Source organism: Lynx rufus, unplaced genomic scaffold (genome assembly GCF_022079265.1).
Source record: "Lynx rufus isolate CCGP_SWC_20201006 ecotype Redwood Valley unplaced genomic scaffold, mLynRuf1.p SCAF_3, whole genome shotgun sequence".
NCBI classification, from domain to species: Eukaryota; Metazoa; Chordata; class Mammalia; order Carnivora; family Felidae; genus Lynx; species Lynx rufus.
In genome coordinates this window covers 121,048,792-121,192,970 of record NW_025814845.1, presented here as the reverse complement: position 1 = coordinate 121,192,970, position 144,179 = coordinate 121,048,792, and the positions used below count along the sequence as shown (strand labels likewise).

The 144,179-nt window shown below is 39.1% G+C and overlaps 1 protein-coding gene across 6 annotated transcripts; it reads right to left on the bottom strand.

Annotated features, from left to right (window-relative positions):
• Window positions 1-41,318: 41,318 nt before the first annotated feature.
• On the bottom strand, window positions 41,319-120,918 carry SMAD1 (SMAD family member 1). Of its 6 annotated transcripts, XM_047090869.1 has the most exons (9): window positions 103,090-104,205; window positions 98,866-98,925; window positions 97,628-97,740; window positions 88,352-88,934; window positions 58,258-58,515; window positions 55,616-55,732; window positions 52,238-52,459; window positions 46,552-46,808; window positions 41,319-42,718 (listed from the first exon to the last, which is right to left on the bottom strand). In XM_047090869.1, exons 4-9 carry the CDS (start codon window positions 88,749-88,751, stop codon window positions 42,575-42,577), a joined length of 1,398 nt encoding a protein of 465 aa, XP_046946825.1. In that variant the 5' UTR covers window positions 88,752-88,934; window positions 97,628-97,740; window positions 98,866-98,925; window positions 103,090-104,205; the 3' UTR covers window positions 41,319-42,574. The 6 variants fall into 6 exon arrangements, with proteins under 6 accessions (XP_046946825.1, XP_046946830.1, XP_046946828.1 ...); XM_047090874.1 differs by lacking the exons at window positions 97,628-97,740; window positions 98,866-98,925; window positions 103,090-104,205 and adding an exon at window positions 120,683-120,918; XM_047090872.1 differs by lacking the exons at window positions 97,628-97,740; window positions 98,866-98,925.
• Between the last annotated feature and the right edge of the window lie 23,261 nt (window positions 120,919-144,179).

Below are 144,179 nucleotides of genomic sequence, written 5' to 3'. Positions count from 1 at the left end.
TTTTTTTTTTTAAGTTTTAGAGGAATTTTGTGGACAATTGAGAAAATTTGAACATGGAAGCAAAGTAGATCTATTGTTGACTTAAATTTCTCAGGTATGATAAATTGTGTTATTACAATAATGCTTTTATTCTTAGGAGACACGTGCTCAAGTATTTAGGAAGGACATCATGAAATCTGTCTGGGAACTTCTTTCACATAATCCAGGCCAAAAAAAAAAAAAAAAGTGTATATGTAAAGAGAAAACCTGGCACTGTGTTAATTGTGGTTCTAGCTGAGTAGTATACAAGTGCTCTTTAAACTTTTCTATAGGTTTGAAATTTTTTTAAATTAATAATTGTGCGGATGGGGCGCCTGAATAGCTGTCAGTTGAGCATCCAACTTCGACTTTGGTTCAGGTCATGATCTCACAGTTTGGTTCATGAGTTCAAGCTCTGTGCAGGGCTAACTGCTGTCAATGACCCCACTTAGGATCCTCTCTTTCTCTCTGCCCTCCCCCGCTTGTACATGCTCTCTCTCTCAAAAAAAAAAAACCAAAACATTAAAAAATATTAAAATAAAAAATTAGGGAAGAAATTGTAGCTAGCAATTACTAGCTTTTACTTTTTTTACGAACTTTTTTTTTTTTAAATATGCTGGTAATGCTTATTTATAGGAAAATACAGAACTCATTTATATACTAATTTTCTTACAATCTGACCTTAAGAAATGGTGTGCCATGTCTAAGAACTATAGGAAATCACTTGGGAAATGACCTCATTCTCAAGGGTGTGATATTGAATCCATTGAGGCATATGTACCAAAGTAATGTTCATGTATATCATCCAAAGATCCCTGCTCTATGTTGTGTATATTGCATTAGAATTTTAACAATATTGGTGAATTCTTGTAATCTGTTGATAGTTGTTAAAATGTTTGCTTATTCCTACAAATATTTCTTTACTGCTATGTGCCCATGTACTCTACTAAGTTCTAGAGAGAAAGCTGCCATCAATAATGTATAGATAAAGCTCCTGCCACATACAGCGTACATTTGGGGAGCGAGAAAGAACATTGAGTTTGAGGTTAGTGTTGAGGAGAAGAGCTGCCATGACTTCCAGTGCTTTGACAAAACCTCAGGTGCAAGGCCTTGTGTCCAAGTGTCTGCAGTTTCATATTGTTGAAGCATTTGTTGTATCCCTGGGGGTTGCAGCTTTCTGTAAGTTTGCTGTGGCCAAACCAAGAAAGAAGGCATATGCAGATTTCTACAGAAATTAGGATTACATGAAAGATTTTGAGGAGATGAGGAGGGCTGGTATCTTTCTGAGTGCAAAGTGATTTGGGAATGTAAAGAATTTCTTTGGGTTGAGTTCCGTGGAAGTTTGTCACTGACGTGTGTTCCTGAATATTGGGTTATGGAATAGTTTCTCTTGATAAACAACTAACAAATACTGTGGACAGAAAAACAAAAACAAACAGTAAACAAGCAAATATGTATCAAATGATAAGGGCTATGTAGAATAATAAACTAGGGTCAGAGATTTGGGGATACCAGGTAAGGGTGGGGCACATACTGCTTATATAGGGTCAACAATGAAGACCTCACTGAGAAGATGACATTGGAGCAGAGACCTGAAGGAAGTGAAGGAGTGGGTTACACGGAGCTAAGGAAAGTGGGGTTTGAGAAAGGGCAGCGGGCTTAGCATGTTTCAAGAATAGTAAGGAGAACAGAGTGAATGAATGATAAAAAACAGGAGGAGTTGTAGGAGATGAGGTCAGAGAGGTAGCCAAGGCCAGATTATGTAATATGCTTTCAGAGGTGTTTTAGCTTCCTTTTTAGAGAGAGTTACCCAGGAAGCAGAACATAGTAACCCCTAGCTGTTCATATTCATTTTCTCTTGCTGTGATAAGAAATTACCATGAATTTAGTGGTTTAAAAAAAGGCAGATTTATTTTCTTACAGTTCTGTAAATCTGAAGTCCAACACAAGTCTCACTGGGGTAAAATCAAGATATCAGCTTAACTGCATTCCTTTCTGGAGAGAATCCTCTCTAAGGAAAGATCTGTTGCATTGCCTTTTCCTGATTCTAGAGGCCGCTTACATTCCTTGGCTTGTGGTCCCTTTCTGTCTTCAAAGTCATTAACATTGGTCAAAAAGTCTCTACTTTTAAGGATCTTGTGATTAAATTGGACCCATCCAGGTAATCCAGGATAATCTCTCCATCTCAGGGTTCTTAACCTTAATCACATCTGCAAAAATCCTTTTATCCTTGTAATATTCACAGACTCTGGTAATCAGGGTGTGAACATCTATGGGAGAGGCATTCTTCCTCCCACAGGCCATCCTCTGATCCCCAAAGATTCAGGTCTGTTCACATGCAAAATCTATTCACCCCCTCCCTAAGTCTCCCCAAATTCTCAACACATTGCAGCATTTCATCTGAATTTCAAAAATCCCAAACCACATCTAAATTATGTATAGGTGAGGCTCTAAGTATAATCCCATCCCTGGCAAAATCCCTTTCCATCTATAGACCTGTGAAACTAGAAAACCAGATGTCTGCTCTCAAAATGCAATGGAAGAGGAGGCTCAGGAGAGCAGTTGAAGCCATTCCCAATCAAAAAGGGAGAAAATGAAGAAAAAAAGGAGTCACCAGTCCCAAATAATTTCAAAGACCAATCAGGCAGTCCCCATTAAGTTTCAAGCCAAGCACTGATCTGTGGTTCTTGTTTGGTTCCGCTCTCTGGGCTCACAGCTCCACTCTCTGGGCACTGGGAATCAGAGTATGGACATCTTTGATAGGCTATATTTCTGCCAATCACAAACATCGTTATCATTAGATTTAGTATTGTTTTTTTACTAATCTTCATTTAGTAGTGGTTCTTCAGCTCTGAAGTTTCTCCATTAGCACCAGTCAAGAGGTTAATTGCTGTTACATAAATATACAATCAGTACCTGAGGAACTCACCATTTTAAGGAACTTTATTGTACATCATTTCATGGTAAATGCAAATGTACCATCTAATTTCTCTTAGATGGAAAAGAGTGCACTCCCATTTTTATATACAGATCATATTTTCTTTATACACAGTTAATGTATTCAAAATTACTAATTTCTAAAATAGACTAAAATAAAAATAAAATTATTGATTTCTTTCAGGCCCCAAAGTTCCTATATTATGCTTCATTTTATGAGATAGGCAAAGTTTTACAGCTTCTAAGGTCATCATTCTTGCCCTTTAAGGACACTGGAAACTCCTGCCTCCCAGCAGGTGGCAGCAAATCAATATTTGATAAGGTGTGGTAAAATTATTATATTCTTCTTGTCCTAATAGATGTTCTGGGTGGTGCAGACCGCGGCTTCTCCTAGCTGCAAGAGCAAGAAGGCTATTGTCACCAGATGGTAGGAATTTATATCAATTTATCAACTACTTGGGAGAGTGTATTTAATTTATGTGACTAAATTTTATTATATCGTTATATTAATTGTTCTTCATTGCTTGTCTCTCACAGAACCAAAAGTCCATTTGTAAGCAATTTTGTTCGAATAACAATAATGCTCATATGTTGTCTCCATAGATAAATAACTCTCCATAGCCATTATTTGGCTAATATCCATCAACACAACACAGCATTTCAAAAGGTATGGGATACAGATAAAGTATTCTTAGAGGAAAAATGTATACCTTTTTTATTACTTTATGAAAAAAGAGTAGTTAATCAATGCTGTAAGTCAAGGTCAGTGAAATGGTCCAGAGGCCAAATTTGGGGCAAAGCCTGCTTTTGTACACCCTACACAGCTCTTAACAAAACTAATTTAAAAATGGAGACAAATTACCAGTATCTAAAATGGAAGATCACTAAAGATCCTACAGATATTAAAACCCTGGTTCTCAACTGGAGATGTTTTGCCCCCTAGAGACATTTTTGGTTCTCACAATGGGGGAGGCTGCTACCAGCATATAATATATAGAAGCCAGGGCTGCCGCTATGCACAGAAGAATTCCCCATGGCAATTTTCTGGCCCCAAATAGCAATAGTAATGAGGCTGGAAAATTCTAATTAAAACCATCAAAGGAGAATATTACAAATTTAGCTTAATAGAATTCGATAACTTAGAAGAAATTGATAAATTCTTGGAAAAACAAAACCAAAACTGACTAAAGAAGAAGTAGAAAAATCTTAGTAGTTGTACATCTATTACAGAACTTGAATTCATAATTAAAGAACACTTTGCAAAGAAAACTCCAGGCCCAGATGATTTCACTGGTGAATTCTATCAATATTTAAAGAATATAAACTGTCAATCTTATATAAAGTCTTTGAGAAGACAGAGGAGGAGAGAATAATACCCCACTAATTTTATAATGACAGCATAACCATGATAGAAATGTCTGACAAAGACATTAGAAGAAAAAGATCACAGACCAATATCCCTCATAAATAAAACTGCAAAAATCCTATATAAAATACTAACACATTGAACACAGCAAAAAGGATAAAATACAGTGGCCAATTGGGGTTTTTCCTAGACTGCGAGATTTGCTCAACATTTAATGAGTCAAACAAGGTAGCTTGCCATATTAATAAAAAGGAAAAAAATCATATGATCATTTCAATAAACACAGAAGAAGCATTTGACACAATTTATTGCCAATTTATGCTGAAAACATTCACAAAACTAGAAAGAGAACTGACTTAATTTTATAAAGAGCATCTAAGAAAGACCTGTAGCTACTATCATGCTTAATGGTGAAATATTCAATCCTAGGATTGGGTAAAAGGTGAGAATGTCTGCTCTCACTACTTCTATTCAACTTTATGTCCTCTTAGATACTGCAATAGGCAAAAATAAATTAAAATTATAAAACATGGAAAGATTAGAAAGGAAGAATAAAACTGTCTATTCACAGAGGTCTGCATAGAAAATTATTCTTTTCATTTTTATATTAGAGAGAGAGAGAGACAGAGCATGAGCATGAGCAGGGGAGGGTCAGAGAGAGAGGAAAACACAGAATCTGAAACAGACTTCAGGCTCTGAGCTGTCAGCACAGAGCCCAATGTGGGGCTCGAACTTACAAACCAGGAGATTATGACCTGAGCTGAAGTCAGACGCTTAACTGACTGAGCCACCCAGGTGCCCCAAAAGTTATTTTTAAAAACTATTAATTACTTGTCTTTAGATTAATTACTGTCCATGTAGAAAATCTTGGAGATCTACTGGAACGAATAATTAAAGTTAGCGAGCGCAGGATAACAGATCAGTATATAAGAGTCGGTATTTCTACATATTAGCAAGCACCAATTAGAAAATGAATTTTTAAATATAACATTTAAGGGCGCCTGAGTGGCTCAGTAGGTTAAGCGTCCGACTCTTGATTTCGGCTCAGGTCATGACCTCATGGTTTGTGAGTCTGAGCCCCGTATCGGGCTCTGTGGGCAGTGCTTGAGATTCTCTCTCCTTCTCTCTCATTCTCTCCCTGCTCTCTCGCTCTCTCAAAATTAATAAACTTCAAAAAATTATTTTAAAAATTTAAAAATAAATATAACATTTAAAATAGCATTATAAATATCTAGAAATAAATTTAATGAAAGATACATGAAAACTGTACTACTGTGAAACATTGCCTAAATGGATATGTATGTGTATATATAGACAGACAGATACATAGATAGATAGATCTCCTATATATATCTCCTATTTGTGCACCCAGAGCATACACCAAGAAAGATCATATTCTTGGCCTTAGAACAGCCTCAATTAATTTGTAAGGATTGAAATTGTGCAAAGTATGTTCTCTGACCACAGTAAAATTAAAATAGAAGTCAATACTAAATTTCTGGAAAATCCCCAAATCTCAGTAATCAAAGGCATAGACTTTCTAAACTGCTAGCCACAGAAGTTCATGTTGACACTAAAGACGTTTTTCTTCTCTCCACAGCCAACTGAATCATGTAGGAATTGATTATGGATGTATTAGTGCCACATTCTAACCAACTGTGCTAACCTGGCAGTGCCCTGAGATTGGGGTATGCTGTGAGCAACTACAGACGGCTGTTATATACTTGAGTATTGCACTGAAACAAGAGTTACAGCATATTTAAAATTCATGAAATCATTCCCATTTCTTGCTTTCTTTCCCTCACAGTCTGAAAATACTGATGAAAAATCTGGGAACAAGACTGTGGGTGTAGTTGACAAAACAGAAAATCTGTTCCTGGACAGCTTTTGATGAATTTAATAAGTAGAAAGATAATGAACATAGACTGCATTTGCATAATGGCATAACGAAAATTCTTTGAACCATGCTAACTATCTGGGGAAACTACACTTTGGAAACTGAATGTAAGATTCTGGTCCTGGCAAGATTACCCATTCTATCTAATGGTGTACATGGTTTTAAAAGGGTAGGGGGGAGGGCATGGCAAATATCCCACATGCTTTATTCTCATTGATCTTAAATAACTTTTCATCCAGTTTTTCTAATGAAATAATTAAAATTCATTTTCAAATAGAAAATTTTCCAGCATCCAGATTTCATCCTAAGTGTATCTCTTTTAAGGACTTATAAGAGCATACATTTTGGGGGCACCTGGGTAGCTCAATTAGTTAGGCATCTGACTCTTGATTTCAGCTCAGATCATGATCTTGCGATTTGTGGGCTCAAGCCCTACATCATGCTCCACAGGGAACCCACTTGGGATTCTCTCTCTCTCTCTCTCTCTCTCTCTGTCCCTACCCAGCTCATGCTCTTTCTCAAAATAAATAAATAGACATTTAAAAAAAATAACCTTTAAAAGGATATAGGACTATAAATTATGTTTAATATTAAAAGGTTTTTCTTCCTACCCTTGAAAAGAATTTTAAGTTACCTCCCCCCACCAATAATTACTTATTTTGATGGTCAGTTATGGTTAATTCAACCAGATAACTTTCAAATTTCACTTTGTAAGAAGAATTTAGAAGACCTTACCAGAAGTTTCCTTCCTTTTTTCTGAAAAGACATTTTTTGTTTAAATGTTCTTTCAATATCTACCTTTTGCAGTTTTTAACTTCATGCTACTTCCGATCATTCTGAAAATAATTCTACCATTTTAGCATAATTCTCTAAAATCTCAGAGGAAGTCTTCTTCTTTGGTGCTCTTTCTATTCTGGATTTGAACATAAAGAAAAAATTGAATGTGATGGTTTGTTAACAGCTAATCACAACTGATATTATTGAGCTATTTGATGGCCATTGTGCTATTGTCATATTAGTAATTGTTCCTCATGACATTCCTGTGAGATAGATGCTACTCGTAGCCCGATACTTATGAGGAAATGGAGACTCAAGGAGATTAACCATTGCCATATCATAATAAATGGGAAAGCCAGGGTTTGAGCTCTTCGACTGCAGTGTCCTCATAATTAATTATTGGTGTTTATTAGCTCTCATTTTGCTGTGCATTAACTAAAGTAATAGGATTGTTTCAGATCCCCCACCTTATTATGGGCTCTCCAGTTCCAGTGTTATCTCTATATAACGTGGCAGGTTTTCCACTGTGATACACAGTTTCGCCACATGATGGTGCCAATGAAGTAAGAAGCCCTTGTGCTGCTAGTATTTGACATTAGGCTCAGACCTAAATATAAAAGTCAACAGAAGATAATTAAAGGTGTTAAAAAATAAGATTGTTTTTGAAAAAAGCGACCACAAGAATTACAGTGTAGAATGTCTTTTTAAAACATAAGGAATGAAAAGGTCGTAACTATAAAAAGGGTAAGAGTAACTGACTCATAAAAGTTAAAAATAAGATAAAAGATGAGCCTTTGTATTCATAAAGAAGTATGTGGGACAGATGTCAGAGACTTCCCACACGAAGGAAAACACCAAAGGAAATGAATTAAATGAGAGCAGGTGACTTAAAAAAAAAAGAAAGAAAGAAAGAAAGAAAGAAAAGAAAAAAAGAGACCAGCTGTATAGTGATGTAGCTCCAGGGTCAAATGGACAAGTGTTCCAGTAAGATTCCACAGTAAGCACAAATACGTTAGCAAAAGCCTGTGAGTAAAGATTTTAGAGGCCTTTTAATACACATCAGTATTTCTTTTCCTAATCAAGTTAAGTGTTACTATTTTTTCCTCTGCAATGTCAAAGATATAACTTACTGTGGAAGGAAGAAGCACTGTTTTTAGAAATTTATTGAAATCAATCTGTATACATTCTGTTAATTACAGCTATTCCAGTGACTCAAAATGTCACTGGACAATCAGCATCACCTAAAGTTGTTACAAAAGCAAGTTCTTTGGCCCCACCCCAGACTTACTGAATCAGAAACTCTGGGCATGGGGCTCTTCAGGTGCTTCGAATGCATCTGAAAGATAGAGGTCCAACAGTATTAGTTAAGAAAAACAAAGAAAAAAACAAAAGAAATCCATCTAAACATTGTTAATACAAAGATCTTGAAAATTATAACATTAAAGGAATATTAAGTAAATAATGGAATGTTATCAAGGCATTTAAACAATTCTGATGAATAGATTTTAATAATGAAAAATATACATGATATAATGGAAAAGTCAATACAAAATTGATCTGAATCATGTAAAAACAGTTCTGGAAAAAATAGAAGGAAACAAGCAAGACTAGTTAACAGTGGTTGCCTTGGAGTGATGGAATTATATGCACCTTCTTTTTCTGCTTCTTTATATTGCAGATGCTGTTTTTAAAATATCTGTGAGGAGCCATTTTGCAAAAAAAAAAAATCTTATAATGATTAAAAAAATAAAAAGAGAAAGACTTTCTAAAGTCAAAATACTACATACAAATTATATTCTTGCCCATTTGTCCCTATATATATGGTTAATTAGGAAAAAAATTGACACAGTAACAGTCCAAAGCATTAAGAAGAAGCACAGTTGTGATGTTGCTTATTGGAGAGACAAAAAGACACAGAAAGACCACAGAGTTGATGTATTCAGTGTTGAAAGTGGTACAGGAAATTACATTAGAGAGTGTGAGAAAGTAATCGGTTTACATACAATAACCACACGCTTTACTCTTTCAAGTACATTAGTCAAAATATTAAGCATTCTAAAGTAGTGTAAAGGAAAATGCCTTCAAATTTAAAAGAGAGTAGGTTTAAACATGTTACCCCTAAGAAAGATTCCTATTTTATACCTATGTCATTTGAATGAATGGCCGAATAACTCAAGTAGGAAGAAAATGTCTCTGATATCACTATAATTTTAAAGATTAATATCTATGTTTATGAATATCTTGAATGTGAGACCCTACATATTCTTTTTTTTTTTTTTGACTAGCATCTGAAAAATATATAAAATTGAGGGTTGCCTGGGTGGCTCGGTCAGTTGAGGGTCCGACTTTAGCTCAGGTCATGATCTTACAGTTTGTGAGTTTGAGCCCCACATAAGGCTCTGTGCTGACAGCTCAAAGCCTGGAGCCTGCTTCAGATTCTGTGTCTCCCTCTTTCTCTGCCTCTTCCCTTTTTGCGCTCTGTCTCTGTCTCTCAAAAATTAATAAACATTGAATAATTTTAAAAATATATATATGATTGATAAATATATTAGGCCATTAAGTCTTATTAATTTTTTAAATCTCGGTAAATTTTTTGAAAATCTGAAATTAAACAGACCACATTCTCTAAAAATAATAAAATACAATCAAAATCAATAATAAATGATCAAATAAAAGGGAAAAAGGAAACAAAAACTATAGGCCTTCAGAAAAAGAGCATGTGAAATAATAGAATGGGATACATCCAAAATTGAACTCAAAAACAAATTTATAATTTAAATCTTTTCATTATTTGAAAAAGAAAACCTAAAAATAAATGAAATATTCAACTCAATAAGTTAGAATTTTTTTTTTAATGATAAGAAAGCAAATAAAGATAAAAACAGAAATCAAAGAACTATGAAATAAAAACTAATAGAGGTATACATGGACCAAGAGTTGTGTCATTGGAAGAAAAGTACTACAAAAATGTCCTGGCAATTTCGAATTAAAACACACACACACACACACACACACACACGCGCGCGCGCGCGCACACATTAAATATGAGGAAGGGGACAGAAACACAGGTTGAAAATAATTTTTTAAATTGTAAAATAAAACCTACCTTTTCAATCATGACAGATTACATTATTCAGGCCAACCCTCTCAGCTGGAGGGAAGAACAACTTAAAATAGCACAAAAAGCAAGTTTTTAAAAGCAACAAGGATCTGATGAGACAGTAAGGAATTTCCAGGCCAAAATCTAAATAGAGAAGGAATCCTAGAGATGTTAGCAGAGCACTTCAGTTGCTTTTGCACTAGAGTGTTTGCGAAACTAGGCAAACTTTCACTTTAAGTGGACTTGCGGAGGGTGGACAACAGAAATCAAAGCCCAGGGTTTACCCAAGGTGAAGATCTAAAAGGAAACTCTTCCAGAATAAAGCTAAGATGCTCAAACCATATTCCCCCAGTCTAAGGATGAGCCAAAGGTTAACCTACCCCCATTTCTGCAGGAAGGCTTCCTTAGCTCTGAGCAGAGCAGGGAAGGGAAATAAAAACCATCCCTGAGAAAGTTTTAACTAGACGGATGCTTCAGGAGCTTGCATACCATATTCACATCACTGAGGTGGTTCCGAACCCCTTAAGCCATGAATTTAAGCTGTTTCTGAACTGATAGTGTACCTACGTATCAGACAGAGGCAAAGATATCTTTACTTGAGGCCAATGGGAATCCTCAAAAATAATTTTCCAAAGGAGAACAAAAAGCAGCTTACAGTCAAAAGTAACAGAGTACCCTGGGGAAACCTCAAGAATGAAAATCAGCAGAAACAACAAACTACAGAAACAAAAAAGTACGTTGAATTTGACTTTTTCAGGGACAGATCATATAATTACTATGCTCACTACATTTTAAAAAATGAAAAACAAGTTTAAAATATCTTCAAAGGATAGGAAACTATAAAATATAGGCTAGCATATTTGCAAGAAAACTAAACAGAACTTCTAGAGATAAAAAAATAATTAAGATAAAAAATTGGAGATTTAGCAACATATTAAGAAATATTTGAATAAAGAATTAGTGTGCTTGAAGATAGGGAAGAGATTATCTGAATGCAGAGATACAAAGAGGTGCTAGTTATGAACAGGAGTTTATGTAACATGGGGCTTAGAGTAAAAAAGTCTACCACATGTCTAAAAACGGTTCCATTTAAAGAGGAGAGAAAAAGAGATGTGGCACAGGAAGTGGATGACAATTTTCCAGAAGTACCCAAAACATTCAAAATAAACCTCCACCTGGAAGCATAGTGTAATAGCAGAAAGCAAAATCTTAACATTATTTTAAAAGAAGCCAGAAGAAAAAAAAAAGACATATTCAAAAGATACTCAGTTAGATTGACAGAAAATAATGAAAGTCAGTAGATAGTGAAATATCTTTAATATGCTGAAAGGAAATTACTGCTAATCTAAAATTCTATATCCAGTAAAACCGTCTTTCCAAAATTGAGGGCAAAATAGAGACATTTTAAAACAAAAATAAAATGGAGAGAGTGTATTACCACTGCAAAATCCCAAAAAAGAAATTATGAAAGATAAAATTTGGATTGAAGGGAAAAGTGATTTGAAAGGAAGAGTCTGATAGGCAAAAGGAAACAAAGGGCAGAGGAAGGGCTAAATGGTATGAGTGAATGTGAACAAATGTTGCATGTTTCAAACAAAATGATAATGTCTAGTGGCATGAAAAACAACTTAGACTTAAAATCTATGAAAATAATTAAATGTTATTTGGGGACAAGAAGTAAATGGACTTAAAAGTGTGGTAGGTCCTTGTAGATAAATATATTAACTTTAGGCTTCAATAAGTGTTCGTATTGTAATTTCTATGTCAAACACTAAAAGAAATGGGGGAAACTGGAGTGATCAAAATAACTAAATCGACCCAAAAGAAGACACAAACATAGAGAAAAAAAATAGAAGAAACAAATGCAAAGCACAAAATAAAATAAAATGGTAGGTTAAAATGATTTACACAGAGAAGCCCTTATCTATTAGCAATTACATTTAATATAAATGGATTAAATACTTCAACTTAAAAAATTGTGAGACTGGGTTTTTAAAAATCAAACTATATGCTGACCAGAGACACATCTAAAACATAAGGGTACAGAAATGTTGGAAGTAAGAAAACTGGCAAAATTCAAATAAGGTGTGTGGTTAGTTTGATTGCATAAATTTTATTGCATAAATAATACCCTCTTTTTGATAATTGTACTATGATTATGTAAAATGTTATAATTAGGGGACTCTTAGTGAATGGCATATGGGAACTCTGTACCATTTTTGCAACATTTCTAACAGTTCAAAATTACGTCAAAATAAAGATGTACATATGCAAATGATGCAGTAATGCCACTCCCAGGTATATACCACAGAGGAATGTTGACCCTCATGTGCCTGGAGAAATGTGTGAGAATGTTCATAGAGGCATTATTCCCTAAAACAGAGAGACACAAATGTCCATTAGCAGAAGAATGAATAAATTGTGGTATTTTCAATTTTTTTTTAACGTTTATTTATTATTGAGAGACAGAGAGAGACATAGCATGAGCATGGGAGGGGCAGAGAGAGGGGGAGACACAATCTGAAGCAGGCTCCAAGCTCTGAGCTGTTAGCACAGAGCCCGACCCTGGGTCTCAAACTCACAAACTGCAAGATAATGACCTGAGCCAAAGTCGGATGCTTGACTGACGACTGAGCCACCCAGGCTCCCCAAACTGTGATATTTTCAAATAATGGAATATATAGAACAATGAAAATAAATAAACTACTGCTACATGGATCAACACTAATGAGTCACAACAACAAAAAATTCAGTAAAAGAATCTAGACATAAAATCTTTATGCTACATGATTCCATTTAAAGTTCAAACATAAACAAATTATAATGTTTATGGATACATATTTGGGTGGGGAAACTAAGGGGAAAAATAGAAAAGTGATTATTTTATTTATTTTTAAAAATTTATTTTAGTTTTTAGAGATAGAGCACATGCGTGTGAGCGGGGGTGGGGGGAGAGGGGAAGAGAGAGAATCCCAAACAGGTTCTGCACTGTCATCACAGAGCCCAATGCAGGGCTTGAACCCACAAACTGTGAAATCATGACCTGAGCTGAAACCAAGAATCAGACGTTCAACTGACTAAGCCACCCAGGCACTCCAAAAAGTGACTATTTTAAAAGTCACCATTCTGGTTACCTTAGGAGTTGGAGGGGGTTGTGTTTGGGAAGAGGAATAAGGGAGCTAAGAGAAGGCATAGAAGCTCGTGTCCCTCACCCATACTCTGCTCTGTGCATCTCCTCATCTGGCTACTGATTCATATCCTTTATCGAATCTTTTAATACACAGGCAAACTGTTTCCCCTAGTTCTGTGAGCCACTCTAGCAAATTAAAAGGACCTAAGGAGGAGGTTGTCAGAACCTCCAATCTGTAGCCTATAGGCCACAAGCACAGACAACAGCCTGGGACCTACTTGTCACTGGCATCTGGAGTGGGGAGTGAGGAGTGGGGAGTGGGGCACGGTCTTGTAGAGCAGAACCCTTAACCAGTGGAATCGGATGCTGTTTCCAGGTAGATAGTGTCACAATTGAGTGTTTTGTATGGGATTACCCCTAACCCATGTTGGACTAGGGTCTGGGGAACCCAAAAATAATTGGTGTCGTTAGAGGCAAGAGACAATGGAAGGAAAACTGAAAGTATAGAGAGAAGATGAACTGATTTAAGAGCCCAGAACAGGAGAGCATCTAACATGTTTTACCCAGTTTTGTTGTTATTGTAGTTTGTCCCAGAGAAATCTGTTTCTAAAGAACTCCATTGGTAGATAAACGACTTCGTTCCAAATAAGTTTTAAGCAAAGAAAAATTAGGGTTACTGGATTTAGCAAATAAAAATGCAGGGTCTTATGTAATATTCAGGACATATTTATATTCCAATACTAAAAATGTATTTATTGTTTATCTGAAATTCAAATGTAACTAAGCATCCTCTATTTTATCTGGCAACCTAACCTAAACTGAAATGCAAATTGGACTTCAAGTTTGATGGTTACTTGCCACAATTATTATCTTAGGACAGTGGTTCTTAACTTTGATGGCAGATTATAATCAGCTAGGGAGCTAGTCTCAGGGGTGGGAACCGGGCATCGATATTTTTACAGTCAACCCTCTCTACCCTCCACCTCTCTCCCAACCAGGTGATCCTAATGTGCAAGATGTAGAAAAATTGGATCAATGGTTTCAAATGTTTAAATATTCTCCAGTTTACACAAAATTTCATAATGTGAAAAGTCAAATTTCCAAATAGTTACCATAATCTAATTTAATGTCTTTAAATGCATCATCTTAACTTGACAGCAATATATGCAATATATTTGACATGACCACATCACTTTACAGGGATCCTGTTTTTTTTACTACATTTCTCCTGAAACGTTCAAGCTTCTTTTCCTCTCATTCAGGAGAAAAATTGCTAAAAATTGCTATGGTATAAAAGTGAGCTAAAGGCTCTTCCCTAAACTGAGATGAAAAGCAATTCAATGTATTTTTTTAAATTGTATTTGGTGGTGGACTTTTATTTCAAAGGAGAAAGAAAGAAATTTTTAAAAAACAGATTATATTAAAGTATGAGAATTGCCTTAAAGCGTAATTCAATATTTATCAAATTGTGTATTTCTGCTGAACTCAGAAGAGTAGCTCTGGTCTCAGAAGACTAATATTAAACTGTTCATGATAAATATCCTTAGTCCCCTTTATACCAAATTCAAATGTTTCTTTGGTTCTTTTTCAATCTCACAAAAAAGGGAGACAAGACTGAACTGCTGAATGATTTTTTTTTTTTTGAAATCTCATACACTATTTCAGCTTGTTAGAATAAATAAGAAATGTCTGTTTATTTAATTAAAAGAACTCCATTGGCTGGTTAGCCTATCTTCCTACTGTTAGAAACTATACTTACAAAAGGAAAGGATCTAAATTTGTGGGTTCAATTTCTCTTATGTTTTTTAGTCTATTTTGACAGTTGTTAAGAGTATCAGCCAATGTTTTGAAAATGGTTTATTCTGAGCCTTGAAATAACCATTGCCAACCTCACATTTTAAATCATTATTTCCGGGGTGCCTGGGTGGCTCAGTAAGTTAAGCATCCCACTTCAGCTCAGGTCACAATGTGATGGTCAGTGAGTTTGAGCCCTGCGTCGGGCTCTGTGCTGACAGCTCAGAGCCTGGAGCCTGCTTTGGATCCTGTGTCTCCCTTTCTGTCTCGGTGCCCCTCCTCCCACTTGTGCTCTGTCTCTGTCTCTCAAAAATGAATAAACGTTAAAAAAAATTTAAAAAAGAATAAATCATTTCCTCCCTAAAGATAGTTGATGGCGTGCCTCCAAAATATCTCATGATTATTTATTAATGCAAATTGCTTATTGCTTACCCTAAATCCCGTAGTCTCATGGAGAAAGCCTGCTGGTCACCCAGACAGGGGTACTGGGTACCTGTGGTCAACTGCTGCACTCTATCTTCAGCCTGGCAGGCTCACACTTGACTTAGGATCTCTCAGGTAGAGACCCATTTTAAACACACTCATGGACACTAATGTGTGTGACCAGAATGCCAATTTATTGATTGGTTATGAAAATACATCAGATACTTGTCAATAATTCTCTCTACAGGCCAATTTCCCTTTGAGGCCAAATTTCAGTCAGAAGAGGAGTAAGATGATTTTAATGTTAGTGTCATTGATCTATAACACCTGATACACCAGCTTCATTTTAAGGTTTTATCCCCTATATTGTTGATCACCAGTTTTTATCGATATATACTTTTTTTTTTTACATATATCTAAGCATTCAGTCAGATTACAGTTGAGTGTTGTTGGGCAAGAGTACATTTCTTTATCTTGTGTTATTAACAAAATGATGCTTCATAAGTTTTTTAATGGCTTACTCCAGAGTTTAGCCATCTTTTTCTCTTTTCATGTCTTGAGAGGCATCTCAGCACTGAACAAATGCTGTACAAGAACAAAAGTCTTGTCTGTCTCATTTACAACTGTACCTTCAGAGCTTAGAACAGTGCCCGTAATGTAGGTAAGCGCTAATAATAATAGTAATAGAATGAAAGAACAAATGCTGTCTTTAGTTATTTCTACACTTCACAGATGTTCTTAGAAAAAAGAGCATGTCCTAAGTACTCATGGCTGATTTCTCTTTGAGGATCTCAAAGGAAATAGCTCACGCAGCACTTGCCTTTGACCCATCAACTTAAATGAGACCTTTCAGCCTCCACTTTCTTATTCTCTCTCATCTTTTTTTGTCCTTCAGCACTTACCACAGTTGGTAGCTTGCAATTTATTTGTGTTTATTTCTATAATCCCCAGAAGGTAAAGACTGTCTGTTTTATATATAGTCTATATCTACAGCCTAACTGTATGCTGTAGGCTTAATGATATTTTATAACAATCAGCCAGATCTATCTTGAAGTCATGGGAGGAATAACACACGGCTTGGGGATTTGGGATATCAGGCTAGTTGGATGCTGAGCTATTTTGGCTGGTAGCCATCCCAACACCCCAAAGTAGTATCTCCTGGGGAAGTGCTGCTCACAGACAAACCAGGGGTCATTGGTAGGCTCCCGGCCATCTATAGAAGGAAAGAGCAAGGGAACAATTTAATGTTCACTTGGTAAATTTGAAAGTTAAGATTAATATTATATTTTCTATAAATCTAGTTGCATACCTAATAATCACTGTGTGCCTGGAAGTTGTTCATCCCGGCTATGGTGCATAGCATAAGCATCCATTCATGGTGCACTTTGCCTCAACTATTGAATTTTATACATTTAAATGCTATTTACATCTGTAACTTTTACATCTTTCACTGCATGCTACGATAGCCAATTCACAGAAATAAATCAAATGCTTACAGGTACTGAAGTGTAAAAGTAATGATGCAATGATAGTGTAAATATAACAGAACTCTGAAAATGTAAACAGTGAACAAGAGCCCGGATGCAAAGCTCGAATGTGAAACTATATGCGAGAACAATTGAATCTTGATGAATACGTGAAAATTGGATTTTATCAGACCAGCAATCAATTTGCCTCTAGTCTCTATTGCATTGTCTGTTACAAAACTTTGTTAAAGAATGGCAAGAAGCCACAGAAGCTTTTGCATTGCTTTCAAAGTACCGTGACCTTTCTGATAAACCAATTGAGTTTTTCCTGAACAAGCACAAAATAATGCTTTCTAATATGAAATGGATAAATTCTGTCATTTAAAGGTGAAGGGACCCAAACTAAAGAAACATTCGAAATTGCACACCCAAAACCAAAACCAACAACAAACAGATAAGGAAGTCACACAAGTGCAAAAAACTTACGATCCCAACTATGAGGGTAATGATAATTACCAGGCTCAGGAAGAAACGTAAATTAGCCATTGGGAATTTCCTAATCAAAGAGGGCCATTGTGCATCATGCAATATTAATGGCATATAGCGCAGAAGGGCAATGTCTATCACGAGTGCATGCTAGCAGACATTTGGCTTACATTCGGAAAGAATCACAGATGTGCAGAGTATCAGTCAACACTTGGCAGAAATGTGCAGAAATGTAGAAAAGGGAGGCGCTCCGGGACTTATTTGTGTGTTGCTTCACCCTTGTGCTTGAAGAGATTTTTCACGTGCATTTGGCAATTGTTTTGTGAGCCATGATGCAGGCTGGGAAGACACCGACAGCACCAGTAATGTTTTCAATAAGGAAGTGTTTGCCTATTTGGATAAACTGTCCCTTTACCTATTGCTGCATCTTAGAACACAGTCGGTGAACGTGGTTAATGTGTTCAAACTGTGGTCACTGAGTGTTTACCTCTGAAGCGTGCTTTGTGAAGAAACTGGCAGTAAGCACAAGCTGCCTTTTCCACGCAGAAATAAACTATTTATTGAGGTAAAAGTGTTTAGACAAGCTTTTGAAATCAAGGATGAGATAAAAGCATTTCTTCATGACACTAGTAATGCCCTTTTTTTTTTTAAAAGTAGGTTTTTCAAGTGGCACATTTCAGTGATATATTCCACTTTTAATAGCCTCAGGCTATCGTGTCGGGATGTAAATTTTATCATTTTAAATATTATCACTATCAGGATTTCTTAAGAAGACCAAGCTATGGTATAAATATTTTAATCCACAAGTTTGATTTTAACACTTGATTTTTTTCATTCATTGGAGAAATCCAAGATAGTATGGTACTTACCTGTCATGTTTCCCCCAAATGAGATATATAAGAGAAAGTAATCCAAATGCTTTTCCCAAACCTAGAAACACACTTTTTAGAGCCAAATGAAATCAAAGTGGGGTAAGATTCCATTTACCATCATCTCTGAGGTTGAAAGAAAACATTCCAAGTATTAAGTATGGTGTGTTTTTTTTTTTTTTATCCTAGTGCCTGACTTATCACCGAGAGAGAAATCAGAACATACTTTCTGGGTATATGTTTGAGCCATATATTTAGAATTATTAGATGGAGGTCCTGAACAATTCTGCCAATCTTGATAACCAATAATTATGGTTAGTTCTATTTCTGTAGAAATAGAGTAAGAAAAGACACTGACTGGATGTGAGCTCTAACCTATGCCTCAAGCCTTCCATCTTTTAGACAGTCACAAAAACCTTGATGAAAGATGACGAACAGTATCATCTTCTTCACTGATATAAGGTGATTATTATTAATTGAACACTATCTTGTTCTGGATGAACCTTGGAAACATTATACGAGGTGAAATAAAGCCAGATGCAACCATGCAAATATTTCATGGTTTCACTAATCTGAAGTACCTAGAACAATCAAATTCATAGAGACAGAAAGTAAAATAGGAGTTACCAGGGATTCGGGGGGGGGGCAAGGAAGAAGGGCAATGGGGAGCTGGTGTTTCATGAGTTTCTGTTTGGGGTGATCAAAAAGTTCTAGAAATCGATGGTGGTGATGGTTGCATAACAATGCAAATGTACTTAATGCCATTGAATTATACACTTTAAAATGATCAAAATGGTAAATATTATGTGTATTTTACCAAAGTAAAAAACTGCTTTTTTGCTATTTTAAAATGATAATGAAAACATATTTAAATATTCTCCAAATTGTTAGTCTTATGTGTGCCAACATCCAGCAGTGGTCTGTGCCAGCTCTGGAAATGTGTCTCATTAAGGACATTCGAAGCATCGTTTCTACAGAATGGAGGAAGTGAGAACCCACTGAAAAGGCCAAGAGGAGGCCTTGAAGAAATAAGGCCAGGAGGTGAAAGTTGGAGCTCCTTGTATTTTGCTGTGGGAGAATCCACTCTTCTTATCTGAGGAGATAGAGTCCAAAGAGAAATTTAACGTTTGGGTTTCTTCTCATGGAGTACAACTCGGTCCACTGTCAGGCAATGGAAGCATATCAGTGGCTGTTTATTTGATAGTTCTGTATTTATTTTGAGTTTTAACTCATTAGGCATATTAAACTGAAAGCCTTTGGTTGTGGAGTTTCTTCTCTAGGCACAGTAATCAAAATAAGAGGCCTTTGGGACTCAAAGCAAAGGTCTTCTTGGACTTTACTGGAAGTATGGTATTTCCTAAAGTGGACCTTGGAATGTTCACAAGTGTTCCATGAAAATAGGTATCTGGTAAGTAAGCAATTGCTGCCACAGGTTTCTCCACTGCAGAACTTTCCAGAGTGCATTTTGAATCAACAAAAGAGTCCTTTTTTAAATGTTGCTAATATTGCCATAGGTATTAAAATTGACCTCTTTTTTGTTTTTCACACAGCATTTTGTGGGACCTGTGTTCTGGGAAGCACACTTTGGGAAAGGCTGGTCCTACAGAACTGTGATATCGTGAATTACAATACGAAAAACATACTTGGTCTGCATCCCTATTTCTGGCACAGAGATCCTAAAACCCTTGGAATTACTAAGTGATAAGAGCAATAAAAGTGGGTTGACATGCATAACAAACCCCTTTCAACCTCACCTAAGTTTATGTTACTGGGGTGACTTTTGGAAAGTACCTAAGGCTGGGTGCTGGTTGCCAAGGGGATCAACCAGTTGATTAGAGTGTTGAAACTTTCTGTTCCATCACACTGACCTCCGGAGATGGGAGAGGAGCTGGAGATTGAATTCATCACCAATGGCCCAAGATTTAAATCAATCATGTCTGTATAATGAAACCCCCGTAAAACCCCCAAAAAGATGGGGTTTGGAGTTTCTGGGTTGCTGAACACGTGCAGGTGGTAAGAGAGAGGTGTGTTCACAGAGCATGGAATTTCCACCCTTTCCCCCACACCTTCCCCTATGCATCTTTCCATCTGGCTGTTCCTGAGTTATATCCTTTTATAATAAACCAGTGATAGAGTAAGTAAAGTGTTTCTCTGAGTGCTGTGAGCTGCTCTGACAAATTAACTGAACCCAAGGAGGGGATCGTGGGAAGCTTTGATCTATAGCTGGTGGATCGGAAGGAAGCACAGGTGACAACCTGGAACTGGATTTGGCATCTGAGGTGTATGGGTGGGGGAGGGAGGAAGGAACTTTATAGGACTGAACCCTAAGCGGGTGGGATCTGATGTGACCTCCACACAGATAGTGTCAGAATGGAATGGAATGGAATGGAATGGAATGGAATGGAATGGAATAGAAGGGAATTGTAGAACCCAACTGGTGTTGGAGAATTGCTTGGTGGTAGGGAGAAAACCCATACATTGGAATTGTTGTCAGAATTAAAGGAATCATTCTTACTGCCATTTCTTTGCTTCTTGCCCATGTTTTACATGATCTCTACAGGTTATCAGCAGCTCAGTTGCTGTCAAATGCCCTTAACACTTTTTGTAATACAGTAGGTTTAAATAACATTTATTGTTTTTTTTTCTTATTAGGAAAGCAATATGATCTTGTTGAAGAAAAATTGGAAAACACAGACCAGCAAAAAGAGTAAAATAAAACACCCATGATCCCACCATCTGGGAGTAATCGCTGTTAACAGTTTCTAGGTATCAATTCAGCCCTCTTCTTATTATAAATATACACATTTATTTACTATAAGAAGACTATTCAGTATACGCTTTTTAAAACCTGATTTATAAATTTAACAGTCTACCACAAACTTCTTCCCATGCCAATAAGTATTTGTCCACAGTATAATTTTTAAAGGCTAAACAAATTCCATCTTTGTAATTGCATAAATGTAATATTAAAATGCAGATCTGAACTATTGGCACAGACTTTGTAAGTTCAGGGAATACATAAACGCCTTCATTTTATCTCTCCTGTTTTGCATTTTAGTGCAATTTTTAAGGAAGGATTTGGTCAGCTTTTCCTAATCCCTTCACAGCTGCATTTTGACTATTTAGATATAGTCACAGCTGATCAAGGTTATGTGTGTCACTAACATATTTGCCTGTAATGTAGTTCTTAGATGAATCCTGAAAAATGACTATAATTTCTAGAGACACCTGTTAGTAATTTACGGATATTTATTTATGCATTGACTGTCATCTCATTGCATACTCTGGACTACCAATGGTAGTTAGCAACAGAAAAGCAAAGTTTAAGTTAGGGAATGGGAAAAATGCAAACTTTCTTCTAGGAAAGGAATTTGTCTTTTGAATTGAAATCTATAGAGAAATCACCATCTTTTCCAAAGATGATGCTACCTAAGTATTTCCATGTGCCATCCAAAACCTTACGTGTAATTATGTTCATATTTCAAAGGCCCTCGGAGATCAAAAGGGATTGAGGACTGCATTCTGCTGGCGGAGCCACTGTTTTCAGGAAGGAAAGGATATGTCGGTGAAAGGGATAGCCTTTTTCAACAACTCCAGTAAGGCCCCTCCCTACCATGTCCTCATGTCTCCTTTCTGACTGCCTCAACACCACCCAAAGAAGTCATAGTACAGCAAAGTTTTCTGTGAGCTTAACTATCCCACACCTGAGTTCCCCGTCTGACTATGATGAGAAGGACTGCTTCTCTGGTGAAATAAGAAACTCTCTTAAATCTGAGGACCAAGTGGGTCACTGACTTGAAGATCCTGAATGCTAGAGGTTTACTGCAAAGTAAGAATCAAAATTATGAACACAGTCAGGGATACTTTGAAATTAAATTCAAAGATGGAAGTGTAGATCTTTATTTTAAAAATATATGGCAATAGGGAAATTATTGTTTCTAAACCATAAGAAATTTTTTTTAATGTTCATTTTTCATTTTTGAGAGAAAGAGAGAGAGAGAGAGACAGCACGAGTAGGGGAGGGGAAGAGAGAAGGGGGACAGAGGGTCCAAAGTGGGTTCTGTGCTGACAGCAGAGTGTGGAACGTAGGGCTCCAACTCACGTACTGTGAGATCATGACCTGAGCCTTAGTGGGACACTCAACCGACTGAGCCACCCAAGCGCCCCTGAACCATAAACATTTCTAATCAAGTATAAGAATAAGCACAAACTAATAAGAGAATTAAAGATCACACCCTTGGTTTATTGATCACATACAAGTATTCCCTTTCAATTTGCCAAATCACTCAGGCCATTTCTAAGGATATTTCTATGGACCTAGAAAATAGATCTTGTGTTTCTGCCAAGGAGGGCTTTTATTACCAATAAATAAACTACATACACATGCACACATGCACATGGACACAAGCTTCCATCTAGTTTCATAAATAATATTTCAAGAGCAGTAAACACTATTGTATATTAGTGTTTATATATTATATAACATATACAAGATACTATTGTATATTAGTTCTAGAAACTTTTTCAATTTAAAATGAAGCCAGGAGCAAAGTCCCAAAGAATCCTTAATTAATGCTCAAAAAATAATTGTTGATTGAAACTCTGTTCAGTCAACATGCCTCTAAGAAATAAAATATATATTTGCTGACATAGAAATATATTTCTATTTTCACTTAAAATGACTCATCTTACTAGCCTGTGCTTAGTTTTTCTGTCTTTTCTCTACACACACGCACGCGCACACACACACACAATTAGATAATAAGTACTCGAAAGATATTTCTTGAACCAATGATCCTTAGAATTGGAAAGTATATGTAGATGACCTGAGCAGAATTATTTGTTAAGTCAAGACACTCAAGGGAGACAAAACTCTTAATGAAATGTATATATTTTGAGAGACTTTTAGATCTGAAAATGACCTAACAGGTCTTTCCATCCAACCCCTTTATTTTACTGATAAAGGGACTCCCACCCTGGGAAGTGAGGTCCAGCCATCCAAGGCCAGAGAGCCATCTGTTGGCAAAGCTGATCCTCAAAGACTCCAGGACTCCCAGGTCTCCCGATACTTAGGCCAAATACTTTTCACTCCTACTGTATCATTTCTCACCTGGTGTGTACTTGATGAAATCTACACATGTAATAATAATATACATACATGTTTATAAACTATACACTGGCATTTATTGAAAGTTATGCTACTCATAAATCAATTCCTCACAGAAACCTTCACCTATCCCTCAGACTTGTCAAAGCCCCCATTCACTCTCATAGACTAATGTCCCGCTCATTCAAAGCACTAACTCCAGGCATAATCTTACGTTTACTTGTGTGATCACAAGACTGTTAACTCTGTGAGGGTAGGAAATACATCTATTTTTGCTCACTGTCATATCCCAAGCATCTAGCACAGCGTCTGGCACTAAACAGATGCTTAGTTAAGGGGCACCTGGATGGCTCAGTTGGTTAAGCGTCCGACTTTGGCTCAGGCCATGATCTCACCCTCTGTGGGTTTGAGTCCTGCGTCGGGCTCTGTGCTGACAGCTCAGAGCCTGGAGCCTGCTTCAGATTCTGTGTCTCCGTCTCTCCCTGCCCCTCCCCTGCTTGCACTCTGTCTCTCAAAAATAAATAAATAAGTGTTAAAAAAAAAACAGATGTTTAATTAACTATTTATTGAGTGAATGGTGATCATTGGTGCTAATGACTGAAAAAAATGGGGAGTTAGTGTACATTTGCATGTGTGTGTGTATACACACACACACACACACACACACACACACACACCACACAATTATATATCTACCTATATGTATATAACTTATTATAGGAATTGGGTGACATTGTGGAGGTCGAGAAGAGAGATGTGAGATGAAGAACCAGGAAAGCCAGGGATATGATTTGGTCCAAATCCAAAGGCCTGAGAACTAGGAGCACCAGTGTCAGGCAGGAGAAAATGGAGGTCCTACCTCAGGCAAAACAAACAAATTCATCCTGTTGTTGTTGTTGTTGTTGTTGTTGTTGTATTTAGGTCCTCAACACATTGGATGGTGCCCACCCACATTGATGAGGATGATCTTCTTTACTTAGTCTATGGATTCAAACGACAACCTCTTCTGGAAACATCCTCACAGACACACCCTGAAATAATGTTTTACCAGCTCTCTGGGCACCCTTTAGTCCAGTCAAGATAACACAAAACAAACCATGATCATGATGCATGTCAACACTGGGGGTGCTTCTAACTCCCTTGTCATTCATGGGCCACTTAAAACTGTTCTTTTATTTTAAGTTAATCCATTTATTTTGAGAGAGAGGCAGAGAGAAAGGGAGAGAGAATTCCAAGCAGGCTCTATGCTGTCAGCGCAGAGCCCAGTGCAGGGCTCAGTCTCATGAACTGTGAGATCATGACCTGAAGTAAAATCAAGACCCAGACGCTCAACTGACTGAGCCACCCAGGTGCCCCAAAACTGTTCTTAATATTTCATATGTATAGGAACCTCATGTTATTTTGTCTGTGGTTATATTTCCTGTCCTTCAAGGCACAATCAAGCCCATTTGCCTCAAGTTATGCTTTTGTGGATTTTCCTTTGACCACATTCTGGCCCACTTTTTGATGTGTGAGAATTCCACAGGAGACCTTATTCAAGATGGCAGACCAAAGCACACACATGGAGCTCCACTCTCCCTTCAGATACCATTAATATTGTCATAAAGTAACCTAGAATTAAAAATAAAATCTCAGCAATAAAAAAACAAATGCAAGGGATCCATCAGCAGATAAGAGAGCTCAACCCATTTCTGGAATTTGTGGGAGAGGATGAAGACGGTGACCATGAGGCTGAAAGGAAGCAGCAGCTGCCTAGAACATAAAAGGTGAGAGAGCTGTAGCTATGGGAAGGGACTGGCAATGACAGACATCACAGAACAAGGAAGAGAAGTGAGGTAGAGAACAGAAGGATTAATATTTAGAAGAGTTCTGTCATCTCCCTCTCCAACTTTTGCTTGCAGAACTGCTTCAGCCTGGCCATTACTCTAAGACAAAGAAATTGGAAGATTGTTCCCCCAGCAAACTGGGAAGAACTGGGGTAGCCACTATGGTCTTGGACTCCAGAATAAAACCCTGCTAATTTTGGCATTTAGGATGCTGCTAACATACAGCTATGAAGGATACCTGCTGAGCAACAAGCCCCTTGCTAACACTCAGAGGGTGTTAGGCTTCTAATTGGCCTTTTTATTGTCTTTTTTGTCAGGATGAATGGAGAATAAGAGGTCAACATTCATTGGAGAAAAGCAAGCACCATGATGTAGAGAGTCCAAGATTAAAAATCCACAGCAACAACAATGAAAACCCAGAAAAATCTATAGCAGGAAAACATTAAACAAGATATTTAAAATTTTTTCAGAAAAAAAAAAGATATTTTGGAAAATAAAAGGTATTTCAGATTCACTTTGAGATAATCTACATGAAAAAAGATACATGTTCTTAAAATAAAAGTATATCCGTAAAATAAGAATAGGATCCTAGTGAAGAGAAACAATCAAGAAACAATAGGTCTTGAGGGGCGCCTGGGTGGCTCAGTCTGTTAAGCGTCCAACTTCGGCTCGGGTCATGATCTCATGGTCTGTGAGTTCGAGCCCCGCGTCGGGCTCTGTGCTGACATCTCAGAGCCTCGAGCCTGCTTCCGATTGTGTGCCTCTATCTCTCTCTCCCTTCCCCACTCATGTTCTGTCTCTTTCTCTCTCTCAAAAATAAACATTAAAAAAAAAAAAAGAAATTTATGGTCCAAATAAAAAGTACGCTAAAATCAAATGTTATTTTGATTACACAAAAGGAGAACCCATTTGAAGTTGACTCTAGAAACATTTCCCTCCAAGGGATGAGGTTGTTGTGATGTTAGAACCACAGAGTCACTTGGCTCTGGATGGATACTTTCTATGCAGTTATGATAACGTTAATGCTGTTTATTGGTTTGGAACATTTAGAATCAACCTGTGTGCAAATCACAGCAGACTTGACTCTGTTTAAGGAACACAGTGTAAACACCATCAACCTTGACATTGTACAAATAGAGGTTCTGGTTACAAGGACAGGAGGAGAAGCTGAGGGCAAAATGAAGGAAACAAGAATCATGAAATTGCTACCCTGGGCGGAGGCAGGAAGGGGATGTGGGAGCCGTAGAAGCTAGCTACGTCATCTATCACAAGGCGGAATCAATAAAAGAGGTCTAGAATCGATAAATCAAGAAATAGAAGTAGAAGCTTATTATTTAGAGCTGCAGGGATGGCAACCAAAAGAAAAACAATAGCAGATGACAATGGGTGCCTCAGGGCAGCCCAACCGAGAAAGGGGAGAGCAGAGAGGATTGTTGTTTTGCAAGAAGTCTTCTGTACTATTTGTTAATTAATCACAGGAACGTCACCTTTATGAAAAATTTAAACAATCATATTTGTAAACAAAATCTCAAACAAAAACGAAAGGCTGCATGAGCTACGTAAAAGATGCAAGTTGGACAGAGGGCACTGTAGTAATCGTATTTACAACAGAAATTCAAGATTACTATCCAGCCTCCTTCTCCTGCCTACGGGCTCAGTAAGGCCTCCCGAGATTTGTGTTTGGGGGTCAACATTCAGCACCGCGCACACAGCTGGCCTGGCGACTGGGGAAGAATGCTGGAGGACGAGTCAAGTATCATGTGGTAATAACATCTGACCCCTAATCAATAGCACAGGGCATTTCTCCAACTTGCCTGGCTTCTCAGGCCATCTGCCTTTTGGCCACTCACATGTAGTCAGCTCCCATCAAACAGCGGCTTGGCCACTATGTGAAGGAACCCGGAGGGAGGAGACTGTTCTGCCAGTGACCCCAATTCTATTAGAGTGTCACCACACACTGCAGGTGATTAAGGCTTGTGTTGGAACTGTCCCAGGTTTTTTTTACTTCCTCATCGCAATTTCCTGGCAGCTGTGCTCCAAGGCTAGATGAAATCTTGACTCTTACCAGAAGCCACTCTCAATAAACATTTGCTGAATAAATGCTTGCATACATGAATGAATGATTAGAAGCCAGAGGAAAAAGCCTCCAAGAGAGGCTTGGGGCGAGCAGGACAGCAAGCGGGTACTCGGGATCTTTGCAGGTGGGGGAGAGGGGTGGGCATGCCAGGTGGCATGTGGGGGATGTGGGGGCGAGAGCAGACCACGGACAGCTGGCTTTTCATTAGCTTTCTCTCTGTGCCGTTTGCTCTGAACTCTTCTTTCTCTCCTGCCTTGTGCCACTTGGCCCCGGGACCTGGGCTTTCATGTGTCCTCCTGGCCACCCTTCGGTTCTGTTCAGCATCTGCAATGCGCATCCTATGTACATAATTCTAATACTTGGCTTCTCCACATTCACAGAATGTTCCTAACATTTCCCTTCTTGCGTTTCTTCCTGCATAGTGTCTAGCCTTTTTCAGGAACTACAACAGAGGGAGGACAGGTTACCCCCTGCACACCACTCGCCCCCCAGCTGACTCTTTCATGCTAGATGCACCTCATTGAGCTGTTCTGCATTTGGGAGACTTCTCTCCCTCCCTCTCCCAGTAAGCAACTCTGAATAAGACTTTTTCAGCAGTAGTTCCAAGCCTCAAGGATAATCACCACAGGCAGTTGTGCAACCTGGGAAGGACCTCCTGTTCTTCAGTATTTAAAAGCCGGAAAAATGGGGGCGCCTGGGTGGCGCAGTCGGTTAAGCGTCCGACTTCAGCCAGGTCACGATCTCGCGGTCCGTGAGTTCGAGCCCCGCGTCAGGCTCTCGGCTGATGGCTCAGAGCCTGGAGCCTGTTTCCGATTCTGTGTCTCCCTCTCTCTCTGCTCCTCCCCCGTTCATGCTCTGTCTCTCTCTGTCCCAAAAATAAATAAAAACGTTGAAAAAAAAAAAATTTAAAAGCCGGAAAAATGGGTACACCATAATAGACTGTTCTTGTCACTCTCCACAGCCATTGCACCAAGGCAATAATACTTTTTTTTTTAAATTTTAATGCTTATTTATTTTTTAGAGAGAGAAGGAGAGAGACAGAGTGCAAGCAAGGTTAAGGACAGGGAGACACAGAATCCAAAGCAGTTTCCAGGCTTCGAGCTATCAGCGTAGAGCCCGACACGGGGCTCGAGCCCACGAACCGTGAGGACGCTTAACTGACTGAGCCACAGGTGCCCCAAGGCAGTAATTCTAAAGAATTTTCCATGAGAAAAAAATAAATAACCTTTTTTTAATTTTTTTTTACCATTCCAAACCAAAGTCTTGTAATGCTTCTCTTCTAAAAGCACAAAAATGGAGTTGAAACCATAATTTTCAAGGGAACTTCTAGTTGTCATTCCCTATAGGGAACGCGAAGTAACAAAACATTGTCCCTGTAAAAAATTTAAATAACTTGGCCCACATATAAATAAAGCAAGGCATCACAATTTTAGAAACTAAGAGCCTATGAAACTGCAATTTCAGGAGCTCCAACACAGTTCAGTAATTTTATTATAGAATTTGCATTCTGACCTGCAGTACCAATTTGAACAAAATTTAAAAGTATCTCCAAAGGGTGTGTGTTGCGGGGGACAAATGAAAGTATCAAATAGCACTCAGTCGTAGTATTTACACAATCTGGTGTAAAACAGAGATCAAGTGCAGTAAGTATATGCCTTAGCCCTAGTTTTAAAGTGGTACCCACTGATATTGCATTCAATTTAGGACAACTGGGATACTGCCATCAGTTTAAGAAGCCTTTCTAAGAAAACTGCCGGAAGCATCAGCCCTCTCTGATGGGAAGGCAACATGGGCAAGCAATGGAAACTTGCATGGGCAAGCAGTGGAAACAAGCAGTGGAGACTGGGTTCCAGGCACAGCTAGGACACTAAGGTGCCACGCAGCCTTGGACAACTCACCCAACCTCCCAGGCCAGAGTTTTCTTTATTGAGGGAGGAAAGTTCATATTGGGCTACTTTTATTTTATTTTATTTTATTTTATTTTATTTTATTTTATATTTTATTTTATTTTTATTCTATTTTATATTTTATCTTACTGTAGTTTTGTTTTTAAGTGAGCTCTCTATGCCCCCCCAATGACCCCAAGATCAAGAGTCATATGCTCTACCGACTGAGCCAGCCAGACACCCCAATATTGGGCTAGATCTTAACATTTTGTTGGTCACAGATGGTTTTGAGAATGGGGTGGGTCCATCCACCCACAGGGAAAATATACCTCGCTACATACACAAAACATCTTACATGCAGTTTTAGGGGCTCATCGCACCCCCAACCTCTCCATCCCCCCGCCCCATGCACATGGATGTATGAGGGCATGTGGGCTATATGTTCTCCCTGGTTCTTCAAGCTCTCTCCTTCTTGAGGCTGCTGGGCTGCCTCCCCTTAGTTATTCACCAAGCTGGGCCACATCTTCCACTCTTAGAACCCCCTATTGTAGTCTTACAGTCAACAAATGCCCTTGATGAAAGATTATTGAATTTCACATCTGTAAATATCCACCTGCCTTCCTGAATCCCCTGTGTTGCTACTGAACACTATTCTGAAGAGGTAGAATATAAGAATCCCAAGGAAAGGAAGCTCAGATCTCACATTCAGACTCAGGGTGAGCCTTCCCTATGGAAAGAGCAAATCACGTTCAACTGTGAAAAGATAAAAATCATATTTAGAATAGCAGTCTCTGAAATATCAGATCATTATCAGCTTATTCCACCAAAAGATCATTAAATCTTTAGGTAAATTCATTGTTTTTTTTTTTCAGACCAACATACACTGAGTGTCTATCATGCTCCGAGCCTCGGGTAGTGCGGGAGAGACTAAGATAAGTGAGATACAGTCCTGCATTCAAACAGCAGCTAGTCCAGTGGAAGAATAGGAAGAGAAAATTGCACTAGGAACATGCATCACTTTAAATGGGAATAAGCTGAGGGTGCTATGGTAGCATAATGGCGGAGGGGGGATGGGGTTCCACCACTGCCCAGGACAGTGGTTGTCATGGGTGAGGACAACAAATTTTCCAGAGTGACTAGAGCTTAGGGCCTGCGAGGGGACAGGCTAGCAGGTGGGAGCAGTCAGACTATGCTCTGCAAGTAGGTGGCACTTCTCTGATCTCGTTATTATACATGCCATATATGGTGATAAAACTTACCAGAGGATTTTCATCAGAGTAGAGTGATAACCCTGGAATTTTAGCAAGTGCATGTAGTGGATGGGTTAAAGATGGGAGAACCTGAGGCAGGTTAGTTAACGCTCTTTACACACATCTCTCTTTGGATGCTTTCCTGATGAGAGTTTTATTCGCCTAAGCCCCATGCTTATATGCCAGTTTTTGGTAAACATTTCTCCTTGCTCAATTGGTCATCAAGGTTTGCTGGGAGACGTTTGACCCCATGTTCCTCCATCATGATTTTGTTTTTAACCTCAGTTTGAACAAGAAATCACTTATATGGGCTCTTATACCCTGCGTATGTGACCACAGATATATTTTAACTGAGAAATACCACACCTAACTAGAAAGAGCTCACAAATCTATTGTGAATGTACTTGCAGTTGGTACTAATTTGCAGTCTTTGAAACGGTGAGCATGGGTGCCGGCAATGCCACCATATTGGTTCAGATGTCTTAACATTTTCTTTTAGAATGCAAGCATTTACAGTTTTATATGTTCAGAATTATGAATGCTATTCATATGTTACCACAAAGATGCTTTACAGGGGCGCCTGGGTGGCGCAGTCGGTTAAGCGTCCGACTTCAGCCAGGTCACGATCTCGCGGTCCGGGAGTTCGAGCCCCGCGTCAGGCTCTGGGCTGATGGCTCAGAGCCTGGAGCCTGTTTCTGATTCTGTGTCTCCCTCTCTCTCTGCCCCTCCCCCGTTCATGCTCTGTCTCTCTCTGTCCCAAAAATAAATAAACGTTGAAAAAAAAAATTAAAAAAAAAAAAAAGATGCTTTACCTTGCCTCCCTCTACTCATGCTTTAATTCTACAAACATTTTCTAGGCCCCTACCATATTCTCAGGTAATGTTCAATGTTCTGTTGTGTAAGACAGAGAAGGTCCCCGATCAGGTGGTGATCTCTGGTGATGTGATGGAGAGTGCCTCGGGCCAGCAAGGATCCAAGGAGGTAATACCCAAGCAGGAGCCATTGTGCAAACAGCAGGGAGAGGAGCACTGGAGGGAGGGAGAATTAGTGGCTGGTGCAGAGGTGCTCAGACGGGTAAGAACTTGGTGTGTCTGAGAATTTGGATTGGGGTGGGAGGAGGTCAGACAGGAGAGGTAAGCCAGAACCAGAGAGCATGGGACACCGACCGAATCTCAAACCTAAGACCCAATGCCTCTTTTAAAAAGAATTGTAGTGCCCCTCCTGCGGCTCAAAAAGGAAATTCTTTTCTATGTTAATTTCACCTTCACTGTTTTAAAATTTAAAAACATATTAAGACTACAAAAGCTATCAAATTTCCCTAGGAACAATAAGAATGGTATTAAACCATGAATTCCTGCCCCTAGTTTGTAGGTGGCCAATGAATTGATGGACCTCATCTGCAATTTTTCCCGTGAGAAGAGTGAGACCTCTCCTCCATGGCCCATGTTGATTATTACTTATTTTGTTGTAAGATTGTCATGGTAACCATAGCCTATCATTGGGAAATAATTTTTGCTTCGTATAGAATTTCCCTCATCTCATCTCTCAACAGATGAGTATCATTAGTTCAAAATTTTTGCTCGTAAGTCCAAACTGGTATCATCAATCAACCATTAATTCCTGTTAAAGGAGTAATTTTAAAAAGCAATTTATAATAAAGCGCTTTGTATTTCAACATGTAAATGTTTAGGCACAACTCTGCTGGAAGATAGAAGTAAGCAGATAACGGCCCACTTGGGCAGAATCAACATGCATGTGAAGGGATGTTGCAGTAATGATTCAAACATGGTCAGTGGCTCCTTCAGCAGTGAGGGGATTTTCCGAAATGGTGAACATTTCTAGATAAAATTTGGAACAAAACACAGCACATCCTTTTCTATTTTGCACTTAATATGTAATATCAAGTCTGGATCCAGGCTCAGGTAATGATCAACAGGCAGAATGAAGGCTCATCCTGGGGCGCCTGGGGGGCTGAATCAGTTAAGGGTGGGACTCTTGGTTTCAGTTCAGGTCACTGATCTCCTGGTTCCTGAGTTTAAGTCTTGTGTCGGGCTCCATACTGGCAGTGCAGAGCCTGCTTGGGATTCTCTCTCCCTCCCCCGCTCATTCTCTCTGTCTTAAAATACATAAATAAGTTAAAAAAGAAAGAAAGAAGAAAGAAAGAAAGGAAGAAAGAAGGCTCATCCTGTAGCTGCAGGACATCTAGCATTCCTCATCCCGCCCACTAAATGCCAGTCGCAGCACCCCCTCCCAATCACTATGATATCATAATCCCATAAAACTCTAATCACCCCCTAGGAATGAGAACCACTGAGGCAGTGCCTCATGAGCCACAGGAGGGTTTGGAATTGATGCTAAGCACCTGTGGGAACTCAGTGAAAGCTTTTGTGCTAGGAAGTGACATAAACTGATTTGCATTTTTATTTTATCTTTTTAATTTTTTTAACGTTTATTTTTGAGACAGAGAGAGACAGAGCATGAACAGGGGAGGGGCAGAGAGAGAGGGAGACACAGAATCTGAAACGGGCTCCAGGCTCTGAGCTGTCAGCACAGAGCCCAACATGGGGCTTGAACTCACGGACTGTGAGATCATGACCTGAGCCGAAGTCTGACGCTTAAGCGACTGAGCCACCCAGGCGCCCCCGATTTGCATTTTTAAAGGTTTTCCCTGGTGCCATGTGGAGAGTCAATTGTAGCAAGAGCAAGGTTAGTGACCCAGGAGACCAACCAGAAAGTGATGGTTGTGGTCCAGGCAAGAGATGATGGTGCCTTCGGCTAGGAAGGAAGGAGCAGAGATGGAAAGAAGTGGATAAAGATGTGTTTTGAGGGTAGAGGCAATGGGATCTATGGATGGGATGGATGTGGATGAGAAAAGATTTGTGGCTTTAGCAACTGCGTGAATGATGGTGGTCTTTACCAAGAAGGGGAAGAGCATGTGGGGGTGTGGCATGGGATCAAGTTCAGTTTTGGCCATGTTAAGTTTGAGATGACACCCATGTGGAGATGTCAAGCAGGCACTTGGATGTCTGAGTTCCCAAGGGATGCCCCGGCTGGAGACACATCTGTGAATCAATGGTATACAGAAGGTAATCAAAGCCATGGGATTGGAGAGTGGAAGAAGTCACCTTGGGAGGGAGGTGTATAAAGAGGAGAAGGACAGCTAGGACAGGGCCTTGGGGCCCTCCAACACCATTAAATGAGGCCTCTACTCTATTAATTATTCCATTAAGAGCAACACTGAAGTTTTTACATTAATTTTAATGGGAATATTTAATGATTAATGACACCAGTTTTGGCTTATGAACAAAAATTTTGGAACTAATTATACTCATTTATCAAAGCATAGAGATGTACTTCTTCATGAATTTCAAATTATTTCCCAATGCATAGAGTATGATTATCATAACAGTCTTGTGATACAAAAGTAGTAATTAATGTTTGGATTAAGGGCAGTCTACATAAGGGAGAACTTGGGCTTGCCTTCTCATGAAAAACTACAGATGAAGTCTATTAATCAATATTTATTGGCCCCCTACAGAATAGGCACTGAGGTTTTTCAGCTTAAAAATCACTTATATATTCTCTAAGGGAATTTGATGGATTCCTTTTTTTTTTTAATTTTAAAAATCTTCCTTTTTTATAGCTTTATTAAGATATAACTTTCATATCATGCAACTTTATCGTTTTTTAATTTGAAGGCAGTGAAGGTGAACTTTCAAATAGACACATATAGATATAACACATATAGATAAAATAAATCACCCTGGCAGCCTAACCAAACATAAGTATGGCAACTCCTGTTTATTGGGCACCAACTCAGGTACCGATATGACAAGCAGACTTGTCCCTCTTCTTCACACATTCACTGAAGGGTGTGAGTCCCATTTTACAGAGAGAAACCCAGGGTCAAAGGACTGGAGAACTTCACAAGGATCACCAGAGATCACCAAGGGCCAGAGTCTGGATATAGGTCTCTGACTTGGACCCTTTCTCTCTCCCTTACTTCCTCTTGCTCCAGTCTCCTGAAAGACAGAAGCTCCAGTCTGGAATATATATAGGAACGCTCCATCCATTTTATTTATTTATTTTTTTTATTTTTTTATTTTTTAACGTTTATTTATTTTTGGGACAGAGAGAGACAGAGCATGAACGGGGGAGGGGCAGAGAGAGAGGGAGACACAGAATCAGAAACAGGCTCCAGGCTCTGAGCCATCAGCCCAGAGCCTGACGCGGGGCTCGAACTCACAGACCGCGAGATCGTGACCTGGCTGAAGTCGGACGCTTAACCGACTGCGCCACCCAGGCGCCCCGCTCCATCCATTTTAAAGATAGATCAGGACGCCTGGGTGGCTCAGTCAGTTAAGCATCTGACTCTTGACTTCTGCTCAGGACATGATCTCAAAGTTCATGAGTTCAAGCCCCATTTGGGCTCTGTGCTTGAGATTCTCTCTCTTCCTGCCCCCCCCCCACTCCGCTGCTGCAACCCTGCTTGAACTTTCTCTCTCAAAATAAATAAATGAACTTAAAAAAAAAAATAAAGGTTGATCAGTGTCACGACCCATTTGGATTGGTGTCTCAATCATTGAAATTTTAAAGCGTTTTACTGTCACATAGGGGCACCTGGGTATTTCAGTTGGTTAAGCGTCTGACTTTGGCTCAGGTCATGATCTCATGGCTCATGAGTTTGAGCCCCGTGTCAGGCTCTGTGCTGACAGCTCAGAGCCTGAAACCTGCTTTGGATTCTGTCTCCCTCTCTCCCTGCCCCTCTCCCACTCATTCTCTCTCTCTCTCTCTCTCAAAAATAAACATAAAAAAAAAAAAATAAAGGCTCTTTACTGTCACATGAGGATTAGTTTTAGAGACATTTCTTAGTGGTGTTACAGTTAATGCTTTATGCTTAAGTAGAATTACATATCGTATAAAGGTTAAATGGGTTTATCTTGTCTCCTTCCTCTCAAAAGGACCTATGCAAATTTAAATTTCTAAATATACTTAGTCAAGTGAGGGGATGGAGCTGGAAAATTGGTAGGAACATGAGTTAATGGATTTTACTAGATACGAGTGGGTTATTAATATACGATGACTGGTAACTGGTAGAATCTGCTGTGTATTTAGGCAGACACCCAGGGCACAGTGACTGCCAGTTCACCCAGTTAGGAATCATACGCTTCCAGAAGTAGAATAGGAGGCTTCCATGTCCTGACCAGAGGAGACAGAATTACACTACCAAAATAAATCCTTGCCTACACAGGGATAAACAAGAATTTGGAATGTTGGAACGACACAGAAAAAGAATGGCTAAGGTTGTGGGGAAGGCATACACTGGATGTAAATGTCCAGTGGGGTGGCCTCTCAGCAGATGGAAGAGACTCTGGGTCAGAACTCTAGAGAAGCCCAAATCCTTTGGGATTAGTGACACTCTAAGGCGGGTGGCGGGAGTTACGATTCTGAGACCGGGTTTGGCAAATATTCAAGGTAGAATAACCTAGGATGGAACCAGGAATAAAGACATTATTTTAATATTGGAAAACACAAGGGTAAGAGGTATCCTAATAAGTGGCTAGTCTATAAATTAAGGGTGGATTAAGGAGTAATGTAAATCAATATTTCTAAGTACTCTGAAAGCAGTTATTTAGTAAATAGAATAAAACTGGCAATAGTGTTACATCAAGAATCTTCTGTCAAGAATCTATAGGTGGGATTCTTGTTGGAAGCAGCAGGAGAAAATGGACAAGATTTATGTTTTATTAACATTAGCTGTGCTATACACACTGGCCACTGCTTTTTTTTTTTCTTTAATGTTTATTATTGTTGTGGGGATTTAAAAAATTCTTACTGGGTTTCAAATCATCTACGATATCCCAGAGATAAGAGTTCATTCATTAGGCCTGGGGCACATGGGTGGCTCAGTTGGTTAAGCATCTGACTTTGGCTCAGGTCATGATCTCACGGTTTGTGAGTTTGAGCCCCGTGTCGGGCTCTGTGCTGACAGCTCGGAGCCTGGAGCCTGCTTCGGATTCTGTGTCTCCCTCTCTCTCTGACCCTCCCCACTCGTGCTATGTCTCTCTATATTTATTTTTAATTTTTTTTAACATTTATTTTTGAGAGAGAGAGAGAGAGACAGAGTATGAGCAAGGGAGGGGCAGAAAGAGAGGGAGAATCAGAATTCGAAGCAGGCTCCAGGCTTCAAGCTGTCAGCACAGAACCCAATGCTGGGCTCGAACCCACTAACTGCGAGATCATGACCTGAGCCGAAGTCAGACCCTCAACTGACTGAGCTACCCAGGTGCCCCAAACATTAAAAATTAAAAAAAAAAAAAAGAGTTTATTAGGCCTGTATTGATGAAGCCCTCTAGGTCATCGTCACCATTGTACCCAAGCCACTATTAAGCGCTTACTGTGTGCCTGCTTCTGTGCCAAGTATTTAGTGCACATCACAGCATCACACAACCTGTGAGAGTGTGACTATTATTCTTCCATTTACAGATGATGAGACTGAAGCTCATACATTAATTCGCTTGCCTGAGATGACACAGCTGGAAGGTGACAGAGTCAGCATTAAAAAAAATGTCTATATATAATTCATGTGCCCAGACTCTTTATCACATCTGCAACATAACTATACATCCATGCAATGGAAATCCATGCAATGGAAATATGGTGGAGGTGAATTTATTCTTTTGTCTCCATCTGACCCAAGACTAGAGGAAAAAACAAAATTTTCTCTCATGTTTTCACAAAATATCTAGTCTTAAGGAATAACGGCAGCTTGATTTCAATTTATTTTTTTTTAACCTTTTAAAAACTTACTCCAAGGCTATCTTACTTTGATTTACTTGTCTTTGAGATCAAGGCAGGGGAGGGGGTAATTTACACATTGTCAGCTTTTCACAAAGTCTTCCTTAAAGCCATTCCTGAGCTTTTAAATATAACAGGACCCTGCCTTTTAAACTGCGAATTGCATCTCGGTGAGAATGTATTATGGCTTTTCAGTTGTTAGCATTGAGCTTCCAGATCTTTCGTGAAGAGATTTTCAGTTCCAGTGCTTGGAAACTGTAGGCCTGAGAATTCCCTCCAGCACCATCCTTGGGGACCACTGCCTTAAAAACCACTTAAGAATTGTGCGGATTTTAAAATTACAGTCAACAGACTCAATTAAAAAAAAGAGTTTCCAGTAAACTGCCTACAATCCCAATTCTCCCAGAAAAATAAATGTGTATGTAACAAAGAAATCAATGCACATTGAGACCAAACAGCTCGTCTTCTGCGTTGGGTGAAGCCTGAGTTATGAGATCTAAATCTGGTACGGTAATGTGCCGGGCATTTAGCACTGTCCCCTCTGAGAAGTCTTCCCTGAGTCTTCTGGTCCAGTTTATATTCCCTTCTGTGCCCTCTGCTGTCACAGCACAATGTTATTGTGTCACTTATCTTCCTTTCTCATTAGAGTGCAAGCTGCGCAGGTAGGGCGGGGGATTTATTCGCTTTTATCACTCAGCACAATGGTTGGCACAGGGTTGGTGCCGATAACTGCTTAACAAATGGAGCCAATCACCTTGATGCTAGTGACTAACCTTTAGACCTGAATTTCCTATAGCATGCTGAATATCTCTATGCCGGGTTGTCATAACCACCTGGTTCAAGGATAAAGTAATTTAATCACCAACGGTTAGTACAGGTGATTTTCAGTTTCTTCCTTTTGTTTTTCTTAGACTTTAAAAATCTTTAGCGAACCAGTATTGTTTGGTTAAAAGAAAATTACCTATAGAAATGGTGTATCTTTAAAAAAGTCAGGTATGGGGCTCCTGGGTAGCTCAGTTGGTTAAGTGTCTGACTCTTGATTTCAGCTCAGATCATGATCTCATGGTCCTGCAGAGCCTGCTTGGGATTCTCTCTCTCTCTCTCTCTCTCTCTCTCTCTCTGCTCCTCCCCCACTCCTGCTTACTTGCACTCTCTTTCTCAAAATAAATAAGCAAGCATTTTTTAAAAAGTCAAGTATGTTCAGGGTGCCTGGGTGGCCCAGTTGGTTGAGGGTCCGACTTCAGCTCAGGTCATAATCTCGTGGTCTGTGGGCCCGAGCCCCGCATCCGACTGTGCTGAGAGCTCAGAGCCTGGAGCCTGCTTCGGATTCTGTGTCTCCCTCCCTCTGTCCCTCCCCCGCTCACGCTTGGTCTCTCTCTCTCTCTCAAAAATAAACATTAAAAAATATAAAAATAAAATTTTAAAAATAAAAAAAATTCAAGTATGTTCATACCATATTGCTTAAACCACATATTCTTGCAGGCTGACAAAAACTCAAATCAAACTACATGAAGCGAAAGAGCGGATTAGCCATAAAGATTCTGGTGTCGCAGGATAACCATTAACAGGAATGTGGCAGCACTTGGTAAGTCCTACACCCTACAGTCTGGATGCCCTTAAAACTCTCTCTTATGTTCTCATCCCCAGCCCATAGAGCCAAAGAGATGGTAGGGACAATCCCAAGGTTTACCTTAGCTTCAGCCAGACACAGAAAAACTCTTCTAGTCTCAGCATTCCTACAGAACAGGTCCCTACGGAGACCACCTAATAGTGGCCAGAGGGACTGTTTGATAAATCCCACGGTAATCCTGTAGGTTGGAGGAATGTCTTCAGAAACTGGTGGGCAGTTGCCGGGGGTGGACCAAGCAACAGGTTATCTGTCACGTATACTTCTACTCAGACTGTTCTCTTGCCCAGAAGTTTCCCCAATTATGAAAATGCTTCCAACCTTCAAAGCTCAACCTTAAATACCACTTCCTCTGTAAAACCTTTATGGATCTCTTTACTCACTGAAGTCTGAACTGTATCTTCTTTCCTTTGTGCTTTTCCTTCTGCCTTATTTTATACTGTTTATGTCTGCAAACTAACAACAGAAACATATATAATGGAATTAACTCTAAATTTTTAAGTCCTACCCGAATTGAAATTCTGATTCTCAGACTAGCTAGGTGACTTTGGGCAAGTTATTTAGCTTCTGGGCTAGTTTCCTCATTTATAAGAAAAATGACAGGAGTTGAGGATAGAGTATTCTCTCTTATGTTCTTGTGTGGAAACTGCTTCACAGTGCTTGGCGTGGGAAGCCTTCACAAACTGCTAGCTTTCCTCCGTTGGGTTTCTCTTATCACTAGACTACATACTCCCTGAGATCAGTCAGGATTCCCCACCGTGCTTCTTACATATTTTAAAGGTAAGTAGTCTTCATCAAATGTTTGTTGATTTGAACTCTTTTCTGATTGCTTTCCCAGACAGTGTGAATTGGTCGTATTAATATCTATTGAGAAGTTCTAAGTGCTTCGCGTGTATTGACTTAATTTCCATGGTAACTCCATGAGATAGGCTTTGTTGCTTCTATTTTATGGGTGATTAAACAGGTGCAGGAAACTTAAGGAACTCACTGGATGTCGGAAACGAGGGAGTGAGGAGCTCTAGGCCCTCCACTTCTAATCATCCCCGTTCGTGGTTTCTTGGTGGCAGGAAATAGGTCTACTATGAAACAGCTCGCATTGCTTTTTGTTTGAATTTGTTGAAGTTAAAGTAATCCTAACAGTTGCTCTTTTTCCCCTTAATCCGAAACTTCCAGGAGACTCAATAGTCTCCTATGACGACAATGACCTCTATCAAGATTTTACCAAAAACACAAATAATTGCACTTGAGCAGGAAGGACTCATTTACCATGCCGCAAATTCCTAGGGTCCCCCCTTCCAGTAGGTTTCAATCTTCCGGATTATTTTGGAGTTTGACCCAGTCTATCTCCAAGCTGCCTCCTAGAGTGCTACACCCAGTTAACAATTTGCATAACTGTACCAGCAAGCAGCCATGGGAACTGGGGGAAAGCAAAAAATAGCTAACTGCTAGGAAGAGGGTGAGAAATCCTGACCCTGGCTCTTTATTGTTGGACAATTTTCAGCGACACTTCGTTGTTGAAGCTCAATAGTTTTAATTTATTCATCTTCTCTAACTTTATTGTATCACACTAATCCCCATCATCACTCCTGATCACCCGTGAGAGGAATGACTTAGGGAAATGGGAAAATAGCACACAGGGGAGGGTTTAACAGTGACTCCCGTACTCACATGCAGTAATGTTTCCAGGGCATTTTCACACCTTTTTCTTCCAAAAGAGCTTCACCTCAACTTTGTGATAAGAAAACAGTGTCTCCTTTTTACAAGTGAGGGACCAGAGGTTCACTGAAGTTAAGTGACCCAGCAGATGCCCATAAACGTGTGCACTAATATAGGTATTCTATCCAGGGCTTTCTCCACTGGCACAATGTTTTTGGAGACAGCAAGATGCAGCAGAAGTTTCTATTTGGTCACAGTTCGGGGCAGAAACGGAGCTATGGTAAACAACTGTGGGAAGGACGTATCAAAAGAAGAAGGGGTGGCATCGATGTGGCCAAGGGAAGAATCTAAGTCTTCTCAAGTCTGTGTCCTTCAGGGGCAAACTGTCTGGGGTTGGGGTGGGGGATGGAAGAGAGGACAGAGGATTCCCGTAGGAGGTGGATGGGCGAGCGAACACCGTCTGGCTGCAGTTTTGAGCTCTCCTTGCGGGCCAACGTTACACTTGCTTTTTTGTGTGAAGCTGAGATGCTGTAGAGTATTGTCCATCTAGAACTGTTGGTGCTGCAATTCCTCACATAAACAAGTTTATACGGTTAGGTCTAAAATTCCAAATTTTGCTCCTTTTTTCTTAATTTCCAAAGTTCCACACGTCCTTTTCTGATTTATAGGGATGCTGCCCTCTTCATGGTTCAGTTTTCCTGTCTCTGTATTAGTAACTTAGTTTGTTATGTTTGGCAAAGAATTATTTGAGAGAAATCGCTCCGAAGATTCAGAAGTAAATCTGATTGATCCTAAAATCTAGCAAGTGAAATAAGGAAACGACAAATGTTTAATCAAAGTAAGCAATAATGACAGGTTTATTTAAAATTTCCAGTAGAGAAAACCCACTAGTTTTGGAATAAAAGTACTCAATGTACGAGAGCATAAGTGAATATAAAAGATTAGCAGAAGAAAAATAAAACCAAACACAGTACAAAAAAAATCCTTAGAAGTTTGAAATGGATTTAAACAGGGATGTTCTTTAAATCCTCCAAATATTTAACAGTTGGTGAACAATTCACTTGAAAATTAAAGCCAGCTTCTGTAAACTCCATAAAAAACTGCTTATTAAATTGAAGCACTCCATACGGTTGGTATTGAGACATATAGGCAGTCGATTTCAGAGTAGCAGGAATTACTCATTTGCTCTCACAGTTACATGAATTAACCAGCTGCACAACTGCTTTTTGGAGAGGATGGGATAGAAGGCGCCCAAAAAAAAAAAAAAAAAAAAAAAAAGAAAAGAAAAGAAAAGGATAAAATGTCTAAAAAATTGAAACACAGCAAAATTCAGGCATCAGTTTGTTTCCTGAAAGTCACAAACTGACTTTTTACAGTATATTCTACATTTGCAGTTGTCATTTCCCTCTCCCCCACCCCCTCAAATACTAAGTCCACTAGTCTAATCCATTCTTAACTTCCAAATATTCTGTACATATATATTTAGCAAAGAGCATATACCTAATATTATTCTGACAGCAGTATGGTCAGCGTACAATTTTAGAAAGATTACTATGTATATCATCAGATTAAACTTTACTTAAAAAACAAACAAAACCCATTACTAAACAAATAGTTTTAAAACATTATGAAAACCCATGAAAATAAGACTCAACATGGGTTCTAAACCTGATAAAAACACACTTCAGAAAGACTATTAATGCTAAACTTCTGCCAAACGATGACCTTAAAGTGCCAAACACAAAAGAATCTCTTAGGACCATTTCTCTTAGGACCAAATAGATAATTTGTCCCTGGCTTGGCCATCTCTCCTTTAACTATACATGAAGTCCTGCTAAAAGTATGCATTTTAGTTGATTTTACAATAGAATGTTACAATGTAAACTAAACAGGTTCTTGATATCGACAGTATGTTACCAAGGTTTTTGTTTTTTTTATTTTTTTAATTTCTGAATCCAACAGTTGGTCACAGAGGTCAAGTATTATCAAGGCTCCTTTGTCAGTTCTTGATCGTGTCTGACTCATCCATCCTTCAAGTACATGCAAGGCTCAATAGTTTTCAAGAGGCAGAAGCCTGAGGCTGTTTAAGACACAGATGAAATAGGATTGTGAGGTGAACCCATCTGAGTAAGAACTTTATCCAGCCACTGGAGGGGGCCATGCAGGTGGATCTCAATCCAGCAGGGGGTGCTAGTAACATCCTGGCGGTGATATTCTGCTCCCCAACCCTAGAAGACACAGTGGAGGTCATTTAACTTGCTTCACTCCGTGATTAAACTTTTTAAGTAAGAAGAATTCAAGTAATCAGACACTCTTGATTAAAGACACAGATGCCTTCCATAAGACAGATGCTTGTGTGCACAAACACATACAGTATGGCAGGCAGTTTCAGGTGACGGGTGTGTTCTAGGCTCCCTAAGTTTCCTCCACAGAATCAAAGTTAAGAAGCACTGGTCTTGGGGAATGAAAGTTTCAAATATATTATAAGGCTGTTTCATTTAACGAAGGCACCTTTTAACTTTTTATCATCAAGAAAATAAAGAAAAAGTCATGTTAGCCAAACTGACTTTCTGCTTCTTCCCTCCTCAGCCACTGAAGGTCCTCCTACCAACACAGAGCACTTGATCTTTCAGTCTCTAAGCAAACGGGCAGAGGCACATACATATCCAGAAAGCTATTACGGACACCGAAGCATTGCTTTGAATCAATAGATTCCATTATACATTTGTACAAGAAGGTAGTCTGCCAGACATCTTCAGTATGACTGAATCGGGACACTAAAGTTGCAAAAGACAAAGGTAATTTTGCAACTGCAATGATCAAAAACTCACTAGTGTGGTGGGCAATGGAATATAAAGCTCTCATAAACCCTTGTTTCATGAGGAATGTCAGAGAAGGCTGGGTTCTATTTATCTGATACCTACCTACTCCAGGAATTTCAAGAAGTACATATAAATATCAGAACTCTCAGGAAGAAGGTGTGATATATGAAGTGCATATGTATATACATTCATACATTTGTACAAATATCAATACACTGCTATGTTTAATTTAAAGGTATGTGTGCCTGTTTCCCCCATTAGACAGTAAGTTCTTTGAAGGCAGGGATCAGATCTTATTTATCTCCATCTCAAACATCTAGCACAGTGATTGGCACAAAGCAGAAGCTCTAGAAATACGTGTTCAGCTGAATGGACTTGGATTTTTCAGATATATGGGGAATTTACTGTGCAAATAATTTAGAAAATGTATGTTTTAAAGTCCAAGATGATCATCTTCAAAATGGCAAAAAGACTGGCTATTAAAATTAGCAAAATGACCTATATAATTTCTCTAAGATGCTAAGTGTGCAAGGACAAGGTATAAAACTCTTATGGTTTTAATAAAGAACAATACCATATAAACACTATGCAAACTTGTTGTTGCAAATGTATGATAAGCAGCTGCCCTTCATCATGTCAGCAGGAGTTTTAAAACAAAATTTGTTCACCCTTAGCTTTCCAAATCCAGCTTCCCAGCTATGTCTATTATATCTTATATTACCCTCCATTCCAGTATATATCACGTTATTTTATAATTAAGCATATACTAGGCTGTAAGCATTTGTGAAGCTAGAAACTTTAAGGTGCTTTTTTTCATCTTTGTATTAATTCTCTGGAATAGTGCTAAAAATATTTGCTGAATGAATGAAATCCAATACATTTTTAATGCATCTCCTCGTATCATAAACACTTTTTATTAGTGTAAAGTTTGTTTTTATTTGTGTGTAAATAATTAAAAATCTATAAAAGTAAAACCATTAAAAGTGACAGGGTAAACAATATGAAATGAGTTTGAAGAGAAATTCAACTGGAGCAGTAGAGTCATAGATTCTTCTTGAGTGGCCCTTCAAGAATAATAGACTCATCAAGGGAACTCTGTAATGATTACCACAGTTCCCAACTCTATCCACCCATTTTAAAGATGAACATGAGGAAGGGCAAAAGATCCCTGTGCCTTAATCACACAGTTAAAATGGCAGCTAAGGGGCGCCTGGGTGGCTCAGTTGGTTAAACGTCCGACTTCAGCTCCTGTCATGATGTCACGGTTCGGGAGTTTGAGCCCTGAGTGGGGCTCTATGCTGACAGCTCAGAGCCTGGAGCCTGCTTTGGATTCTACGTCTCCCTCTCTCTCTGCCCCTCCCCCGACTCATGCTCTTTTTGGCTCTCTCAAAAATAAATAAATGTTAAAAAATAAATAAAATAAAATAAAATAAAATAAAATAAAATAAAATAAAATAAAATAAAATAAAATGGCAGATAAAACTAGAACCTGGGTTTCCTGACTCTTAATAGTTATTCTTGGGCGCCTGGGTGGCTAAGTTGGCTAAATGCCAGACTTCAGCTGAGGTCATGATCTCATGGTTCGCGCCCTGTGTCGGGCTCTGTGCTGACAGCTCAGAGCCTGGAGCCTGCTTCAGATTCTGTGTCTCCCTCTCTCTGCCCTTCCCTCGCTCACACTTTGTCTCTCTCTCTCTCTTTCAAAAATAAATAAACATTAAAAAAAAATAGGTATTCTTTCCTCAATACCAATAAAACAACAAATAAGGGGCACCTCGGTGGCTCAGTCAGTTAAGGGTCCAACTCTTGATCTCAGCTCAGGGCACGATCTCATGGTTTGTGAGACAGAGCCCTGAGCTGGGCTCTGTGGTGACAGCGCAAAGCCTGTTCGGGATTCTCTCTCTGCCTCTTCCCTGCTTGTGCAAGCACGCACCCTCTCTCCCTCAAAATAAATCAACTGTAAAAAAAAAAATTAAAAAAAAAACCCAACAAACAAAAACCATCGCTGGCAAGTCAGAGTCTTCATTTTAAAATTCATTTTAGCCAAATGCAAAGTCAAAAATTAAACCGTGAATGTTAATAGTGCATGAGAAAGATCTTTCCAGTCCCATAGGTACACAGCATATTGGTAAACTTCTTTAAAAGGTAAAAACCCTCCTTTAATACTAACAAGGTATCATACTCAGCCACACACACACATCACAAAACTGGTGAATTATGTTTCAAGAAAACCAACACCAGGAGAAAAAACTCAGAATCTGCTAATATGATTCAAGAAGTAAGAAAAAAATGATATTCAGGGAAAGGCATCTTTGATCTAAAGGATGATTAACAAAGTAAGGTTCCAAAATTACCCTCTGTAATACATACATTACAAAACAGGTTTCACAACAAGTTGGGTGAGCTTCTGAAGAGAGGACATAAAAGGTGATTGCCTCACCCAAATATATAATTAGTTTTGTTTCTCAAGGTAACAGAGGATGAAAATTTATCTTTGAGTATTTAGAGACAAGTCAGTTACTAGAATAAGTTACAACTCATGAAATCTAGTCAGATACTTGATATTTAATTTTGACATCTTAAAATTTTTTTATTTCTTGGAGGTGGAAGAGAAGGGAGAAAGAGATCAATTATTGTGAGCAATGTCTTTAACCTTCTCCATCCTCAACCCTAACAACAGTCTTAGAACGAAGGTATCTACTGATCTTTGGGCAAGGGTCTTATTAACTTCTGAATTATAGGAAAATCATGAGGTTTTACTGGAACCATTAAAAAAACCTGACCTATCACAAATAAACCCCAGCATGGTGAACTTTTATTTAAAAAAGATCACTCATTTATTGCTGAAACAAAAGCAACAAATGTTACCATCATAAAGGTACTAAAAACGCAGAATGAAAAGGAAGGGGGGTTTGTTTACTGAATTAATCTTTTAAGAAAATCGTGCATTTAAATTATATATGTTAAATATACAACAAAACATATTCTTATGGTATTATAGTAGCTAAAATAGTGCTTATTTGAAGAGGAAAAAGTTATTAAAGCCTGCTACACTGTTGACATTTAAATACAAACACTCCTATATTCTAATTGTATCCTAATAACCGACATCCTCACTAAAGTTTAAAAAATGCCTAGGTAATAATGTTGGCTTCTATGGACATATATCAAGAGGATATAGATTTATATACTGCGAGAAAGCACAGCAAACATGTTAAAGCCTAAGCAGAGGACTTACTTACTTTTACAAAGCTCATGCGGATAGTACACATTTTAGTGAGCTCATAGACTGTCTCGAAGCCATGGTTCACAGACTGTGCCAATAACTGAGCAAATTCTTGGTTATTAAAAATTTTCAAACTACACCCACTAGGGATCTTGCAAACAGTAGTGGGGTGAAATCCATGATGGTAGTTGCAGTTCCGACTTTGCACAAAGATGCTGCTGTCGCTGAGGCATTCGGCATACACTTCCCCTCCCACATAGTAAAGATGCACTCCTGTAGGAAGACAAGGGATGGATCATATTCATTATCATTTCTCACAGCTGAAAGGCATCTGTGTCTCTTCAATATATGAATTCGCATGGATTTAAACTTTGGTTTTTCTCTAAATCTTGTACAGCTGATAAAATCTTAGTTAACCATATTAGCTAATACAATGTCCTTTTGTTAACGTGTATGTCTAAGAGGTTTCTAAGAAATAATGTAACAACACAGTCTCGTAAAAATTAGTAGCGAGATACAGCAAGTTCATTTTGATAAGAGTCTAATGCCCTATTTGGCCATGGATTGAAAGCATATTCTCACTCTAAAAATACTGCATAATAAAGCCGGACTTTATTATTGGATTCTACATATACTCATATGAGCTCTCTTTCTTGCATTTATTTTGTAGCTCGGCTCTTTGAAAATGTTAGGGTAGGAGAAGGGAGAATCAAAAGTAAGAGGGCTAGAAAACCACATGGAGGAAGTAGTGCTGAGAGCTAGAAGATGAAGGTCTGGGGGGTGGGGGGGGGGAACTATAAAAATAATTCATACTGTGTGGAATCTGATCTCCCTGAACTACCATCTGCTCCAAACTTCTTCCTGTGACATCTTAGAGTGCCAGGAGTGTAGGAAATTGATCCTACCCAGCCTTTAAAAAAAGGAAACGTGGGGGGGGGGGGGGGGGACACGTTCTGACAAAGCCCTACACCATTAAGGGAGATTATTATAGGCCACGCAGCAAACAGAGTCCCATGCCATGTGGCTTTAAACAATCCACCTTGCAGGCAACTCCAGCATGGCTCAGCCAATGCTAAAACTACGGTCTCCAATCCAATCCAAAATATTATGTGTTGTGTTACATGTACACACAACGTCTACGACTTCTGTGGCAATTAAATAGCTGCTGGAGCAGAAGTCCATTTTCCTGCTTGATGTAGAGAAAACAATTTGAGAGAGAGAGAGAGAGAGAGAGTGCACGCACGACAAACTGTGTGTGTGTGCGTACACACACGTGTTTACTTTTTCTCCTGATTATAAAAATGAGGAATTTTCATTTTCAAAAATTTAGAAAGTAAAACAAAATATAAAGAATAAGAAAATATCATCACTTGTTTAGTGATGTAGAGGCAAAAGTTAACAGTTTGATGTGCTGTATTTGGTTCTATTACTAAACTTTCTCTGTAAACATTTAAAGTTATCTACACGATTATATGGATACAACAATTTACTTTAGCGATTCTCCCATTACTGGACCATAGTGTTGACACTAATTTTCTTCTGTTGTAACAATGCCAGGATAAATGTCTCTGGATAATTTTTGATAATATCCTTAGGAGAGATTCCTGGAAGTTAAATCACTGGATCGAAAGCTCTTGATTCACTTTGCCAAACGACTTTCCAGAATGCTTATATCAATTTACACCCTACCGGCAGTATATGAGTGCCTTTATCATTTTGCCCATGCCAGTACTGAGTGAGTTTAAGACAAAAACAAATAAATTAAAATAAATTTTCGCTGAAAAACAATATTGTTTTCATTTACATGTGAGACTGGATATGCTCTCATATGTTTATTAGCCATCTGTGTTTCTCTTACGAACTTACTGTTCATATTTCTTACCTATGTATACTACTGGGGTTCTAATATTTTTATTATTTTTTTATGAGCTGCAAGTAAGATATAAATAATTTATTTCCTATTTGTTTCCCTATCAGTCCTTTGTCTTTTAATTTTGTTCTTGGTGTTTGGTTTTTTTTTTAACCTACAGAAGTTTGAAAGCTTTGAGTAGTCAAATTCTCTTGTGATCTTTTCTATTGCTTTTTATGCTTAGAAAATTTCTGTCTCCGATAAAATGTATTTTTCTTCTTGCTTTTTACCAGCTTGCCATTAAAAAAAAAACCCTCAATTCACTAATCTATTTGCATATGTGAAATGAGGTCAGGGTTCCTCCCTACAGCCTCAACTAAAAACTAACTTTGTTACTGCAGGACCATTAGAAGACTACTGATTTGTTATGCTTCACTTAACATACATTAATTTTGAAATACAACATAGTCTGAGTTTAATTTATTCTACCATTTTGTCTATACCCTGACTTAATTGTAGTTTCATAATTAACCTAACATCAAGAATTTTTTCTTTACTCTTCCATTAAAAAAATTAGCTATTTTCACTTGTTTAACCTGCCAGGTAATATTCAGATCATATTTTCCGACTTTCAAAAAATAACACATTGTGATTCTGGCATGGATTATTTTAAACCATAAATTGAATTAGGAAGAAAGGATATCCTTAAAATATTCTCACAATATTAAGCCTTCTCTTTAAGGAACACAGACTGCTTATTTACATATCTAAATTTTCTCTCTCAGTAAAATTTGGTTTTCTTTACCTAATTCTCATGTATTGCTCATTCATATTATTTCCAAAATTTTACGTTTTCTGTTGATATTAGAAGCATGATTTTCCTCTACATTATATTTTCTAACTGGTTATTGCCAGATTAAAGAAAACTGACATAAAATCTCTAAAACAAAATTCTTTAAAGGTTTCTAGATACACAACCATAACTTCTGAATAAACACAACGACCACGAGTATTACTATGTCAGTAATACCTACATCGGTGAAAGAAGAAAGGCACTCATCCATAGACTTATGGTATAAGTGGAAATTAATAAAAGCTTTCTGGAAAGTAATTGGCATAATATATCAAGACCCTTGACCTACTAACTTCAGTTCAAGAATCTCTCCCAAAAATATTATCAATTAATCATATCATCTGCAATAATTACAATTTTGGCTTATTTCCATTATCAATAATTCTTCATTTGAATACGCTAGTCAAGATATCTGGAACAATGTTAAGTATCAGCATTCCCAGAATCCGTATTTTCTTCCTAATTTTTAATAGAAATATTCTAGAGTGCAATGGCTTTTTACTACTTTGGGGTAACGGTCAACTTTAGAACTTAATGAAAAATTTCTCCCTTGGTCCCAAATATATGCAATATTGTGTTTATGTACAATTTTCAGGGTTTGCAGATCATGGAAAGAGATCTATATGTTATGAACCTAGGTTCAAGCATTTCATCATTAAATGCGGAGTTGAGGATTTGGTTTTTTTCCCCCCTTAATCATATTAAGGAACTATTAAGTCCTGTTTTAGGAGGTTTTTTTTTTTTGTTTGTTTGTTTGTTTGTTTTTTCCAGGATCGAGTATTGAACTTTACCTCAAATGCCTTTTAAGCATTTACTAAATGACCTCTTAATTTGGTCCACTGTTCTAAATTTTATAGTAGATCATTTAAAAAAAAATGTTTACTCTGGAAATAATTTCAAATGTACAGAAACACAACAAACAGCCAAGAAAAACAAAAGAAGACCCACGTAACCACTATCCTGATTCATTTATTGTGACAATTTATTCTATATTTTTTATCATTCGCACCTCCTTCCCCTCTATTTTTTTCACACACACTCTCATATGCATATATGTGTATATGTATATACATACATATATGTATACATATACACACATATACATCCATATATATATTCTGACAGATTTGTTTTAGATGGATAGACATTTGTATATATGCATATATGTGTGTATTTCCTAAGAACAGGCATACCCTCTTACATAGTGACAATATAGTTAGCAATGCCAGTATATGTAACATTGATATAATACTCTCATCCAATCTACCACTCATATTTTAACTTTGCCTGCTGATCCCAATAAGGTCCTCTGTGGTATTTTTCCTGTCTGGTACAGATCATGCCCAGGGTCAGCTTATTACCTAGCTGTCATATCACTTTAATCTCTTTTAATTTGGAACATTTCACACCTTTGTCTCTTGACATTGATATTTTAGAAGAATACAGTTCCTCTTCACCCTTTTTAATAGAATGTTCCTCATTTTGGATTTGTCTGAAGTTTCCCCATGATTAGATTCAGATTTGCATTCTCAACTGGAATTCTGCACAGGTGATGTTACTTCTTTCTCAGGGCATCACATCTGGTGGTATATGGGATCCATCTGTCTCTCACTGGTGACGATAATTTTGATCTCCCAGTCAAGATGCTGTCCAATGTCTCCACTGTATAACTACTCATTTCTATTCTCCCTTGTTACTAACAGGCAGTCTGTGAGGAGACACTGTAAGACCATGCAAATATCCTGATTCTTGCAAAAAATTCTCTCTTTAGTATTCACTGAGGATTCTTGCCTGATGGCTGCAAAATGATGACTTTCAAACTCTAGCACTCACTGCACATTTGTGAACCAGCTTTCCCCATTCATTCCTTATCCTTATCTATGTATTATTGGCACGAGCTTATAAATTACTATGGTTTTTCAGTGGCTTAAAATCCATGACCATACTTCATTATTTTGTTACTCAAACTGTCCCAGAAGTGGCCAGGGGAAGCACCTCCAAGATGGCTCCTGTGACACGCCTATCACTTTCATTGGCATCTCTTCACTTTCTGATATAACAAAATGTTCCAGGCTCAACTCTGTCTACCTGGTCCGGACTTGGGAGTCAGCCCTTTCCCTGAGGAGTCCTGACTCCTCTCAGTGGGAAATGGTGTTAGAGACGATGAGCTGAGAACCAGACGTGTTTATGGCTCCTGGGCATCTTTGCCTGCTGGCCCTTTCAGCAGACAGATCAGAAACTACATGCACGTATGAGCACATCTAAATATGCATACGCATACACACACACATCCACGTGTACACACATACGTACATATATTATTAAGTCATGATTTCACCCTGATACCTCCACAGGGTGAATTTTTTGCCCTCCTCCATACTTGTATGTTTCTTACTCCACAGTGAAAATCCAGGCTCCCGGAAACATCCACATTCAGTCATTTGCTTAATCTTATAACTAAAAGTTCCATAACTTTTATTCATACTGCTACTAAGCAATCAAAGCCTACTAAAATGAGCTCGGGATTTGTTTACAAGCACTCTACCCTACCTGGCCCAGACTGAAGAAACATAGCCAAATACTATATTCCTAAGTTATTCTGGACTGGTTCTTTCTTTATTTTTCCCAGTGAGTTATGGTACTCATTTGAAACATATTAGGTTTACTTGTTTTAACTTGCATTTAGTTTTAGGTTGTAAGTCACTCTTTAACAGCTATTTTATTCTGCAGCAAAACACAAGATGGAAGAGTGCCCCCCCCCCCGATCAATATTTCAGCTGACTAATATCAATTCCTATGAGGTGGCAGGACACAAACACTGCTGACTGAAAAGTGAGTAGCGTCCTGATAATACAAACTGAAAAGCTATTTACAAACCAGAGCCAGTGTTTATTACCTGGTGTTTGCCCTGGTAGGCTGCTCCAGGAACAACTGCGTCAGTTCTAGGGGAACAGGGGCACAACAGACACACATGTGAAAGAGGTTCAAGTGAAAACTCACCTTTTCCAATATGCCGCCTGGTGTTTTCAATAGTGGAATTCCGGTTAACGTTGGAGAGCAGCCCAAGGCAGAAACGGTTCTTATTGTTGGAAGGATCGGTGAAACCATCCACCAACACACTTGTGGAGGAGGCATGGAACGCTTCGCCCACACGATTATTGAGCTCATAGTAGACAATAGAGCACCAGTGTTTTGGTTCCTCATAAGCGACCGCCTGAACATCTGTAAGAAAGAAAACCTTACAGTCAACCTCAGCGAGTGCCTCGGGCTCTCAAACACTGAAGCTGTGTTGTCAAACTGGCTCAGGACCCTGGAATGCAGGTACGGGACGGCAACTGCTATTAGAATGTATACGGTTTCTCTAGGATATCTGAAACAGGTACTCCTCACCTCACAAAGTGTGACGTCCTCCTTCAACTGGAAAATAATTTTCTCCAATTACTATCAGATAACCAAAACGCCAGCTAAGCAAGCATACCAACAGCATTTGCTGCACACTCACAATATGCTACTTGCTCTGTAATATGCCAAAATGGAAATTACCCCCACCACAGATGCTGGCTCACCATCTAAAGAAACACAAGTGGCAAGTGAAAAACAAATGGAAAGAGAACAATCGAGGACAGGAAATGTGCCAAAGGTGCTGGCAGAAAAAGGGTGACTTTCAACAAAGCCTTAGTAGGCCTATGCTTTTTCAAAGCAATGAAAATCGGTTTCTAATTATTGATAAGAAGTTCCCTTACTTCACATTAAGCTGCCAATAACTATTACAGCCACAGCTTTGCTCCAGTCCTTAAACTCAGGAAGAAATCTTGCCAGCTGGCCATTTTTACAGAATGAATCATATCTCTCTCATCCAGATTTCATGCTAACTTCCTTATATTTGCTTTAAGTCATGCAGAGCAGGTGTGTTTTGTCTCTCCATTCCCAGAATGGGCCAACAATGGAAATTACCCAACTTTACTGACAGGATGCAGCTTGTTAAGTCAAATCTCTTAAGACTAACAAATCTCCAAACAGAACATGCTTCTAAACATTTGCAACTAAAAGGTTCTAAAGATAAGTTCCTTCTGTAGTAAAACCTCTTTTACCACTGCTTTAGAGATTCCAGGAATATAAACCACGTATGCCCACTGTGCCAATATGTAATGATCTGAGGTTTATGAGGTCCTGAGCATACAAATGTACAAAGAGAAAGAATATCCACATTAGAAGCATAAACTGGACTGTTTAGGAAAAAGTACTTCTGTGTTCGTTTAACAACAACCTCCACAAATATCATAATGCACTTTATTTTAGAATTCGGTAAGGAAAACAGAACAATCCTTAAAAAAATCCACACACACATTAGCTGCTCTATATACTGGATCAGGTGAGCCAAAAACAAGCATACACTATCTTCCCTGCTAAGCAACTATCCCACGTCAATTTACTGTATTTCAAAGAATGAAATTTTAGTGATTTACATAGTGCTAAATCTTAAAAGAAGACTGTAACATCATTACAGAAGGCTTTTATCAGCTATCAGGATTGTTCAAAATACTACTCATTTAGGTCAGAAGATGACAACATTTTTCTATAAAAGACCAGAAAGATTTTGTGGGGCATATGGTCTCTACTGTAACTATTCAACTGTGCCCTCGTAGTGCTAAAACTGCCACAGATAATGTGTAATGGACATAGCTGTATTCCCATAAAAATTTATTTACAAAAAACAGGCAGCAGGCTGAATTGGCCTGTGGGCTGTAGTGTGCTGACTCCTGCTTTAGGAAAACCACCAAAGGTAAAACAGTAAGAGAAAGGCCAACATTCCTTCCTCATGAAGATATTAACTGTGAACTTATTTCTAATGGGGAAATTTTTAAAAGCTATTTAAAGGAAAAATTTTAAAGCAATTTAAAGGCCTGTTTCCTGAAATCAGACATTTTAGGCTTAACAACAATAGCTACAGGGTCCACACGCTCATAGCTATAGAGCAGTCCTGTGTCCATTCTCTCCTGCGATCCTTGTTCCCCAAATACCTATTCCAAAGATGTGTGAGACACAAGTCACTTTCCCCAACCAGAAGCTTTATCTGTTGGTTCATAATTATGTTTGGGAAGATGTTCTAGAGATTATCAGGAACCATCAGATACAGAGCCAATAAAGATGCAAAAATATTTTACAGATGAAAAAGGTGTACATTCAGGGACACCTGGGTGGTTCAATCAGTTGAGCGTCAGACCTTGGCTCAGGTTGTGATCTCATGGTTTGTGGGTTTGAGCCTCGCATTGGGCTCCACGCCGACAGCACAGAGCCTGATTCAGATCCTCTGTCTCCTTCTCTCTCTCTACTCCTCCTCCCCTCCCCAAATTAAATAAACTTTAACAATAAACAAATAAAATAGGAAGGTGTACATTCCAATTTATTACACTGCACATCTAAAAAAGGTTCTTTCGTCATCAGATTTTAAGAACTTACAAGATGTAAGCAACTCTGACAAAGTCTGAGATATCTCCAATTTTAATAAAGTCAGAATGAAATGAGACCTACACCTAGTAACTAGATTGCCTTAAAACTTCAATTTGCATAAAATTTACACAGTGAAGTTTCATGCCACGTGTTGAGTGCACCAGTGAAGCATCTTCCTCCACGAGAGGTTGTCTGGGAACAGTTTTCTTCCACCATTTGGTCATGACTTCCTACAGGTGCTCAGGGATTCTCCCGACACTCACTGCTCTCAGTTCTCTGCTCCGTTAGGCCTACCCCGCTAGCCACTGCAGACCTCGAAACACACCCATCCTCCACCAGAAAGGGAAAGGAATGACCCGACCTGCTTATAGGTTCTGCTTCTAAGTTCTCCCAGGTGAGAACAGGAAAAACACATGCCTCAACCCCTTTCTGTAACAAGGTTAGAAACAAGTAAATATAGCAAGAAAAAAATGTTAGTAGTTCTTTCCAGCTGCAGCTGTGTATGGATGAGGGCTAAGACTCTACCAACAAAGGAAACTTTGGGAAGCCTTGTTATATGAACTTCTAATTTTGGACATCACCAGTGACAGCCCCACTTCAGTAAAGTTATGCTCACTGTTTCTCAATACCTACCTTTGTCCTTCACTTAAAAATATTCTTTTATTGCCAATTTAAAATTATTAAGTATTGTGCTCAAAACAGATGACCACACAATTATACACAGGCCTTCATTAGTCAAATCAGTGTGTTTGTTCTTCATATAAAAGACTTACTTGTAATCCAAAAAATTCTCTCTATCCAGCTTCTCTTATTGTGCTTTCTCCAATAGCTATCTTTTTACAGACTAATAAACATTTGTGAGAGAAAGTAACATTTGGACAGATAAACTTTAGACACTAAAAAGGGATAAACAGCAATTCATTTTACCTCCTCTGTTGATTTCTGAAGGCAGTGAAGGTGCCATCATATTTGTGTCCATTGGCTGGGAGCCATCCTGGGTCATGGGGTCCTCAGGAGGCAGGTAAGCAGGCGGGGGCGTATCAGCTACAAAGTTTAAGAAAAAGAAAAGATTTCTTTATCTTTAAATAACCACACACACTTAAAACATAAATTCTGTGAAATTCCTGAGATTAAACTGCCATTTCAACCTCATCAGAAAATGGACGCTAGACACTGAACTCGGGTGTCCACTTCCTGAAAATGACCGGCATCTCGTGATTTTGTACAACCGTAGAGAAGATTCAGGGGGAGGAAAAGCACTATATGCCAGTTCCAGAAGTCATCTGCCTTCCAGGATCATGCTGTCTTGAAACAATCAGGAAAGCATTTAAACATGTTCTCATACAGTCCACTTTAAGAGGACCTCTGCATTTCATAGTTTCACTGGTGGATGGAAAACCTTTGAAAGCTACGTAGGATCTCTTAAGAAAAAGAGCTTCAGGGTTTCTTACTTTAAACCCACAGGCTTTTAGGAATTTACCAACGGAGTTTCATTATCGCCAATTAGTTTACAGATTTAAACTGTTAATTTCCCATGACTTCAAGCAATCTGTTAGGACTACCTTACCCCTACCTGCTTAAATAATCACTAGTTTTAAAACCCCTAGTAGCAGAATAACAGGAAATAAATCAGTTTATCACAGCCATCTTCTATTTCAGAATTTACATATGCTTCTTCTAGAAAGCTCAGTCAGCTGGCAATAAGAGGCAAACAACATGACTTGAAACAAAGAACACTAATATAGGTCTTTTGTGTTTTCTTAAATAAAATAAGGGGTATGGGTTCCCCACAAATAATCCTTTGTGATCAAAAAACAAGTTCCTTACTGGCTATTGTGAGCCCATCTAGCACACCAGACAGGGCAGGGAACAAAGTTTTACCTTAGGGAACCATGAATAACTTGGAGAAGTAGCCCAGATCACTCAGGGCAACTGCTGAACACAAATGGCTAATACTGCTGCTCCTTCACAGCTTTTCAGAGATTTCCAAAGACTGACTCTCCAGCTGAATTGCAACCCAGTAACTTCCACCATCCAGCGGCTAACAAGCAAGGACTCACGACACAACGACAGGACTATGGGGACCTTATCTGGATGCCTTTGTCACCCTTTCCTCCAGCTTATTTTAATTCAGCTTCTTCCCTGCAGCTGTAACACTGACTCCGCTTTGCTTCCAGCCAGGAATGAAGACCTAGAGCATCCTCTGAGACCAAATCCGATAAATTTCCACAAACGAGCTGGTGAAAATGTCCTCAGCAGCCTGTGGCACCAGCAGCACTGAGAAAGTGCTACCTGCTACCTATGGGTGATGCTCTACTATGCCCACAAGTGCCTCCTCCCACCTTTGGCGGCTTTCTCTTTTCCACATCACCTTTGCTTGGCCTGCGTCTTAATCCCTCACAGCAGGGAACAAAGTGTAAATTCAAGCAATAATCTTCCCGTTTTTCACTCCGGGGGCCCACCCTGGGTTTGCTGCTGCTCCCAAGCTTCTGAAACCATCTCTTCACCACTAACCTCTTTATCAAACCCAACAGTTCTGGGTGAGGGTGGGGGCAATAGAAAATAACCAGATGATACTTAGGTTTGATTTCTAAACTAATCTATATTTCCCCCTCCCCTGCCCTTCCCACACACCCACACTGCCCTGTTCTAAGGAGTTTTGGATTGCAAAACAAAACGATGCAAAAATAAAAGGCTGAAAACAAAAAAAGTAATAAAAGACAGCACTATCAAATGTGGATGCTTTTCAATTTTTGAGGACATAACCAGCCTGTTGTCAAATTCCCATTCACTTAAACCCATTTCAAGTTGCCTAATAAACTTGCTTGCCCACCCATTTTCCTTTCTTGAAATGTTAATCGATGTTAAGTACATCTTTGTTTGCAGTATCCTCCTTGAGGTCTACTGGCAAGGAATTTGGCACTCATCATTTTTTGTGAGATGCTTGCTTCCTAACCTATAATTTGAAAAATATAATGTCCTAATTAATCATTTATTTTGATAAACATTACACCATCAGTTAAGTCTAAAAAAGAAGGATAATTGTTTTTGTCTTTGCTAAGTTAAACAAGCAGATGGTCTCCAGTACTTCTGTTGCATTTCCTTTGTTGCTAAAGTATATGTTTCTTGGGATTACATCACCACTTAAATGAATTTAATTAAGTGTGGGGGGGGTGTGATCCCTCAGGAAATATCTTTTCTGAGGCTGCACTTATAACAGGAGGTTTTTTTTCACGTACAACAAATGTGCGCAGCACATTATTTTTCTCTTCCTCTCTTTTATCAAGAGCGAAGACTGTAACAATTATGCCACTCCCAGAAGGATGCAGCTGTTTCAAAAACCCTTCAAAATCAGAAATAAAACTTATTCAAGCATCTGTGCCTGACAAACAGGACATTTGCTTCCTTGACTGCGAGGTCTCCCTTCGCCCAGGGCGGTACCCTCGTCTGAGAGCCAAGTGCCAGGTACCAGAGCCGAAGAGCTCTCTGCGCACAGGTCCGCTCAGAGTTCCCCCGACTCCGCAGCAGCAGGGCCACTTGCCGGAACATCACTGAACTTTCCGACCTACCTGGCATCTGGAAAGGGCTTCCTGGGTCTGAGCTGGTGGGGGAGTGCGGGTAGGTGCCACTGCTGCTTCCAGGAGAGTTGGGGTAGCTGCTGCTGGGGGAGTGAGGGAACGGATGGCTATTGGGTTGCTGGAAAGAATCCGGAAAAGTTGCGTTGAGTGGCATGTGAGGCTCATTTTGTCCTAAGTTACGGAACTGAGCTAATAGGCTGTGCTGAGGATTATATTCACTGTGTCTTGGAACCAGCACTGGAGGAAGAACTAGAAAAGGGGGAAGAAAAGAGAGAGACGAAAATGAAAATGATGAAAATCTGTAATCACATCACAATGAAGTAGAAACATAATCTGTAAGTAACAACATATTATCTGAACCCTGCCCTGCTGCCAACTCAAAAGCATCATGCAAATGAAGAGCCATTTTTCACTGAGGAATAAATGCAGTAACAAGTGGTCTCTTTAGAATCTGCCGTGACTTATGCCCCAGACCTGTAGCATTGACATACTGCCCAAGGAAAGTCTGCGAAACACCTTTTATGTTAAAAATGTCTACGAGGTTTCCCCATTCTGAATGTTTTCATTCACTAAAAACCAAAGCACAATTATGAACATGTACCACCACTGACAATTCCACTTTTCCAGCCCTGGTTGATAAGATGTTCCATTTAAGAGTTAATAATTATTGAATGGTATGAATTATTCACCATAAATGTTTTAAATGGACACATTAACTCACTGTGAAACAAAAGAAGGCACAGTAAATAACGTTCAGAGGATAAATACGGTGAGCAGCATAAAATCCAAATGCCATTAAAAGTAGTTAATTAGACAAAATATGATGTTTTGTGGGACAGACTTTATGTTGTGTCCAAGTCGTCCTACTTCACAAAACTCTGTTCTCTGATGATCTTCATGCATTTAACCCACTTTTCAGTAATCCATATTTTGCCTGACAGGCAAAGGAGGAAACAGGTCATATAAACCACATTTTGCTGATTGGATACTCAAGGTTTAAAAGCCAAAAACATACACACCACTAGAGAATGAAAGAAAACAGCTCAAGTCATGCCTGAAAGCTCCATTAGGTACCTAAAGAGTTAATAATTAGCATGGTCTGCAACCTCCAGAAACCTCTAGAGGCAAAGCCACTATAAATTATGTTGCTAATCGAAGTGAAGGACTGGGTAGTAAACCCTAACAGGGTTAGATCCTCAACTTCCCACCATAGTCCCCAGACACCTCCTCTCCGGTAACACGGGCCCTTGGAACCCCTACTATGCTCACAGCCTTGGCTAGAAAAACCACCCATTTGGAAATCTGCTTGGAGGAGAGAGGAGGAGATTTAAAATCTTCTATTGTTGGGAGTTAGAACTCAAAATATATTCTCCCAAAGAAACAATATTTAGTGGTATTAGGAATTAAGTAGATTTTTGAGGACTTTCCAGGGACTCTATCTATAATGTATACCATTTTTGCAGGAAAATGTGCCATGAACACTTGCATTATCACTTACTTACTCATAAGCTAAAAACTGTTTAAGTAAAAATAGGTTTCTGAAGGTCTTAAATGGTCTCTTATGCTATTATCTTAAATTGCTAATCTGTAGAAATAAGATCTACTAGTTTCTCTAAGCTGATCCCTTAGAAACAAGTCTTTTTAGTATAATAAACTTAGTATTTCCTTTTCTGCACAGCGATGGGATCTGCCCAAATTAAGTCCCCAAAAGCATAATTCCTCCTTCTACCTTTCAATAGTCATCTGAAATGTAAATTATTTTGCTAAAGAAAAAATTCCCAGTTGTCATAAGGCTCCTCCAACGTCAACAGAAATCTATATTGCAAAATAAACAAAGGCTCTGAAATAGCACAATACCTTTGAATTACCTATGCAATCATTCTTTTTCTTTTAGCTGCTGCGGCTTGAGTTACTACTTCCCAACTTGCCTTTCATGGTCATCTAGCGATAGCCTCATTTCTGACTGGTGCCTTAAAAGGGGGGCAAATACTGGCCTCTAAACCCCGCCCCCAAAATGCAGCACCAGACATAGCACCTTGAATCAATCCTCCGTCTCAACCCTTCGGAGGACCCACCTCCTGCCCTGCCCCCCCCCCCCCCAACTCTCCTTAACGGAGGACCCACCCCCTGCCCTGCCCCTCCCACACTCTCCTTAACCGAGTCCCTGTTTCAGCACCTCTCATTGTCTATAATTTTATGACAGAGAATTTGTGGGGCGCCTGGGTGGCTCAGTCAGTTAAGCCTCCAACTTCGGCTCACATCATTGTCTCATGGTTCGTGGGTCTGAACCCCACATCAGGCTCTGTGCTGACAACTCAGAGCCTGGAACCTGCTTTGGATTCTGTGTCTCCTTCTCTCTCTGCCCCTTCTCCGCTCCTGCTCTCTCTCTCTCTCTCAAAAATAATCATTAAAAAGAAAAATAACTTTTTCCTCACCTCTGATTATCAAGATAAGATGAATTCTGCCACTGCTGACATACGCACAAGTATCTTTTAATAAACTTAAAAAATTGTATTGAGTATCACACATCTATAATAAAATGCACAAGTCTTCATATAAATGATATAATATGTACTCTTGTGCCTGGTTTCTTTAGTTCAACACTACGTGTGTAGGATTCATCCAATGTTATGTATACCATATATATATATATATATATTATATATATATATAGTAAGATGTTTACTAAGTCCCCCCACCTAACCTCCTCAGAGGATAATCAATTTCTTTTGTTCCTCTGGTTTATCCTTGTATTTCTTCTTGAAAAAATTAAGCTGATAAATATGTGCTTTCTTACTTTGTCTTTATTACTAAAAAGGAAAGTAGCCCACTCTATAGACTCTCTTGCACTTTGTACAGCACCATAGTTTATTCAACCAATCTCTTATGTCTGAGTAGTTTACACTATTTTACCATCACATATAATACTGCAATGAATAACTCCATGTATATACACTGCAGTATTGTTAAAGGATTATCTTCGGGGTAAATTCCTAGAAGTAGAGATACTGGGTTTTGAAAATGCAGATACAACTTTGTTATTGTCAAGTACCCATCATGTAAGACAGCGATTTTCCCCCCACAACCCCAAAACTATTTTGTCAAAGTTTTGGTTTTTTGGACAACTGGATGGGTGAGAAATGATATTTTGGTGCAATTTTTTTTTTAATGTTTATTTGAGAGAGAGTGAGAACATGAACATGCAAGCGAGCAGGGGAGGGGAAGAGACAGCGGGAGACACAGAATCTGAAGCAGGCTCCAGGCTCCCAGCTGTGAGCACAGAGCCCTACCAGGGGCCTGAACTCACAGACCGTCAGATCATGACTTGAGCGAAAGTCAGACGCTTAACCGACTGAGCCATCCAGGCACCCTTCTGGTGCAATTTCAACTTATATTTCTCTTATTATGGTGAAAGTCCATCATTTTTTCATGTACTTCAGGGGACATTTTAATATATTTTTCTGTAAATGGTCTTCTTGTGCCTTTTGCCCATTTTTTGGTCTTTTCATTATATATAGGGACTCCTGGGTGGCTTAGTTGGTTGAGCATCCGACTCTTGGTTTCTGCTCAGGTCATGATCTCACAGTTCCTGGGATTGAACGCTGCATCAGGCTCTGTGCTGACAGCGGGGAGCCTGCTTGGGATTCTCTCTATCGCTCTCTCTCTGCTCCTCCACTGCTTGTAATGTCTCTCTCTCAAAATAAATATTTAAAAAAATATTTAAAATAACATTAAAAAGAAAAAAATATATATTAGAGATACTAGCCTGTGTGACATTTTATATGTTACAAATATTTTATTGCAATGTGTCATTTGTCTTTTGACTTTCCTTATGTGAAGAAGCTTATTTTTTTGTTTGGTAGTCAAATTTACTAATATTTTCCTTTATTGTGTATGCAGTTTGATCATAAAAAGGCTTCTCCTACACCCATAAGGAGGAATTCATCCATGCATTCTTCTAGTACATATAAAGTTTCCTATTTTATTTAGATCTCTGATCTGTTTGTAGCTCAGTTTTATTTATACTACAAGGAATAGATCTAATTTTATCTTTTTCCAAATGGTTGGCCAGTTGCCCCAACACCATTTATTAAAAAGCTCTTCTTTGTTCTAGTGATTGGATATACCACCTTTCTCATAAAGTTCCATATATGTTAGAGTCTATTTTTAGACATTCCATCCGATTCTATTCTAGTCTGTGCCCTGCTACCACTGTTTTAATTATAGAGGGTTTATGTTTTAATATCTGATAGGGCTAGTCCCCTCTCACAGTTGTTCTTTTTCAGTGTTCTGCTTGCATGCTTACTCCTCCATATGAACTTTAGTTATTATCTTGTCTACCTCCAGAATAAAGAGATTTGGTACCTTTACTGTGGGTCACATTATATTTATAAATTAACTTAGTAAGAAAATCTTGATGATGTCAGATGTCCTATTTAAAACCCAGGAAAGTTTCTTCAAGGCTACTTTTGCATCTTTTCAGAGTGTTCCATAGTTCTTGTATTAGCTCAGACCGCCATAAAAAAATATCACCGACTGGGTGGCTTCAACAACAGACATTTATTTACTCAAAGCTCTGGTGGTGGGAAGTCTGAGCTCAAGGTGTTGGCGGGCTCATGTCTCCTGAAGCTTCTTTTTTTTTTTTTTAATTTTTTTTTTTTAACATTTATTTATTTTTGAGACAGAGAGAGACAGAGCATGAACGGGGGAGGGGCAGAGAGAGAGGGAGACACAGAATCAGAAGCAGGCTCCAGGCTCCGAGCCATCAGCCCAGAGCCTGACGCGGGGCTGGAACTCACGGACCGCGAGATCGTAACCTGAGCTAGAGTCGGACGCTCAACCGACTGAGCCACCCAGGCGCCCCCTGAAGCTTCTCTTCTTACCGTACAGATGGCTATTTTCTTGTGTTTTCTAACATCACTTATTTCCCTGGTGTCTCTCTGTATGTCCTTATCCCTTCTTATAAGGACACCAGTCAGACTGGATTAGGGCCCTCCTCAATGGCCTCACTTAAAGGCCTATCTCCAAATTCAGTCATATTCTGAAGGACTTATGATTAGGGTTTTGACATACAAATTTGGGGTGGGGGTGGTGAACAATTCAATCTAAAACACTGCACTTGGTTTTATACATTTATTACATTTATAAGTATTTTATTTTTTCTGTTCCTATTTTAAATGAAAGTTTTCTCTTCCATTATATCTTCTAGCTGGTGACTGCTTTTATATATGAAGGTTATTGATATTGCCATGCTTTTATATACTGCTACCTGGCTGGATTCTTTTGTTGTCTGAGTTAGTTTTATCATTGATCCTTACAGAGTTCTCCAGGTAAATGATCATGTCACTGAACAGTTAAAACACAATTTTCCTTTCCAATTGTTTTCTCTTGTCTAGTTGCATTGGCTAATAGTGCTAATATAATGTTAAAAAGTACTAGAGACCGTGAACTTTCTTGACTTATTCTTGACCTTAGTGGAAACGCCTCTAGTGTTTGTTTCCCCATTAAGATGCTGACTTTAAAACTCTGATACATATATATATTAATTAAGTTAAGGACGTATTCATCCATTCCTGTAGTTCAGTGTTGTTATTAGGAACAGGTGTTCAATTTTCACTAGAGGATTTTATAGCATTTCTTAAGATAGTATTGATTTTTCTTCTTAGACCTAATTAATATGATTAATTATTATTCTTGCATTCCTGGCATAAAGCCTGCTTGGTCATGATATATTATTTTCTTAACGAGGGGTGTTTATAGTAATATTTAGGAATTTGAGGCCAATATTCATAAGTGATCGTGATCTAAGTTTCTTGGTATGTTATTTTTATCAGGTTTCGATGTCAATGTTGTACTTGTTTCATAACTGTTTCTGTGCTCAGAAGAGTTTACGTTGCTAACTAGTCTCTAAATGTTAGGTAGACTTCCCATTAAAATTATCTGGGCTTGGTGCTTTCTTGTGGAGCAGTTCCTTACTTTCTCTATTCATTCCATAGAAATAAATTTAAGCTTTCTATGCCTACTGAGGTTAATTCTGGTAAATTATACTCTCCCTCGAAAATATCCATTTTATGTGGTTTTCAAATTTACTTGCATAAAGTATGCAAAATAATCTTACAGTTAAGTTTCATATCCTCTGTATCAATAAGTATATCCCTCTTATTTCTTATTTTTTTATATTTGTGCTTTCTCCCCAGCTGACTTTTTTTTCTTTATTCAGTTACCTGATCCTTGGCCTTTTTTCCCCGCTCCAAACCAGGAAAGATTTGTTGATCTTTTTTTTTTTACTTCATTATTTTTTGCTTCATCTTTATTATCTCCTTCCTCATACCTCCTTTGATTTACTTTGTTGTTCTTTTCCTAGCCTTTTTGACTGGAAGTTTAAAATTAATCTGTTTTTATTCTTTCATTTTTACTGATATAAGTGTTCAAGGCTATGAATTTTCCTCTGGTCACTGGTTTAAATATATCCCATAGATTCTGATATGTAGATTGTGATCGTTATTTTCCAAAAGTCATGTGATTTTTGTTTATATTTGCCCATCCACTTATGGGTAATTTTTTTTTTAAGTTTATTTATCCACCTTTTGAGAGAAAGAAAGACACAGAAATCCCAGGCAAGCTCTGTGTGCTGTCAGTGCTCATGGGGCTCAAACTCATGAGTGAACTGTGAAATCATGACCTGAGCAAAAACCAAGAGTCGGATGTTCAACCTACTGAGCCACCGGGTGCTCCTCACCTATGAGTCACTTAATAGAATAGTTTTAAAGTTCCCAGGTAAAAGAGCTTATTTGCTTTCATTTCTAGGTTTATGGTATTGTGATAAGACTGTTGATTACACTATTTCTAACTTATGTAACTTGATATTTTCTTTGCAACCTACAACAGAATACATTTTTGTGAATGTTCTTTGCACTAGAAAAGAAGATATGTTTTCTATCAATGTACACTGTTAAAAAGTATCTTTAAGAGCTAGGTTATTAATAATGCTGTTTAGGTCTCCTGTAAAAGGTCAGCAACCTTCCTCTACAAAGGATTAGAAAGTAAATATTTTAGGTTTTGTGGGCTATATGGCCTCTGTCACAGCTATTCGACTCCACTGTTGCAACAAGAAAGCCATAGATAATATGTAAAAAAAACCCAAAACTGGATGTAGCTGAGTTAGAAAGCTTCACATTTTTGGTTTCTTCACAGAAACAGGGAGAAGGGATTTGGCCTGTGGGCAGAGTCTGCATACCTCTTCTGATATCATTACTTATGTTTTTTTCTTCATGACCAGTCTTGTATTTAGACTGGTATGTTAAACTTCCTATTATTAGTGTGCTTCTATTTGTTTTTGCTGCCATATCCTATAGTTTCTGCTTTATACAGGAGGTTGCTATGTTGTTTGGTACATGTATGTTCATTATGAAGTGTTCTTTGTGTCAATACTTTCTGGTCTGAATTCTATTTTTTCTGATATCAGACTCACAACTTCTACTTCTTGTTTCAATCTGCCTGATATACCTTTGCCAATCCTTTATTTTTAGACTTTTTAATCACTTTTCTTATCTTTTGAAGAGATGGGTCTCTTGAATACAGCACTGACTTCTGCTTCATGAACCAACTTGAAAATCTCTTTAATTGTTGAGTTAAGCCCATTTATTGATATGACTGATATGCTTGGTCTCAACTCTTGTCATGTTATTGTATACAATAGTTATCGTCGTATATTTACCATATTTCTCTATGTGATCTAATCCTTTGTCTTCTAGATTTTTATTTTTTAAATGTTTATTTTTGAGAGAGATAGAGGGAGACACAGAATCTGAAGCAGGTTCCAGGCTCTGAGCTGCTGGCAGAGCCTGATGCAGGGCCTGAACCTGAGCCACCCAGGTACCCCTGTCTTCTATATTTTTAAAGAAAGTTCTAAAGATGGCCTTGTATTTCTGTCGTAGGATTATTTTTGTATTTGTATTTCTGGTGTCTTCAACCTTTGTTCTTTCCTTACTTAACCATGTATTTTCTAGTTGGTCAGTTTTAAATGGTTATCTTTTGGTTCTCATCTATTATCTATACAATCAATGATCTTATTCTACTTTCCCCTTTTTCTATTCTTCTATTCCATTTTTAAAAAAATGCTTATTTATGTATTTTGAGAGCAAATGAGAACGCAGGGAAGGGGCAGAGAGAGAGAATCCCAAGCAGTCTCCATGCTGTCAGCACGGAGCCCCATGTTGGCTCGAACCCACAAACCATGAGATCATGACCAGAGTCAAAACCAAGAGTCACATGCTTAACTGACTGAGCCACCCAGGTGCCCCATCTTCTATTCCATTTTTAAATTTGCACTCTTTCTACTTCATCAGAACATCTTAGGTTTGCATACTATCACCATTCTTACTTTTGCCTTATCTCTACAATTTCATTGACAATTTTTTTCCCAGTCATCTCTTAGTTGAATAAGGTTACTCCATTAGATTTCTCAGGAAAAGCTCACTGTAACAGTATTCCCTCTTGCATATTTAAAACTTTCTGTAGTTTTTTTTTTTTTAATGTTTGTTTATTTTTGAGAGAGAGAAAGAATGTGAGCAGGGGAGAAGCTGAAAGAGAAGGAGACACAGAATCTGAAGCAGGCTCTAGGCTCTGAGTTCTCACCACAGAGCTCAATGTGAGGGTGGAACTCACAAACTGCAAGAGCATGACCTGAGCCGGTCAGACGCTTAACCTACTGAGCCACCGAGGCACCCCAAAACTTTCTGTAGTCTTGATACCTGAAGGAAAGCTTGGCTTGCCCTGGAATTCCTTAAGTTTTCTGAACTTTTTCCACTGTTGCCAATTTCTGTATGATGTTTTTGAGAAGTCTGAGTTCAGGACATTCTTGCCTTTACAAGCTATGTGCTCTTCTTATCTAGAAGCCCAGGGGACTTTTGTTTTGAAAGTCTAATATAGTTTTACTAAGGTATGTCTCAAAAGTTCATCATTCTAGGTGAATTTTCCCAAGCAGTTGGTGGGTCCTTTCTATATATAAATTTAGGTTTTCTCTAATTTCTGTTCCATGGTCTCTGGCAACTTAGGAGCTCCAATTATACATATATTGGATCTTCTTTGTTTTCCATTCCAATCGCTTTCTCTCAGACCTTTTTTACCTCTTTTCAAATCTCCCATTCATTATTTTCCTGCTTTCTTCAGTGAGTCTTATTACATTTTTAACATTTTTGTTTATTTTTTTGAGAGAGCAAGTATGAGTGGGGGAGAGGTAGAGACAGAGAGGGAGAGAGAGAAAATCCCAAGCAGGTTCTGTGACGTCGGGGCAGAGTCCAACATAGGGCTCGATCTCAAGAACCATGAGATCACGACCTGAGCCCAAACTGATTAACTGCGCCACCCAGGCACCCCTTATTACATTTTAATAAGAATCTATTCTCCCTTTGGCACACTATAATTTATTCTTTACTTATGAAATGTTTTTGTTTTAAAATTTATTTTCTGAGTTCTAGCAACTGTCATTGACTTTCTTCCAATTTTTGTCATTTCTGTAGTTCCCAAATTTCTGACTTTTCCCCCAAATGCTTGTTGGAGGATATTTATTTTGAAGTGTTGTCTTACACATTCAAGCCACAGACTGAAAGCAAATATCTGCAAGTCACATAGGTGATAAAAGATTTTGTCCTGAATATATAAAGAACCTCAAAACTCATTAATAAAAAACCAAATAATCCAATTAAAAATTAGGCAAAAGATGTGAAAAGACTCTACACCAAAGAAGATGACCTTAAAATCATCATGTTTAGTGAAACAGGCCAGACACAAAGGGCAAATATTTTGATTCTATTTATATGAGGGACTTAGAATAGGCAAATTCATAGATACAAAAAGTAGAACAGAGGATTACCAGGGGCATGGAGAAAGAAGGAAAAAGGAGTTATTGCTTAATGAGTATAGAGTTTTTGTTAGGATGAGAAAGTTTTGGGTATGGATAGTGGTAACAGTTATACAACACTGTGACTTTATTTAATGCCATGGAATTGTACATTTACGAATGGTTAAAGTAGTAAGTATTGTGTTATACACGACTTACCACAATACAGTTTTTTTTTTAAATAGGATCGACATACCAAGTGTTGGCAATAGGGATTCTCACACATTGCTAGCTGGAACGTAAAGTGGTATAACCACTTTCGTTAATATTTTGGCAGTTTCTTATATAGTGAAACACACCTACCATATGACCCAGCCATTTTCCTTCTTGGTTTTTACCCAAGAAAAATGAAATACAGATGTGTGTGTTTTATTTGTGATAGCCAAAAACTGGCAACAAATGTCCACTGACAAACAAATGAAAAAACAAATTATGGTATATCAACACAGAATACTACTCAGCAATAAGAAGGTATGAAATACTGATTCATACACCATGGATGAATCTCCAAATATGCTGAGAGAAAGCAGACAGAAAAAGAGTGCATACCATATAATTCCATGCATATAAAATCTAGAATACGCAAGCCAATGTATGGTGACAGAATGGGATCACAGTCACGGCTGACGGGAGAGATTGCAAAGGTGCAGGAGTAAATTTTTGGAGGTGATGTGTATGTTCCTTGACTGTCGTGATACTCTCATAGGTATATGTCAAAACTAATTATATCGTACTTTTTAAACATGTACAGTTTATTCTATGTGAATTATTCCTCAATAAAACTGTTCAAAAAGTAAATGTGAAGAGGCAATTTTAAATTGTCTTTTACCAATTTTTGAACATGGCTAAAATGTTCCATTATCTATTCCTTTTCCAATCCCATCTTCAAAGTTTGGGAACTATTAATCTGAGCTCTCAATAGTATATTAATACCCAACTAAAATGGCTTTACCCTAATATCTTTATTTCTTGAGACTATATAATGTGTATCTCCCAATGCAGAATCCTCATCCAGGAAAGGGATTCCAGTTGGTTATCACAGACATACCAGCTCTTACAGTGAAAACCAACTGAAGATATCAAAGGTAAGGAGCTGCAAGGAAGTTCCATGTTAAAGCGGTGATAACATTTAAGACATTCAATGTCTTGTATGGTCTGTTAGAAGTTAGTAAGAACTGCAAGGTAAAAAGTAAATGGATATCCTATGTACTCTTGAAAGATAACTTTTCTATCAAATTTATCTAAAGTTCCATTTAACTCTCTAACTAATGGCTGCCACCAGTGTTCCAGACTCTCTCACATTACCCTCAGAATCTCTGAGAGACATTTTCCCAGTGTTTCTTATTACCTTTCACCAAAGTAAACAGCAGTGACAGACAATGAATTCATCAGGGGTCCCGGCAGCTTCACTGGAATTGTGAAATTTCACTGAAAATTTTATCTTACCAAATTCAAACATATTTTATGCTCTACTCCTTAATACTTACCAAACATAAAGGTGATATTTTAAGTAATTTGGAATCAAGTAAAACTGATACTCCATGAAGATGTGCAGTTTAACCTCTGGCTCAGAGTACCTGGAATGGCACACTGTGCTGGGGTGGGTTGTAGTACCTTACTTCGAACGTATAGATTTCCTCTTTACTCAGTGTGACAATTCTAACAAGTTATTAACTTCTCAGAAAACTTCAGCCAAAAAGTGACTGGTAACAGCAAGAAGGGAGACAAATAATGTACAAAATAGATTCCAGAACTAAGAGCATTTATGTAGAAACAAAGAGACACTCCTCAAATCAATTTTAGGTGATCACCATATACCACAGAATTTACATTAACACACCACTATCACCACAAATATTTGTTCTAAGCCTGGACCAATGCTGAGCATGTTCTATCCACTTTGGAAATAAGAGTGCTTAGAGAGGTAACTTACCTAAGGTCACACAAGAAGTATCAAGAATTAGGAAGGCACAGAGCACCCTCAACTATGATATTCTACTGCCTCAGTGACCCTAAGTCTCCAAGAATGTTAAATTATGTTCTATATAGTTTAAGAGATGGATAAGTAGAATAAATTCCAGAAGTGTTTCTGGACAAATTTAGGTCAATTTAAAGGGGAAAACTCTAGTCTAATTTAACATGTTCAGTTATGGGAGACTTCTAACTCCCTGATGGTGCATAATAGATGATTATCAAACCCGATTTGTAGAGTTTGAAGACTTAGAAGTAGGATGTCTGTATGTCCTGGCTTGCCTGGGACAAGTCCTGATTTGTATGGGCTTTCCAGTGGAATTATAATAGGTGACCCATGTCACTCTCAAAAGTGTCCTGCTTTGGACAACAAATTCTATGGGCATCCAAAGTATAAACAGTAACTACTGAAATGCAGGAGGAGAAAGAGCTGGGTCTGGGATCTGAACAGGTGCTACCCCTAGGAAGAAGTGTTAATGGGGAAGAGACACGTGGAGGCGAGTGAGGCAGGGTCACATCTACATGCACAAGCTCCTCTAGGATAACCAGGCCCAAGCCTCTGTGGCCTGGGTGGGCCCTAAAAGGATAATGCTGCTGCTCTTCTCTCTGATGTCTCTTCACTCCGCCACCCCCAGTCCTTGTTGCCTTCAGTCAGTAATATTCCAGGTAAGGAATGATTAAGATATCAGTTTTCTTCTTCTTTTTTTTTTTTTTTTTAGTGTTTATTTTTGTGAGGGGGGAGGGAGAGAGAGAGAAAGAGAGAGAGAGAGAGAAAGAGGGAATGAGCAGGGAGGGGCAGAGAGAGAGGGGGACAGAGAATGCTAAGCAGACTCCTCGCTGACAGAAGGGAGCCCAGTGTAGGGCTGGAACCCATGAACTATGAGATCATGACCTGAGCTGAAGTCGAACGCTCAACCGACTGAGCCGCCCAGGTGCTACGTGATCTCTGTTTTCTATTGGGAGAAAAAGGAAAGAATGAACATGCAGGTGAATTATCCATGTGTAAAGGCCCCTTCTATGTACAATTTCTATTTCTTTTTTTAATTTTTTTTTTCTTTTTTTTTTTTTCTTTTTTTTTTTCAACGTTTATTTATTTTTGGGACAGAGAGAGACAGAGCATGAACGGGGGAGGTGCAGAGAGAGAGGGAGACACAGAATCGGAAGCAGGCTCCAGGCTCCGAGCCATCAGCCCAGAGCCTGACGCGGGGCTCGAACTCACGGACCGCGAGATCGTGACCTGGCTGAAGTCGGACGCTTAACCGACTGCGCCACCCAGGCGCCCCTAATTTTTTTTTTTTTCAACGTTTATTTATTTTTGGGACAGAGAGAGACAGAGCATGAACGGGGGAGGGGCAGAGAGAGAGGGAGACACAGAATCGGAAACAGGCTCCAGGCTCTGAGCCATCAGCCCAGAGCCTGACGCGGGGCTCGAACTCACGGACCGCGAGATCGTGACCTGGCTGAAGTCGGACGTTTAACCGACTGCGCCACCCAGGCGCCCCTACAATTTCTATTTCTTAGGTGAAGGCTGATCAACTAGCTGAAAGAACTAGGATTTGCAAACTCTAGGCCTGACTCAGGTCAGGAACAGGAAGGGAGATGATGAGGAGGGTCTTCCTTTTAATATTTCTTTCCATGTTTCAGGCTACTTCTATTTTATGGGAAACAAATATGCGAGCTCTGACTCTTCTGGGGAACCAAAGTTCTCTTCGGTGTACCAAAAAGGTTACTCCTACTTGGCATCTTCAAACAATGACTCACGTTTGCGGCTTCCCTTCAAGAGCTGTTCCTTTGGCTAATTTGAATTTCAAGAATCTCCTTGGGAAGAGGAGCCCAATGGTAAAACACCCTTCCTTACACACACTAATTTTTGATTTGAATAATTTAAAAATCAGACTGTGTTGTGTCATTCCTATAACCCTTGTAAAAACCCTGCCTGGCTCCACACCACCTCCTCAGGTGCATTCGGGGTGGGGAGTAGGGGTGGGGGGAGATGCCTAGGCAATTTCACAATGCCTCCTTCCACCCACTTGAAAATCTCTAATTGCTGTAGATCTTTAAAAGAAGGAAGCTCTCTTCCCTTCTTTTCCTGACTAATCAAGGCGGAGAAAAGTCAGATTGCTGCCTTTTCTTAGAGATGTACCTCCGCTCTTCAAATTTTTAGATCTCTCCTTCAGTTAAAACCATAAAATCCCTTTCTCAGTCAACAGGGAAACCAAACTAAGAAAGTTTCAGGAGATATTTTCGTTTCGGGAGACAATTGTGATTCTGCTACTGGACTCAGCTTTTCTGCGTTGCCAAGACACAAGGAAAAGGAATGAGAAACACTAAAATTGGAAAAGAGGAGTTGAGCTCTGCTAAGCATTCATGCACACCCTCTAGATTTGTGAGCTTTTTCAAGATTTTGAAGTACTGTTTGAAATTCTATCATCAAATCAGTGGTAGCCTAGTAATGAGACTAAGGCTGACAAATCACTACCAAAGTTGTGACCCACTAAATGCTGGTGGTGAGTTTTTTTTAAAAACACACAAGTTCTGATAACAAAGCTGCCAGGCCCTTGCCTACATCTGTTCACATACACATAACGGCTAATAAGCTAGATGCTACCCAGTGGTATATAAATGTTTTTTTAGTTCTGAGGACTTGGAAAAGGCATTCAGGTAACAGTCAAGACATCCGAGTTCAGCCCTGGCTATGATAACAACTACTTTTGTGACTTTGAGCAAATCACTTAAACTTTTCAGAGTCTCAATTTCCTCATTCAAAGGCGCAAGGGATTTGAATTCCAAGGGATCTTCTGGCCCTAACCTCTGCAAGTCTTCTGACTGAAGATAATGCTGCTTTTTATATATCTGGAGCTTCACATGTATAAAATTCAGTGCCAGACCCCATCTCAGTTGGGTCTCAGGACACCTCAGTAAGGTCACCTAAGGGCAGGAAGGTGGCCCAGAGCTAATGGAAGAATGGCCCAAGAGCAAGTTCAGTGGCTGCGGCTCTCCTGTGAAAACGAGGGACAGCCAGGCTGCTGAAGCAGCTGTGCCCGCTATAATATCTATACTAGACAGATGTCCCTAGATACAGTGTGTGTTCAGTGACCTTCTAAACAGAAACATTTCAAGTAGACAGTGGCAGAGAGGATAAGACCACTTAAAAGTTAATAGTGTATGCATTTATGAAATAGAATTCCTTACTTCAGGATGCGTCAGGGAAACTCTACACTGAAGAAAAGATTCTGAGAATCTTTAATCGAGGTTGAATTTTAATGAAAATACAGCTCCAGATCCCTGAGGGCTGACATTTATCTTTGCTCAGTGGTAGACAGGCAACAGGAAGGAGGGTCTGAAATAATATTAATGTTCACCTAGCACTACATATATACCCAATACAAGCAAGCATACAAGCAAGGCCCTGCGCACGGTACTGTGGGTGCAGAAGTCAACAGGACAGCCACTGCCCCTGCGCATGTGGACTTCATGAGAGCTCACCGAGTCTTCACAACTGACGAGGGAGCAGGCTCAGCCTAGTTCAGTAATACATACAAGGTCACACCAGCTGCTAAATGGAGGGCCAGGCTTTGAATCAAGGCCTACTCATCACTACCAGACTGCATTGCTCAGTCCCATAAAACTGGAAAGAGATCCTGGAAGTTGTTTCCATTCTTCTGTTTAGTTTTTTGGGAGAACATTTTTTTCTAAAGTTACTATACTTTTACCTAAAAGTAGTAACTTGACAGTATTTATTTTCCAGGAATATATCAATTACCCTAAAGTACGAATACATTAACAGAAAACAAGTAGGTAAACACAATTTGAATATAAGCAGAGAAATGAATTGCATTCAAGAACAGTATCCTCAAGCTTAAAACAAAACAAAACAAAAAAACAGGCTCAGGTGGTTGAGCATCTGACTCTTGATTTCAGCTCAGGTCATGATCCAGGGATTGTGAGATGGAGCCCTGTGTCAGGCTCCACACTGAGCGTGGAGAACCTGCGTAAGATTAAATTTACTTAAAATAGCCTAAATCTAACTCAACTTCTGAGAATGAAATTTCCCAGGTAATTCCAGGCCAGTGATTCCTTTTGTACACTACAGCTGCTTTCCTTGAAAGATATCTTCTCTGTGAGATTATGCACCCAGAATATATCTCCAGTAACCCCATGACCTAGTCCAGATTCCCGTTCCAACCTGTCTTTGGGGGTAGGTGTCCTCCCACACTCTCTTCGCCTAGCTGCCTCATGCTTCTTGCCGTTTCCATCTGCTAGTTTCATACTTCTGTACCTTTTGTTTTTTTAAGTTCATTTATTTTGAGAGGGCGTGCGTGTGCACAAGTAGAGGAGGGGCAGAGAGAGGAAGAGAGAGTCCCAAACAGGTGCTGCCAGAGTGGAGGCATGAGATCATGGAGCTGTGAGATGATGACCTGAGCCAAAAACAAGAGTGGATGCTTAACCGACTGAGCCACCCGGGCGCCCCCATACCTCTGCACTTTGGCTCACTTGACCATATTTCCAAGTTTCAGTTCTCAGTGTCCTCTCCTTTATGGGGCCCTTCTTGGTTTTTCTACTCACCCCCAATAAAAATGAATTCCTCTTTTCTTTGTGCCCCACTGCTGCCTACGCAGACTTCCATCATAAGCATCTGTAACACTGTATTGCTAATTTGACTTTACCTCACTCAGACCCTAAAACCCTAGAGGATAGAACTAAGTTTTCTTTTCCTTCTGTATTATTCAGTGCACAGCATGTAATAGATTCTTAATAATTAATGTGTTTATGAATTACTATTCTTGGACTGTTTATTATGAGTTGATTAATACAGACCGACCTTTCTCCAAGTCCTCAGACTACCTGCATCTTCAATTAGCAAGACACTTATTTAAAAAGGCAGATTCTTGTGCCCCATCCCACATACATAAAGTCAGAAAGTCTGGAGTTTGGGTGCAGACTCCCTATGTCTCTAAGTAGCTGTGAAACTTGAACTTCAGTTTTCTCGTTTTATATCAAATTTCTAGAGATTATTCCTCTTACCCCTAAAAACTCTATATAGTATCAGTTCTAATTCTCAGCTATACAGATTAAAATGACAATGATATAGAAGAGACCAGCAGGGCATTACACTAAGCTGACAGGAAAATTTATGAAGTGTCCAAAGTTTTGGCCAGGTGGCATGGTATGACAGAACAAGTGTTGGCTTTGGATCAAGACTGCCAAGAGTGCTGGGTGTTGAAGTAGACAGTGTAAGTTCTCACCAGTGTCTGTAGGGAAAAAGAAACAAGCCCCCCAACAGCTCTGTGGGGCTCTGGTGCTGCAGCACAGGGCAGGCTCTCAAACGCTGGCTCTCTCCCTGTCTCCTCTCTTCCCACTCTTACCCCAGGTACCGTTCCACTGCTGAATGTTTATTTAACTACCACAGAAGGAAGGTGTTATGTTATTAGAGCTTCAGAGCTCGTTAGAGGAAGAAAAACTTCAGAATGTAAACTAAAAATAACAGGAGAAAAAAAAATCCTTCATAAGGTGTAATCGGAGGAGAACAACAATTAGAGGTGGGTTTTAGTTTTAGACTTCTGAAACTGGAACCCCTGCTCAGCTATTTACTATCCAATTATCAGAACTTCACTTCTTACAAGAAAATGGGAATAGTAGTACTTCTCACAGATTTTCTCTTTATTTAACATTTATATGGTGCTTATCTAGGCCAAGTGATGTAAGAAAACTCATTTGATCCTCCTAACTCTGACCTACATAGTCATTACCTCCACTTTATACAGATGGATACACAGGTATGGAGATTAACTTGCCTACGAGAATATAACCAGCCACCAGTGGAGACAGGATACAGACCTAGGCATCTGGCTCCAGAATCTAGGCTCCTAACCACTGTGCCATAGCGTCTCTCTGTGTGGCACAAGCAAGTTCCTGGGCTATGGAAGGCATTCAGTGAAGGGCAGTTACAATTACACAAGCAGCTGGTAGGTCATCGATTAGACACTATTGATATGTAAATGACCATCCCTAGGGGTCACACCAGGCTGTGTGGCTTAATTTGTAATTGCAGCTGAATGTAATTAGTTCTCATTATGAGTTCAAATTTGATTCCATTAAATATACTCCATGAAACAGATACTTGTTGTCTAATGATGATTACTGACCAATGGGAGATAAACATAAATAAAGCCTCTATACACACCTGAAACACAGGGGTGGACTCTCACTTTACCATTATGGACCCCAACTTCATGCAGCTGGTAAACAGCTGAGATTACATACTCTACTATTAAAAACATTAGATACCCCTCACCTTCGTTATATTGGTTAAAGGGGAAAAAGCTACTTCTTTTGGAAAGCAGTGCAGTGTAGTGTAGTGGTTCGACCATGGATCTTGGAGTTAGACTTCAGTGTGAATCCCCAGATGGCCTGTTACAAGTTGTGTGACAACTTACTTAAAAGGCATCTCGGTAGCCCAGCTGGCACCTCCACAGCTTACAGCTGTGGTCAGTATTAAATGAGAATACAAGTGATGTGCCAGCACGGAGTCTGGCACAGAGCAAACATAAAAAGTTACTAATTTAATTTTCACTGTTACTATTATTATTACTGTAACTACAAGCATTAATTTTCCAAAGATGTGTTTATTTTTTTTTTAAAAAATTTTTTTTTTTCAACGTTTATTTATTTTTGGGACAGAGAGAGACAGAGCATGAACGGGGGAGGGGCAGAGAGAGAGGGAGACACAGAATCGGAAGCAGGCTCCAGGCTCTGAGCCATCAGCCCAGAGCCCGACGCGGGGCTCGAACTCCCGGACCGCGAGATCGTGACCTGGCTGAAGTCGGACGCTTAACCGACTGCGCCACCCAGGCGCCCCTCCAAAGATGTGTTTAATGAAAATGTACTTACATTACAAATTTCATTTTTATTCTCAAAATGTACACGAAAATTATGTTCCTTACTTCAGCCAATGTTATGTTTCAAGAATGCATACAGCCTTTTCACATTCATTATTTAATTCAATCCTTGCCACAACCCTGGAAAGTAGATACAATCACACCCTATCTCACAGGTGAGCAAACACCAATTCAAAGAGGACAACTAACTGGCCCAAGGTCAAAGATATCAAGTGTCAAAATTTTAGTCCAGGCCTTGTGACCCAAGACTCCTCCTGACCATATTTTAACTTTATAACTAAAGAGAAATAAATATCTGCTTTAAATGGTCTTATTTGTCCTGAATATCCTAAGGAACTCCACTCCACATTTACCAGTCAGCAATTGGCATTCTACCATGAATAAGAGCCCCTCCCTTTCCCCTCGATTTATTTATCATCAGCGTGGATTCCTGTTTTTATCCCTAAATGGTTTATAATTATTTTCAGTCCATAATTATTTTGTTGATCAATTTATCTCTGATTGAGCCAGGGGGCAGCCCCTTCAGACTGACCCCTGTGTCCTTATGACATGCTCCCATCAGGTTGTTGGGGTTTTTTTGTTTTACATAGCTCATTTTAAAATTAGCATTTCCTTTTCCAATGTAAAAGTTGCAGGTGATACTGTTTCAAAAGCATTTACCCAAAACTGTTCCCTAACTTGACCATCATACTTAAATATCTGTCTGGCACACCACCATACCCTGGATAAACTTCTTAGACACTCCAAGTGTCACAGAAAAAATACTGCTGAATCTGTTACAGGGCTAGCTAGACATAACTGTCAGCGAAATGACAGGGAAACATAACGGAAAAAACATACAAGGCAACCCCACTCTGTTGTCTTACATAGGTTTACTTTTACTTTACTAAAAGCTGCCCCAAACCATTTACAACAATCACAGGCTCTCCTTTTGCCTTACTGTAAGTGAAGATCCCAGACAGACAAGCAGGCAGGAGGTGGTCAGGGAAAAGTGATGTGTGACTCTATAAACCAGACCACTACCTGGATAAGAAATGCCTCCTTCGTGTGGAAGGGTTAAGAACTATGAACACATCTCTTTGAGAGGGATGTTAGAACTGAGGTGGTGAGGCAGAACGTAAACCTGACCTTCTTCCATTGTAAGGTCTCCTAAGATTCCAGGGCATAAAATTGATGATACAAAGAACTGGGGGAAATGGACACCTGGGTGGCTCAGTCAGTTAAGCTCCAACTCTTGATTTCAGATCAGGTCATGATCTCATGACTAGTGGTTCAAGCCCCACGTCAGGCTCTATGCTGAGCACAGAGCCTGCTTGGGATTCTCTCTCTCCCTCTGTCTCTTTCTCCCTCTCTCTCTCTCTCATAATCAATAAATAAAAATTAAAAACCAAAACAATACAAAGAACTTGGAGGAAAATCTGACAAACAGTCCTTTGTTGCCCTAAATCTTTTTAGTTAAACATGGCCTGTGTTTCCAGACTCTAGATCTTTTATCATGGAAGTTACAGTTACTTCTAGTTATACAACCCACGTCACTTACAACAGTTTTATGAAGAGCAGACTCACATTAGAGTATTACAGGCAGGTTTCGGTGCTAAGGTCACAGGAATGGAGAAATCCTGTTGAGGGCACTGATAACTAGGAATGTGGAAAGGGTGAGCAGCAAGTGAAATGTTTATCTGCCCACCTCCCACACATGGGGAAGAATCACTATTGACACAGTGGAAGCCCAGACCAGACTAAACTCAGGGGAAACAGAAGTCTGCAGCCTTTCAAACCAGTCCTAACACCGTATCTAAGAACTACACTAATCCCCTGCCAAGCTGGCAAATTAACAACATTGGGTGTTGGTTTTTCATTTTTTGTGTTTTTTTGCTTTCCTATTCTTCAGACCCTCTGAGATTTTTTTTTTTTTAAGAACGTTTATTTATTTTTGAGTGAGAGAGAGACAAAGCATGAGCAGGGGAGGGGCAGAGAGAGAGGGAGACACAGAATCTGAAGCAAGCTCCAGGCTCTGAGCCATCAGCACAGAGCCTGATGCAGGGCTCTAACCCACGAACAGCGAGATCATGACCTGAGCCAAAGTCAGACGCTTGACTGACTGAACCACCCAGGCGCCTCTAGACCCTCTTAGATTTTTCACACTGTGCTCGAGACTATGGTTGCCCAAAGTACTCCAGCTCTGCTCTTTAAAATAAACATCTTCTCTTTCCTTCCCAATCTCTTCCCCAAAGAAAACTCGCTTTTCTAACTACGAGGACAGAGGTCTAATCATTTGGCTAATTCAAGATTATTAGGCATGATGTTGAGTTTTTCAGGAGAATATTTCCATTTTGAAGTAGAAAAAGACAAAGTGATGAGACATACATTTTGGGGAAAGAAATCTCCAGTCTTCTTTGAGCCTGTGGATATCTAATACCAAGGAGGCTAGAAGTTAACACTGAGATAATCAGCCTAGGCATTAAATAAGCCAATCTTCCCTTCTGATTCTCTCATGTTTGCAAGTATCCATCAAGAGCAAGAGCACAGGGCACTCCAACATGGGGCAAATTACCTTTCACTCCCGTACCCAACCACATAAAACATTCACAATCCTACAAAAAAAAAAAAAAAAAAAATCACCGTTTGAAGATGTTCCACATGTGGGGATAAGAAGCCAAAAAGCACAACTCACAGGTCTCATTTTATTTCACCCAAAGCTAGCTAGCCTTCCTTGGAAGCCAAGGTTTTCCTTTTAATTTAAAATATTATTTTCACACAATTGCAATTACTGTATAACTACATCTTTCACTTATTATGACAAACTTTTTATGGCTTTCAAAACTGTTTTTTCTTCATCAGCCATGCTTTTTGTGTTTTGTTTTTAACAACTGCTAGTGGGCGAGTGTTCCTTTGGCCCTATAAACTAGCAATGGCAGATGGGAGAGTGCCAGAATCTGAATGAATCAGAAAGATGTGAAAGTACCTTCTCTTGCCCACCTAATGTTGCAGAGACAGAAAAAGGATGAAGTGGAAGATAATGGTCAGGAAAGCAAAAGGAAGAGGAAGATACTTTGTATAATCTGTATAGTCGTAATTATTTCCAATTGAAGTGTATTTGTCAACAGAAAATCCCATCTAGAAACAAATCACATAATTGTCCAGTTATCTACCTCAATTTATGTAGTTTTACAATTTTTGTAAAAGTAACCTATTGTAACTGCTCTTTCTTATGTTCATCAATTAATAAATAGCACAATACCAATGCCCCCAAATAATGCACTAAAAACAGTTGCTCGGGAAAAAAAAAGAATTCGATTAAACTTCACATTTTGCCTTTAAGAATATGGAATCTGCTAAAAGATTTGGGTATAAAATCCTATGCATAATTATATTACTTCATCTGTTTCTAGTAAGATGGTAGATGCCAATGATAAAATGATCAAACACAAGTCAAAGGCCAATGATAATATCTTGGAGAAAAATTCATCATCTAAACTCCATGCCCCCTTGGTTGTGTACTGAGCTTGTACAGAAGCAGAATTTTCAAAAGAGAACTTCCAAATGGACAAAAGAATGGAACCCTGAGTAGACTCTGAAAGAGCAACTGCAAAGGCCAGGGACATTCTCCTTGCCCCAAGGTAGACATTCTCCTTGCCCCAAGGTATCCTTCCTGCACGCAGCCTCTGCTAAGGGCCTCAAAGTCTCTTCCCCACCACCCCCCTTCACAGGTACAAATGCTTTGATATGTTCCTCTTACAGCTTTCAAAGCATTCTTCTTTCACCTAAGTATTATATACATCTCTCTCCTACACCAAAAGTATTACAGAACCACCCAGACTAAGACACAAACATATAGAAGCTATATAGAGCTGTATATCAATCATAGCAACTCTTACAGAATGCATATGTGTTTATTTTCCTCTTAGTCTTGACCTTCCATTTTATTTTGTTTTCACTGGTCTAATACTTTCTACTTTAGTGTATGTCTTCTTATAAGCTGATTTAAATCCTGGGTACAATGTAATATACATATATATCTGCATATATATCTGCACTACCACATAGTCTGGAACACAATGTCAAGATGTGTTAGAGATGAATGAGCTTTTTTATGACCACTCTCAGCCTTTTAAGAGTTAACTGCACCCCGCTGCCCGACTTATACTATTTGATTTAGCAACCTGTGCTATCATCACATACCAGCCTTTCTTGGGCAAACACGGTTCGTGAGGAGTTGTATATGTGCCATAAATGTTTAAATGAAGAGAAATTTAGATGCAGATAATTATAGGGGAAGATGGTTAATTTTAGGTGTCAGCGTGCCTGGGCTACAGGATGCCCAGATAGCTGTAAAACATTTTTCTGGCTGTGTATGTGAGTGTGTCCCCAGAGGAGATTAGCATTTCAATTAGACTGGGTAAAGATGGTTGCTCTCACTAATGCAAGGGGGACATCCTCCAATCTGTTTAGTGCCTGAATAGAACAAAAAGGCAGGGGAAAGGCAAGTGTGTGTGTGTGTGTGTGTGTGTGTGTGTTTTAGCGTAAGCTGGGACACCCATCTTCTGCCCTCAAACAATCAATGCTTCCGGTTCTCAGACCTTTGGACTAGGATTGAGACTTCTACCACCCACTTCCTGGCTCTTCAGCTTATAGAGAGCAGATCACGGGACTTTATGGCCTCTATACTTGTGTAAGTCAATTCCTATAATAAATCACTTCTTATATGCATATATCTATATATATCCTAGTGGTTCCATTACTCTGGAGAACCTTAATATGCACGTCATAATGCTTTATTTTAATTTTTAGACTTAATTTTGTTAATTAACCCAAAATCTTCAGGATCAATGATTACATCTTGATATCTGGCTTACAACTTCAGTTATCAGACTCCTATGTATCACCATTCAGATAAATTTGAAGGAAAAGTCAATACTTCTCCTCCACTCCAATCTTCCAAATGAATATACTAACACAACCCTAAGAAGGAAAAAATTTTACTTGTATGTAAGTTTTTGTCATCATTGGCTCAAGTAAAACCACATTTGCAGTATGAAGAGACACAATTAAAAATTTTTTTTCATTTTGGTTTTTTAAAATATTAATTTTATTAAATCTCAATCCTTAAGTATATGTCTTTTTAATAATCTGTGTGTAAAATAACAAGTACACATAAACATCTTTGCTGCATTTACCAAAGTACAATGGTTTTCTTGAGGAAAACCAGTAGTGTGATTGAGTCCTGAGGTGAATTAGGGGCTTTTTCACAGTTCACTATTTTTTATTTTATTTAATTTTTTTAAATGTTTATTTGTTTTTGAGAGAGAGAGAGAGAGAGAGAGAGAGAGAGAGAGAGCGCGCGAGCGAGGAATGGGCAGAGAGGGAGACACAAAATGTGAGGTAAGCTCCAGGCTCTGCGCTGTCAGCACAGGGCCCGAAGCGGGGCTCAAACTCAGGAACCATGAGATAATGACCTGAGCCGAAGTCAGACGCTTAACTGACTCAGCTTAACTGATTGTAACCCAGTTATATTGAAGTAACTGTAGACTCATTCACATGCAGTTGTAAGAAATAATTCAGAGAAATCCTAACCTTTATCCAGTTTCATCCAATGGTAACATCTTGCAAAACTATAGAATAATAAAACAATTTCAATATAGACATCAATACCATTAAGACGCAGAAAATTTCCATCAACCCAAGGATCCCTCATGTTTTCACCCTTTTACAGTGACACCCACTTCCCTCCTGCCCACCCCCTTCTCAGTCCCTGGCAAACACTAAATTCATTCTCCATTCCTAGAATTTTAAGACTTTCTGAGATAAAATTTACCAAGCCACGAATTACATGGTGACTGAGGCAGATAAAGAGTCAAAACTCTCATTCAGCCAACAGGTGAAGAGGCTTTAGGTATATTTTAACAGCTGGGAGCCATTTTACCAAAAATGGAAGCACCAGAAGGTTAACTCCAGGGTGTTAAAGACTGAAATAGAAATCTCAGAATTTCAAATTCAGGTTTAATATGGCCTTTCAAGTTGATTAAGTTTAAAGTACAGAAAACAGTTTTCAAGAACGATGTGAAAAACATAAAAAACAAATAAGGCTAATGACAGGAAGTCTCCATAAAGGCATGTTAATATCCACAGATAGCAATTGAATGGTCTTCTTAATACCACAGTTAGATGACTTACTTTAAGACTGTCAGCATTTAGTTGGGTAAAGAAAAGGAAAACCTATATTTAAGCCAACCACTAATAACTAGCCTTAATTCTAAAGGCTACTAAAAGTCCAAATAAACAGTCACCTGTTACATCATCAAGAGGGTCACGGTCAGAAACTGCATGAACTTTCTTTCCTGTAACTGTTCACACACTGTAGAAAAAGAAATCCTTAATATTTTTTTACTTTCCCAAAGATAAATTTTTCAGTGATGGTCAAGGTAGTACCTTTCACCAACAGAAAGGTTCTTCCCCATTTCACACTCTTTACCATTGTTAACTATGATGAATACAAGTTACTGCACAGTGCTTGTGTAACTTCTAGTTTTCCCCCCACTGTAATTTTTAGACTTCTTTATTTATAACAAAATAAATGACATAGGTTAAAGAAAAAACACAATTCCTTAAATCCATGAAAGTATTTTTGGGGGCACCTGGGTGGCTCAGTCAGTTAAGTGCCCAACTTTGGCTTGGGTCATGATCTCATGGTTCGCGGGTTTGAGCCCTGCATCAGGCTCTGTGTCTCCCTCTGTCTCTGCCCCTCCCCTGCTCCTGCTCTGTGTCTCTCTCTTTCAAAAATAAATAAACATTCAAAAAAATTAAAGAAAGTATTTTTGGTCAAAGGAACATTAAAAGGACAATTCTAAAACCTGCATTGGGCCAAAAACAAAGCATTCCTTTCTCCTCGACTCCTCCACCTCCTTAAATACACCTTATGACATTTTATCAGAGTGCTGATCTTAATGAATATCAGAGAGAAGGGAAGTCCTGGAAGATCGGGTCAATTTTATATCTGTAACAAAACATGCAAAGTTCAAAATGATGAACAAACAACTTCAAAGACAAACCCATTAGCATCTCTTTTCGATAAAAGACAACTTCATCTAGTCAACTGGACTTGACTTGTCTAGGTACCTTAAACCAGTGGTTCTCAAACTGTAGCCTGCATCAGAATCACCCACAGAGCTTGTCAAAACACGGATTCCTGGCCCCATCCCCAGAGTTCAGTTCAGTAGGTCTGTGCAAGGGTCTAAAACTTTGCATTTCTAAAAAGGTCCCGAGTAATGCTGATGCTGATGCTGCTGGTCTGGGGAACACATACTTTGAAAACCACTCCTTTAAACTAGAGACACCCAGTTTTTGTTGAATGTTTCTCTAGAGATCTCAACAGGAATCTCTGCAGAAAATACCGAGTCTGGGAGACCTAACTAATGCTTAAACTGCTAAATTGCTCTTCGAAATAATTTATCTGAGCTAAGTTGTTACATAGTTCAAAGTAATTCCGTGTAGAGTTGTGTATCTGTAGCTTAGAATTCCAGACCCCTTGAGGTGCGTGGGTGGCTCAGTTGAGCGTTCTACTTCAGCTCAGGTCATGATCTTACTTATCTTGAGTTCAAGCCCCACACTGGGCTCACTGCTGTCATCACAAAGCCTGCTTCAGATCCTCTGTCTCCCTCTCTCTCTCTCTCTCTGCTCCTCCCCCCACAAGGTGCAGGGGCTGCTTCATAGTGGTCTCTGGAAAAAGGCCATTTGTTCTTATTCCCACATTAGTCACTTTATAATATGAAAAATATAAGCTAAATCCTGATGTGTTCAAATTCAACAGATCTTGGCCTCAGCCTCAAAGTTTTCTATAACTATTCTATGCATGCCTCACAAGATTTTTGGCTAACAGTTGGGGGGGGGGGGGACAACAAAATGTCACCTGTAGTCTCAAATGCCTTATTTTAGCTGGTTTTCCACCCATCCCACCCCTGCCCCAACAAACCTTCTATAAGTAAGTTACTAAGAGCAACAAAATCATCTCAGTATTAATTTTTAACCTAAAGAAAAACTTTTCGTCGTGTCAGAGGTGTTAGTAATAGTGTTATTTCATTGTAAGTAGTGAAATAAACGAACAAGGGAAGATGATGTTCAGAGGGCATAGGCGAGCTGAAAACTCATTTCCAAAAAATGGACAAATGACCATACAAAGATATTACAACCAAAAAAATTTATTGAACTGTGCTAGCTGCTTAAAGTAGAAACGCTAATAATACATATGGGCCCTACCCTCACAGTTTTATTTATTTACTATCTTGCCAGGAAGACTAACAAAAAGACAAGTGTAAGTGGGAGGAACATTATGAAGAAATTCAGATTGCTACAGGAAACAGAGACTACCCTATCAGGAGGGTAGCAAAAGAGGAATCAAGAGAGACTTCTCAGCAAAGCTGAAACCCATTAAGCTTAGAACTGAAGGATAAATAAGAGTAAGCTAGACAAAGAGGGAGGAGAAACGAGTTACAGACAGAGGAAAAGAACAGAGCATTCCCATATGACTCAAACACACAAAATATGGAAGAATGGGCAAAGAAGCTGGAATAGCAGGCAGGCAGGACCAGAATGTTCAGAGCTCTGTGTACTAGCAATGGGCAACAGGAAGATAACAGGATCATAACATGCATCTTAAAGAACTCTCTCTGTACTGCAGATATTGGCCTGAAGCGAGTGATGGGTCAGGAGGCACAAGATGAATTGCTGAAAAGGTGGAGAAGAGTGGCAGGAGTGTGGATGGAGAAGACATAGTGAACCTTAATTGTCTGACACAGGTTACTTAAATTTATAGGGACCTCAGTTTCATCATTAATGAAGTAGGATTAGAATCTTCCCTGTATACCTCCTTAAAGTTACTATGGTGAATCAAAAAAAATCACACACCTAAATAATCTTGTTTGTACATATTACTTGTATACACTGTTTATTTCTTCTCCAAAACTCTTAACTCCATCTCAATTTCTGGCTAAAAGCCCATGTATCTTTGTGTTGACGTTCTGCTTTTTAATTTACCTCACAGCACATATAATAGTTAGTAAAGAATGTCTGCATTAGAATAAGAATTCAGCAGGGGCGCCTGGGTGGCTCAGTTGGTTAAGCATCTGACTTCGTCTCAGGTCACGATCTTTGGGTTTGCGTTGGGCTCTGTGCTGACAGCTCAGAGCCTGGAGCCTGCTTCAGATTCTGTGTCTCCCTCTCTCTCTGCCCTTCCCATGCTAACCATCTGTCTCTGTCTCTCAATAATAAATAAATGTTAAAAAAAAAATTTAGAATAAGAATTCAGCAAAGTTGGTGGAAAAAAGCAAATGCAGTCTTAGCAAAGATCAAGTCTAACCAAATGTAACTTTTAAATGGATACAATAAAAACCAACTAGTTATCTAGACATAAATCTAAAGAAAGATCTACAAGAATTATATGGAGGAAACTTAAAGAAAAAGACCTAAATAAATGTAGAAAATGCAAAATTAAGTCAATCCTTTGCAAATGAAACCAATGAAATTCCAAAAAAATTTCCAGAGGATTTTTCACAGAACTTGACAAGGTAATCCAAAAGAATATAATACAGAAACCACAAAAATATAATGTTGAATGAACATAACAAGTTGTGGAAGGATGTTCCAATATCGGTAACTCTTCTAAACATATAAAATAATATTATGTGTTGTCATGGATTCAGACATACATAATAACAGTACAAAAATACACATGGGAATGATGACGTCAAATTTTAAGCAAAAAATTCAGAATAGTTACTGAAAACTGAATCAGAGAGGCCAAACCTAGAGTTTGGGTTTTATTTGTAATCTTTTATTTCTCAGGCTAAGTGGATACAGAGGTGTTTATTATTATACTATTCCCTAGTCTTTAAACTCTTTTTGTAGGTCTTAAATATTCCATGAAAAACCAAAAACTTTTTTTTAAGAACCCACAAAAACAGAATGCCTTTTATTTGAGAATGTTACTACATGATCTAGCATAGTAGTTTCCAACACCAGTCCAATAGCTACTCGACACCATCTGAAATATTTGTTAAAAACATGGATTACAAGGCTGTGCCAGAATCAGAATGTCTGGGAGGGGAGCCATGTGATTCTAATGCACAGCTTCATTCAGGAACCCTTGGTAACCACAAATCATTAATAACTAATCCATCAACAAAATGGGTTCCAATCTGACAATGAGATATTTAAGTGCTTAAGGCTGTCTAATTACTTTCCAATTGATGCAAACTGTCTAGATTCTAATTTGAGGGCAAAACCATACAAATTTTAACGCATATTATACCCTCAAAAAAGGTCATACACGTAAAAACTAGGAATATCCTCTAAAGTAATAGCATCTAATGATTCCACAGCAGATAGAATTCCCTCATATCCTCCACAGGGAGCAAAATTCCACCAGAGATGATAAAAGATGCTATCTTTTTTTTAAATTTCTTTTTTAACGTTTATTTATTTTTGAGACAGAGAGAGACAGAGCATGAACAGGGGAGGGTCAGAGAGAGAGGGAGACACAGAATCCGAAGCAGGCTCCAGGCTCTGAGCCGTCAGCACAGAGCCCGATGAGGGGCTCAAACCCACGAACTGCGAGATCATGACCTGAGCTGAAGTCAGATGCCCAACCGACTGAGCCACCCAGGTCCCCCAAAAGATGCTATCTTTAAAAATAAAGTGGTACTAGTCATTAGCAATTGCACTAAAGATGTATTTCCCTCAAGTACACAGATGGCAACCCCATGTTTCTTCTCTTTCTGAATTTTATTCCTCTGTAATAAAATCACAGCTAAGTTTATCTAGAGAAATTCAGAGGACCAATGAGAAACATAAAAAATAAATTTAGAAAGAAAACCATTCATTCATTCACAATTAGAGTTGTCAGTACTGCTATGACAATTTTGCCTCGCTCCTAAGACACAAAATTAACTAGAGAGGACTAAGTCATTAGAAAGTACAAAATCTTCAAGGGCTGGCACATTTTCCCCTAATATTTAAAAATCACAACTAGGGGTGCCTGGGGGGCTCAGTCAGTTAAGCATCCCACTCTTGGCTTCAGCTCGGGTCATGATCTCACGGTTCATTCAAGCCCTGTATCGGGCTCTGCGCTGGCAGCGCGGAGCCTGCTTGGGATTCTCTCTCTCTGCCCCTCCCACATGCGCTCTCTCCCTCTCAAAATAAATACATAAACTTTTGTAAAAAAAGTAATAAAAATCACAACTAAAAACATGGAAAGGGATTATTTTCGTATTTTAAACAACACGAATCTGCTAAATACATCAATGTAAAAGGACTCACTTACCAGGACTTTCTACTCGCTTATAGTGGTAGGGATTGATGCATACTTCCTTCTGCTTGGAACCAAAAGGAAACTCACAGCATTCCAGTGGTTTTAGTTCATGGTGGCTCTGAAGATCGGGCCAACGCCACACTCGGCAGTAAATGACATGAGGCAGTCCCTTCCGGTGGGAAACTTGCAGCCTGCCGTCCAGAGAGCGGGGGATGGTGACACAGTTACTTGGCTGCCCTGGGCAGCTCAAGGCCTTTTCCAGTTCCTCCATGGCACCTTTCTTTTTCTTCAGTTTTTTCACCAAAGCATCAACAGCTTTCTCTGCCCATTTTTCTTCTTCATCACCCTGTTTCCACCCAAGAAGTCTCTTCACAGCTGGACTTGTGAAGGAAAATAAACTTGTCACGTTCATAATGACCACACTAGTTCTACACTCCTTGTGTAAGGGAAAATACAGGAGTCTCCAAATGCAAAAGCACAATGGAAGAGACTTCACTTTATTGACATAGGATTCTCTGTAGCTTCTTGGTTTTGAGGTCCCAAAAAGTAGAAATTACCATGCCTAGTGCTTTAAAAAGTAATCCAAAGTCAGCACCTAGAAAAGAAAAAAGGGGGAAAAAATGTTTAAAATACTCGCTACTACAAAACCACAATTCACTGCACAATTACTATGGGCCAGGTACTATTTTAAGTACTTTTATGTATTACAATATGTTATGGACTGAATCATGTCCTCCCTAAAATTCATGTTGAAGCCATAACCCCCACTGCAACTGTATTTGGAGATGGAGCCTCTAAGGAAGTAACTAAGGTTAAATGAGGTCATAAGAGAGGGGCCATGATCTGGTAAGACTGGTGGCTCTACAAGAGGAAGGGCTCCCCCACTTGCACACACTGAGGAGAGGCTATGTGAAGACTCAGAGAGAAGACAGCCGTCTACAAGCCTGTGGCAGAGCTCTCACCAGAAATCAAACTGACCGGACCCTTGATCTTGGTATTCCCAGCCTCCAGAACTGTGAGAATAAATTTCTACTGTTTAAGCCACCCAGTCTGAGGTATTCTGTTGCGGTGGCCCAAGCAGACTAACACTTAGTTTTTTTAAACAGTCTTCACAGTGAGGTAATACGGTCGTTGCTATTTTACAGAGACACAGTTTAAAAAGTAGTAAGTTACTGTTCTGAGATAGAAGCAGTAGACACCTTTGTGCAAAAAAGTCCAAGTTATCAACAATATTGTAATGCTTTACACTCAGATTCATTGAGAAGCTCTAAAAATGTATTTCAAAACAGACCTCAAGCAACAAAAACTGAAAGTGACAGAAAAACATACAGTGGTCTTAACATCTGTTTTTGGTTTATTCTTCAAGTATCTTTATGCTAAAAGAAAAAGTAGTTCTATTTCTACTATGTAAACATTATAAGATTTTAGGGTATTTATTCAGTAAACAAGCCTGTGCCTATGGGCCACAGGGCAAGTAAAGTAGGAAATTTGGTTTTTATTGACAGGAAAGGAATGGAGCACATGAACACATACTGTACCAAATTCTTTAGTCCAGCTGTCTCAATCAAGCCTTCCAGTTACTCCTCACCAGACAAAAACAGAAAAGGTGAGAAAGCTTAAAGAGGGAAACTTTGCACAAATTCCAGCTAAGATATAGTAGAGCATGTATCACACCAACCTCCTCCCAAGAATCACTCTAAAAGCTAATAAAATATAAACAAACAAAAACGCCCCACTTTAATTTTAAATACATCAAAGAGCAGGACTAGAGGGCCAAGATGCTTAGAACAGAACATTCTCTTCTGCTCCTCTTCTCAGGGCCCTTACCAATGCCTGCACTGTAAGTAGCAAGAGGCCTGGTAGCTGGGCTGAAGGGGGCTCAAGAATGAAGCAGAGATTTCAGTGGCCTCATAGGGGGAGACCCCAAAGGGGCATGCTCTAGTGTAAGGGCAAAAAATGAAATGGACCAGTTTTTATACTGAAACATGGCCTGAATTCATCTTTTTTTTTTTTTTAATCATCTTAATTGGTGGGAATAGAGGAGAGAAAACTGTTGCAGAGGCAATATTTGTAGATACTGGCCAAGGATTTTCCAAAACTGACAACAGACATCTAGACACAGATCCATGAAGCCCTACAAATCCCAACAAGGATAAATATAAAGAAACCCACAAGTTTTGATGGATCATATCACAGTAAAATTGCTGAAAACCTGTAACAAAAAACTTTAAAAAGACACCTTATTATTCTATAGTAAGTACAATAAGGCTGACAGCTGACATTCCAACAGAAACAATGGAAACAAGAAGGCAATCATCAGCGTGCAAATGTAAACAAACAACTAGTAACTTAGAATTCTATACTTAGTGGAAACATCATGCAATAGTGATTGTAAAATAAATGTGTTTTACAGCATACAAAATCTGAGAGAACTGACTTCTGACAGGAATTTGTGAAACAGAAGGAAAAAGATCCCAGAAAGAAGCAAGGAATGGAGGAAAGAATGAAGAGCTCCAGAAGGATAAATAAAGGTAAGTGTAAATGAGTACTAACTTTACAAAACAATAATAGGAATCTCTTGTGGTATTTAAAAAATAGAATTAAAATGCATGGAAAAAACAAAGCAAAACAGAAAGGAGTAAATGAAGTTAGTGTTCTATGGTCCCTGTATTACCCAGGCTGTGATAAAGCACTGAATTATTATTGATAAGTCTTGTCATAATAATAATTTAAAAAACTAATGATAGGATAATTTAAAAAACTATAAAAAGGTAATAGAGAACTTATACAATATAGAATTCTTTTTAAAAATATGATTCATCCAGAGAAGTTAAAAAATACTGATTTTTAAAAAAAACATTACTGCAAAGAATTTAAGAGAAAAAAACAGAGAAAATACGTGGGACAAACAGAAAACAATAGGTTTAGATCTAATTCCAAAAGTATCATTAATTATTTAAATATCAACACACTAAATATGCAAGTAAAAGATGGGTAGGGATGGATGGGGATCATACCTAACTCTACTATGTACTTACAAGAGGCACACATTAAATATGAAGGAAAGAGAAAGGTTGAAAGAAAAAGGATGGAAAAAGATATACTATGCATATTTTAACCAAAAAAGCTGCTGTAACTATCCAATAAGAAAGAACAGACTTCAAAAATAAGAAGCATCACCAGATATTTAAAAAAGGGATATTTCATAACATTAAAAGAGTTGATCTAGGGGTGCCTGGGTGGCTCAGGTGGTTAAGCCTCCGACTTCAGCTCAGGTCATGATATCACGGTTTGTGAGTTCAAGCCCCACGTCAGGCTCTGTGCTGACAGCTCAGAGCCTGGAGCCTGCTTCTGATTCTGTGTCTCCCTCTCTCTCTGTCCCACCCCCACCTGCACTGTCTGTCTCCCAAAAATGAATAAACATTAAAAAAGAAATAAAAAAGAGTTGATCTACCATGAATATAGCATAACCTCAAATTTTCATGTAGAAACTGTCAAAATACATTAAGCATAAGCTGACAGAATTAAAATGACAAACAGACAAACCCATAATCTTAGTGGAAGATTAAAACGATAACTGATATAACAAGTCAACAAGAATCAACAGACATTGAAGATTAACAACATTTGTAAAAAAATCTTGATCCAATTCATGTACATAGATCACTGTACCCAATGACTATAGAATATACTTTCAAATATACATAGAATACTTACCCAAATTGACCATATAAAGAGCTATAAAGCAAATCTCTATACATATCAAAACCAAACAATATGCCTTTGAGCACAGTATAAGAAATCAGTAACAAAAATATCGTTCTCTAAAATAATTACACTTAAATAACTCATGGGTCAAAGAAGAAACTACAGTGAAAACTGAAAAACATATTTAACTTAATGATTATAAAAATATGACACATCAAAACTTGCAGGATGTGGCTCAAGCCATGCTTAAAGGAAAATTTATAGTCTGAAATGCATATATTAGAAAAAAAAAATGAAAACTAATGGTCTATGTATCTACCACAAGAAAAAGGAAAAGAACAGTAAATTAAACTCAAAGAAAGTAGAAATGATAAGAAATTGGAAAAAAAAAAGCATAACAGAAAACTTACAAAATCAAAGTTGCTTCTCAAGAAATACTAATAAAATTGGACAAACCTCTAGCGAAACTGGTCAGTAAAAGTGAAGGCACAAATTAGTAACAATAGGAATAAAAGGGGAAATCATTACTGATCCTCGGAAGTTAAAAGGAGGATTACTAACTGCTGTCACAGCAATCTGCACATCTAGAGCTACTTTGTGGTAGTCTACATGCGTTCCTCACTACAGCAAAGTGACTGAGGAATTCAATCTTAGTATCTTCCTATCCTCAGAGCCCAGCACTGTACCTGGCACCCAGCAGATTCTCAATAAATGTTTAATAAATAATTTAGCTCCCTGAACAAATCAGAAGGCCAAGCGTGGAACTCCAACTTTACTCAATAAACTATGAGTAAATATTACTAAATAAAAATATTACTCAATGGGCTGTAGAGAATCAGTTATTTCCTTTTTCAAAGTAAAGAGTTTTACCCAAATTTGCCAGTTCTATTGAAGTTGGTATTAATTTCATTTAACAGAAAAGGAAAGAGAAAACAAAGCCATGCTGCTATCAAAAGTCACACTTGGTCAGAGTGTACCTACTGAAATAATCATTTACTTTTAGATTAGCTTTGCAAAAGAACAAGGACAACTTCTTTCTAGTCTTCTCATAACAAATTACGAAGGGAATGTATTTCTTCGTATTTTATATTGATTTTATATTGCCTTTTCTTCTACTCCAATAACTGCTTTTTTGTATTTTAGCCAATGATTTTCAAATAGAGCGGGGTGAGTTTATATCAAAATCACCAGGGGCTATTTCAAACACTGTCAGTGATGGGTTATACAAGGCAAGTATGTTGCGGGGTGAGATTAAGAACCACCATTTAAGACCTTTGTTTTAACTATTCAAACTGACACTCATTCAACAAAGCTATACTGAGTGCCTGCTAAGTGTTTGGCACTATTCTATAGATATACAGGGACAGGGGCAAAAATGTCTGCATCCTAAAGGGGCTCACAAGCTGAGAAAAGAGCCAGGAAGTCAACAACGCTCTCTGCTCTCTGCGGCAAGTTGGTGTCCATGCTAACGCTAAAGGACTGGGTTGAGAAGTGTTAGGCCACCTCCAGGGAGTCATCCAGAAGGATCACACTGTGACTGTATACCAAGGTAGAACATGAGCACAGGAGTAGAAGTGGAGGCCGATGTACTGTGCATTTGCCCAACAGGAACTAACTAGAACACTGTCCGAGGAAAGCTCTAAAATGCGTGTAAACAATAATATATAAGAGAAGAAAATTAATTCCAAGGATTTCAGGAAGTTTTCCCAGAGAGGTCTTAAAGGATGAGTAGAATTTTATGAAACAACAGAGCTAACATTTTGAGCTATCGCTACCTGACAGACACTGTTCCGACACTTTGGATCTACTAACTAGTGTAACCTTTACAACAAACCCTCTGAGTAAACACTATCGTTTCCCTCTTTTTACAGGTAAAGGAAGTGAAATACAGAAAAGTGAAATAAGTTGCCCAAAGTTTACAGACACAGCTGTATGCCAGAGCCAGGGTCTGAATCTGTGCTCTCTAGAGCCTCAATATTTTAGCCACTTGTCTAAACTGCTGGTTTCAGGGGAGAAAAAAAAAAAGTTACAAACAGAGAGGGAGGGAGGCAAACCATAAGAGACTCTTAAATACAGAGAACAAACTGAGGGTTGATGGGGGGTGCGGGAGAGGGGAAAGTGGGTGATGGGCACTGAGGTGGGCACTTGTTGGGATGAGCACTAGGTGTTGCATGGAAGCCAATTTGACAGTAAATTATATTAAAAAAATAAAACAAACTGCTAGTTCTAACAGACACAAAATAGAAATGCAGGGCTCAAGGTGGCTGGCGATGACACAGGGCTGATAAGAAGGGCAGGGGCAAGACTATGAAGGGCCTGTGATACATCTTATCCTGTAGACAAGTGGAAGGTTTTCTATCACAGCAATGCTGTGATTAGACCTACAGATCTAATCTGTGTTTCACAGAGACAGCCAAGGTGATAGCCTTAATACAGGAAGACTTCTCCATACAGAGAACAAAAAACAAACCGCTACCTCTAAACACTGCAGGAGCCAACTGGAGGGACTGTCCCAATGCCACTTCACAAAAATTAAAAGTGGCAAGATCACAAACCTTTACATATAAATGTGCGTAGATGAAACAAAATGCCAGCCGATGACTAATATCTGTCTACTTGAGTTAAGTATTTTTTTAATATACAAGTCAAACAAGTCACCTACCAATGAGTCCATGATACTGTGGCCTTGGCAAGACAGCTCATTTTTTTTCTGCCCGTTTTTGTACTTCCTGCTTTAGTTTATGTCAAAAGCTAAGTGGCCTTATCAGTTTAAAGTGCAAAATAAAAACATGAGTCAGCAAACAGAGATTTCCTTCCCTCTTCTCCAAATACAAACATTTCACACTGACAAAAAAAAAAAAAAAAATCATTCACTCACTTAGTAAAGAACCTCTAAAAGCCTTAAAAATACTATCTTTTGTTCCAGCAACTTCACTTTTTGAAACTTACTCTAAGGAAATATTCTGAACTAGAAAGGTAAAATGCTTTTGCACAAAGATTTTCATCAAAGCATTATCTTTTTTAGAGGAAAAAGAGAAAAGCTAATAACTAGAAAACAGGTAAGTAAGCTATGGTACAATCCACTCAATAGAATATTACGTAGCCCTTAAAAATTATGTTCATAAAAGCTATGTAATAACTTGGAAAAAACCTTAAGCACAAAATAAAATGGGTTATGTAGCATGAACAACTATGTAAATATATCAAAATATTAACAGTGGCTGGATTTGGAAGGTTAGTAATATGTCTCTCCTACTTTTCTAAACTTTTCAAACATTTAATGAAAAACTTTAACTTCTGAATTAAAAAAAAAACCTCCATATGCAAATATTTGCAAATTACAAAAAAAAAATCAATTTTATGAGGTCAAGCCACATACAAACTGCTTTTAAAGCCAGGTTGGACTTAGACTGTGATCTGATTTTGGAAATAATAAAAATACGTTTTTTTAAACCCTGTTTAAAACAGGGTTCTAAATTCAGATTTTTTCCCTATGGAGTGTTGCCCATGAGAAGGATTTCTATTAGCACTGCCAGAAGTCAAATGAGAAAAATACTCTTCTCATACTCCTTTTGACTCGGCAAAATTAATTTTGCAACCCATGTACTATTCCTTAATGTTAAAAGGAAAAAAGCAAAAAAAATTAAAACACCTTTAACTGCTGTGTAACTTGCTTTCTATTTAAATTTTTTTTTTTTTTCCAACGTTTATTTATTTTTGGGACAGAGAGAGAGACAGAGCATGAACGGGGGAGGGCCAGAGAGAGAGGGAGACACAGAATGGGAAACAGGCTCCAGGCTCTGAGCCATCAGCCCAGAGCCCGACGCGGGGCTCGAACTCACGGACGGCGAGATCGTGACCTGGCTGAAGTCGGACGCTTAACCGACTGCGCCACCCAGGCGCCCCACTTGCTTTCTATTTAAAGGAAACCTAAAATGCCAATTGCACAATGGACATTTTCTTTATCTTGGCCTCATCTAGTAAAGAAGCATGTAATTATCCAACTGTGTGAATATAAACAAAATACATTATCTACTATTCAATGCCTTTCAGATCCCAGATTCCCACACAAAGTCTTAAAATAATTATTCTAATTTGTATCTGAAAATACAATTAAAAAAGGGAAGAGGGAGAGTAGCTGCCAAGTGGTACAAAACAAGTACCTTTATAAAAGGATGGAGGAGAGAGGAGACAGATCATGACCAAATTAAATCCCTCTGTAGCTTCAGACTAGTGTGGTTTATAATTCTTGCACTTGCATGGAATTCAATGAAGTAGACAAAATAAATGGCTCCATTAAATATTGAGGGAATAATTAAATTATACAATAAAATAAATATAAAATATAGGCTGCAAAAAGTGACTGGGGAAAAAAAACAAAGACTCCTATCCTAGTACCTTAAAAAAAAAAAAAGGAACTAAAGAAAGATAAATGGTCTATTGTCAATGAAGCAAGCAACTTTTTTTTTTCACTTCTCATTCTCTGGTTCATTACTTTGTCTTAACTCTAATGGTAAAACAGCATGGCATAAAGATCAAAGGAATTAAGGAACTAAAAGCACAGGGTATTGATTAACTTCACTTTGAAACTGTTTAACAGTTGGATAAGTTATTTAGGAAAAAAAGACAACTTTACAAAAATTACCTTTCTATAAAAATGCTTGAACCATTTTTTTAGGAAACCAGTATTTCCAAGTAACAAACTGTGTGCATTATTTCCTTACACCACTAATCTTTCTTCTTAAGCAGATGATCTTGTGAATAAGCAGAAAAAGTTAAGACTTGAGCTCCCAAAGAAGAGCCACAATGGGGCTTCAGAGAAATCATAAGCCAACTGTATGATTTTTGTAGTGCACTAGTTTTTATACCTAAGATGTTTCACTATATACCTCATTAGAATGCCATGGAGATGTAAAATACCTCAGAGATGTGTTGTACAAGTACTATGGAAAGGTATGTGTCATCTATCCTTGCATCCAACTTTAAATAGGATTTAAGGCCTAGTAAGAATTCTTGCCTCCTCTGAGGTGCTTGACTAAATTAAGACATCATAAAGGGCTAAAAAGTGAACATGCCAGAGGATCTGTAATGTAACTTTCACTACTCCATTTTTTTTAGTCTACCTGATTTCATTTGGGTACCCATGTCAACTGCATACTCCTACCAAAGGCAGTATTGGCAAAACAGATCATGACTCTCAAGAAGGATAAAACAGATACCCTAAAAATTCCCGACACTCAAAGAAACCACAGAATCACAGAAGAGTAGACACAACAGATTACGGTTAAAAATACTTAAAAAACATGAAGGCTGCAAAGAAAAATACTCCAGAGATTCAATGCCAGTAAATATTTTAAACCATAAAGAGCAATTCATCATTAAGCCAAGAATTGCAATGAGCTTTGTTGATGGAAGAGTAAGACAGAAAATTCACAAAATGGCACAAGGGCGGGGGGGGGGGGGAATGCGGTGAATAGAAGGGGATCACAACCATATTCATCAGACCTAAGTAAAATTAGGCTACAGAGTCAAAAGTCCTGAGGAATAGAGAACTTCTAACTTTTGGTAAAACTAAATTACCTGTTACCCAAGAAAGTAGAACAGCAGACAATCCGCATACTGGCTTAGCATTGAAGGAGAAGAAGGACATACACTCACATTTCCAGGTGGAAAAACAATCCTATGAACAGTACCTGTGAAAAAGTTATGAACGCAGGTAGAGACAGTGCTCTGGAACAAGTAAAATACAACCATAAGCAGCATCAACTCTAAACAGTGCCTAACAAAAGCACAAAGACTATTATACTGCTCATTAAGGAAAATGATACATCCTTATCCACTGTTAAGGCAGACCAGGAAAAAAACAAGTTAAAATTTGCTATACAAGTATAATGTCATTACAATGAATATAAAAACAGAGATGGGTTTTCTCCATCTATTTTGGTCTCAGACAAATACCTCAAAGTTATAAAGCTCTGTGATCTGGTTCCAAACAAAGATTTCTTTTCCCCAGCTACTTCATTAGGAACTAACTTCGTTTTGAGATATTAGACCTGTAGAAAAAAACAGGTGAGGTGCCCCTGGATTTATTTTTCCTGTTTTAAAATAGCAGTTAGCCGTTGATGTTCAGTTTCAAATGGGTCAAATGTAGCTAAATAAAACTCACACTAACCAAAATAATCCTAGAACAAAAAGAAAGTGAGGATGAACAAAATCTCTCTCCAACTTTTGCAGGTTTGAAAACACTTTTTAAACTACCTACTCTGCTGCCAGGAACTCTACTTCAACTGAATCCTCAGAAAACGTATTTAAACAAATTCCTACACAAGAAAGTGACATGAAGATCCACTGGAGACCACAGAAAAATTCTGCTGGTCTTAGATCAAAGCATCAAAGTCCTGCCATTACAAACATCCAGAAGTCAAATTTCACCTTAGTGAGCCTCTTATTATTAAGCCTTGTTTTGGTTACTTCCAAACACTTCGCAACTTTCTAAGCATGTTAATTAATGACTCTGAATAGTTACGGCTGCCATTTTTTCATTAAAAATCTTTTTTCAGAGATTAATTTTCCAAATCCGGGCAACCGGTGTGTGACAGTGGGAGGGAGGATGAGCTCTCAAAACCTATTTTTAGTAGTAATGCAATTACGACTACCTTAAAACACAGATGCTAACAGCCCAGTCTCTCAGGTGCAACTTAGGAGACATGCAAGCAAGAGCTGCCATGTGGTCTGTCACCAGTGTTAACCGAGTGGGAAACTCTGGAATCTAAAAGGACAGGAGTAACACACAGACTGAAGAGCAGCTTACCACTTACCACTCGTAAGTTCATTGCAAGCTGTGACACTGCGGCCAGATAATTTCAAAAGTAGCATCCCTTGGATGAAAGTGAAGCAAGGAATTTATAGATGTCACAATTACATGAGACTCTAAAGAGGACAGCACTCTGGTTTACATATTTAGGTGTGCCAAATATACTGTCCGATACATCTCCACTGTGTTGGAAAATTCTTTAAGACAAGAACGCTTTCTGGTTCTGCTCTGCATGCACAAGTCCTTCCATCCTGACAAACCTAGGCTGCTTATAAAACAAGCGGTCAATTATTCTTAGTCACAGACACTCCCTAGAGAATAGCAAGTGTCAGCTCTGTTTTGTTTCATTAGATGATTACTTGTTAAGTAGACTGAAGGCACTTAGGAGTTTTCTTACCAGCCTCAACTTCCACAAACAAATCTGTCTTATTTGTACATCTCCTTGCCACTTCCTCCAGAAGTTGTACCGCTTTCTTTAATCCCACTGAATCCCTGTTCTCCAATTTGTGCTTGTAATGGAAAACTGTCCTTCGGTTCATAGTAACTTTTCAAGACATCCAGGTCCTAATGACCTCACACTGATAAATTTCATCTGTTTTCACCTCAACTCAAAAACCAGAGTCATCTGGCCTGCAAGTGCTCACTCCTTGAACACAGGAGACTGAAGACTGGAGGCATTTTAAACTTTCATTGACAAGAAAAACTCTACCACAGTTGTCTCTTAGAAAAAAAAATATTCTGAGTCACTGTTAACGGAGAAGAGCAGTTTCACGGATTGCAAAAAATGCCAATCGTGGTAAATTCCCACAAGTGGTCAGTTATGAATGATTCACCACCAACAAATGAACAAAATTATTCTAACTGCATTATTACCTTTTGCAAGCATTGTATTGGTTGTGTTTACAAACATTATCTTATTGATTCCTGCAGCAATTCTTCAAGGTATGTATCAGTATCTCAGTTTTACTAAGAAACCCAAGAATCAGAGGTCAAGTAACTTTCTCATATTCTAATAAGTGGTAGATCTACATTTTAAGCAGATAACTAAAACAGAATAGGTGTGTTAAAGTCCATTAATCAGGTTTAAAAAAAAAAAAGTAATTCACAAGTCAAATTCAGATGAAAATGGAATAGGCCAGAGGAGGAAAAACACTGCCCTTTTATTAAAAAAAAAAATCCTGCTGTATTTCATTTTTTTGGAACATATTTCTCCTTCCCCACTGATCTCACAGGTGTGGTTTATGACAACAAACACACATCTGTAGGGGTGAGCTGACACACACAAGGCAGGACAGCCTGAACCCTCTTCCCTATATTTAGAACCTTCTGCTCAGCTCTTAATTGAATAATTTAATCAGGACCCTCTAAAAGGGAAACACATCCATATTCATCACAGGCATCAAAGGAAACATCTTTACAAGTTATATCCTTTTACAAACCAACATATGGTCTCACGCCATTCTCTCAATTGTTGAACTCCTCCTCTGGGAAGAGCATGGAATTTTATTTCTTTTTATCACTTGAAAAAATCACTTCCCCCCTAATTCAGTAAAACTGGGTGGAGGCCACTTCCTCCACAGGTGAGAGAAATAAAACTTGTTGATCTGTCATTGTCAGGAATTTTAAAGTTAACTATTTATTCTGTGTACTTTTAAAATAGAAACAAAAGGCAGACCAAATCCAAAATAAGAAATCAGGGCACATATCCCACACTTTCAAATAAAGCCTCTACAATTTTTCTGTCGTCTTAAGTTGCTTCTAAATGAGAAAACAAGAGCCCTTCACTTGGAAAGAAAAGAGCTAGGCTTGAATGGTAGCACCCACTCAGGAGGTGCCCTCTGAACAAAACACCTCTCTGAGCTTCCATTTGCTTTTCCACAAAACTTTGATTCTACCACCTATCCCGCTGGGTTAAGTATGAATACATAAAACTGCTCTGAAAATCACAACATGCTGAAAAATGTAATATATTTTATTAACACAAGTTTCACAAACAAGGAACCTAATTTAACACCTTGTATATACAAAAAAAGAGTTTCTGTCCTAGCTGTGTCAGTTCTATGAAGTTCTAACTGTGTAAAGGGAGAGAAAGAAAGGGAGATAAAGAAAGAGAGAGAAGGCTATATAACTGCACTCAGAACACAGCACTGAACGAGACAAAAAATAGATTTTTAAAAGCTCATGCCTTTATGAGACCTGCATTCCAGTGGTCAGGTAAGGCCTCCCTGAGAAGGTAATATTTATTTTTTTAAGTTTGTTTGTTTGATTGTTTATTTATTTATTTATTTAGAGCATGTGGGAGGGGCAGGGAGAGACAGATAGAGAATCCCAAGCAGGCTCTGTGCCATCAGTGCAGAGCCCGACACAGGGCTCGAACTGAGGAACCAGATCACAACCTGAGCTGAATCTAAGAGTTGGATGTTCAACTGACTGAGCCGCCCAGGCACCCCATGATATTTGAACAGAAGCCTAAAAAGGTGGGAGGCTGAGCCCTGTGGGTAAGTGGGGAAGCACACTGCAAGCACAGGAAAGAGCAAGTGCAAAGGCCACCAGGTAAGGGACAGTAGTGAGAGAGAAGATGGGACAGGTAAGGGAGCCAATCCATAGGGACTTCATAGCCTTCACTCTGAACTGAGCCAGGAAGCCTGGGGTGGGGGGTAGGGAGGGGGGAGGGATGGATGTGACCAGAGTTTGAAAGGATTACCATGGGCTGGCCCACTGAAAGAATGGAAGTAGGAAGCACGAGCAGCGACATAGTGGTAGTGGCAGCAGTAAGAGCTTAGGAGACAGATTGGGACGCCATAGCAATTGTCCTGGTTTTGAGAGGGACAAAGGTTTGGATCAGTGTAGCGGAAGAGTCAGATCCTGGATATATTCTAAAGGTATGGCCATGAACAAACGCGTTTTATTGCTAAAGTAAAGGAAATAACCATAAGGTTGGAGAAATCAGTTTAATTTTTAGACATGCAAAATCCCACATTATAAAACTATGAGACTGAGTCTCTGAGGTGGAGTCCAAGGTTACTGGAGAAGTAGTCCAGGAATGATCACAGAAGCAGTAGGGAGGGAATAACGACTAGAAGCTGAACTCTTTTCGGAATTAGGGGGAATGATGGGGACTGGGAGTAAATCACTAACAAGGAAGGGAAGGGAGTGGCATAATCTGACATGATAGTCAAAGCTGGGTGTCTCTATGGAGGATGGTGGAAGAATGGTCTGACGGCAATGAACAGGGCACCCACTTCCAGGCACTGCGATATGAGGGTTATGAGAGAAAACAGCCACGCCTTGAGACCGTTACAAAGGAAGCAACATCCTCAGATGAACATACACAAAGACATTCATGTTCTAAATAACCCAGATGTCTAACAATAATGGAATGATTAAATAAATTATGGTACATCCGACAATGATGTAACTGTTAAAAAAGAAAAAAAAAAAGACAGACTTTCATGTCTAACAGGGGAATAAAGCCATACTGTAACCGTTCAGTTTGAAAAAAGTTGCAGAACAATATACACAGTATGGTTCCATTTTAAAAACACAAATAAAAACAAAAACTGTACAGGTACAACATATGTGCATTTTTAAAGGCCTGGAAGGAAGAAACAAAACAGAACAAGTGGTTCCCTCTAGGAGTGAGCTGGAAGGAGAGGAGTTCAGAACATTTTTACTTATAACCAACTACTGTTTTCAATTTTAAAACCCCAATAATAAAGATAAGTAAAAACTGAAGAGGGTAACATTTATTCCACATGGCTCTATAAGACAGTATTATGAACAAGAGGTGGCAAGATTTATCTTTTTATAAAGAAAAAAATTAATGAAAGTGTTTCTGCACAGGGGTGCCTGGGTGGCTCAGTCGGTTCAGCGTCTGACTTCGGCTCAGGTCAGGATCTTGCAGTTTGTGAGTTCAAGCCCCGCGTCTCTGTGCTGACAGCTCAGAGCCTATAGCCTGTTTCAGATTCTGTGTCTCCCTCTCTCTGCCCCTTCCCCGCTTATGCTCTGTCTCTCAAAAATGAATGAATGTTAAAAAAAAAAAAAAAGTGTTTCTGCAAGGAGTGGAAATATCACTGAAGTGGGATTTCAAGAGAAATCTATTCCTGTGTACAGTGTTGGAATAGATGACTTACCTCTGGTGGGAATATGATTTTTTTATTAAGCAATTCAGCCACATGATCAAAAAGTTCAATTTTACAAAACACGTATTATAAAAAAAATTATTTACCTTCTCATTCTAGTCCTTGAGTCCTCTTTCCATTAGCAATTCAAATATCCTTCAAACCTTTCAACGCATAAATTTCTTACCAAAGAAAGTTTTGTATTACTCAAGTATCTTCAAAAGCAATTTGGTCCTGTCACTTTTCCAGCATATAAATCTGTTACTTGGGAGAATGAAATGATTTCTAATAATCAAAGTTTACACAATCCCTGAAACACTGACTCTCTTCCACATGACAATCAATGACAGCAGCCTGTTATCCATCTGCCAAAAACAGGACTGGACTTACATGTTTGCCTGGCTACCTCAGAGAAGAAACTGAATAAAACAAGAGCAGCCCCCTTCCAGAACAGTAACAGCTCCCTCCAGTTAACAGCTAAAAGAAACAAATGCAATATCTCTCACTAGGTCATGGAAAAAATGCTTTGGATAAAGGCAAGCATAACCTACAAAATTAGGTGATGTACTTTAAGTCTGGACTTGTTCAGTCCAGTCCTATCTATTAACTTTTCCACAGTGACTTACTTACCAGTCAGAATGCAAACACCTAGTAGAGTTCTCAGAAGGTTTCAGAACCCAAAATCTGCTCCTTTATACATCCAACTACTAAGAGAATGTTAGTCTTCATTAATTCACAACTTAACTGAACAAATTCCTTAATCCCTTACCACCAACATAAAAGTACAGTAGAAAGAACACGGGCATGATACAGTTCCCACCACGACCAAGCTTAGAGTTATGAAGTGTGTCAGTGAGAGATGGGAGAACGATGACGGTGGTCAGAGCCACACAATATGTTCAGGCTGTTTATCTAAGGAGAACACAGGGTGAACAACCAACAATCTATGCTGTTTTCTTGCCACAACTACATGTTACATGCATCCTGGGCTTTGTTATTTACCATGCAATAAAAATACAAATTGAGTTCAACTGACTGTCAACCAGTCACATCAGTATGAACAATAAATGGATAATCCAAAGCAGCCTTAATAAAAAGTAACCATTGTAGGGGCGCCTGGGTGGCTCAGTCGGTTACACATCCTACTCCTGATTTCGGATCACATCATGATCTCACCTTTCATGGGATTGAAACTCGCACTGGGCTCTATGCTGACAAAACGGAGCCTGCTTGGGATTCTCTCTCTCCCTCTCTCTCTCTCTCTCTCTGCCCTCTCCCCAGCACACGTGTGCTCTCTAAATAAATAAATAAATAAATAAATAAATAAATAAATAAATATTAACCATTGTAGGCATTTTTCCAAAGAAGATGTACAGATAGTCAACAGGCACATAAAAAGATGCTCAACATCACTAAGCATCAGGGAAATGCAAGTCAAACCATAATGAGATGTCACCTAACACCAGTTAGAATGGTTTTTATCAAAAAATTGTCAAAAAGACAAGAAATAACAAGTGTTGGTGAGGATATGGAGAAAGAGAAACCCTTGTGCATTGTTGGTGAGAATGTTAACTGGTGCAGCCACCGTGGAAAACAGTATGGAGGCACCTAAAAAAAAATTCCATATGATCCAGCAATTCTACTACTGAGTATCTACCTGAAGAAAATGAAAATGCTAATTCAAAAAGATATATGCATCCCTATGTTCATTATTTACATTGTAATTTACAATACCCAAGATATAGAAGCAACCTGTGTCCAACTATGGATGAATGGATAAGAAGGATGTGATACACACACACACACACACACACACACACACACACACACAGATACTATTCAGCCATAAGAAAAGAATGAAATCTTGCCATGTGTGACAACATGGATGGACCTTGACAGTATTATCCTAAGTGAAATAAGCCAGATGGAGAAGACAAATACTACAAGATGTCACTTATATGTGTAATCTAAAAAACAAACAAACAAAACAAAACCACAAAAAACCCAGACTCACAACACAGAGAACAGACTGGTAGTTGCCAAAGGTGAGAAAAGTTGGGAGAGAGGGGCAAAATATGTGGAAGAGAGTAAGAAGTACAAACTTCCACTTAAAAAATAAATAAACCATGAGGATGTAATATACAGCATGAGAGATACAGTCAATAATATTGTACTAACATTGTAAGGTGACAGATGATATCTAGACTTATTGTGGTGACCATTTCACAATGTAAATAAATGTCCAATCACTATGTTATACACCTGAAAATAATATACTGTATATCAATTACACCTCAATGAATTAAAAAAAAAAAGTTAACCAGTTTTTGGAATGTATTATGCTTTATCAAGAAAGGTTTTAACTCCTTTCCACATGTTGTTTACACTAATAATAAAGCTATTATATATACCCTGAGAATACAGTAAATTCTAAAAATAATTTTTTTTACATTTATTTATTTTTGAGAGAGAAATAGAGCATGAGTGGGGGAGGGGTAAAGAGAGGGAGACACAGAATCTGAAGCAGGTTCCAGGCTCTCAACTGTCAGCACAGACCCCGACGTGGGGCCTGAACCCACAAGCCGTGAGATCATGACCTGAGCCAGTCGGACGCTTAGCCAACTGAGCCACCCAAGTACGCTTTAGAACACAGTAAATTCTAAAGAAAGGCTTGTGCAAGACTCAAATATTGCTGTGGAAAATCTCTAAGTGGATGACACAGTTAACCAGAATGGTTTTATTCTATATTATATATTATAAATTATATATAAAATATATATATCTATATTATAAAATTTACCAAGGCAAAACATATTTTATCATATAAATCTCCCCACCCTCCTCTTGAAGTTCTGACTGTAGGCAAGAAACAGCCTTAACAGAACATCTGAAACACACCAATTTGAAGATTCAACAAACTCTCATTACCATCACTACCAACTGCAAAGGGAGGGAGCGGTCATGCACATGGTTCGAGGGATGACATTATACAAGAGTGCATCCATGGTCTCCATCAATTTTCAGCACGGCTCAAGTATTCAAAAAGAATCAAAAATTATCCTCTTATCACCACCACCACTACCAACCCACAATGAAGCACCAAGCACTGTTTGGACACTTTATACCTATTAACTCCCGTAATCCTTACAGGAATCCTATAAGGACTATTTTAGAGATGATGAAACAGGTACAGAAATGTTCAGGAGCTTGCCAAGGCAACCTGCTCCTCTTAAATAACCTCCTCCTGTGTCTCATGCATAAAGCAGAAGCCTGGTAATCAAGGATTTGCTTATGGTTTTATTTTAGTCCCTCTAATTCCTTCCCTTCCCAACTTATTTGTTTTCATTGTTCTTTCCTTCTTGATACTTGATACACTTTCCTAGAACACAGGAAAAACCAAGAGTTTTATCAGGGCAGCAATGACAAAATGAAGTTCATTTGAATCTAAAGAGTCCAAAATAGGCATAAGAAATCATAAGCTGTAACTCAACAAGACATAAGGAACCTGCACGAGGGCTTCACACCAACAGACCATATATGTGTTCAACTCTTAATATTCTTTTTTTTTTATTATTTTTTTAAATGTTTGTTTATTTTTGAGAGAGACAGAGACAGAATGCGAGTGGGTTAGGGGCAGAGAGAGAGGGAGACACAAAATCCGAAGCAGGCTCCAGGCTCTGAGCTATCAGTACACAGCCCGATGTAGGGCTTGAATTCACGAGCTGTGAGATCATGACCTGAGCCAAAGTTGGACACTCAACCGACTGAGCCACCCAGGTGCCCCTTTAATATTCTTTTCTTATGATAAGTCTGTGGAACATTAAAATTAAACTCCTTTTACGAAATGCATTTTCTTTACATTTCCATTGGTTATTCTTAAGAGTCCTTCATGGAAAACAAAACAAATCAAAACTACTGGCTCATTTTTTTAAAGGTAATACTTTTCCATTCAAGCAAATGTAGAGATGGAGAAAATTTAAGTATAGGTAAAATATTAAAATATTCATCTTAATGGCTAGCACACAGCTGACAATCACAATGCTATCTATAGATATTGGCAAAAAATACTACTCTACACTCTGGAGGGTGTGGGGGAAGGAAGGAGCAGCAGACGGGAAGATAAAGCAAACTGTGTCTCTGTATGGCAGAAACATCGGCTGGTGGCACTAACACTTCAATTCTTATGTGCCTCCTAATCCCTGCTTTTCATGCTCTACTGCAGGGTTTCTTAGCATTATGGGACATTAAGCAGCATCCCTGCCCTCTACCCACTTGATGCTGTTGAATCACTCATGCCCTGCCTCCCCCAGTTGTGACAACTCAAAATTTCTCCAGCTCCTGGCAGAGGAACCACTGCTGTACTCAGCTATGCTTTTCTCTCCTTTCCTCCTTGTTATCTAAGTGCCTCGGGCTTCAACAGTTTTTTATATGACTCTACTTCTAGACACTAGGACACAAGGAATTGCTGATCTCTTCAAGAAGGGAAAAGAGAAAGAAGTTAAACACACACATTCTTTCTTCCTCTTTTTCTCCTCAAACAAGAAAAGCAGGAACAAAACAACCATTCCTCAGAATTAACTGGTATGTCTTGAGCGATTACAACAGGTATCACCCAGGGTCAAGTGCTGCTGGGTATAAAAGACTTAGTTCATATCCACAATGAACTTACATCAAAATGAAAAAATTCATCAAGTACCTACTGTGTGTCAGGCCAATAGTTCTTAATACTGGTGTACATTAAATTTTTTTTTCAACGTTTATTTATTTTTGGGACAGAGAGAGACAGAGCATGAACGGGGGAGGGGCAGAGAGAGAGGGAGACACAGAATCGGAAACAGGCTCCAGGCTCTGAGCCATCAGCCCAGAGCCTGACGCGGGGCTCGAACTCACGGACCGCGAGATCGTGACCTGGCTGAAGTCGGATGCTTAACCGACTGCGCCACCCAGGCGCCCCTACTGGTGTACATAAACTGACCTGTAACACTTTTATAAAAACTCCCCGCCATAACCCTTGAATAGAATCTCCTAGAGGCAGGTCCATGCATTTCTGTGGTGGTTGCTGAAGTGATTCTGATGTGCAGACAAGGTGAGAACAATTGTGCTAACACAAAGATCATAAAGACACTGCCTGTGTACCTCCAAGTAACTCAGTCTAAAGAGTTAATAGATAACTGTAATAAAATCTATTAAAACAAAAGCTAGACTAGACAAGCTGGCTTGTACTTTTCCTCAAAGTTATAAGATTTTTAGTGCAAGCCTAACATTTATGACCACCGACTCCAATTTTATCAACTGTGTAGGGCATACCCTATGAAGTATAAATACAGGCACAAAAACTACTGAAGGGCAGGATGCAAGAGCTCTATCAACTGCGTCTTCAGCTTTCTTTCTCAATCTCTTGATTTTGAAAGGTTATCCCAATTGTAAGAGAAATACTTTCAAATTAAAAATACGCAACACTAACAATGATGACTTGTTATTTAACTTTCTTATTTTTGTAGTCTCTTACTAATAAGACTGCTCCTTCAAGTCAGAAACTGACTTATACAGTCTGCATTCCCTCCCCAAACACAGTGGACAGGCAGCAGGAGGGTATGAACTGCTTGCTGAATTGATTAATATGGATGCCACAACAGGCAGAAGCCCACAGTGAGGATGCACCTTCTTAAAGGAGCCTTTCCCCAAATAGAGATCAACATCTCAGCCTGCACAATTTGACAAAACTCCTCAGTGTCTGAATGCAAATAAATGCTATAAATAGTTTGTGTGCCAATCATCTGAATGTTAATCAGGTTAATTTTGTTCACAGTTAAGAGGAAAACATTTAAAACCAATCAAACATTCCCTGAAGCTTGAACAAATTTCATAAAAACCCTAAGCACACAAACAAAAACACAGGAAAATAAAGAGGTGGTTATTAATCATGCCAGACTGCAAAGCCAGCAATGGGCAAAAAGCAAAACAGGAAGCTGTAATAGAGGGGACGGCAAGCCATATACAACCTGCCATCCTGGGTTTCAACAGGGGCTAAGTGCTAATGCAACATGCACTGCATTATTACTCCCTTTCACGGAAAAGCTACAGTCAGTCTCTGCTAAAATTAAGACCCATTTTGCAGTTCATCCTCCCTTCTCCCTAGCTCAGCTTTTAAAGAGTCTAAGTCTGACCAAGGCATATCAGCTCAGGGTTCTCATACATGCTCACTCAGAACAAGGAGGGGATAGGATAGGGCCAAGTGGTAAGCCTTTAGGTGAGATTTCAGTCTGTTTTGGGGCACCTGGGTGGCTCAGTCGGTTAAGCATCTGACTTTGGCTCAGGTCATGATCTCACTGTCTGCGAGATTGAGCCCCACATCGGGTTCTGTGCTGACAGCTCAGGGCCTGGAGCCTGCTTCAGATTCTGTGTCTCCCTCTCTCTCTGCCCCTCCCCTGTTCACACTCTGTCTCTCTCTCTCTCAAAAATAAATAAAGGTCAAAAAAAAAATTAAAAAAAAAAAGTCCTTCTTCCCTCCTAACTTTGAAATCTTTTCAGGTCATTTAAAAGAAAGAAGATGGTGAGGCAGAAGATGCTAACAAATTAATTCTATTCTGTCTAGCCCCTAGGGAAGAACTCAATGCTGAGTAAGACTGTATTTCAGTTAGGTAAGGATCTAACCAACAAGCAACAGATGTTTCCTTTACAGGCAGTGTATGAAAGCCTTTTTTTTTTTCTTAACACCTCTGATCACTATTATCCTTAGGAGAAAATCTGAGAAATTAAATGCTGATGCCTAACTCTAAATGTTTTTCATCTTACAAGAACTCCTACTACATGGGAGAACTTTTCTCACTTTAATACCTTATAAACTAATCCATCTCAACAATCAAAACCATATTCCAAGACCACCGGTGTGTCTCCCAGGAATAAGAAAATGCCAGTACAAATAAAACTAATCCTGCAACCCAGGTAGGAGAGAAAGAGGCCCATTTTCACATACTCTGTGAAGCAATGGTGTCTTTAAGGTTCATCAATCCCATCAGTTGACTGAGAAACTGCATATAATGGATAACCCCTATAGGGCTGGAACACCTCACATTCCTAAGAGACTCTGACCCCAAATCATGTCATGGAGAGGAGCAGGGTATTATCAAGGAAACAGGACAGAGAAGGCCGGTCTCTTGTAACTCCAGCTTACATATATTGGGTACCTCCAAATAACTGCAGCTTTGCATTGGTAGCTGGGAAATATTGGCTTCAATAAGAAAAACCCAGTTTTCCCAGACGGATACCTCCTGGCACACAAAGAATAACACAATGATATAAAAGACATCATTCCTATTTCAGTGAGGAATCTGACCAGGACACAGGAGAACATTTTTTGTTTCTTAATAGTTAGCATTTTATTATTTGTTTTTGTCCTTTGCCAATTTTGTTTCTTACTGGGGGTGTCTTCCTATTGATTTTAGAAGTTTCTTACATAGAATGGTAACTTGCTGCAAATATATTACCTAAAAGGTTGTTTGTGTGAGTCCATGTTTAGTCATTTGTAAGTGTGTATTTGGCCATATAAATGCTGTCACATCTATCAAATCTTCTTTTATGGCTTTTGCCTTTTACATTTAAAAGGTCTCAAGCGTACTTCAGCTCAGGTCATGATCTCATGGTTTGTGGGTTCAAGCCCTGCATTGGGCTCTGTTCTGACAGCTCAGAGCCTGGAGTCTGCTTCACATTCTGTTTCCCTCATTCTCTGCCCCTCCCCTGCTCACACTCTGTCTCTCTCTCTCTCTCTCAAAAATAAAATAAACATTAAAAAATTAAAAGGGGGGAGGCTCTAGAGCTAGCTATTAATTACTCCCTCCTATCTCTTGATGAAATGGCACAACCACCTCCCTCTCTCCTTCTGTCATTATGACAAGAATCCATGCCAGAATCTTTCTACACTGAGCATGTATTACTCCACCGGAAAAAAAAAAAAAATTTTTTTAACACTAATGAATGCTATAAAAAAAAGCCACAGATAAATTCGAAATACTTATCTTTAAAAGCTCTGGGCAATTTAAGTAACTTCTTTAAATCATTAAAGGGCATTCTTCTCTTAACTCAATTACTATAGTTTTCTCAAAAGCCTTTATCTACAATTGTCAGGGAAATGCTCCATCTACAAATTCCCAAACTTGATATTTCACAACGTCATCACCAGGATTCCCACTGCTTAACTCTTCTCAATTCATTTAAGTCCATTAGACTCCTTGTAACCCATGACCTCTTATCTAGATTGGACTCAATACTGCTCTCATTAACATTCTAGACTCTAAAAATCACATTGATTTTTATAAACAGCTAATGTTTTCTGAATGCTTACTGTGCACTGGATCCTATGCTCAGTGTAAAATGCACCCCCCCCACTGCCCCCCTTTTAACACCTCTGAAACCAGGAACTCTACAATCAATGGTATGTCTAACTGACATTGTCCTCAAGTAGTACATGAAATAATGCAATGAAATAATTAGCAGCATCTTAGATTAGATGAAATATGGAAGTGTAACTCATTTCATCTTACTATCAATCTTGAGGCTGATACTATCATCTCAATTTTTCACCAAAGTGAATGGTAGCCTCCCCCAAAGTTACAAAAAGCAAGTAAGTGTTGGGGCTTAGACTTTAAACCCAGGCAATCTGCCTCTAGAGCCTCATCTCTTAACTGATTTGCCAACCACTGGCCAGAATCATCTTTACCGACATTTCTCTCTAATCTTGCTATCAGGCCATCAAGTTATCCCAGAAAGTTACAATTACCTAGTCTACAGCCACATCACCCTTCCCATCAGGCTTTGGCCCTGCTGGTTAGATTTTGAATTCTCCATAGATTTCCTGGCACACTACCTAGGATAGTTCTTTCAAAACTTTTCCATTATTTTTAAACTTCCAATACCATCTGCTGGTCTGCCACCTCACCAACCCAGTGAAGGGACCTGCCTCCCATACTACTGGGAAAATCAGCACACGCTCTGCCATCTCCTTTCTTCCAACTTGGACTCCATTGTGCTTCTGTCTCAGACAACTCTCCCTCCTTACCATGGTTATATTTTGTCACCTGCACTTCAGATCACTAACTCCATTATCTTTAATTGCTCTCTGAACTTCTTTCCTTCAACCTTTGGAATCAAAACAATCTCATCGATTTTGAAATATAAGTCACTTGAGGGCATCTGAGAATCTATTTCTCATTTCTCAATCTGCTGTGTCTCTTCACAACTACATTCACTTGATTACCCAGGCTTATCCTTCACCATAAACCATACAACATTTTCCCACTCTGAACCTACTTCTGGAATCTCTCTTCCCTAGGCTTTGTTTCACTGCTCCTCTGAGCTCACATGTTTCTTCCAGTTTCTTCCTCTATCCACTTTATTTTTATCTTTTATTTTTTTAAGTAGGCTTTATGACCAGCATGGAGCCCAACACGAGGCTTGAACTCACGACCCTGAGATTAAGGCCTGAGCTGAGATCGAGTCAGATGCTTACCTGACTGAACCACCCAGGCACCCCTCATTCACTTTAAATATGCCTCTCCCTTCTATTAATTTCCAATTGTGCACTTCAGTGGAAGACTCAACTTACTGGCTCTCTTTCATGGTTCTCTCAGAATACCTATCCACCCTTAGAAGTCCAACCATCATTTCCAGGAGATGACTCTGGATTCATCACTCTCCTTAGCTACCCCACCTTACCTCAACATGTCAATTCTAATTTATAATTCATACAATCTTTATTCCTTCCACAACCAGTTCTTCCCTAATTTTTAAGTTTATTTATTTATTTTGAGAGAGAAAGAAAGCTTGTGTACACGTAAAAACAAGAGGGGGAGGGGCAGAGAGAGAGAGAGAGAGAGAATGAATGAATCCCAAGCAAGCTCCACACTACCAGCACAGAGCCCCACGAGGGGCTCAAACCCATGAACCATGAGATCACGACCAGAGCACAGATCAAGAGTCGGACACTTACCCGACTGAGCCACCCAGGTGCCCCAGTTCGTACCTATTCTTAAGAAAAGGTTTTATTAATTTTCCAGCCACTCGAGTTGGAAACTTAAGAACACTCTCTGACCCCTCTCTCCCATTACGCTATAGCCAAATAACCACCAGTTGGTTTTTTTGCTCACAAAACCCATCTCATATATCACACAGATAACTCAAATACTTTCCTATTAATCTGCTGGCATCACTGCATGTTCACCTTCAGTGATTCCCGATGCTTCCTTATTCTGGCACCGTAAGGTCTCAAATTCTCACTCCAACTTAACCTTTCTGAACGTGTCTCCCACCTGACCACACTGAGCCCTATCAGGAATACCCACAGTGGTGAGGGAGAGCTGCTCACCAGCCTGTGGGTCTGTGCTGTCCAACACGACAGCCGCAGGATAAACACAGCTATGTCTAAACATAACTTAATTAAAATTAAAAAATGCAACTCCCCTCAGTTGCACTGGCCACATTTTAAGTGCTCAGTAGCCACTTATGGCTGGTGACTCTTATCCTGGACAGTGTAGATACAAAACATCTCCATCACTCCAGAACGTTCTGTTGGACAGTGCTACACAGATCCTCAGCATACATGCTTACCTCTCTGGTTTTCCATACCACCTCTCTGCCTAGAACACTTCTCTCCTCTCTCTATGCAAATTCGCATGTCCTTCCATACCACAGTGGTCCTCATGCAAGTTGTCTGCTCAACCTCCTCCTGTATTACCCTGCAACAATTCTTGCAGTGTTGCTGCATTTAATTTTTCATTTTTGTGTGTCTTTTAATTATTGAGCCACTCAGAACTAATAAATATTCAATGGAATAAATGAAGTACATACGGACTATAATACTGCATCAAAATTATCAAATAATGGTATATGTAATACCCCCTCTCTATTAAAAAGACATGTTTTCTTTCAATTTAAACAAAAGATCTTGCATTTAGCTAACTAAATGACTTAATTTAATGCCTAATTATAATACTTGAAAGATAATTAGTTCCCCTTTTTTTTTTCCTTGTGGTGTTTGACTCTGAAAGAAAAAAAACCTTAAAGGTCTGAAATACTTCCACTTTGCATAAGCACACCGCAAAGAAACCACTAAAGATAGACAAGGAAAAGAAAATGAATGAACAGTTTGAGTAACTATACCCTAACTATCTGAGATTATAGGAAAAAATATCTATAGTACAGCCACCCTAAAATTAAGGAGAAACTACAAATAGAGCATTTAAAAATTATAAAAATTATGTATATAAATGTTTTTGAATCAATAGCTAAGACCCCTCTATCTTTCAAACGTGAAATCATGAATATTTGAATTCTGAGCTCAAAAACGATACAGATGCATAATTAACTGTTATATATGTATGTGTTCCTTCTTTATATTCAGGATTATTGTCTTAAGAAAATTAGTTCAGAAATGGATCCACACTATAGTTCTGGGTTCTTAACAAGGGAACAAGTTTCCTTATCTGAATACTGGAAACTGAGCAGAGATTTGGAGGAAATTGCCAGGTTAAGGATTCACTCAGACCATAAAGAGTTACTTTAAGAGGGCGTCTCCCCTAAAGTTCTGATTTGAGCTTATAACAAAAACTACAAAGATGTAAAACTCCTCAGATACTGTAGTTCCCAGTACCTTCCTAAAAACTCTGATATAATCGCTGTAGTTGAACTATTTGTGAAAGTTTTGACTTTTTTTCTCTTACATAAATGAATGTTCTACAGAGCCTGGTCATTTTGCAAATCAGCCGGCAATAGCTGTGTTACTGTTTTTACCTAATAGCACTTGTACATCTCTAAAACTGACATCTCTAAAAATTTTTAAAGTTATTATTTATTTTGAGAGAGAGACAGTGAGCAAGCAGGGAGGAGGCAGAGAGAGAGGGAGAGACAAAGAATCCCAAGCAGGGTCCGCACTATCAGTGTGTAGAGTTCGATGCAGGGCTCAAACCCGTGAACCCGTGAGATCATTACCTGAGCCAAAATTAAGAGTCAGACGCTTAACTGACTTAGCCACCCAGGAGCCCCTAAAACTGACACCATCTTAATAATGCACAGCAAAATCATTTTAATTTAGATTTTAAGTAATTACATTCATGCTACTTAGTTTTGCTTTTTTTTTAATAAGAAAGTTACTCCAGAGTATGTGTTAAAAATACTTCAGTATTTTTGAGGCAAATCAGATGACAGATCACCAAACTGGACTGAATATGTGCACTACTAGGTAACAGCAGAAAAGGAATATAAAGAGCCAAGAGATTTCACTTCAGAGAGAAAAGGTGATGCCCCTATTTGTTATCAAAGCATACCCTGCTAATCTTGGCACAAAAAATAAAACCAGAGCTTCCAGTTGCTGAACACAAAGTGCTAGGAGAGTGGCATGCCCGGAGAGGACACGGGAGCTCTGCGCCCCTTCCTCTGTACCCTGCCCTGTGTACTTCCTCCATCTGGCTGGTCCTGAGTTGAATCCTTTATAATAAACCGGTAATCTGTTGGTAAAAGGGAGAAAGTAAGGGTGAAAGAGACGAAGAGAGAGAGGAAGACAGAGAGAAAGAAAGGGAGAGAAAACAGTAAAACCACACACAGAAAACACTGAAACGACATACCATTATAGAGAACACTTCATCAGCCTCACTTTTATGACTTAATATCAAGTTTCTCTACTTCTTTGTATGTAAACTATCCTTTTTCTTTTCAGATCTTTCCAATTCTCTCCCTAATACCCCTTAGCACCTTCCTTAAATACCCCAAACTTTGGCTTTTGGTTAAAAATGTGATTTGTTTTTGAGAGTCAAGACAGAAAATTCATACAGAACTGTCTGAGTTAACTTGAACTTTGTACAATCTTGGATCTCTCATTTTCTAGTAAGGTCCCATTGATTGAGACACAGGGCTTTTCTTTTCCATTTCTAAAATGAAAAAAAGAAAAATCGATTTTAATCTGTAAAAAAAACATCTCTCTGAGGTTGTCAGACTTGATTCCTACTCAGCTCAAATGATGTTAGGTACAAAAAGTCAATACCATGCCAAAAATTATCCTTTCCTTCCCTCCCCAAATTACAGTGGATTTATTCAGACCACAGCCTTAGGAAACAGTGAGCATGGCAGCAAAGGATAAACAAATGAAAACTCAACAGCAAAAAGAGTGACCTGGGTTCTGGCTTTGCCTCTTCTAGTCACTTAGAAGAGTGGCTCTAGGCAAGTCAGCCGTCTTCTCTGGGCCTCAGATTGCTCAGCCTGATACGAACCAACTGGATGAGAAAATCTTCAAAGCAGTTTTTAACACTAAATATCTCTATTCTCTGCAGAGGAAATTACAAATCTTAATGTTTATGAATGCATTTGGCAAGGCTGTCCCATCATGTCCTTCACCTGAAATATGCAATTTGGGTACTTGTATGTATACAAGCTCACCAGGGAATATAAACATCTTTGGATTAGAGGATGGGAATGAGCAGACATTGGATCCATGGTATCATCAGATTCTTAAACAGCCTCACCATTTAAAAAAAAAAAACAAAAAAAATCACTGCAAGACTACCCAAAAGTAGACAAATGTGGAAAAAAATTCCAGAATTTGCAATGAACTATTTTCATTTCAAAGTGTAGTGTTTAACAGCTAAGAGAAGGCTAATTTTGATGTCATTAAACTACTAGAACTTTTCACTACCATCAGCTTGTGATATTACAAGAAAAACACGAGGGGAAAGTGACAGGAATTATCTGAAAAACAGGGAGGACAACAATTCAGCTTTGAAATGCATTGCTTTTTTGGTCATTTTTATTCTTCCAATTATGTTCCGCTTAGATATGTATAATATAAACATTATATTTCTTAAGTACTTAAAAGAAGACAGCCCAGAAAAGCAAAATAGAGGGCAAATTTGTCTAAAAGTAAAGTCATGTCTATACTGGAATAGCAAATCAGAGCAGAACAAGGATTATTCAAATATTCTAAGCAAAAAAAGTATACATATAAATACAAACTAAAATATATAAAATATACAGTCAAACTAAATATATACAATATATATTATATAATAAATATATTACAGAATATTTGTATTTTATATATTTAATGCATATATAGTTAAAAGTAAGGCTCCAGAGTCAAACTGCCTGTTCATATCCCAGCTAAGATTATAAATCATAATCACTCACTAGTTATGTAGCCTGAGGCAAGACACTGAATCACTCTGAACTCAAGTTTCTTTGCCTGTAAAATGTGGTAACAACAGTACTTAGGTAAGTTTTGGGGTTTAAATGAGGTATGAGTATTAAAACTAAGCATACAGTAAAAACTCAGAAAATATTAGCTACCACTATTTATCTTATCCAAAGCTCTAAATCAAATTAGGGTCTATGATAAACATGATCCATAGAAAAGTCAACCTCATTTTATCCAGTACTTGTTACTTCCAAACTGCGTTTATCTTATCAAGAGCCAACTAGAAAGTAGAAAAATTAATGATACATCTCTTTCTTTTTTGACCCCACAAACTGACTAGTAGAAGTAAAAAGCAGAAAAGTAGCTGAAAGAAGGAAAAGGAGAAGCAAAGGTGCTACAGCAGCACTATCCACCAGAACCTTCTGCGATAACGGAAATGTTCTACATACACTATCCAATATGGTAGCCACCGCCATATGGTCATCCTCAGACGACCCATAAACTGAATATGACTGCCAGAAATTTAAGTAAAAAAACAAAGGTCTTCTCTTCCTGAATTGTTCATATGTTCAATTCAAGTATCTTTGTTTTCGTGGAGACCTGATAACCCTGACTAGTTAAAGAAATAACATGCCAGCTGATACATCAATACGGTGCAACTTAGTGCTAATGAAAGGATCAGAGATAAGAAGTATGTGGTCCTCTGATATTTTAGAAGGTCCCTAAGGCCAAGTTAAATTCAAGCTCACATGAAGCATGATTCAGTACACAGATCAGAGCTGCAAAGGTCCTTATCAGCAACCCCAATGCATTTGTTCCTCCACTACCAAATGGAAAGCTACTTAGGCAAGGCAGACTGAACATCCCTGCATTTATCTTCAATTTCTTCGGAAATTCAGAGTTTGGTAAGCCTTTCCCTCTTTCAGAAACACTAGCGTTCCTGGGCTGCTCAGCTTTTCCACTATAAACAAAATCCATGAACCACCCATATCTGAAGTATAACGCCAGACTCCTGCTTAGCTGCCCCTGTAATATGGTTTAATTATGATGACTGAACTAATAGGCTGACATCATAGACTTTTACAGGCTGACCCCATGTCATCCTGATGTATCATTTTGCACCAGTTCAGTGCTGTAAATCAATTTAAGATCTCAAGCAGGTTGAAAAGGCTGGTAATGATGCTTTCTCTGCTGTCTCTGGAGACTCTACATTATACACAACTTACATTATTTATAAAGCCTCAGTGATGCCTCCATTAGCCTTGTAAGACTACACAAATGAGATCTTTTATACACACACAACTTGGCCTTGATTATGTAGGCGACTACAGCTTAAATATACTCATCTAATTACACTCTAGTTTCTTCTTTTTCCGATCTAACCGAGTCATTAAATTTTATCTTTAGCCCAGAATTACTATAAATCAAAATCACAAACTGAAATTTAGTTTTTTTAACTAATAAATGTATATGGGGAAAATGGGACTTACTTAATGCTTTAATGAACTTAGTAGGAAAAAAATTACTTAAATTCCAAGAGATGTAAGAGGTTAACATTTTTAATTGCTTAAGAATGGTCATTTCTCTAAAACACAAAGGTCATCAGCTTTTCAAGGGTATAAAACCAATGGATACTGCAAAAAGGAAAAATGTATTTGGTTACATACCTATGGTTGTAGGGGTCAAAACTAAATCAAGGACAAATCCCTACCCTCAGAAGAAACCCGATCCTGCCTGGATCCTCCAGAGAGGCTCTGGCATCACCCACCTCTAGAAAATCATCTCTCACGACCCTGGTTACAGTTTCCTAAGAACTGCAATATCACACAAATGTACGCCACCTGCAGAGAAATATCAAATAACTGCAAATGGGAAAGAGGGAGGGAGAGAGGAGGACAAACACTTTAATCAGTTCAGCATACTCAGGCCTGGCACCTACATCAGAACAGCAATGATGCAAAATATTTATACTCCTTGAAAATGCTGAGTCTGTGAACATTGGTCCTGCCTCGACTTTTTTGAAATAGTGGTTCCAATACAACTCACCTACCTCCAATAAAACGTAAAGTGGTAATTATAAACAAGATCAAAAATCAACATGGGCAGAGAACAGTTTTCTCATTGCGTTACTGAATGCAGGCATGTTATCCACACACGCAATTAGAGCAAACGTTCTGAAATAAAGGCATTCTGTGATCTAGGTGCTAAGAGTTCCAGCAACAGGATGGCACACTGCAATCGTGCAACTTCTCTATCATTCCACATACTCTGAAACTTCAGATACCATGCCAAGAAGAGAACAGGAGGAGAAAGGCAAAGGCCGGTTGCCACAGCACTCACGGAAACGATGGTTTCTCAAGGAGATGGTTCTGAGACGCGCCTCAATTTTCAGAAGGGAAGCGTCTTACTGGCTATCTTGCACAGTCTATTTAAAAATCGTATGCACCTCAAAATAAACAAAAGCCGCAGCTACTGGAATTGTAAGATCCGGCAGGCATTTGTTCCTCCTCCCTTCCTAAAGTACATCAAGGAAACGTTCTCTCTTTAAGCCTACACGTATATTAAGCAACTAGAAAAACAAGCCCACGTCTGTCTCTCTCACACCCACTACCCCCCACCTTACTACAGCAGCAACCCCGAGAAACACTAACAAAGACAGAGAGCGGAGTAAATGAACAGTTGTTCAACAGCGAACTCACAAATACACATGCAGTGAGGCAATCGAATCCGGTAAAGGGAAAGGAATGAGACGACACTTGGGAGACGCACGGGGTGTAGGCGGAAGAGGGGAAAAAAAAAAAATTACGCGCCGCCGCCAAGCCTTTGAATAAATTAGAGGGAATTTCGGTGCGAACTTTCCTTGACCTCGACCCCCAAGAGGCTCGTCGGGGCAGAGAAAGGAGCCCGTCCGGGATGCGGAGGGGAGCAGGGCACCGGGTGTCCTCCTCGCGCCAGACCCGCTCCGCGAGGCGCCGACCGCGTAGAGGGCAGCGCCTGCGGCTGCCCAACTCCCGCAAGGGTCGCTCGGGCCGGCGCGGGACACAATGGGCCCGCGGGCCGCGCGGACGGGCCTCTGCCCGGCTGCGGAAAGGGAAAGAGAAACGGAGAGCGGGCGGAGGGAGAGGGTGGAATGGGAGGTCCCGCCGCGGCCGGGGCCGGGGGCGAGGCTCGGGGCCGAGGAGCGCGGCTTCCCCACCGCAGACCCAACAAAGACGTGAGGAGAACCCCGGCCGAGCCCTGCCTGCCTGGCCGCCTGGGCGCCAGGACAGGAGGAGGTGGCAGGTTCGTTCCTCGGAACGGCCGGGAGGCGCCATCATGGGGGGGGGGGTCCCCGGTCCGCCCCACGCGGGGAAGAGCCCCCTCCCCGCCGCGGCCCGCGTCACCGGCCCCGCACGACCGTGGCAGCCCGGCGGGCCCGCGCCTGCCCCACAAGAGGCGGCGGCGGCCCTGGAAAGCCCAGGGAGCCGAAGGAGGGCGGGGACGCGGCAAAGGAGAAAGTTGGGCTCAGGTCTGTTTCGTTTTACCGGGTTGGCGGCGCGCCCGTCCGCGCGGGCGCACGAGTGGCCGGGCGAGCGGGGTCCCGCGGCCCCGGTCCGGCCGGCGGGGCGCTGCCCTCGCAGGGTCCCTCCCCGCGCCTCGGCCCGGGCTGAGCCGCTCGGCCTCTCCTTCCTCCTCCCGCCCGCCCGCTCGCTCCCGGAGCCTGGATTGATCTGGTCGCGCTGGCGTCAGGGAGTCGGAGCCGCCCAGCCTCCACTCCTCGGCTGCCAATACCCGGCGCACTCGCCCGCCCGCACGCTCGCTCGCCTGCTCACACGCGCACCCGCGCGCCGCCGCCGCCGCCGCGCGACCAGGGATCCTCTCCAAATTCCCCGCCGGTTAGCGCGAGCGCGGGGCCAGCCACCTCCCCCCGCCTCCGGCCCCACGCCCCATTTATTCCGAGGAGAAAAAACAACTTTCCTCCTCCTGCTTCCTTTAGTCCGGGTGGAGCGGACTTGGTGCATTATCCTCAAATGAAGTTTGGTGTTCAGCATTTATTTCCTGAAATGTTCATCACCCGTCCACCGCGCCCTCCGAACGGTACCGTAAACGTGGAGTGCATTTTTGACAATTATCTTTCAAGGCTCTCCTTTTCCTGTCTAGTTTCCATTGCCCTTCACTAACTTTCCTGTTTTGCAAGCCCCAGAAGTTGCTTGTATCCAGAATTGGATAGCCTAGTTCTGTTGCGTGTGCTTACACCAAACCCGGAATCAGTAGTGTTTTGTGCCAGTTCGGGATCTAATGATTCCAGTAGCTAACCTAATTGACAGCTGCCACAATGGAACTCAACTTTTGATCCAATTTCTACAATCTTTTAGATGACTCCAACCCCCTAAAATAAAAACAAACTGGCTCTCATCTACCTGATCTGCAAAGACGTTGAACATATCTTTTTGTAACGATTAATTTTTCCCTTGGCTAGCTCTCTGGAAGCTGGCATGAAATCTTGGATAATCACCATAATGTTGAGTTATGTTTAGAGAGGAGTAATTACTCTGAGGAATAAACTGCACATGAACCAAAAGAATCGCTACCACCAATATAAGGAAAATATCGGAGACCGAAATAATGGTACTCTCCAATTGCTCATGTGCGATTACATGTCCACATTTTATTTAAAATTCTTATTAATTTGTTTCTGCATCCCATGTGTAATTATTCAAAGGATATGCAATAAATCCCATGAAACACATAAAATACCATTTATAAATTATAGATCAGAATGTTCCAGCTAATTTCTTTGTTAAACTATTTGAGCACTTTCTGGTCAGTTCTTGGGCCTCATCTCATTTTCCCTAAAAGCAGCATTTGACACAGTTCATCATTCTCCACTCCTTGGAACAACAGCTGGAATGAGCCTTGTCAAATGCCACTCAGATCAGGTCACTCCTCTGCTCAAAACCCTTCCTTGATAAATAGGATGTGCTATACATACAATGGAACATTATTCAGTCATTAAAAAGAATGAAACACTGACACATTCTACATGGATGAAACTTGAAAATACGCTATGTGAAAGAAATCAGACACAAAAGAGCATACATTGTAAGCTTCCATTTATATGAAATATCCAGAATAGGAATATCTATAGAGACAGAAAGTAGAACGGTAGTTGCCTGTGTTTGGGGAAATAGGTTGTGGAGGAGTGATAGCTAAAAGTTCTGGAGTTTCTTTTGGGAGCATGTGTGTGTGAAAAATGCTCTAAAATTAGTTTGTAATGATAATTATACAACTCTGTGGATATACTAAAAGTTATTGAATTGTACACTTTATTAAGTAGGTAAATTATAGGAATTTTATTCAATAAAGCTATTTAAAAAGCCATGACAACTAAGGGCAGTGTATGCTCCTTGACTGGATCCAGGATTAGGGAAGAAGCTACAAAATGACATGATAAAACTTAGTTTTTATATTATAAAAATTATAGAATTATTAAATTTCAAGCTATAGATGACCTTTCCTCGTGCAGTCCTACCTGGTAGCTGAAAATGATAATTATTAATTCTATACATGCCATGCAATTTGATTTTGCCCTTTATGCAAGTTCTTTCTTTAAATGGTAATAAAAAATTAGATACTTTTTTTTAAAGGACTTATTGGGACAATTGTCAAAGCTTGAATATGGCTTGTGTCTTAATATCATTGTATCAAAAAAAAAAAAAACCTTCCCGTGGCTCCCCATTTCACTCAAAATAAGGGTTCTCACAATGTGCACAAACCCCTACCTAATCTGCCCTCTTGGCTCCCCTTTACCGCTCCCATCTGGTCTCCTATTCTCTCAGTTGCTTACTTCCTCAAGTCAACTTAACCTCCTCACACGTCCTGGAACAACAACCGGGGTGCAATCCACCCCAGGGCCTCTGCACTAGCTGTTTCCTCCTTGGAAAGCCCTTTCCACCATGGGCTGCTCCCTCACCCCCCTCAGGTCTTTACCCAAGTGTTTCCCTCTCAATGAGACCCACCCTGGTCACTCTAAAATTTTGCCCACCTCTCCCAAACACACACATCCTATAATGCTCTTTCCCTGCTTGGCTGTGGATGTTTCACTTATCACTACCTAACTACTTGCTTAGCCAAAAAAGCAGGATTTTTTTTCCTGTTCTGTTCATTGCTATTGTCTCAGAGCCTAGAGCAGTACCTGTGCCCTAATAGAAGCTTATTAAACACCTGTTGAATGAATGAATGAACAAATGAGTGGAGCACTGTTCTAATTACAGGGCATATAATGGTAAACTATGCAGATTAAAATCCGTGCTCTCATCAAAGAAGACAAATAATGAATAAACACACAAATACGCTAGCGGGGTTGGGGGTGGAGGGTGGAGGATGGTACACGGGATGGAAGAAACAGGGTAGGAAGGGATTAGGAACGGGGAAGGTTGCTATTTCTAGGGCTAGGGCAAACTCCCTAACAAGAGGTCTTGTAGGAAAAGACAGGGCATGCCACTGACCTAGGAGGAGGGTCTCCAGACTCCCAAGCAGAGTGAAGAGCAAGTGAAGGGCACCTGAACCTGAGTCTACTTCACCCATTCACAGAAGAGCCAGGAGGCCAGTGTGCTGACCAAAGGAGAAGCTAGACATAGGAGGAAAGACAGTGTGTGGGCCCAGATGTACCTGGGCTGGTGGCTGTGGAGGTGGGAACATAGGGAAGTTCTCTTCTACTGCTTCTCTTATCCTAGTGAAATAGCCACAGACCCTACTTCCTGACAATGGAGAGGGTGGGAGAGACTATGGAGTTTGGAGAGAGCAGCAGATATGAGTTATCTTCTGGGAGAGTTTGAGAGCAAATGAACTACGGAAATGTGGTAGGATTGCCAGGCAGTGCTATTAAGTGCCCATTTGAGGTTAGTGGTCATGAATTTAAAGCAGGACCAGTCAGCGTGGCTGTGGATTTTTTCCCAGCCTCATCAGCCTAAGGGGCAAAGCTAGGATTTTGCAGGTGGGTGTGATGGAGGGAAAAAGGGTTAGAGAGAAGAGGGTGTGGGAAGGAGGGAGGTGAGGACATACAGGAGTAAAGGACAATGGAAAAGTAACAGGATCAATGGATTGGAGGTCCCAGTGGAATCTAAGAATTCCTGAAGTTGGGAACCACTCCCAAATGCTGGAGAACAGTCTGAGAATGGGATGCTTGAAATGATGGAGCTGGAGCAGTTTGGGTAATGCCGAGGTCTAGCGGTGTGACCAGAGACAGTGGGTGGCTGAGGAGGATAAGCTCCTCAGAGAAAAGGAGGTATCAAGGAACTGAAGGCAAATTAATTATGCTATTGAACTAACTTGTTTAAAATAAAAAACAACTAATAATTTACAATAAGGGAGAGCCCTGAAAATTGGCTGCAAATACTAAATATACAAAATATGAACCCCAACATTTATTTTAAAAGATATGACTCTACTGAATATAAAAAATGTAATGTGGGTTTTGTGTCACAGACCTTAAGTGAATTTGAATGAATCAATTTCCCTGGAATGAGCCCGCCAAAGATCCCTGGTGTGGTATACTACACATTAAAAAGGAATGTTCCAGTGATAGGTATAGTTGGGGGAAAAAGTGCAAATTATGAATTAAAAAAATTTTTTTTAACGTTTATTGATTTTTGAAAGAGAGAGAGAGAGAGAGAGCACAAAGCAGTGGAGAGGCAGGGAAAGAAAGAGACACAGAATCCAAAGCAGGCTCCAGGCTCTGAGCTGTCAGCACAGAGCCCGATGCAGGGCTCGAAGCCACGAACTGTGAGATCGTGACATCAACAGAAGTCAGATGCTTAACTGACTGAGCCACCCAGATGCCCGCAAATTATGAATTTTTGATGTTGAAATCCCTCTATTCTCTCATCGCACCTTTTCCTCCAGAGAGTTTTTGGCTGCTTATAATTAGGAATGTGTTTAGGCATGCTGTTGAATATCCGTGGGAAGACCCTACTTGCCTTCTAAGTACTATGAGGGTGAGAACTATGTCTAGTTGTTTCCCCACTGCATGCCCAAAGTTTGCACAGACCTATCACAGTAGACACTCAAATATTTGCTGAAGGAATAAATATCTAATTGAACTGCTGTGAAAATTCCAATTGGTGTTTTTCTTAAAGGACAGCATATTTTTGCAGTAATGGTTCTTTCTCATGATTGCCTTCACTCTCAAGTCTGAATTTCTAATTTATTTATGTAAATAAATATTTATTTTACTTATTTAAATTTCTAATTTCTAATTATAAATTCCAGGAATTTGCAAAACGCTGTTAGCCCCTTTCTAAAAGTTTCATAACAGTCTATACACTATGAGTTCTATGTCAACATTTTATAATAATTATTATCATGACAGTAGAATTTTATATGAATTCCCACAGTTTCTGAAGTTTGTGGGATGTTCTGTAAGCTTTGCTTAGCAGAATTGTTCTCTGGGGCCCCATTTCCAGGCGGGGTAGTGCAGTATTTATAGCATCTAGACACAAGCCTTGAAACGCTATTTCTTCCTCCATTTGCCTGCCACAAAGAACTTCAATGTTGTTATTCCCCCAAACCTCACAGTGAGTATCAGTGCTACTGAATTCCTAAAATGTAATATATCCACAGCATTTTCTGCTTATCTGACGTCTATTAACTCAACCATTATTAACCAAGACTGATCCTAATGTTGTGAGTTTACGACCTATTGTTCAAGCTATTGTTTCTAAATTCACCTAACAAATGTTCAGCCCCAAGCTTGTGCCTTGCGCTAAACTGCTGAATTGTCACATCTACTCCTTGCCAGTTAAATCATATGGGGAGAAGTTTCCATGGGTTCATTCCTTTCCTAAGATGTTCACATGTTTCTTCAAACTCGCTCACGTCCTTCCTTTTCCATGCCCCCAGGTACTTGGATCTCATGCCTAGACCTCTGTGGTGGTCTCCAACTCTCCTCCATGCATTGAGTGAAACTCATATCATTCTAATTGGTGAATAATCTCCCAAAAGGAGTTGTTTGTCCATGTCATTCCCCCCTCCCCGACCAAAAAGTTCAATGGGTCAGCAGTGCCTCCCAATAGACTTCTAACTCTGAGGCCTGGTACCCAAGATTCCTTGAAGTATGACCCTGACCCATGTTTCCTGCCTGGTCTCCTTCATTCTCCCACACAAGATGCCTGAGAGGCATCATTTTCCAGCTTGAGAACCTCCCCATGAGATAGACACCATTCTTCTCATCTGCTGGTAATATCGGTGCCTACTGAATAGGGTTAGTGGGGGGATAAGAATAAGATTAAAGGTGATAGCTAATACTTATTTAGTGTTTACAATTTTCCAGGCATTGTTTTCAGCACCTTACATATATGTTTTTAACTCCTTTATCCTTCAAAAATTCCAGCGATATAGCTATTATATTATCTCCATTTTATAGATGAAGAAAATGAAGTGCAAGATGTTAAGTGACTTGCCTAAGGTCACACAGCAAGTATGCTGATGCCTTGAATGTGCTTAACTTGGTATCTGGTATATTGTCTATGTTCAGTAAAAGTAGTCAATTTTCTTTTCACGGTGTTCACAGTGCCTGGTGTGTGTTGGGCACAACTTCTGGCTCCAAAGTCAAGTGTTTTAGGTAGACTCATACCAACAAAATATTTAGTGGACTGGTCAGCTTTTAAGTTGTAACGACTATCTGATTTCCAAAAAGAAAAAAATTCTTTTTTTTTTTTTAATGTTTATTGATTTTTGAGAGAGAGAACAGGGAAGGAGCAGAGAGAGAGAGAGAGAGACAGAAGGACAGAGCATCCGAAGAAGGCTCCGCGCTGACAGCAGATAGTCCAACGTGGGGCTTGAACCCATGAACTGTGAGGTCATGACCTGAGCTGAAGTCAGATGCTTAACCAACTGAGCCACCCTAGCACCCCCAAAAGAAAAAAACTCTTAAATAGTTTTTCTTCTGGTGGCAATTTTTTTCACTAAGCCGGCATCCATTGACAAATTTAATTGAAAGACTAAAATGGTTGCCTTTAACACAAAAGCTAAATGACAGTGGCTTAAGCAATAAAGGAGCTTACTTTATCTCTTGTTAAGAGAAGATCAAAAATAGGAATTCCAGGGGTGGTGAGGCAAGTCAAAGATGTCAGAGCCAAGATCTCTGTGATTTCCTTGTCCTCTCCCTCATTGGTGATTATAAAATGACTGTTGGAGCTCTAGTCATCATGTTTGCATTCCAGGCTGGAAAAAGAGAAGGACAAGGACAAAAGGGGTAAACTGAGTCTGAAGTCCTTTAAGGAACACACACTACCACCACCATCTGTGATAGGCCATTACTACTACCATGACATGTGTCTACTTCTCCTTAGTAAATATTGTCATCTGGCCTCCTCTCTTTGCAAAGATGGCTGGCAAGTGTCAATTTTTTTGTTCTTAATCCTAGAAAATTGCCACAACAGATGGTATTTCTGCTGGTGATGGAGAAGGAGAGGGTGAATGCAGTGATGTGCTCCGAATGGCTCTGCCTGGCTTCTGAGAGCCGATAGGTAAATTTTTAAGATTTTTATAAGCTGGTTGTTAAACACCTTGGTAGCCTGAAATTGGTCACAGTGGGAGTCTTTACACCACAAAAATTGGCAAACACCACAAATTAAGGCCCTTTAAAAAAAAAAAAGAGCCAGTTGTCAAACATTTACCAGCATACCACTGAATATTGGATAGGTGACTAGGAGTTCCAGGAAGTTTTTTATTTTGCCTTATTATATTTGTCACTTATTTCCAACTAGAACAGTTGAGACCCATGAACCCTTAGGCAGGCAATCTTTTGAAGATCTTGGTATATTAATACTCCCCTTCTCTTTATTCCGTAAAAATGTTAGGCATATGCATTTATATTGTGTTTTGATATTTCCTCAGAGAATGTACAAGTTGTTCTTTGGTAGTAAGTGAGGCATGTCATGAAAATCTTATAAATGTCTGTTCAGGAACTTAATAAGCTTTGTGTAAAAAATCATCTGTTCTAGTAAGAAGTGCAGAAATACGTGTAGAAACAGCCTCTGTGTTTGTAGTTGAGGCAATTGTTAAATCAGGTCATGCCTAAGACAGAGCAGCTTTTCCAAACTAAGGTATATGACCTTACTAAGGCACAAATAATCCTTTAAAATAATTTCTTCTTCCAAACTTTCTTCCTGGGAAAAGAGTAAAGTGGGAACATTTTCTCCGGATGGTTATGAGAAAGAATCCATAGTTTTTCACTCTTAAGGAGTCAACTCCCTAGGTAGGTCTTTTCTGCTTTTTAATTTTTTTTATTTTTTTTAACATTTATTTATTATTGAGACACAGAGAGACACAGAGCATGAGCAGGGGAGGGGCCGAGAGATGGAGAGACACAGAATCCGAAGCAGACTCCAGGCTCTGAGCTGTCAGCACAGGGCCTGATACAGGGCTCGAACTCACAAACTGAGATCGTGACCTGAGCCTAAGTTGGACGCTTAACCAACTGAGCCACCCAGGCGCCCCATTTTTTTTTTTTTTAAACACAAACAGGCACTTAAAAACATAGCACTGATAGGGACAAAGAATGCATTCCCTTTGGTTTGGAGGGAGGCAATAAGAAAAATGATTTCAGGAGCTGAGCCAAAAAATGAGAAGAAAACCTCAGGGGCTTGTGAACATGACCCCACCCAAGGGCTCTTACCTGCAAAATAGAATTTAGGTTATTTAGAAATGAATACCAGAAACAAAGTCACATATGATTTGGAGTTGCAAAATGTATCTTAGCTTTTTCTTTTTCTCTTATTATGATAAATGGACAAGAAAAAGCCTTTGAAATTTTGCATTAAACTTTAAGTTTTTATCTCTTTGGGTACTTCCTTCTAGGACAGGAATTTTTAGTGTTGTTTTGTTACCTCTAAAGTCCATTACATAACTGAAGATAGTAAATTTTTTTTTTGTTGTTTAAAATATTTTCTCTTTTAAAAAACTTGCTGTGTAGGATTTACCTTAGTGAATGTTATCCAACCGTAGCGGTTGTGATGAGGAATCTAATTTGAAAATAAAAACAATGATCAGTAGTGATTAATCTAGAAGGCTTGGGTATCCAACTGAGCCAACCACATTTGAGCTCTGTCTGTTCAGGAATTTTTGGAAGATAGTCAGTAAATAACACCTGCTTCCTGTCCTGAGTATGGAGGCAAACCAGAACGAAACCCAGAAGTCAGACAGATGGAACTCAAAATATGATCTTTGCTAATTAGAAAGTATATGGTAACATGTAGCCATAGAGCTGTGGCCAAACTGACTTGCTAATATTTTACCTCCAAATTAGAAAGTCTCATGCATTAGCATAGTAGAACAGCCACAGACTGCAATTTATTTGTACAACTGTGGATCAAAAGGGTCATTCCCTCACAGAGAATCCTCTTCTGGTTTCCTAGAGGATTCTTCCACTCTGCATATGCCCAGTTAGCTCATTTTTCAAAAGAAAGCATAACGTTGCCCTTTTCCACCTGAGACCAGGTGATCAGGGTTTTTTTGTTGTTGTTGCTTATTGTTTTCTTTTGTTTTCCTGATTAACCCAAGAATACTCCACTTTGCCTAAATAAAGTTGCCTGAAGTTTGCAGTTTGTTTTTATGGAGTCCAAACCCAAATGTTATCCATTTCAAAGTTTCTGGAGTTGTATTGGCCCCCAAAACTGTAACTGCTAACCTGAAATGCCTTGTGTAAAACCAAAGGCAAGAAAATAATAGGTAAAAGATGGGAAGATTACAAAGAACAATATTAGTTCAGTCATGAAATGTTTATTGAGTGCCTACTATCCGCCGGGTATAGTTTTAGGCACAAGGTCATAATAGTGAAAAAGTAGCTTTTACTTTTGGTTGGCACATATTTTAATTGGAGAGACAGACAATGAACAAGGGAAGACTAGGTAAGTTATGATATGATCATTTAAGCTGTGAGGACATGAAACAAGGTAATGTGATAGTGACCTTCAAGGAGTGGGCAGGGTTCTATTTTAGATAGGGTGGACAGAGAAGGCCTACCTGAGAGGAAAATTTTACGCTGAGATGTGGACAATGCGAAGGAAGCTGGGAAGAAGTTACAGAGCCTTTGTAGCCCCTCATAAGGATTTAAGATTTTATCCAAAGTGCAACAGGAAGTCATTGAATAGTTTTAAGCGGGGAAGAGACAGGATTTGGGTTACATTTTCCTGGCTTCTCTATAGAAAAGTAGGAACAACAGAAGAATCAAAAGGGAAATCAGGTAGGCCATGTAGGATGCTGTGACAGTGGTCATAAGAGAAAACAAACAGTAGTTTGGACTAGGAGTTAGTGACAGTGATGGACCAGAAGAGAGAACACTGCGAAAAGGATAAACACTTCTTGTACTATGAGCTTCAAGAGGACAAGGATTGGGCCAGGGAGATATATATATATATATATATATATATATATATATATATATATACATATATATATATATAATGCTGGTCACACATTTATATTTTCCAACCACACTCTCAACAACCTCAAGAGTCTTCTCTTCACAAATAAAGAATTCTAGAATTTCTCCACCAGCAATATCTTTTTTCCCTCTTGTTTTAACTTTTCTTCTTCATGGCCCCTTCCCCCAAGTAATAAACATGCTCTAATACCTGCTGTCCTAAAAATACAACTACACAAACATTCATAAACATACAAAAGAGAGCCACTAAAATAAAACCAATCCTGTTCCCAAATATTTCTCTAGTTATATCTATTCTATGTCCCTTCTCATTCAAACTTCCTGAGAAAGCAGTTTATATTTCCTGCTGTCTCTTATTTCTTATATCACATTCACTCTGTGACCTGCTAAGATCCGATTTCAGTTTGACCATGGCATTGAAACTATTCTTGCTCAGCTAGGGCCACTGCATATTGCTGGGTTAGTTGTGCATATACTACACAGTCCTCGTTAAGATTTCATTGATCTTCATATTGCCAAATCCATTGAATGCTTGTCTGTCTTCTGTTGGATGGTTCAGATTCATTGGGCACTACTTATCATTTGTTCGTTCTCAAAAACTTCGGCTTTGTGAAAGCCTGGAAATGATGCTAGCATCCATTCCTGGAGAACTAGTTGAATTAATATGATGGAGTACTTTGGAACAGTAATAAGGAGTTAGGATTGTTTTCTATATTCTGTGTGAATGTATCACCAAGATATATTGTTAAGTGAAAAAAAGTAAGGTGGAGAAAGTGTGTATAGTTTTCATCTATGTAAGTATGTTATCATCTATTTTAAGAAAACAGAGGGATAGGGGCACCTGGGTGACTAGTCTGTTAAGTGCTCTACTCTAGATTTTGGCTCAGGTCATGATCTCATGGTTCATGAGACTGAGCCTCGTGTTGGGCTCTGCACTAACAGCACAGAGCCTGCTTGGGATTCTCTCTCCTCTCTCTACCCCTTCCCTGCTTGCTCTCTCTCTCTCTCTCTCTCTCTCTTTCACACACACACACACACACACACACACAATAAATAAACTTAAAAAAAAAAGAAAATGGAGGGATATGAATATATCTCTCTATATATTTGCTCATGTCAAACAAAAATGGAAGGATAAACCAAACCTTTTTTTAACAAGTTATATACAGGGGAGAAAGAGAATAAAGTAAACAGAGATGGAAACTAGATTTCTCTGAATATATCATGTTTGTGGATTTGACTTTAGAACCCTTAAAATGTTTTACCTAATTATAAAGCAAAGGTAATTTTTAAAAAGAAACAAAAAACAAAAATCAAAATGAACAAATGAACTGAACTGGAAATCAAGCCTGTAATATAAAAAAGGGAAATATTTCAAATGACAAAAAATACAGCAATCTGACTGTAAATACCTAGTGGGATATAATCTAAGGACAAAAAGAAATTTAAAAAAGTCAAACTATTTTCACAAGTCACATTGTTAGTAATAACATTTGGCATTTTTTTCTGAAGTTGTAATAAAAATATATAATAAAAATAATTATTTAAACATTGTTGCAAACCAAGACTTTCACAATAGGAGAAAAGCAATACAAATATAGATAAAAATGCTTTAATCTTATTTTTGAATTGGAAATAATAGTATGAACTCATGATGTATTTTGTCTAAAAAAGGCTCTTTTGAGGAAAAAGTTCTACAAATAATTACCAATGTAATAGCAACGAGCACCTTCAGCTCCCAAACTGTGGTCTCTGAATACCATGCCCCATTAAGGAAACCAGAACTTTTTTGAGAAATAACTGATTGTGGATCTGGACTAAGAAAAACATAAGATGACTATGAATCATCCTATCATACTAGAAAGCAAAGGAAGCAATGGTTACTGGAGTTATTTCAGAAAACTCAGAAATGGACTCAAAGAAGCCCCTGTAGGGGCGCCTAGATGGCTCAAGAGTTAAGCGTTTGACTTCATTCAGCTCAGGTCATGATCTCATGGTTCCTGAGTTCGAGCCTCACAATGGACTCTGTACTGACAGTGTGGAGCCTGCTTGGGATCCTCTCTCCCTCTATCTCTGCTCCTCCCCCACTCACTCTCTTAAAATAAATAAATAAACTTAAAAACAAAAAGAAGAAGCTCCTGTAGCCAAAGATGGGACAATTTGTGTGTCAATAAAATAGTTGCATAGATTGAAATACACAAAAATATTTAAATAAATGACTTTATGATAATGCTTTGAAAACATCCATTTAATCACATTGGTTGCTAGGGAACCAACTTATATTGAACACTGGTAAATAAAAAGAAAGGATGATGCATTATTTCTTATATGACTATACTTCCAGGTAACCAAATAAGTGATATGGGGATTTCTCTTTATAATGTATTTGCATTAACAAATGAAAAAGTGATACATGAAAAAGAATGATAGAATCATACTACGACTATAATTTCTAGTCAAATAATAGATCTAGGTAATAATCACCAATGACTGCCCTATCACCAAAAGAAAGATAACCAGAAGTGCACAATACCTCCTGTGAGGGTATTCTTGCCAAAAAATGGAACATTATTGGTCAAGCCTTGCCTCTAGATCTAAATTACCAAAATATGGGAAATACAGTAGATAAAGAATATATTAAATGACAATGGAGGCATTCAGAAAAGTCCAGAATGTGGGAAATTCTACAGAACCCAGTTTCTTTAATAAATAAATAGCCAAGAAAAAAAGAAAGAAAGATAGGAAGTGGGGGGTGGGGAGGAACTGTCAGAAGAGATCTAAGAGACATATTAACTAATTGCATTGTGCAGATCTTACCTGGCGCCTGCTTCAACCAAACCAAATCAAACCAAATCAAACCAAACTGTAAAACCAAGAGACAATTAGAAAAATTTGGATATTAACTAAATATTTAATGATATTATGGAATTGTTCATTTTTTTTGTTGATATAATGATATTGCTGTGACATTTTCAGAAGAGCTCTTATCTTTCAGAGATGTCTACTGAAATATTTGCTAATGAACCAATATGACACCTACTTTGTTTCAAAAATCATGCAGTTTAGTTGGTAGAAAGGCGTGGTAGAGATACAAATAAAATAAGATTGAAAAAAAAATAAGTAAAATAAGATTGGCCATGAGTTGACCATTATTGATGGCTCTATGGGAAAATATCATACTATTCTTTCTACTCTTTGTGTTTCAAATTTTATATAATAAAACATAAAACAATTAAATAAAAACCCTTGGCTCCCATGGCACTGCACTCCCCAGTTCTCTTCTACCTCTCTGACCATTTTCTTTTTCCTCCTTTCATGTGTTCCTTCTTCTTTGCCTGTCCCATAAAATATCGTGTTTCATTTTTAGCTCATTGCTCTTTGGACCCCACCTACCCCCCCCCCCCTTGAGTGATTTCATTCAGAAATCTCCTAGCTCTGAGTACCACCTATCTGTTTACCAGAGGGTTCCAAACTGGTATCTCTGGCCCAGATCTCTCGCTCTCTAATCTTCCGATTCTCATATCCAACCATTTAATGATTATGTTCTCCTGAAAATCTTGCACATCCTTTAAATGCAACATATCTCAAGCTGATCATCATCCTCACCCCAAACTGCCCTTTACTCTCTAGTTTCTGCCACTGTCAATGACATCACTCATGGTCATGTAAACCAGAAATGCGGACGCCAGTCTTGACGTGTTTTCTATCTTACCTCCCATATCATCAGGTAGTATTGATTTTCTCTCCTGAGTATTTATTAAACCTATTATTCATTTTTTTTAAGAGTTTTCTTTTCTTTTTATTTTTTTAAGATTTTATTTTTAAGTAATCTCCACACCCAAGTTGGGGCTCAAACTCACAAGCCCAAGATTAAGAGTTGCATGCTCTTCTGACTAACCAAGCTATGCACCCCTATTATTCCTTTGTTTATTCAGTAAGTGTTTATTGAGCACTACCACATGCAAGGCGCTTTCTAGGTGTTGGAAATACAAAATTAAATAAAACAGACAAAAGCCCTGCTCTCACAGAGTTTATATTTTAGTTTTGGATTTGACTTTAGTTGTTCCTTTTCTCTTTCCTAGACTAGCGATATAGCCTACTGGGTAGTCTCCAGTCTAGCCCCCTTCAGAAGCATCCTTCACAACAGGGGTTCTCAAAAACGTGGTCCCTGAAGCCACAGACCATCACCTGGAACTTGTTAGGAATGCAAATCCTCAGGCCTCACACCAAGCCCACTGAGTGAGAAAGTCAGGGAGGAGGGCCCAGACATCTGTTTTAAAAGCCCTTAGGGTGATGCTGACATGCGTGCTAGTGTTTGAAATTCACTGCCCTAAAACACCATCAGAGAGATTTGTCTAAAATGCAAGTCTGGCCATGCTGTTTCCCACTTAAAACCCCTTGGTAGAATTTTCCTGAATAAGGAAAATTTCCCAGCCCCATGGAAAGGTACACATGACTCTCCATGATCTGGCTCCAGCCTGCCTCATTGCAACCATCAACTCAACACACCCTCATCTTTTCAGGCTAAATTCTGGCCTGACTTCCTCTAACAAGACTTCCCTCACTATTGTCTCTGCCTCAGCCAAAAGCCCTACTTCTGTGTTTTTTTGTTGTTGTTTTTTGTTTGTTTTTGAGAGAGAGAAAGAGAGTGCATAAGTAGGGGGGGTGACAGAGAGAGAGGGAGAAAGAATCCCAAGCAGGCTCTGTGCTCAGAGCAGAGCCTGATGCAGGGCTTGATCTCATGAATTATGAGATCATGACCTAAGCTGAGATCAAGGGTTGGTTGCTTAACTGACTGAGCCACCCAGGCGGCCCCCTACTTCTCTGTTTTTATATTAGTGCATGTATGGCCATCATTGTACATACCACATATAAGCAGAAGAATATTTCCAGGGCTCTGGAGCCAGATAAGCAGTGTGAATTTGGGCAAGAAACTCATGGTCTTCACTTCTTCATCTGTAAAATGGATTAATAGGTCCTATATTGTAAGATTATGAGAACTGTGTATAGTGCTGGCTGACACTTGGTAAGAGCTCTGTTACTTATTTAAAAAAAAAAAAAGCTTTTTAAAAAAGTTTATTTATTTTGAGAGAGAGAGAGAGAGAGCACAGCAGAAAGCGGGACAGAGAGAGAATCCCAAGCAGGCTCTGCACTGTCGGCAAGGAACCTGATCCAGAGCTTGAACACATGAAATGTGAGATCATGACCTGAGCCAAGTAGGACACTCCACTGACTGAGCCACCCAGGTGCCCCTGTGTTACCTATTTTTATGAATTCTCTTTGTGTGGGCATCTCCTAGGTAGATTATGAGCTGCTTAGGGCAAATGCCTGGGAGTTATTCAGCAATGTGTTCAAAATACCTAGCATAGGATCTGCCACATAATAGGTGCTCAATACATATTTGTAAATTAATTCATTTCCTTGGTGTTAATTTCAATTCAGACAGAAGACTCAATGAATGGGCTCTAAGTCTCTGCTGCTGAGTGATCAGTATAGTGTTTTCGGTGAAACGTTTATTAATAGAGCAGTACACCAAATCAAAACTGGAAAGTATGACAAATACATGTTATAATTCAGTTGACTTTATTATAAATACGTTTTTTTAAATGTCAGTAATGCTAATTGTACAAAACAATCTCACCACCGGTGTATTCTTTTGGAAAAATTGCTTTCAAACATTTAAATCGTCCTTTCCCTAACAAGGAAATGTGTTATGAATTATAAAATGCTATTGCCTACTAAATTTTACCTCTACTTTCCCAGTAGTGAGAATCCAAGCCTGCATGAACCCTGAATGTGTGTTTTCCTGCTAAGATTTCTGAAGCCTGTTGTCCTTCGAGGCTTTCAGACTCCTACACTTTGACATTCCCAACTTTGTAGAAAGCCTTTCCATTTTGTCTGAATGAGGTATAAACTTTTCAGGCCAGAGAGATCCTGTGCCTTTGCAAGATTCTACCTTTCAAAAACTCTTCCTACACTAAAAACAGCAAGATACAGTTGATTTACTAGATCATTCTCAATAGTAGCATAGAGAAAAAAATATTGTACAAAGTCCCAGAAGAACTGCAGCAACAGAGTTTTCCAACAGTGTAACAAATTTTTTTTTTTTATCAAAGATAAAATCTTCTTTCCCGGGAAGTAGAGGCTATCCTGACCCTTTCAGTTACTCTTGAAGAAATCAGCTATTATTGGTACATGCTTAGCCATAAGAATCCTTGGATAAGGTATGTCTTCTCATCTTCTCATTTCTTCTCACTTAGTTTGGGCGTTGCAGTCTGCCTTAAGACCTCAAGCCTCCCTGATGGTGTGGCTCCTAAAATTACAGAGAAAGAAACTTCTTTCCCCACATCCTCTATTACTTCCCGGACACACATTACTCAACGCTGCCTAACCCACAGAGGGAGGGAAATACACAACTTGGAATAGGTGTTGTTTCCTTTGTCTGTCATGTTTAGTGTGCTAGAATATCTGGCATCAGGCCCAGAAAATCAAGATTTACTTCCCCTTCCCTGAAGCCATTTCCTCTAGGTAGGGATACTGTTCAGTAAGGAAATGGTCTCTGGCTCAATTTGGCTTAAAGGAACCTGGGCTGAAGCCCTCCATCACACAGGGTTTCTCACCAATGTATTTGTATTAATGTGTTTCTTCCTCTCTCTCCAATCATCTCCCAGGAAATGTCTCCCTTCCTAGGAATGTTTTCAATGGACAAAAATTAACCCTCATTAATCTTCAGCCCTATGTTGTAATGTTTGGATGTTTTCATGTCTGTTAGCTTACTAGATACATTTGCTTGTCCACTGAATATTTCCTGAGCATCTACCAGGCCCCCCTGCAGGTCAATCAGCAATACAGAACTTTTGGTTCCATGGAACAGTTGTCGTAGTGGATCCTGCAAATGTCCTGTGAGGTGCCTTCCAACAGGCGACATGCTAGTATATAAGAAGAGGCACAAAGAACCAGACTAGTACATGCCGATTTCCTGTTCTCAAAGCTCTCACTGTTACCCTGCAGGTCCATTTTTCTCATAGATAGACTGCCTGCCTTGCTTCTTATATTCCCAGAAACATTGAGTTTAACCGCAGGTGTTGTGGGAATACACTGAAGAAATTTAAGAAAGACCGTAAGGGAAATGACTCATTTTGCAGAAATTCATGTCAAGTAGTGTATCTGGAATGATCGTTTTTATTGGCTTAGAGTACAAACACAACTGCCTCACTTTTATTTATTCAATTTATTGCTTGAGCACCCACCTGCCCTTCATGACGGGAAGTCCACTTATTTCCCAAGGCCTCCTCCAACCACCTTACTTGGGCAGGAACACTAGGAACTAACTCAGTTCAAAAGAGATGGGTCCTGCGGCAAAAAGCCAGGAAGAAGGAGAAAACCAGGAAGTGTGAGTGGCTTGGGTCACAGGTGGGTCCTGCACATTCTGATGTCAGGAAATTTGTTTGTGGTTGCTACAATATGCCTATTGATTCAGCTCTTTTCTTCCCATCACCCAGTAGTGTCCCCCCCCCACCCCGCCCCCGAGCTCCAAGGCCACATCTCTTGTAGATCATACTCACACGCTCAGCCATTACCCCCTAATGCTTAGCACAGTGCCCGGTGGGCCATGGCTGGGGGACCCTACCTCAGCCTCCTGTCATACTGGAAAGGTCTTCCCCAGGAAGCCTTGTTCAGTCTGCTGTGGCATCATTCCCTGCCTTGGGACCACATCAGCATCTCCCAACAAGGGATCTCCCTGTTGCGCATAAAAAGGAAAGACAGATGTTGTTGAATAACAAAAACATAGGTGTTTAGCACACACACTTCACACACAAACTTTCACAAACAAGGATTGCCTATTTGCCTTGTATTTTCATAACTTGGAGGGTCTTCTAAATCATTCGCTATGATGAAGCAATATCCTGCAAGGGACTGTTCTTGGCCATATGGCAGAAAGGGACCTCATTATAATACTAACTTTGCATTAAAAATGTCTGTTTCTAGAACTATGGCTATTGAAAGGATCCCCTGGCCCCCTGATTGTGTATTGAGAACCACCACTAAGCCCCTCTCTGTCAGTGCTCCTCAACCAAGTCTCATATTGCCATTAAACTAGACTATTCTTTATCTCCAAAACATAGGCTGGGATTTAGGTCCTAGAAATTACTTTACATTATGTCCTATGTCTTTCCTTTCCAAGGGCATGTATCCTCATTCCCAGTGCTAAACTTTGAACACCATAGAATACAACACCAAACATTTGTTTTTCTTCTTTGTGAAAATATTTAGAAACTCTTAAATTTTTTTAGTTAAAAAAAGGTTATGCACAATAAGAAATTCTGAAGTATAAATATGTAGAGTAATGAGTGAGAGACACCTGTTTGTTTTTTTTCTCCTATTCCACAGGGACAGATTGTTTACAATTTTGACCTTGACACAAATTGTTAAAAATCATGACTATTTTTAATTATAAAAGAAATACAGGCTCATGATTCTAAAAATCGAAAACTTTTCAATTCTACAGCAGAATAAATACAAAAATAAAATCTCTTTAAGTCCTACTTTTTGGAAGAAACTGCTCTTGAAAGTTTAATATTTTAACACCTCCAGAAAGTTTCTAAACCTGTAACTTTTTGTGTTTTGCTTTTGTTTTTGAGGGAATAGGGTCCTGGCTCACCATGCTGTGACCCTGACCTTCCCCCGGTCCAGGTGTTACTAGACTTCTGTCTTTGAAACTGTTACCCATTCTTCTTTTTCTGCCCTAGCCACTCTCATTTTCTAGACACTGGCTAATCCTGTTGCTCTTTCTGACTCTAACAGTGCATTTATCTGGGATGTCTGTTCTTTCTCCAAATACCTTCACCCTCTGAGAGTTTATCCATTCCTACTTGTTCCTAACCTTCAAACTCCAGAACCACTTTGGTCTGGATCACATATTTAGAACATGGTGTATGGCTGACCTGTATTGCTATGTATTTTTTTCTGTGTTGCTTGCCAGTTAGCATTTAAGGAAAAGATAACAACTCATTCATCTCCTTATCCCTGGCACATGTGCAGGCATTGTGTTTTCAATAAACATTTATTAGTAATGAATTTGTATATTCATGTTACATTACCATTAGCATACATAATTGGGAGTACACTGTAAATATTAATTAAATTCTCAGAGGCCCAAGGTTACTATTCATATTCATATTTCAAAATATAATAGATAGAAATGTAACTTGATGAGCAATAATAACACCTAATATTTATTGAGTGCCAGCCATATACCTGGCTCCCTGCTAAACACTTTACGTGCAGCATCATAATTAATCCTCATGAAACTTTACGTGGCAAATACTATAGTCAGCCCCATTCAAGGTTAAGTAATTTGCCTAAGACAATAATACAACGTGAAAGAGATGGAGCCAGGACTCACACCCAAGCATTCGGGCTCCAGAGCACATGTCCCCAACCACCTCACTATAAAGTGCTTTCTGTCCCAGTGATGATTTTGCATGAGTAGTCTACACTTGGTGCCTCCTCTTTGTCACCACTTAGTCTTTCCTTCTAAAATCGGGGGTCCCCAGTAGCCCACTGACACTGTTCCTGAAGGTTTCAAATTACTTTTTCTTATCAGTTCCAGTGACCTTCTACAATTTTACCTCAGGGTTAACCTGTCAGAGCGTAAAGTCAAACCACCCTAAAATACTCCCCCTGCCTCACTTCCCTATTCCCCTTTAATGGCATGACCACTCTCGAGTCAACTATGGAACTTACTGATCATTTTCTTCTCCCCTGCACCTTGGGTCCCCTCAGTTGCTTCTCCCACAAATTCTACTGCTGTATCTATTTTTTTTTTTAGTTTTATTTATTTATTTTGAGAGAGAGTGCATGAGTGGGGGAAGGGCAGAGAGAAAGAGAGAAAGAAAGAGAATCCCAAGTAGGCTCTGTGTGGCGAGCACAGAGCCATGCTGGGCTTGAACTCACAAACCATGAGATCATGACCTGAGCCGAAACCAGGAGTCGGTTGCTTAGTTGACTGAGCCACTCAGGTGCCCCTCTACTGCTGTATCTTTTAACTTGCTTCTCCTTTCTAGTCCTACCATCTCACTGCTTCTCAACTGCACTAGCACAGCCTTTGATTGTTTTATCTTCACTTCCCCCCATGGTTGTCTATCTTGCCACCAGTTGCCAGGTTGAGTCTTTCCAAAAGCCTGACTCCAATCTTGCACTTCCTTGCTCAAAACTCCTCAGTGACAAGTCACTACATGTGAGTGGAAGACAAATTCTTCAACATAGTTTCAGAAATCCTCCTTAACAGGGGTGCCTGGGTGGCTCAGTCAGTTGAACATCAGGCTCTTGATTTCGGCTCAGGTCATGATCTTGTGGTTTGTGAGATTGAGCCCTGCATCGGATTCTGCGCTGACAATGCAAAGACTGTTTGGGATTCTCTCTCTCCCTCTCTCTCTTTCTAAGTAAATTAACATGAAAGAAAGAAAGAAAGAAAGAAAGAAAGAAAGAAAGAAAGAAAGAAAGAAAGAAAGAAAGAGAAAGAAAGAAACTCCTCCATAACAGTGATTCTCAAACATTTTTGTTTTAGAATTCCTTTTCATTCATAAAAATGCTCAAGGACACCAAAGAACTTTCATTTATATGGGCTATATCACTATTCACTGTATTAGAAATTAAGAGTGAAGAAAATTTTTAAATATTTATATATTTTAAATGACAATAATAAGCTTATCACAGATTAACATAGAGACCACATTTTATGAAAAATAACTATTTTCTAAAACAAAAAAGGAGCAGCATTGTTTCACATTTTAGTAAATCTCTCGAATTTTGGACTTAATAGCAGACAGCTGTATTCTTTTTGCTTTTGCAGTCAATCTATTGTGATATTACAGGCCATGGAGACTCTGGATAATTCCATTATATACCTAGGAGAGTGAAAAGGCAAATAACTAGGAGAGTGAAAAGGCAAATAACATCTCAGTATGGATGCGGAAATAGCTTTGACTTCTCAGACCCTTTGAAAGTGTTGCAGGTCTCCAGATTGTGCATTGAGAACCACTGCTGTTGCGTCTCTATCACTGTTCTTCAACCAAACCTCATATTCCCATTAAACCAGACTATTCTTTATCCCCTAAGCACAGCCACATTTCCAGGGATATTCTCTGAAGTAAGTATTGTGATTAAACAATTTGTTTCTTATTAAATAAGAAAGATTATTAAATAGTTTGGGAGGGTACAGGGATTTAGAGAAGAAAAAAACATGGTATTTTTCATCTGATTTACTGGAAAGCACTCTACACTGTGAATGAAGGAACTTAAATGCTAGTGACAATTCTGTAACAGTTTATGTCACCTTGGGCAAGTCATTTAACTTAGTTACCTTCTTCGTTCTCAGTTCAAGCATCTATAAACACAGGAAATGGATAAAGGTGGACTGTGGTTCCAGTTCTAAAATCATCAGTCATTTGGAATTAAGTCACCAATGCCTACTCTGAGAAAGTAGGAAACTTCTAATATTTTGTATACTTCTCTCTCTTTCTCTCTCAACTACAAACTGATGTCTTTTTATGACAGCATAAAAAATCAATCTCTGTGTGTGAGGTTTCTAATGACTGGAAGGGTTTCAAGAAAGAACCCCTTGGAAACTTTGTTGAATTTCTTTTGTTTTTAATTGAGATATAATTGACATGTAACATTATATTAGTTTCAGATGTATAACATAATGATTCAATATTTATGTATATTGCAAAATGGTCACCACAGTAAGTCTGGGTGACATCCACCATCACATATAGTTACAGTTTTTCTTTCTTGTGCTGAGAACTTTAAAAAAAATTTTTTTTGAGAGAGAAAGAGTGGGGAGAGACAGAAAGAGACAGAGAGAGAGAGAGAGAGAGAGAGAGAGAAAGAGAGAGAGAGAGAATCTAAAGCAGGCTCCATGTTCAGCACAGAGACTGATGTGGCCTCAGTCTCAGAAGCATGAGATCATGATCTGAGTGAAATCAAGAGTCAGATGCTCAATAGACTGAGTCACCCAGACACCCCTCTTGTGATAAGAACTTTTAAGATTTACTCTCTTAGCAACTTTCAGATACACAATACAGTATTACTAACTATAGTCACCATGCTGTATGTTCCATCCCCAGGACTTATTTATTTTGTAACTGGAAGTTTGTACTTCTTGACCATCTTCACCCATTTTGTGTGCCACCCTCCCCTCAAGCCCTGGCGACCACCAATCTGTTCTATGTAACAAACTCATAGGAGTTTGGGTTTTGTTTGTTTGTTTTAGATTCCACATGTGAGTGTATCATATGGTGTTCATCTTTCTCTGTCTGACTTATTGCTTAGCATAGTGCTTTTAAGGTCCATCCGTGTTGTCACAAATGGCATGACTTGTTTTTTTTTTTTTTTTATGGTGGAACAGTATTCCAGTGTGTGTGCGTGTACACTATATTTTCGTTATCCATTCATCCATCGATGGATACCTAGTGAGTGTCTTGAATTGCTGATAGTTTTTTACCATGTTTTCTTATTTTTCTATTTGTTATGTATGTATGTATGTTTGTATGTATTCATTTATTTTAAATTCAAGTTAGTTAACATACAGTGTTGTCATGGCGTCAGGAGTGGAACCCAGTGACTCATCTCTTGCATATGACATCCAGTGCTCATCACAGCAAGTGCCCTCCTTAATGCCCACCACCCATTTAGCCCATCCCCCACCCACTTTCCCTCCAGCAACCTTCAGTTTGTTCTCTGTATTTAAGAGTCTTATAAAAGTACTTATAAAAGTCTTCTAAAAGCCTTGCCTCCCTCTGCACTTTTATCATATTTTTCCTTTCCTTCCCCTATGTTCAACTGTTGTGTTTCTCAAATTCCACATATGAGTGAAACCATATGATATCTTTCTTTCTCTGGCTGAGTTATTTCACATAGCATAATACACTCTAGTCCCATCCACATTGTTGCAAATGGCAAGATTTCATTCTTTTTCATTGCCAAGTAGTATTACATTATATATATATATATATATATATATATATATATATATATATATATATGAAAAGGTGCTCAACGTCACTCATCATCAGGGAAATACAAATCAAATACCACCTCACACCTGTCAGAATGGCTAAAATTAACAACACAAGAAACAACAGATGTTGGTGAGGATGTGGAGAAAGGGAAATGCTTTTGCACTGTTGGTGGAATGCCACTCTGGAAAACAATATGGAGGTCCCTCAAAAAATTAAAAACAGAACTATCCTATGACCCAGCAACTGCACTACAAAGTATTTACCTAAAGGATACAAAAATGCTGATTTGAAGGGGCATGTGCACCCCAATGTTTATAGCAGCACTATCAACAATAGCCAAATTATGGAAAGAACCCAAATGTCCATCAACTGATGAATGGAGAAAGAAGATGTGGTATCTATCTATCTATCTATCTATCCACAATGGAATTTAGTTTTAATTAAAATCGGGATAAATTTCTAATATATTTCATAAAATCTGGAACAATTTCAGCCATTATTTCTTCAATTCCTTTTTGTGTTCCCTTTTCTCTCCTCTCCTATCCTGTAGGGACTCCAATTACACGTTGT

Coding starts and splice junctions, on each gene's coding strand:
- SMAD1 (XM_047090874.1), bottom strand. CDS start 88,751: ATGAACGTGACAAGTTTATTTTCCTTCACAAGTCCAGCTGTGAAGAGA. Junction 58,516..88,351: donor TAAGCGAGTAGAAAGTCCTG/GTAAGTGAGTCC, acceptor CCCCTTTTCTAG/TTCTTCCTCCAGTGCTGGTT. Junction 55,733..58,257: donor AAGCCCTTTCCAGATGCCAG/GTAGGTCGGAAA, acceptor TAAACTTTGTAG/CTGATACGCCCCCGCCTGCT.